The following is a 121,896-nucleotide window of genomic DNA, read 5'->3' on the forward strand; positions in this document are numbered from 1 at the left end:
TCAGAAAAAAACCCACAAATACATGAAACACAGGGCCACAAATGTATAAGCAGGTCAGGAAAAAAACCCCACAAATACATGAAACACAGGGCCACAAATGTTTAAGCAGGTCAGAAAAAAAACCCACAAATGTTTAAGCAGGACAGGAAAAAAAACCCCACAAATACATGAAACACAGGGTCACAAATGTATAAGCAGGTCAGAAAAAAACCCCACAAATACATGAAACACAGGGCCACAAATGTATAAACAGGTCAGGAAAAAAAACCCCACAAATGTTTAAGCAGGACAGGAAAAAACCCCACAAATACATGAAACACAGGGCCACAAATGTTTAAGCAGGTCAGAAAAAAAAAATCCCACAAAGACATTAAACGCAGGACTGCAAATGTATAAGCAGGTCAAAACAAACACAAATACATGAAACACAGGTCTGCAAATGTATAAGCAGGTCAGAAAAAAACCCACAAATACATGAAACACAAGACTGCAAATCTATAAGCTGGTCAAAGCAAACCCACAAATTCATGATACATAGGGAAACAAATACATGAAACACAGGGCCACAAATGTATAAGCAGGTCAGAAAAAACCCCACAAATACATCAAACACAGGGCCACAAATGTTTAAGCAGGTCAGAAAAAAAACCCCACAAATACATTAAACGCAGGACTGCAAATGTATTAGCAGGTCAGAAAAAAAACCCACAAATACACGAAACAGGACTGCAAATCTATAAGCTGGTCAAAGCAAACCCACAAATACATGAAACACAGGGCCACAAATGTATAAGCAGGTCAGAAAAAAAACACAAATACATGATACGTCGGGCCACAAATGTATAAGCAGGTCAGGAAAAAAAACCCCCAAAAATACATGAAACATAGGGCCACAAATGTATAAGCAGGTCACATTTTATGAACCACGAATAAGTGGATCTACAAATATCAGGACTGCAAATGTATAAGCTGGTCAAAGCAAACCCACAAATTCATGAAACATAGGGCCACAAATGTATAAGCAGGTCAGAAAAAAAACACAAATACATGAAACACAGGGCCACAAATGTTTAGGCAGGTCAGGAAAAAAAACCCCACAAATACATGAAACATAGGGCCACAAATGTATAAGCAGGTCAGAAAAAAACCCCACAAATACATGAAACACAGGGCCACAAATGTATAAGCAGGTCACATTTTATGAACCACGAATAAGTGGATCTACAAATATCAGGACTGCAAATGTATAAGCTGGTCAAAGCAAACCCACAAATACATGAAACACAGGGCCACAAATGTATAAGCAGGTCAGAAAAAAACACAAATACATGAAACACAGGGCCACAAATGTATAAGCAGGTCAGAAAAAAACACAAATACATGAAACACAGGGCCACAAATGTATAAGCAGGTCAGGAAAAAAACCCCCACAAATACATGAAACACAGGGCCACAAATGTATAAGCAGGTCAGGAAAAAAAACCCCAAAAATACATGAAACATAGGGCCACAAATGTATAAGCAGGTCACATTTTATGAACCACGAATAAGTGGATCTACAAATATCAGGACTGCAAATGTATAAGCTGGTCAAAGCAAACCCACAAATTCATGAAACATAGGGCCACAAATGTATAAGCAGGTCAGAAAAAAAACACAAATACATGAAACACAGGGCCACAAATGTTTAGGCAGGTCAGGAAAAAAAACCCCACAAATACATGAAACATAGGGCCACAAATGTATAAGCAGGTCAGAAAAAAACCCCACAAATACATGAAACACAGGGCCACAAATGTATAAGCAGGTCAGAAAAAAACCCCACAAATACATGAAACACAGGGCCACAAATGTATAAGCAGGTCACATTTTATGAACCACGAATAAGTGGATCTACAAATATCAGGACTGCAAATGTATAAGCTGGTCAAAGCAAACCCACAAATTCATGAAACATAGGGCCACAAATGTATAAGCAGGTCAGAAAAAAAACACAAATACATGAAACACAGGGCCACAAATGTATAAGCAGGTCACATTTTATGAACCACGAATAAGTGGATCTACAAATATCAGGACTGCAAATGTATAAGCTGGTCAAAGCAAACCCACAAATACATGAAACACAGGGCCACAAATGTATAAGCAGGTCAGGAAAAAAAACCCCAAAAATACATGAAACATAGGGCCACAAATGTATAAGCAGGTCACATTTTATGAACCACGAATAAGTGGATCTACAAATATCAGGACTGCAAATGTATAAGCTGGTCAAAGCAAACCCACAAATTCATGAAACATAGGGCCACAAATGTATAAGCAGGTCAGAAAAAAAACACAAATACATGAAACACAGGGCCACAAATGTTTAGGCAGGTCAGGAAAAAAAACCCCACAAATACATGAAACATAGGGCCACAAATGTATAAGCAGGTCAGAAAAAAACCCCACAAATACATGAAACACAGGGCCACAAATGTATAAGCAGGTCACATTTTATGAACCACGAATAAGTGGATCTACAAATATCAGGACTGCAAATGTATAAGCTGGTCAAAGCAAACCCACAAATACATGAAACATAGGGCCACAAATGTATAAGCAGGTCAGAAAAAAACACATACATGAAACACAGGGCCACAAATGTATAAGCAGGTCAGGAAAAAAACCCCCACAAATACATGAAACACAGGGCCACAAATGTATAAGCAGGTCAGGAAAAAAACCCCCACAAATACATGAAACATAGGGCCACAAATGTATAAGCAGGTCAGGAAAAAAACCCCACAAATACATGAAACACAGGGCCACAAATGTATAAGCAGGTCATAAAAAAACACAAATACATGAAACACAGGGCCACAAATGTATAAGCAGGTCAGAAAAAAACACAAATACATGAAAACACAGGGCCAGAAATGTATAAGCAGGTCAGGAAAAAAAACCCCACAAATACATGAAACACAGGGCCACAAATGTATAAGCAGGTCACATTTTATGAACCACGAATAAGTGGATCTACAAATATCAGGACTGCAAATGTCGGAGTCCGACAGCATTTTAATCCTTTTCAGGACCGGGGTTCTCTCTGAGGAAACAGTGTACCTCCCCGTAGTGAATGTATTGTGAAACGAGCGATGTTTAATTACGGTGTCAAGGTTCACGTAATATTGCATGGTCAAAGATCAAAAGTATTGTTTTCTGCCACTTGGTCGACTTGTCGTATGTTATCTACCAAAGTCACGGGTGACACGAGCACAAAAACAAGCTGCTGCTGGTTTTGACAAGCCTCAAACAGCGCTCTAAATTTTCTTAATCTTTGAAGTTGTTGAGAGCATCACCTACTCTGGATGGACCGTATACCCTTTCATCGCAAAATCTTAAAAATCAAGAGAAAAATGATAAATGTAGCTTCCGGAATGGGTGACATTTTGTATGTCGTGACAGTACTGCACATGTGGCCACTGTAAAGCAAACCATTGTGGGTCCAACTCCAGTCACATGATGGTAATCACAACCGTATAGTCTAAAGCTATGAAATACCTCAGGGTAGCTTGTACTGGGTTCAGCAAACCACCGGGTTAGCAAAACCAGTGTGAAAGGAGCAGAGGGGTGAAGAAAAATCCCCCCCGGGTAAGCAATGTGTTGTGTGAAAGAGATATTAGATGTGTAAGATGTCGATACCATTGGAAACTGCATAAATGTCTGTGAATTCATTTTGAAGTACGATAAAGATTGGGGTTATACTGCAAGTTGCTTTACCTCTGGAATCAAAGGAGTAATGCTTATCCATCTGTACCTCCTCTGCTTTCTTTCTTTTTCTTCTTTTTTTTTTGCAGGACAAACCTCCTTATGACAAGGGTGCTTTTAGGGTGGATATTACATTTCCCAACGATTATCCCTTCAAGCCACCCAAAGTGATGTTCAGGACAAAGATTTATCACCCAAATGTCGATGAGCGAGGGCAGGTCTGTCTCCCGATCGTAAGCCCCGAAAACTGGAAACCAGCCACAAAGGCCGATCAGGGTGCGTATGCCGTTCGTCGTCCAAATTGCTTCAACTGTTCATTTTTATATCAGTCTTTTTGGAGATTTAATTTGTCCTTCAGAATGGAGTGATGTCTTCCTAGCCCTTGTCATTCTGGGTAATTATTCCACCTGAAAGTCATTTTGCACGTCTCAGAGAACCTGTGCCATCATTCGTGGTTTACATTTGCTGAGTCCTTTCGTCATACTACAATACGTAATTTGGTCTGTCTGTCTGTCTGACTGCAATGCATTCGGTCGTTGCTTATCCAATCTCAATCACGCTTACCAGGGGTCTAAGGGTCGTACGATTGAGGTTGTGGTGACTTAATTTGCCATCTTCCCAAGGGGGGTTTCGGTTTGGACAAACGCCATGCGAAGGTGCACAGTGTAGATGGCTTATTGTGGCATGTTGTGGGGAACACCTACCGGAAGTACAACATATTATAATCACAAACTATTCAGTCAGTGTTGAAAGTAAACAAAATGCTGTATTTACACGTGCATAATAACAAACACCTGCTTTGCCTTTGTAAATAATTCTGGCATCAAGGAAATGGTGGGAAAAAATAATAAAGATTTCTGGATTTCGTTCTTCAAAATACTTTTGAGTATACAACAACATGAACAGGCAGACTTCCTGAGGCTGAGGGTAAACGCGTTTCCGCATTTCCGTCACCATTGCAGCGAAAAGTGATTGACGGTTTTTGGGGTTTTTTGTACCCTTTGCACAGTTTTTCAGAGTGTGGTATCTTGTGTAGGTACATTCTTCTATCCACCTTCCGAAGTCGGCTTTAAAACGGAATACATGATTGTAGGTTGGAATTTTATTTTGATTATTTACTTGAGCTGCCAGATATGAATGGTAAATTACTTGGTGGTGTAATTGTTAAAGCGTCCGCTCCGAGTCTGGGAGATCAGTGGTTCGAACCCCGGCCGAGTCTTACCAAAGACTTTTTAAAAAAATTGTAATGCTCTGCATTTATAAAAAGATAGAGCACGGAAAAAGAATCATAGATTGACAACCATCGTGTCGGCTTGATGGGCATAATGGCATCCACCTGCGTTGAAGTTCCTTGTGAGGGAACTCGTACTTTGAAAGTGTTCATAGCTCCACCTTCTGACTAGTTTTATAGCATTTATAGTGTGTATTCACAAAACGAGTTTCTTGTCCATGTCTCACATCCTCGCACATCTAAGTTCATTCCATATGCTTAACTCGTGTATCGACATTGCTCATTCCGATTACTTCATCCAGGTACTATGGCGTGATGCCATTTCTGTACATTGTGTGAAAGAAAAGCTTTTAGGTTACATAGTTTTATTTTGGCCGTCTCCTCTCTTTATTCACTTCAAAAAATGTTTTCTTCATTGCAGTTATTGGTATTCATTAACTTGTACTCTGACAACAAAAACAATAATTTGGTAAAATTGCTCGTCAATCATTGTCGTGTGTCCCTGCCACAGTGATCCAGGCCTTGCTGGCGTTGGTCAATGACCCAGAGCCAGAGCACCCTTTGCGGGCAGAGCTGGCAGAGGAATATACACAAGATCGCAAGAGGTTCATGCGAACAGCGGAGGAGCACACAAGGAAGCATGCCGAGAGGCGACCAACTGACTGACGGCGCACCGAACGTTTTTCCGGGGTTGGCGTGGTAACCCCCTATTTGATTTGGTGGTTGGAAAGGGAAAGGGTGCCAATTTATATTTGAGAAAGTTTATAATCTTGCGTGTGAAGATTTTCCAGAACATTATCATAATTCAATGTACGTAGAGCTTGTTTTTGGTTTTTTTTGTCAATGCTTATTAAAGTTAGATATAGATGCCTTTGGATGTGTTGTGAGGCTTGTATATACAGAAGTGGAAGTGCTTGTAATAAACCACTTCAACCACAAGCTTTTTGCTACCTTATTTGTATTTCTTTGGTTTCGATGAGAGCTCATCAGAGTTGCCTTTACTCATTTCTTAAAGTCTATCGTCCGTACATGGAAGCGATATATTGTTGAAGATTCGACGGCGCTTAACAGCACCGCCGTCTCAAGGGTTATAACGCCGGCTAGTTCGGCACGGGTCACGCGCCTCAGATCACGATACCAAAGTACCCCTGGGCCTTGCCAGTTGGGGATATAGACCCTGGCTACAGACTGGGTTTGATCAGAGACCGAGCAAAGTCTGCCAGTCCGTAACCAGTTTGGTTTTAAATACAAATCGAGCAATTGTTCCTCAGCGCGGCACGAATAAATTCAAGGCGGCAAATCTCGTATAAATCAGCCAGATTTATTGGGGACACATCGGAGAGCACGACACAAGCAAAACATTCACGAACGTTATAATTAATCTATAACCCACTCTTACCTAGGGAGCTACGGATACGGGTTTCGTAGGGAGCCCTAGCAAAATAAACCTTAGGCCTGGACAACATGCAGACAAGACACGGAGTACTTGGTGGTGCCTCATGGACGAGAGGAAAAGTGTCGAAGGCACGAATGCGGCTCGTGACAAGCCGATGGTGTCGGAATCGAGCGCCCAGCTCGAGCATGCAGCGTGGCAAAATGGCGCTCGTACTCCTATCGGCATCGCTCACACGTGCCGCGTAGCAAGATGGCGGCGACGGTGTCCTTTTGTAGGCACCTCTCACACACCAGCCTCGGCGCGTCCAGCCCCTCGGAGGTCGGCATCACAGGAGAGGAAGATCTATGGTGTGTTCCAGCTGGTTTCTCACAAGGTCCAGTATGCAAATCCAGGCCTGGCCTGCACACCAGACCAGCCCAAATCCGGGTGTTGGGCTCCGCAGGAGGATCGACGGGATGAAAAGACGTGGTCCAGCCGCGCAGGGAGCAAGGACAGTCAGAGGCCACGTGGCTGGACTCAGGATGAACCTGGGAATGACCGGCATGCTGTATCCATCGCCAAAGAGGAACAGCTCGTCGAATCACTCCTCATAAAGCAGATCGCAGACAGGCAAAAGCAGTTCCTTCCTTGCCTTTCAGGGCGGGCCTTACAGACAGCCTCCGGAGACACGTGATTGGTCCATCGTTCGAGCCCACAGCAGCTCTCCACCAATGGGTTGCAGTCACGTCTTGCTGACTGACTGTCAGGGTACTGGGTTGGGGCGCGTTAGAAGGGGTGAAGGAAAAAAGTAGGCGCCTCTCGGTACACCACCACTGTATGAATACTGGGTTGCCTGCTACATCTCCCGACACACATGTAATGTCCGATTATACCAAACAACCTGGCTAAATATGCATTTAAGGGGGGATCTGGGCTAATCCTATATTTAATAACCCACTAAGGGCCCATTTCCGCAACAATATTTCCGTGAATCACGGACGGTTTTTCATCAACTTTGCCATAGCTTCGCATCTCATAAGAGATGCTTTGGGTTTGCCTTGTGAGTGGGAGCTGCAAGGACTGTTCCGAATATATTGTTTGTTTGGTTCCAAGACCACAAGAGAAATTGCCGTGTGTGTGTGTGTGTGTGTGTGTGTGTGTGTGTGTGTGTGTGTGTGTGTGTGTGTGTGTGTGTTTTATCTTTGCCAAAGGAGAGGATATTGCGTTTTGGTCTGTTTTTCTGTCTGTTTGTCCGCACAGAACTTTCGTGTTTTTCTCTGAAACCGCTTGTCGGATTGAGACAATTTTCATCATAGGTACGAGTACTCATGAAGAATGTCTTCATGATAATTATGATGTCATATGTCACGAGGTGTGGTCGCCATGTTGGTAAAACGGTAAAACTTTGGACCTCTGAAGCTCTAAAACTGCACCAAGCAAAAAAAATTTGAAACTTGGCACATGGCAAGCACTCATGGGGAATGTTTTTTTTTTTTTCTTTTAATGACATCATGGGTGCCTTCCAAATTACGTCATAATTACAAATATTGAATGCGACACTTTTTTATAGACCTTGTCGAGGCTCATGTGAGAGCAAAGGCACAACGCACAGCAAGGGGGGGGGGGTATGAGACAAGAGGGGAGGGAGTGGGAAGGACAAAACAGTGGGGAACAGAGACATTAGGAGTTCTGTGGAAGAGAGAGGGATGGGTGGGGAACATGGGGAATACAAGATGGACATTACAGGGACTTTCAGGAAGGAAAGCAGGGAATTTCAAGGAGGTAGACTTTGGTGGATTATTGGGGGTAGAAAAGATCGAGGATTTGGAGGGGGGATGATAAGAGGTGGTGGTGAACAGCTGTTTTGAAGGCCTGGAGGGAAGAATGGGATTGAATAGACTGAGGGAGTTTATTCCAAAGGCAGGAAAAAAGAGGAATGAAAGAGTGAAAGTGAGCAGTGATTCGTGATTTTGGTAGTTTTACCAGAAGGGGGTTGTTGGCGGACCTTGAGTGCCCTGTGGAAATGTGGTGGGGACAAATCGCAGAGAAAGCAGGGGGGCAAAGCTGGAGAGGAGACGGTAGAAGACAAAGACCACCGACCAGCCTGCAGTAAGAGGCTCAAAGACTCAGCCTCATTGCGGGAGATGCCAATGATCCGAAATGCCTTGGTTTCCACAGCGTGAAGCCGAGAAAGGTGGGAGGCAGGAGCACCAGCCCAGAAGGGAGAGCAGTACTCCATCAGGCTGCAGACGAAAGCTTTGTAAGTGGTCAGGAGCTCAGGTGCACCGAGGAAGGACTTTGCACGACAGAGGATTCCCAGTCGGCGACTGGCTTTGGAGGCAAGGTTTGAAATGTGGCTTTTCCAGGAAAGGTCATGGCAGATAGTGAGACCCAGAAGCTTGAAAGAAAGGATTTCTTCCAGAGGATTGTTGAGAAATCCGTTGGGGTTCTCAACGGTCCTTTTGGAGAGACATAGTGAGAGTGTGAGATTTGTCCAGATTGAAAGACGTGTTGCATGTGTTGGACCAGTTTGTGATTTTACCCAGATCTGCAGTGAGCAAAGAAGCTGCTGCTTGCCGGTCTGGGGGATGGCAGAGTGTGGAGTCATCAGCAAAGAGATAAAGAGGATTTTCCAGAGTCGGAGAGATCATTGATGAAAACCAGAAAAAGAACAGGGCCCAGAATGCTACCATGAGGAACTCCAGCCTGATCAGCATGAAAAGTTTTGAGGGCCATCTCAGGATAAAATGGTCCACAGAAAAAATTTTTGATGATGTCATTGGTCACGTGATTTGGCAGCCATATTGTTTAAAAATATATATTCTTTTTTTTAACCTTCAAAAATCTTCTCTGAAGTGGCTGAACAGATCGAGGCAAAACTTTACATGTATGACTGCCTATTCATCATGAACAAAATGTTTACACATATGACGTCATAGGTCACATGGTTTGGTTACCATATTGAATTTACCCAAAAACCTTCAAACATCTTCTCCAGAACGGCTGGTCAGATCAAGAGGAAACTTCACACATATATTCAAGGAGAGGGGATATAAGTTTTTTTTTTTTTAATGAATATTTGCTAGGTTATATGGTTTGACAGCCATATTGGATTGAAGAAAAATATTAAATAATGTTTTCTCAGGAACCATTTATCTTATCGAAGTGAAACTTTGCAACTGTCATCTAATATAACGCCATGGCTGCATATGTGGTAAAAATTATGTCAGTCACATGGTTTGGCAGCCATCTTGGATAGAAAAACGCACCTTATCCAATTAAAACGAAACTTCACAAGCATGATCCCCTACCCCATGAGAGGCAGAATATAAATTTATGATGTCATAGGTTACGTGGTTCATCAGCCATATTGGATTGAAAATTAAAAAAAAAATCCTTTTCTCTGAAACGGCTGAACAGATTGAGGTGAAACTTTACACACATGTTCCCCCAACATGCTTGAACAAGTTTGTTAATTTCTAATTGATAGGTCACATTCTTTGGTGGCCATATTTAATTTACCCTAAAACCCTCAAAATGCCTGGTGTTGGCCTTATGGTTAGGGGGGCGGGCTTTGGATCCGAGGGTCCCGAGTTCAAATCCCATTCAGCAGTTGAATTAATACCAGGTGGGGTTAACTCGGCCTGTCATCCTTCCGAGGTCAGTAAAATGAGTGCCAGCATGCTGGTATACTTTGTCGGTGTGGCGACCCGTCCAGGATTGTGCCAATTGCCAAGGAGACTGCTTAAGCAGCACCAATGCTCTGCACAGAGTATGGTCCCAATCTCCTCCTCCTTCAAAAGCCTTCTCCAGAAGAGCGAGCCTGATCAAGGGGAAACTTCACAAAAACATTCTGCAAGACTCGTGTATACGAGTTTGTTAATGAATAATTGATAGGTCACATGGTTTGGCAGCCGTATTGGATTGAAGGAAAAATATGAAATAATGTTTACTCTGGAACCCCTGCATCAATAAATGTGAAACTTCACAATTTTGATCTAGCTGACATGGGGAATGTCGGTTTTAAATTTCAACCCAATCGGCGACAAGGTCTGGCAGCCAGAATTATTGAATTATTTGAATCTGAGAACTTAAAAAAAGATATATTTTGCACAAGGCTCACCTGGTTGCAACTGCGTGCGTTTGAGGGTGCAGGAGTTTTTAATTCAATTGATACCGATGGTGGCCCCAAGAAAAATGGTTAACTGTGTACATAATAAATGGATGGAATGTGGCATGTTCCTTGGTGCATAAGTTGTGAATCCCCTGTCGTCGAGAAACGTGTGGGGCTTCTTTAGACTCAAGGGAATCCGACTTTACCCTCTGCACCGATGGTGTCCACATTTTCTCAGGAACCAAGGACCAGATGGTGGAAGCTGAAGGAGGAAGACTGTTGCGTGAAATTTAGGGAGGAGGTGAGACAGGCGTTGGATGGTGGTAAAGATGGGTGGGATGATTGGGCAACTACAGCAGAAGTGGTGAGGGAGATAGCTAGGAAGGTACTTGGTGTGACATCTGGACAGAGGAAGGAAGATAAGCAGACTTGGTGGTGGAACGAAGAAGTAGAGGAAAGTATAAGGAAGAAGGGGTTGGCGAAAAAGAAATGGGATAGTCAGAGAGATGAAGAAAGTAGGCAGGAGTACAAGGAGTGGCGTCGAAAGGCAAAGAGAGGTGGCAAAGGCCAAGGAAAAGGCATATGACGAGCTGTATGAGAAGTTGGATACAAAAGAAGGGGAAAATGATTTATACCGATTGGCAAGACAGAGGGACCGAGCTGGGAAGGATGTGCTGCAGGTTAGGGTGATAAAGGACGCAAATGGGAATGTGCTGACGAGCGAGGAGAGTGTGTTGAGAAGGTGGATGGAGTACTTTGAGGAGCTGATGAATGAAGAAAATGAGAGAGAGAGAAGGTTGGAAGAGGTGGAGATAGTGAATCAGGAAGTGGGGTGGATCAGTAAGGATGAAGTGAGGACTGCGATGAAGAAGATGAAAAGTGCAAAAGCGGTTGGCCCAGATGGTATACCAGTGGAGGCATGGAAGTGCTAAGGAGAGATGGCAGTGGGGTTGTTAACCAGATTGTTTAATAAAGTCTTGGAAAGTGAGAGGATGCCGGAGGAGTGGAGATTAAGTGTACTGATTCCGATTTTCAAGAACAAGGGTGATGTGCAGAGCTGTGGTAATTACAGAGGGATAAAGTTGTTAAGCCACACCATGAAGTTGTGGGAAAGAGTAGTGGAAGCTTGGTTGAGAGGAGAGGTGACGATCTGTGAGCAGCAATATGGGTTTATGCCAGGAAAGAGCACCAGTGATGCAATGTTTGCTTTGAGAATGTTTATGGAGAAGTATAGGGAAGGCCAGAAAGAGTTACATTGTGTGTTTGTGGATTTAGAGAAAGCTTATGATAGGGTGCCAAGAGACGAGTTGTGGCATTGTATGAGGAAGTCGGGAGTGGTGGAGAAGAATGTGAGGATGGTGCAGGATATGTATGAGGACAGTGTGACAGCGGTGAGGTGTGCGGTAGGAATGACGGACCGGTTTAAGGTTAAAGTGGGATTGCACCAAGGATCGACTCTGAGCCCTTTCCTGTTTGCAATGGTGATGGACAGGTTGACGGACGAGATCAGACTGGAGTCTCCATGGACTATGATGTTCGCAGATGACATCATGATCTGTAGGGAGAGTCGGGAGACAGCTGAGGCGAGCCTCGAGAGGTGGAGGTACGCACTGGAGAGAAGGGGAATGATAGTCAGTCGGAGTAAGACGGAGTGCATGGGCGAAAATGAGAGGGAGGGTGGTGGTATGGTGCGGTTGCAAGGAGTTGAGGTGGGGAAGGTGGATGGGTTTAAATACTTGGGATCAACTGTTCAAAGTAACGGAGAGTGTGGGAGAGAAGTGAAAAAGAGAGTGCAGGCAGGATGGAGTGGGTGGAGAAGAGTTGCAGGAGTGATTTGTGACAGAAGGGTAGCTGCAAGAGTGAAGGGGAAAGTATACAAGACGGTAGTGAGACCAGCTATGTTGTATGGTTTGGAGGCGGTGGCGCTAACAAAAAGACAGGAAGTGGAGCTGGAGGTGGCAGAGTTAAAGATGCTGCGATTCTCGTTGGGAGTGACGAGGATGGATAGGATAAGGAATGAGTATATTAGAGGGACAGCGCAGGTAGGACGGTTTGAAGACAAAGTGAGAGAGGTGAGATTGAGATGGTTTGGACATGTGCAAACCCCTTTGCAAAAAGAGCAGAGAATGACCCCTTTGAGGGGTCCTCAAAGGGCGGAGGAGCTCCTTGTGAGCCAACGGCCATCCATATCTCGTGCCCAACTGTCTGTGGACGTCCTCCTGCAGTTGGGTTACTTCTTATTAGGAGGTTGGTGGCAGGATTTGCACTCCGGCCACCGTAAAACCCTTCATTCCGCAAAACACAAAAACGCAAAAAAATCTGAAAACCCACTCCGTGGGAGTACCTCCTGTGCAGCTTCCCTTTGTAGGGCAGCTCACCGGATGACAGGTTTGGGGCAAAGCCTTCGGGACCCCCAATCTTTGATGATAGGAGGGAAACCACGGGGTAACATCCCTGGGTCAGATTGCAGGAGAGTGTGTCGGAGTGGTGCTGAGGTGTCGTCCACCAGACGGCGGTCTCCTTGGGTTAACCTGAGGCGGTCCCTTCGGGTGGGTGCCTGGAATGTCCTATCCCTAAGAGAAGATGATCACCTGTCTCTGTTATCATCTGAGCTCAAGCGTTTGGACATCGGGATTGCAGCTCTCTCTGAGGTTCGGAGACCGGATTGCGGCGAGATAATGGTGGGTGGTTACACCTACTATTGGTCTGGTCGCTCTGATGGTTACCATACCCAAGGAGTTGCTGTAGCTGTGTCCAATAAGCTGACCCCAATGATAATTGAGGTAACACCGGTCAACGAGCGTATTATGAGATTAAGGATTCGTCACTCCTTCGGTGTCATTTCCCTGGTCTCTGTTTATGCTCCGACTGAGGCGAGTGATCTCACCGTGAAGGATGCATTCTACGCCACGCTCGAGTCTGTGGTTGATCAGTGCCCTAGACGAGATACACTTCCAGTCTTGGGGGATTTCAATGCATCGACTGGAACTGATAGGGATGGTTATGAGGTATGTGTTGGTCCCCATGGGTCTGGAACTATGAACCAGAATAGCACTAAGTTCCTTGACTTTGCAAGAAGTCATGGACTTAGGGTGGCTGGTTCATGGTTTCAGCGCCCACAAGCTCATCGCTGGACTTGGTATTCCAACGCTGGCGGTGTGTAAAAGGAGATTGACCATGTCCTCATTGACGGTCGTTGGAGGATGATCCAGAACTGCAGGGTCTACCGGAGTGCCCAGTTCCTCAATACTGACCACAGGCTTGTTGTAGCAACTCTAAAGCTGCACCTTAAATCCTGGAGAATGGTATCTGTGCTGTGTCACGTGATTGGGTTTTCGTATATCATGCCTCGCCCACTAGGGGTGGCAGGAATGTGCTTCTGGTCGCGCAATAAAGCGGAGTTGATGCTGGCACGCTTGCTTCTCGTGTTCCACTGCACCTCGTACACTCCAGTTGGTGACGAGGATGGTTGAAAACGGACTTGTGCCCGTTTTCGTCAGAGACTACTTCGGATTGTTTTCAGAACAATTGGAATGCTATTTCCACGCGAATGATGTGGTCGACGAGAAGCAAGCGTGCCAGCATCAACTCCGCTTTATTGCGCGACCAGAAGCACATTCCTGCCACCCCTAGCGGGCGAGGCATGATATACGAAAACCCAATCACGTGACACAGCACACTCCTCCCCTCGTAAAATGACAAGTCAAATGAGAAAAGACAATCATAACATGACCACCCGAAACCCATCAACACTCATAATCCTCCAAGTACCGTGGCCGCACCCTGACCCGCCTCTGACGGGCAGCGCCGCCAGACAGTCCAGGCTCAGACACCTCCCGGCTCGGTCTAGGTGACACCCTCGCCGGACTCGCGCCATCCGCAATACCAACCACCCCCGGCCGACCAGCCTGCCCGACGTCCCCGGGTAGGACCCGTGGACGTGTTTGGGATGCGGAGGTCGACACCTGCGCCGTGCGTGCCTGTATAAAGGCACCGTGTGTTTGAATTGTCACAAGGTGGGTCATCTGACGCGTGTGTGCCGTGGGGCGCCGGCCACCGTTAAGGTCATGGTCGGCGATGTGCGAGGCGACCCGGGGCGGAACCGGCGGCCGTTGATGGGCCTGTTTTCAATTGGCCTGGCGGCGGCGCGCCCGATGATGGTGGAAGTCGAAGTGAACCAAATGCATGATTGCTGTTCAGCGTCACCACCCCCCCACACCTCCCCGGGTCGAACGATGTGGGACCCCCACCTGTAATGTCGCCGGCACCTGACGTTGTATCGCCAGGGCCGGATGTGCCGATGCCCAGGGGGTCTTCGCCTGATGCTGTCCTACCCGGGGACGTTGGGCAGGCTGGTCGGCCGGGGGCGGTTGGTATTGCGGATGGCGTGAGTCCAGCGAGGGTGTCACCTAGACCGAGCCGGGAGGCGTCTGAGCCTGGACTGTCTGGCGGCGCTGCCCGTCCGAGGCGGGTCAGAGTGCGGCCGCGGTACTTGGAGGATTATGAGTGTTGATGGGTTTCGGGTGGTTATGTTATGATTGTCTTTTCATCATTTGACTTGTCATTTTACGAGGGGAGGAGTGTGCTGTCTCACGTGATTGGGTTTTCGTATATCATGCCTCGCCCACCTGGGGTGGCAGGAATGTGCTTCTGGTCGCGCAATAAAGCGGGGTTGATGCTGGCACGCTTGCTTCTAGTGTTCCACTGCACCTCGTACACTCCAGTACCATCCCAGCCTAGGCTGGATGTTGGCAAGCTCAGGGATGAGAGGGTTGCTGAGGAGTTTGCGAACAGGCTGAGTGGACACTTGGGGGGGGGGGCTGGGTGCTTTGGGGGGTCCTGAAGAGTTGTGGAGTGCCTTCAAGACCACCGTCCTTGATGTTGCCGGTGGATGTCTTGGAGCTCACCGCAGGGCAAAGAAGAATTTTGTCTCAAGGGACACTGGATACCATTAACCAGAGTCACAGGGCCAGGCTGAATGGCAGAGCTGAGCTGTTCAGGGAGCTGAGGCGTAAAACTGTAGTGCACTGAGGGTGGACAAGGAGGCCTATGTGCGAGGAATCTGTGAGGGGGTAGAACATCACCTGTGGACAGGTGATTCTCATCCTGCTTACAGGGGAATTCACACATTGCGTTCATCCAAGTCCATCCCTCGAAGCACTGCAGTTCGAGCAGAGAGTGGTAGGCTCTTGACAGGAGTCTGAAGTGAAAGCCCGCTGGGCCGGTTACTTTGAGCGGTTGTACCAGGCTGATCCACCAGCTGTCGAGTTGGACGTCAAGGGTGTTACAATTCCTGTTGCTGGCCCTCGAATCAACTGTGGTCCACCATCGCTTGTGGAAACACGGGCTGCGGTGAACCAGTTGAAACGGGGCAAAGCTCCAGGGATCTGTGGCATCCATGCTGAACTTCTCAAGGCTGGTGGAAATGCTGCACTCGCGTCGTTGCATGCAGTTTTGTGCTCTGCCTGGAACACAGGCATCATCCCAACTGACTGGAAGAGGGGCCTTGTTGTTCCTCTCTGGAAAGGGAAGGGTGATCGCCAAGACTGCAACAACTACCGAGGGGTGACGCTGCTCTCAGTGCCGGGCAAGGTCTTTGCTCAGATAATTCTCGATAGGGTTCGCCACCATCTTCTTGAGCACCAGCGTCCAGAGCAGTCAGGCTTTACACCAAAGAGGTCAACGATTGACCGTATCCTTGCACTTCGTGTCCTCACCGAACGCAGACGAGAGTTTCGGCAGGGGCTGCTTGCAGCCTATGTTGATCTCTGTAAAGCGTTCGATTCAGTGAATCGGGATGTCCTCTGGAGGATTCTTGGTCTTCGTGGGGTGCCACCAAAACTGATCGATCTGATGTCTGAACTCTACTCTGGTACTGAGAGTGCTGTGAAGTGTGGTGGTACCATCTCTGACTTATTTCCAGTTGTTACTGGAGTTCGTCAGGGGTGTGGACTGGCCCCCACACTTTTCAGCACTTGTGTGGACTGGATTTTAGGGAGAATGTCGGAGAGATCAAGCTGCGGTGCATCATTTGGGAATGTCAAGATCTTGGACCTTGATTTTGCAGATGATGCAGTCATCTTTGCGGAGACTTTAGACATCCTCTTGGGGGTCCTCGAGGTGCTGAATGAGGAGTCGGAGCCGCTGGGATTATGGGTTTCTTGGGTCAAAACTAAGATCCAGGCTTTCGGTGACATATTGGATGCTGCTGTCCTGTCTGTGTCTGTGTGTGGTGAGGATGTTGAGGTCGTGGAGAGATTCACTTACCTTGGCAGTGATATTCATGTCTCTGCTGGCTGTGAGTCAGAGGTCAATAGACATCTATGTCAGGCCTGTCAGTCAATAGACATCTATGTCAGGAGTCATGGATTCACTGGATCATGGGGTGTGGCGCTGCCGGTACCTGTGCGGGAGGACGAAAGTCCGAGTCTTCAGGTCCTTGGTACTTCCAGTCTTGCTCTATGGATGCGAGACTTGGACTCTGACCAAGGATCTGAGATGGAGACTTAATTCCTTTGGTACCAGGACTCTTCGGAGAATCCTTGGCTATCGCTGGTCGAATTTTGTGTCCAACGAGCGGTTGCTGAGAGAGACTCGGATGAGATTTGTTACCTGCATAGTCCGTGAGTGTCAGTTGCGGCTGTATGGACATGTGGCTCGTTTTCCTGACGCTGATCCTGCTCACCAGATTCTCTCAGCGAGGGAATCTCATGAGTGGAGGAGACCAGTGGGCCGACCACATGCCTCGTGGTTGCAGCAGGCTGACCATCATCTCAAGGAGATGGGGATGGGCCTGGCATCTGCTTGGGGGATGGCCAGAGGGAGGCCCCTGGAGTACCGACGGAAAGTGGACGCAGCGACGCGCTGTTCTGGCACATGCTCCCATACCTGACCTGACCTGACCTGACATGTGCACAGGAGGGAAGCGGAGTATATCGGGAGAAGGATGTGGAATATGGAGCCGCCAGGCAGGAGGAGAAGAGGAAGGCCAAAGAAGAGGTTCATGGATACGGTGAGGGCGGACATGCGGGTGGTTGGAATGTCAATGGAAGATGGAGGATAGAGCGAAATGGAGACGGTTCATCCGCTGTGGCGACCCCTAACGGGAGCTAGCCGAAAGAAGAAGAAGAAGAAGAAGAAGAAGACCAATGGTGTCCGCATTTATTACTTTGGGTTCAGGTTATTTAAACACCAATGCAATTGATACCGACTATGTATTCAGAAAAAAGGGCTAACTGCTTACGTAATACATAGATTGAATGCGGTATGTTACTGGATTCATAACTCATCAATCCCACAAAGTAGACACGTATGGGGGAGGCTTCATATTGCTCGGTGTAGTTCCGGTTACCCTGTGGACCCATGGTGACATTTCCCACACATTTATTACTTCGTGTTCAGGTCATTTAAACACCAATTCAATTGATACAACAATGTCCCCAGGAAAAAGGGCTAACTGCATCCATAATGAATGGATTGTACACAGTGTTACTCGGTCCGTAACTCATCAATCCCGTGTCGTATCGAAGCAGGGTTGTATTGAAGCCATTTGTCTTGGTACCCGGTCATCACTGCCAGCAGTTAAAAAGTGGCAGTTCTAGTTTTATTTGTTTATTTTTGAATAAGGCTCATTTGGCTGTGCCTGGATGGGTTCGAGGGTGGAGGAGTAGCAGCTGAAATGCAAATCCTATCCAGGTTCCTCCTGATGACTTCATCTTTGCTTTTTTCTTGCTTGGGTTCCTTCTGATTACTCCAATGCAGTACCGTGCTTGCTCGTTTGTTTCGTTTTTGTTTAAAAACCCAAACTTTTCCTCTTACCTGGAAACATGCGTTAGTACAACCTAATTTAAAGAATGGTGATCGTTCAAAACCTCCTAACTACCGTCCTATTGCTCTGACTTCTCCTGTTTCCAAAGTCTTTGAACGTCTTCTCAAGCATCTTGAATCTCTCAGTCTTCTCTCTGACCACTAATATGGCTTTCGCAAGGCAAGTCTACGGGTGATATCCTTTTTTGCATTACGAATGTCTGGCCCTCTTCTTTGAGAGACTTTGGGGAACCCTTTGTTGTAAGGCCTTGATACAGGCCCGTAGCCAGGGCTCAGTATTAAGGGGGGGATATGAACTGGATGGGGGGGCACAATTATTATATTTAATATTTTTGATAACCCGGTATACTATTGTATTCATTCAGCATTGACGCATCTATACTGAGGTTGCCGCCGCATACTAACCAAATTGATCTCAGCTAGATTTAATATGTTCCGATGTTTTTGACCTAAAATTATTCGAATGCAGGAGAGCCGCAACAAACTGGCACATTCACAATGCAGATACTCAATGATTAGACAATTGGCACCAATTCAGGTGCACTTATACAAGGTGTTGTGAAGAATTGGCATTAGAAAATTAATATAACATTGATACAATGACTAAACGGGGGAGGTTGGCACCAGAATCAGTGCACTTTTAAATAATATACAGTCGGCTATGACCTGCGATCATCACGTTAAACTATCAACAGTAAATACAACCAGCCTGAAGATACCACAAGGTCCGCATTTAAAGCAGTCAATTACACAGAGGTAAGGTTATGGACAAAGCACTAGATATGGGATATACAAAGCACCAAACACAACATTTAACTTAAACATCAGAAGTACAAAGCAGCTGACCACGGCGGGTGCTGACCACAACCACACTGCAACCACAACCACACACTCATCACCAGCAGTCATACACACAATCTGAACTCCTCGTATAGTTTTTATACCGCTGCACTCGCTGTCAGAAGAGCTGCAGGCGATGCGTCTCGGTGTGGAATCTTCTGAGGACCTTCTCCTTCCATTCATTCAGGCATTTACGTGTGAGGTCTCTCTCGAAGGCCAGCCGTACCAGTAGTGCCTTGCGTGCATGGCGCATGGACCGTCGATGGTCAGTGAAGACATTCCTCAACGTTGAGAATGAGTTTTCACACATGGCAGTGGACGCACCAAATGTTAGTCCAAGTCTCATAGCAGTCACTACACTTGGCATGGCTTCCAGCGTTTTGTGGTATGTTGAGAGGAGTTTTTGTGTTGTCCATCTCTCGTTTGGCTGCTTTTCTGTCTGTGAGCAAATAAACTGCTTTGCAACCACACACTCTGTTTCACTGATGGTTGACTTTGTTAATGTCATGATGTGCTGGAGCAACTGGGGATCCAAAAACGTGCCATTTTCGGGATTCAAGGCAGCGAGTGAACGGGCGAGTTGTGTGTTGCGTTCACTGAAGCGTTGAGCGACCTCGCCAAGCACAGTGGCAATTGCGCTGTAAAAAAACCCTCTGCAGTTCTGTCTTGTCATTGTCGTTGTTTTGTCCTGTAGTCTCCAAAACTACAAACTGTTCCAAGTTCTTATGCATTGTGCGTCTCCGTTTTGGTGGTGCAGGTGTAGAAGTGCGAGCATCGTCGGCCTTGTTCCACAGATCAGTGAACTCATCCTCAGAGCGGAGTTTCTTCACGCACTCTGTAGCACTCCCCACCAGTTCCAACCCCGTTAACAAGTCCATGTCCTCTGCCTGCAAGAGTCTGTTCGGGCCATCTAACAACATCAGCAGTTTTTGTACAAAGATAGCAATGAGCATGAAGTCAGGCCCAGAGACTTCCCCCAAAAGCCCAATCGCCTCCATCCTCATCTCTGCACCGTAGGCGCGCTCTGCATCAATCTCCGACAGTAAGGATGTGATATCCTTAAAAGATCCCATGATCACAGACACGGTGGCTAAATGTCCCGTCCACCTTTGATCAAGAAGTCGTTTTAACCGCTCACCTTTATACTGTGCAGCAACAGTGGGCTTTCTGAAGAATTTGTACAGGCAACAACAAACCTCGAGGAAATCAGTGACAGCTTTCTCTGCTGCCAGTGTGTGGATAACTACCAGATGGAGTTGGTGATTTAAGCAGTGCACAAAGGGGATTTCTCTTTCGAATATCTCTTCCAACAACTTTTGCAACCCACCGTGCTTCGCAGCCATTACCGAAGCCCCGTCGTACACCTGACTTTATATTTTTGACGTGTCAAGTCCTGTTTTTGTCAGCTCTGCAATTATTAGGTCTGTCAATGTTTTTGCATCTCCAGCGTCGGCAGTAGCTATTGTGAGTAGACGCTCTGTTGCTTCATTTGATGCCGATACAAAGCGAATGATGATTGATATGTTCTCACATTCAGTGGGGTCCCTCGTCCCATCCACCGTGATGATAAACCACGATGTGCCTACTTCTTCCACGATGGCATCAGTCACAACATTACTCAATGTGCAGATCAGTTCATTCTGCATTTCCGGACTAGTATAGCTTGCGCTTCGTGGGATATGCTTGATTATTTCGGCCAGCTCGGTGTCTTTTTTTCAGTGTGTAGTTTAAAAGCGAGAGGAAGAGCCCACTGTGCCCGTCTGACATATCCTCAAAATTATCAAGGCTCCCTCTAAAAGGTATCTGATTTTCGGTGAGAAATCCCACAACATCGATAAGAGCAGACACATCGTACCGGTTTCTATTTAGCTGGTCAGCATTGAGGAGTGTGGAAATCTCCTCACCACAATCGATGCGCCTCTCATTCTCCTTCCACCTCAAAACACAAGTTAAATGTTCCTTTGAAGTTGCGTGTTTGTGAAACCCCCTGCCTTTCTCAACGGCATGTTTCCAATTCCGGTAGCCTCGCACTGTGAAAGTAGAGTCCACTGGGCCACGTGCGGTGTTAAACTTCCTACATGGATCGCAGAATTCTGCATCTATCTGCACACTGTATTCCAGCCATTCATTAGTCTGGTACCACGAGGACACAAACGAGCGACTCTTGTTCTGCAACAGATGGCCAGGGTACCGCTGTAGAACAACTTGATTCGGTCTCTCACTTCCAACATCATCGGGAAGCGGCTTGACAGTCACACCCGACCCCGAGGCCGCCGCCGAGCGTGGAAACTCGGCTGTCTGTGCTGGGGCTACAGGGCTGACGTTGCTGGCTTGGCCAGGTTGGCCAGCTTCTGTCGGTATTTCATCGACATGATCGTCTTTTCCTCCTCCTCCTCCAACTCCTCCCACAACATGTCTTTCATCATCTTCTTCATTTTCGTCGCTTGCATTTTTTCCTTTTCTGAGCCATTTTCGTATATCCATCATCCACGTCCTTTTCTCCTGCTGCGAGCTCGTGCTCTGTGATTCGTCCCTCGTGAGTCGCGACACTAATCTCGCGACTCGCGGCACTAATCTCGCGACTCGCGACACTAATCTCGTGACTCGCGAGATTTCACGGTTGACGGTTTTATTTATTAAATGAACCATCCACCAAAAACAGGTTTTATCTGCATAATTTCAAATGTAAACACGATTGCAAACACACATATTTTTAATTTTTATTATAAAATTACTTTTGTAAGATGGAGGGTTGATGGGTTGTGAAGGTCACGTGGTGCACGTGCACTTCATCTTTAATTATGTAAATTTATGTCTTTTCCTTAATCATATTATCATATTATGACTATATTACATTTATACCTAACTTACAACCAATCAGGTAACCTGCTCAATAGGGTCTCCATATCGAATACGCTGATTGGCTATTCCTTAAAACTAAATGATCCACGATATATATATATATATATATATATATATATATATATATATATATATATATATATATATATATATATACATATATAACCACCCACAACATCGACATTCGACACGAGGTCTTGGCTGCTGGCGTTCGTGCTTGCATTATTATCTTTTATCTTGTGGTCTTGGACTGTATTGTCTTGCCAATTGCTTTTGGAGATGCACTGGGAAGCGCGCACTTATCTCTTGACTGTTATTCAAAGAAGGATATTATTAAAGAACAGTTTATCCAAGAAGGCCTCATTATTCACCACATTGAACATCTGGAATAAGGGTTTTGGTTCACACACGTGAACTCTTAAACAGCAAGGAGTTCACATTGGGCGCTCGTCCTTAAACACTAAGTTGTTCACAGGGTGCAACAGGGCATGAATGGGTGGTGTGCAAGTGGAGGGGGGGCAACAGATGCGCCATGGGGGGCATTGCACCCAAGTGCTCCCCCCCCTAGCGACGGGCCTGCCTTGATATCTCAAAAGCCTTTCGCAGAGTCTGGCATCGTGGTCTGATATCCAAGGTTCCCTCTTTCAGCTTTCCTCCTTCACTCTGCTGTCTCATCGAGCTTTCTCTCCGACCGCTCTATCTCTGTAATTATTGATGGTTCAACATCTCCCCCCTTCCCTATCAACAACGGTGTACTTCAGGGTTCCATTCTGTCTCCAACACTTTTCCTTCTTTTTATCAATGACCTTTCTTCCACAAACAACCAAATGCACTCATATGCTGATGATTCGACATTGCATTCGTCCACGTCTTTCAATCTTTCCCATCTGGACAAGATCTCTCAGTGAGGCAAATGTAATCAAGTTAAGTTTAATGCTTCAAAAACTAAACTCAACTCAACTCAACTCATATCTCTCTCTCTCTCTCTCTCTCTCTCTCTCTCTCTCTCTCTCTCTCTCTGTCTCTGTGTCTGTCTCTGTCTCTGTCTCTGTCTCTGTCTCTGTCTCTGTCTCTGTCTCTGTCTCTGTCTCTGTCTCTGTCTCTGTCTCTGTCTCTGTCTCTGTCTCTGTCTCTGTCTCTGTCTCTGTCTCTGTCTCTGTCTCTGTCTCTGTCTCTGTCTCTGTCTCTGTCTCTGTCTCTGTCTCTGTCTCTGTCTCTGTCTCTGTCTCTCTGTCTCTCTGTCTCTCTGTCTCTGTCTCTGTCTCTGTCTCTCTCTTTGTCTCTCTCTCTTTGTCTGTCTCTCTTTGTCTGTCTCTCTTTGTCTCTCTCTCTTTGTCTCTCTCTTGTCCCCTGCTGGCACATTGTGTGTACTGTCATGGCCGCTCCTTGCTTCGTGTCGTGAGTACCCCTCCTCTGCTGTGCTGTTTGGTGTTTCCACTTTCCCCATTTTTCGTTTCCTATGTGTTCGTTTTCTACTTGTGGACTTTTCCTGTGTTTTTTTTTCTTTTCTGTCTGGAGAAAAAAGAGAGAGAGCCCACGGTCTCGTGTCGAGAAAATCGTAGGCCGAAGGCCTGTCATGGCCGCCGGGGGAGGTTTTTCTAGTTCACTGTGACCATGTTCTTTGTTAATTCTCAACTTTAATCGTTGACTAGCATAACCCACGCTCTGCGCGACATGTTGGGGTGGGTGTGTTTGAGAAAGGAACTGATGCAGAGTATCAGTAGTAATTTTACTTTAATGCAGTAAGTGGAATACAATTTCACTGTTTCAGAACCATTTTATTTAATTTTTTTGTACCATGCACCTCATATGGTCTTTAAGATAATGTAAGCCAAATATCACGTTACTCTAGCGCAGAACAAAGTCGAAGATAGCGCGACACGAAACCACAAACTCGGAAATAATATATAAGATTTCTTGGTGTTTGTGAAAACGCCTTATTTCTCTCGATAAAATTTACTAACTTGTTTTCTTGAGTTAGAATGGCGGGTGAACGTTTCCGTGTCGAGATGTTCTAGTCATTAACTCGTAAACACGCTGTTTTTTTCTTCCCTCCCAGTGAGTGTAACTTAACGATGTGCTTTCCACCATCAGTAACATCGTTGGTTTCCATAATATTCGTGCTGCTTCCCGCATGAATAAGAAGTTTGTGGTGTTTGTGTCCGAGGAACACATGGTCGCCACGGTGGTTGAGCATGGCCTGTTCATCGAACCGAACTTTACCTCTCTGTGTTCGCTTTACAGGACATGATGTAAGGAAGGACATGGACAAGGCAAATTCAGAGGGATCCGTAAACAAAGCAGAACTTTCTGTTGAGCCAAAAGTAAATGTTCCACAGGTAATAGGAGAGGCCATAGATGAAGCACTTGATTCAGATGAAACCTCTTCTACCCCACATTTTAGTGCTTTAAGCTCTCAAGAGGATGAAGGGGGAAACGACACAACCTTAGTGTCTCAAGAAAATGTGATTAAATTCCTGGATGATACATTCAGGAAAAGATACGTAAAAATCAAAGATTACTTCCTGAATTTACATGATTTCATTAAAACTGCAAGGAGTATGATTTGTGAACCTTATCAGGTTAACATGTCAGAGCCTCAATTCCAAAGGTTAAGGAAATGTGTTACTCGGGCTGGTAAAGAGCTTCAAGAATAACTAACAGAATGGAGATAAAAGTAGCATACCTGAACATCAATGGGGGCCACAGTTGTGTGTGTCACCTCCAGGTATTTCAGCTCTTCCAAAATGAAAAAAGTGATGTGCTAATGCTACAGGAGACGCATGCAAATCAGTCTACTGAGGATGAGTGGTGTAAAATCTTTAAAGGTTGTCTTTTTTTTTCTCAAGTGCGCTTGTTGAGGCCAAGGCTGGTGTGGCAATAATGTTGCATCCTCGACTCCAGCCTTCAGAGATAACTTGTAAGGAAATTTGCAAAGGTTACTTACTGTCTGTGCAATTTGTCAGTAGTAACCTAAAGATTTGCATGACAAATGTTTACTGTCCTAGTGCTAACTCTGAAAGAGGTGCCTTTCTGTACAAGTTGGCAGAGTTTGTAAGCACCATTGACTTAACCATGTTGTTGTGTCTGGGGGGTGACTACAACTGCACCCTCGACCCACAACTTGATCGGAACACTTGTGAGCCTCATCCACCCAGTGCAAGGCCTTTGGCACAGCTCGTCAAAAGGTTTAAACTGGTGGATGTGTGGCGGTTACAAAACCGTAATATCCGTCAGTATACATGGGTTTGTGCATCAAGAAATGTTTTGACAATGGCTCGCCAAGACAGATTTTATGTTAATCATGAAATGGTAAACATTGTTAAGATCTCTTATATAAGGCCGTATGGTTTTTCCGACCATCACATGATTGTTATGGTGTGTGGCTTTCCTCATCATGTCTGTGGAAGTGCATATTGGACTTTTAATTTGAAACTTTTACAAAGTGCACATTTTATAGAAGCTTTTAAAATGGTATGGGAAAAATGCGAGTCACAAAAGGGTTCATATTTGAACTTAAGACAACGGTGGGACTGCACAAAGTCTCAAATCAAATGTTTTTGCCAACAATACTGCTCTTACAGCACATACAACGCTTTTGGTGTGATATCTGCTTTAAAAAACGATATACTTATCTGTGAGCAGAAACCTGGATTGTCTAGCATGAATGTCCAGCAGTTGTCGGAGAAAAGGACCCTTCTGGCTGAAATGGTGAAAGAGTGGGCGGCCGGTGCATTCGTCCGACTGCGGAACGAAAAAAATCCAACTTGACACACCAAACAAAGGGTTCTTCAATTTGGAAAAAATGGTCAAGACCTCTCAACAAATCCATGCTTTGTGCTCTTCTGGTGGTGATTTGTTGACCTCCCAGAGTGATATCAAGCATGAACCACAAGACTATTTTTCTAAACTCTTCGCAAAAAGAGCTGTGAATGAGGAGAACAGGAATGCGATGCTTGAACAGCTCCCTTCTCTGTCTGAAGACCAACAACAATTGCTTGAGCCTGGCATTTCTCTTGGAGAACTTACTGCTGCGCTCAAGGATAGGAAGGATGGGAAAGCCCCTGGACTAGACGGCCTTCCAGCTGAATTTTATAAGGCTTTCTGGGACATTTTAGGCCCTACTCTTCTTGAGGTCTTTCAGGAGAGTGTTGAACAAGGTGAATTGCCATTGAGCTGCCTAAGGGCAGTTTTGTGTCTCCTTCCGAAGAAAGGAAACCTGCATGAGACCGCAAATTGGTTGCCTGTGTCACTCCTCAACACGGACTATAAAATATTGTCAAAAGCACTTGCAACCCGTCTAAAGGAAGTCATCTCTTTCTTGATTGGCATTGATCAATCATACTGTGTTCCAGAACGTTCCATATACGATAATATTTTTTTGGTGAGAGACTTGATCAGTCTTGGTCGAACTACATCTCCTGGTTTTGGTTTATTACTTTTAGATCAAGAAAAAGCTTTTGGCAGTGTTAACCATTCTTTTTTGTTTGATGTATTAAGGAGAACAGGGTTTGGGGAAAAATTTATTGCTAATGTTAAGTTATTGTACAAAAATGCATCTTGTCAGCTGAAGGTTAATAATATTCTTTGTTACCCTTTCCCCTTTCAGCGAGGCATCCGTCAGGGCTGTGTGCTATCAGGCATGCTCAACAATCTATCCGTTGAACCTTTATTAGTTTTACTTCGGAACTCCGTGTTAGGAGTCTCTCTTTCACAAAACTCAAAGTCGTCGTTTCAACTTATGCTGATGATATTTGTGTTGCTATTGCAAATTAAAAAGATGTTTCTGAGGTCTCTCGTTGCCTTACCCAGTTTGAGCTTGCTTCTACTGCAAGGGTAGATTAGAAAAAAAAAGTGTAGCTTTTTGGGTGGGCCCCAGATCGCCTTCCTCGTCCCTGCCTGTTTTACCAGGGGGAATACAGTGCAGTGGTGAGGGGTTTAAATATTTAGGCTTATTTCTAGGAATTGAAGCATATGAACAATAAAATTGGGAGAACTTCCTGGAAAAAATTAAATTGAAACTGGCAAGGTGGAGAAGATTGTACCAACTTCTCTCGCTTAAGACACGGGTGTCGATCATAAACAACCTGGTGGTTCCATTTATTTGGCATAGAGTTATCCCACTTGAACCTACGAGATACTTGGTCACAGGCATTCAGAGGGTTCTGACTGATTTTTTCTGGGGTGGCTACTATTGGCTGGGCCCAGACGTGGTCTACAGACCCTGAAATGCGGGTGGTCAAAATCTGATGCATATCCCAAGTCGGATAATGGCATTCCAGATTTCCACGATTAAGCGCCTACTGTACAGTGAGTGTGTTCCTTGGCGACCTCTCACAAACGCCTGGTTGCAGAAAGTGGAAGGTCTGAAATATGACCGTGAACTTTTCCTCATCGACCTGCAACACGATGACATGTTTCAGCTCCCCAGTTTTCATCAGAGCCTTTTGAATGCTTGGCAAGTCCTCGGAGTGCAACGTTTAGAGGTATCATACGATGCCCAAAAGTTTGTACATGAGCCATTAGTTCGGAATCCTTTATTCTCTAGAATTTCAACCTCCAGGTCGTTTATGCATTGTTTCACCAGTGTTGGAATAAACAGAGTGCGAGACCTGTTGCAGCCATCCTTGAATGCCTGGCTACCTGTAAGCTCACTTTCATTAAAAACTGGTGTTCGTTCTGCTCGTATTGTGGAAAAAGTCTTGAAAGCAGTAATTCAAACCTTTCATAGACTAAACATCGGGTGGACTGGGGTGGATGAAGTGGTAGACTCACGTCTCTATTTCCCTGAACTTCAAATTGCCTCAAAAAAACAAGAGGGTGTGTTCTCCTCAAACTTAGAGGAAATTGGTGTGTTTCACGTCATGGGGAAAACGGCTATCCACAACATATGCCTGGAAGTATGTATACCTGGTTTTACAAAACTGTTGAAAAATCGATGGAATGAGACCTTACCTGCTGGAGCTTTTTAAACTCCAGTGTGGAACAAAATGTATAGTTCTCCAACTCTTGGGTGAACTGGAGACCTGAATTGGAAACTAGCACATCAAGCCCTGGTCACACAGACCTTCTTGGGTTTTGTAAAATGGGGAATTGCCTTTAAGAGCACAGTCGTGCTGTGGAAATGAGGAAGTATTCTGTGCCCATGTCTCTCATGGTTATATCTTAAATCATCAGAACACTAACAGAACAAAGTTTCGCTAAAAACAGCTTTTAAACATAGGTTTTATCAAAATCATTCAAAGCAAGATGTTTCATTTTTGTGTTAAAATGAATCGGTCAGTTTGGAGTCAGCCAAGCTGCCTCACCCGAACCAAGCCAAAAAAATTCCGGTCATTTCCTATGTGGGACACACCCTGAAAAAACCATTGTTCTGTAATTTCCCATTACATCATCAAGTTGCTTATTTAAACCAACTTGTGTGCTGAGCGTGTTTTATTTTGAATATGAAGCGTTCAGATTATTACTACAACCTTGCAGATCAATTGTTTTCACAAGATGACAGGTAAGATTCTCAACCCAATTCATTATTTGTTGTTTAAAACAGAATTAAATCACTATACAACCAATAATTATTGTATGTCTTTTTCTAACAGGTTGTCCCCAATAAGAACATCGTTGATAACTGATGTTGAAAATGAGTTATTTGAATTACACGACGAGTGGATAAAAATGAATGACTTCCCTGAATTGTTTATAAAATAAAAAATATATCCCTTTATATCTCATCTTCTTTCACAACAATATATTTATATTTTTCAGTCGTGTGCTTCATATAATCCCCAAATTCCTTTTTACCTCATGTAGTACAATTGTCTCTCCAAAAATTGTTTATATCTATTGAATTTAACATTGTTTCTTATTAACATTAAGCATTGTTTCTTATTGAGCGACGAGGGAGTTGAAAGTATGATTGACTAAGATAAATACAATTACAAGAAGAATGTCATCCTCTTGTGTAGTAGCTATCCATTACCATTTGGTTTCTCTCATTAACACAATAATCAAAGATAACAAGGTTCCTTTTTTGATTTATCCAAATCTTGGGGAGAAGGTATATCATCCGTATTATCACTAAGAATACAAGTTATCGGTTTTGATTTATGTTTGTATCTCTGTGTATCACAAAATAGTTGTATTATATCTTCAATGTTGTAATCATTTCGTTTGTTTTGAAGTTTAAATTTACCGATTATATCTTCTTTTTGAAGACCAGCATTAAAACCTTGTGAGAGTAGTTGATACTCAGGTTGAAAACTCGACTTTGTGACAATTATTAAATTATCATAATCCAAAAAGTTGGGAGTAAGGAGCATCTTTAAAAGTAAGCAGGTTTTTCCACACCCGCTTGAACCAACTATGAGACATCATAATGAATTTCGAAGATTTTTATGGTTGTTAAATTTTATCTTATTTTCCCAAATGGGTAAGAAAAATAAGAAAATATTTTTATATAATATATTATTGGCTTTTTTAGAAACTATATTTTATCCTAAGTTCGGGTTTAATTTCAAGATAATCCATTATTTTATTCATACAATATCTTGTGTTGATATTTCCCTGAAAATGGCAATCGTGAATAATACATAACAGCAATCCTTTGAACATTTCTCCAATACGTTTAGTTTCTTCCATTGTAAGGAAAGGTGTGTTATCACCCTCATACTTTACATTCATTTCTCTAATCAATCTTGAAAAGTAATTTATTTTTGGTGTAAATCTAAAAGAATTATATTCCTTTTTATATTTTTTATTATCATTAATTCGAAGATAATCACAGAATATACATTGTTTATAGGCTTTTGACTTGTGTTTAATCCCCATCTTTCACACGCAGGACAATTCTCAAATTTGTCATGTGGAGAATCAGGAAATTCAAGGGGCTCAAGATATCGTATACTATTCATATTTATAAAGTAAAACTTTACTTCAAATAAAGTTCATCTTCGGTACTTTCATTGGTGCTTTCACAATCATCTATAAAACTACTTTCATAACTATAATTTGAACACAAACTCTCAGTCTCATAACTGTCTTCTGTTTCAACAGAGATACTATCATCACTCTCATAATGTTTAAAATCTTCAGTTGAATAATGACTCGTATTTAATCAGTAGAAAAAACATTACCATCTATATCTATATACATTTTTTCATTAACAGATTCAACTACGACATTTTTTTATATTGAAGGTAATTTTAAAATGATCCTTAACTACTATTGAACGAAACGTCATTTCACCGGATATATTAACATCCTTTATTTCATCAGGATTTACATCTTTAGGGTTGTTGAAAAAAATACAAATTTCTCCTTGCATATTACAGATGGTCTTATCTTTTCTTTCTAAAGCTTCATTCATAAGGTTTTTCTTTTTTGATACTTTTTCTTGTTTCATTGCTTTTTCTAGTTTTGAATATATTGCCAGAAGGAGAGGAGAAACTTTTGTTCGAGCTACTTTAATTGATATTCTTCCAGATATACTAAAAGCCCTTCCACTGAAGGAAATTAAAGAACTCATATTATTCACCATAATTGTTTTTATCCAATAGTTGTTATATTTATCTTTATTCAATTTTTCATCCTCGACATATTTCTCAGTATCTTTTACAAATGAAGAGTTTGATTGAAACTTGTCTTTTGTGTCTTGAAACATTGTATTTATTAAGTGAAAAAAGTTGGAGGATAAAATGGTTTTAAGCACAGATTCACCTATATATTAAATGGTATTTTCATCAAGAAAATGTTATTTTAAGCAAAGTTTTGTTATATAAATATGGTTAATACAACATACTGTGATGTTTGTAATCATGAATATAAATGTTGTAAAAAACACCTTCAAACCAACAAACACACATTCAATATTTTCAGAGAAATATCTCCACTTGACCAAGAAACAAAACATTGTGATAGATGTGATAATGATATTCTTTAAAAATTTTTTTTATAATAAACACCTTCAATCATGCAAACACAAGAACAATGAAAAAAGGGAAGTTGCCGCTAAATTATTCATTGAAAACACTGATGGGGCATTTAAAGGACATATAAAAATAAGATTCTTTCACTTTCAAGACTCTGGACCATCTTCAATCATTGAAGCTGTTGATATGGTTAAACAAAGTATTGAAACGATAATTAAAAACACATTAAGTGAAATGACCACTTTTAAGTTATATATGGGAGTAAAATTGAATATGGTAAGAGAAGGTGATGAAACTACTCCCGATATAAGGGCAAACCCTCACTTTATCTCATCATTTCAAGATTTTGTAAGATGTGATGTTTACAATGAACTCCAGAGACAACAAGATGTTGATAACACTGTCGTGGGTAGTGGATTTGCTCTTACAAAAATAATCTTTTTAGATATACACATCTTAAAATCAGAACCTCTTCAAGCTTCTTCTTATATTGATTTACCAAAAGAGATAAAACTTAAGAAAGTGGTTGTTAATATTCAAAACAAAGATAATAAATGTTTTCTATGGTCTGTTCTTGCTCACTTACATCCTCCACAATGGAATCCTGAAAAGGTTCAACATTATAAGAAATACGAGAATACATTAAATGTTAAAGATTTAAAGTTTCCAATGTCATTGAGAGGTATTCCTAAATTTGAGAAAATGAATAATCTATCTGTTAATGTATATGGATTAACGGATACCAACAAAGTTCAGATATTAAAAATTTCAAACAACTATAAAAATGATGAAACACACATTTAACTTCTTTACTTTACTTCAAAGGAAAAATCACATTATGCTTTCATCAAAAATTTATCAAGATTAACCAAATCACAACTATACAAGAGAAAATGTAAAATGTATCCTTGTAAGAGATGACTCAACTCCTTTCACACAAAAGAGCGATTAAATCAACATTCGAAATAATGTAGTAATCATAAATCAACCGTAATCAATTTACCAAAAGCAGGTTCAAACGTATCATTCAAAGATTTTAACAAATCTATAAAACATCCGTTTGTGATATATGCCGATTTTGAAAGTATCCTTGAAAAGATAGATACTGTTTCTCAAAATCTAAATAAATCATACACAAATAAATATCAAAAACATACTCCTTGTGGTTTCTGTTATTATATCAAATCATCTGTTGGTGATGAATACAACAAATTAGAACTTTATCGAGGAGAAGATGCTTCAGAGGAGTTTGGAAGACGATTGGAAAAAGACTGTATAAGACGAAGAGAAATAATGGTTAAAACCTATAAACCAATGTCATTAACAAAGGTTGAGAAAAAGGAATTTAGAAAGAACAGTATCTGTCGTATTTGTGAGGAGAAAATTGAGGGAGAGGTCAAAGTTTGGGATCATTGTCATCTTACTGGAAAATATAGAGGTTCAGCTCATTCCCGTTGTAATGTTAATTACAAGGCCCATAACTTTATTCCTGTCTTTCTTCACAACAACGCTCACTATGACACACATCTATTTATAAATGAACTTTCAAAGACATCTGGAGGTATTTCTGCCATTCCTAACACAGATCAAAAATACATCTCATTCACAAAAACAATTCATACATCCCCCATAACCCATATCAGATTTCTTGACACATACAAGTGTATGGCAAATCCATTATCTAACTGAGCATCAAATATTAAAAACTTACCGAATATTAAATCACATTTCTCAAATCAAGAAGAGATTGATTTCTTATCACAAAAGGGAATATATCCGTTTGACTACATGGATTTATTTGAGAAGTTTAAAGAAACATAATTTCCTTCAAGGGAAAGTTTCTACAGCAAGTTGAATAAAACTCATATTTCGGATAGAGATTATACACAAGCTAAAAAGGTTTGGGAGAAGTTTAATATAAAGAATCTTGGAAATATCATGATTTCTATCTTAAAACTGATGTATTGTTATTGGCTGATGTGTTTGAAACTTTTAGAACAGTCTGTCATAATAAAAATTATTATGGATTCGACCATATTTTTGGATATTCGACCATATTCGCTCACTATTACATGGCTCCGGGTTTGGCTTGGAATGCTATGTTAAAAATGACAAAACAGAATTTGGAATTAATCAGTGATATAGATCTGCCTTTAATGATAGAGAAGGCTAAAAGAGGAGGAATATCTCAAGTATGTTCCAAGAGATATGCTAAAGCAAATAACAAATATCTTCCTGATTATAATAAGAATGAGGACAACTCTTACCTGATGTATTATGATGCTAACAATTTGTATGGGTGGGCTATGTCTCAATCTTTAGCTTATGGAAAACTTAAATGGGTAAAAGAAAACATTATGAAAAAGTTTTACAAGACATTGTTGTCTCCTCTCAAAAAGAATTGGATGATGCTGAATTTGGATATTATTTTGAGGTTGATTTAAAATATCCAGAATAACTTCATCACAAACATAAAGACCTACCTTATGCCCCTGATAAAGAAACTCCAAGAAAAGAATGGTTAAGTGATTACCAACAGTCATTTAATATAAAAGGTAAATCTCCAGAAAAACTACTTACGACATTAAATGATAAAGAAAGTTATGTTTTGCATAAAAGGAACTTGAGACAATATTTATCTGCTGGGTTGAGAGTGAGGAAAATTCATCGGATTTTGAAATTTAAACAAAGTCATTGGTTCAAGAAGTATATTGATTTTAATACAAAAAGGAGAACAAAAGCAAAAACAGATTTTGAGAAGGAATTTTATAAATTCATGAATAATGCTGTATTTGCAAAGACTATGGAAAATGTTTGGAATCGACAAAACTTAAGACTTGATACATCTTGGAAACAGGCTTCAAAGATAATTAATAGACCAAGTTTTGAACGAGCGGAGGTGTTTTCAGAGAACTTTTGTGCTATTCATTTGAAAAAAAGAGAATATTGAAATGGATAAACCTATTTATATAGGAACATCAATTCTTGACTTGTCAAAGTCGTTGTGGTGAATTGAGGTGAATTGAGGGACATGACGCGGGATCACATGTTGTGCGTCTCGCGTATAAGGGGAGGTCTCCGCGGTGCGGGGTGATTGTCCCCGGGGCATTGCCATTTACATCGGCTGTTCACTTGGTGCTCATTGACTGAAGGTGCTCATTGACTGGTGAGAATGGAGATTATATCGAACTCCGTGCATACGCGGATTTATTCTGCGATGATTAATTGCACATGTATACGTTACTGCTTATGTACTCCTAGCTGAACCTGTATTCCCCAGTGTACCCGTAGAAGCGGCTCCAATCAAATGGAATAAAGCCTAAACTCTGAAGGTTCTTCTCTCGCTCTCACTTCAATTTATTCCATTTCCTGCCCTTTACTAGCGAGCTGTTGACGAAACTTTCAGAGCTACCGGTATCAATCAGTGCCTCAGCCATATGCCCGTTAATTCGTACGTTGATGATAGCCTTGGATAGATTCCCCGGGGAGGCTGCAGTTAATTTATTTTGCGAGTAGAGAGCTGCAGAAGTGGGTTTATTTCTCCTTAGAGTAGATTTACATACCCTGGCATAATGCCCTTTCTTGTCGCAATTCATGCATGTGGCATCTCTGGCGGGGCATTTTTGACGAGGGTGCCTTTTGTACCCACAAAAGAAGCATTTACCAACTGGAGCAGTTGCTGAGGAGTTTGACGTGGCCTGGGTATCCGGCTCCTCGGGTGTTTCTCCATCCCCTATGTCTGGCTGTGTCTGTGCCAGTGGGGTTCCTTGGGTTCCCATCGTAGCAGCGTTCATTAGCAGCATTGGTGTCCCAAATGACTCAGATTGCTGCTGAGCCGTATCCATCGCTCGAGCCTGATCGACTACCTTGTCAAGAGTGGGTTGCGCTTTCTCTAGTAAGCGTTGCCATATGTGGGCTGATCTGAGTCCTTGGATGAATGCCTCCTGTGTCGCTTCCTTTCGGTGTTCCTCGGCGCTTACGGCCCGGAAGCTGCAGTCTTTTCCCAGCTGATTCAGAGCTTGCAGGAACTGATCGATTGTCTCCCCGGCTGCTTGCCTGCGTGTGTTGAGAAGATGTCGTATGTATACCTCGTTCTTGGGCTTCACGTAGAGCGCCTGCAGCACGTCGATCGCTGCTTCGTAAGTGTCGCACTCCGAGAAGAGCCTGTACACGCTGGGCGAGACATGATTCACGAGAGCGGCAAATTTGTCAGCTCCCTCCTCGATGATGGTCAGATAGTGTGAGAAGGAACAGAACCAATGCGACCATTTCATTTCTGCGTCAGTCGCGTTTGGGTCTGCGTCGAACCTCTCTGGTTTGTAGATCTTGTCCATCGTTGGTTGAGAGAGCCGAGAAAACCAAATGGAATAAATAAACCGATAGCGATCAAATCGCGGCGATAATCCACCCGACAGACAATACGGTATGCATGGCCGCCACCTCACTACAATCCCGCGTACGAGGGTACTGCAATGTTGAATTGGACGTAAAAGGGTACACGCATCGGGATGTAAGGGTACTGGTGCTTCGTGATTTGTGCGCAGACGTAATTCTGGGTCATAATGTCCTCAAGCAGCACACGAGCGTCGAAATACCCTTTGGAGGAAGCAAGCCTCGTCTAATTTTAAATGCGTTGACCACCGTGGAGGTGACGTCCCCCCAGCTGTTCGCTAACTTGTCGCCGGTCTGCAAACCAAGCGATTACTGGAAGAAGGAATTATAGAACCGAGCGATTCGCCATGGCGCGCACAGGTGTTAGTAACCAGCAGTCAGAACCATAAGAAACGAATGGTTGTCGATTATTCCCAAACGGTCAATCGCTTTACCCAACTCGATGCCTACCCCCTGCCGCGCATAGACGAGATGGTCGAATGCGTGGCCAATTATAAGGTATTCAGCACAATCGACTTGCGAAGCGCCTATCATCAAATTCCCATCCGAGAGGAAGACAAACCTTACACCGCATTCCAGGCAGGGAGGCGCCTCTACCAATTCAGGAGAATACCTTTCGGTGTCACGAATGGGGTAGCTTGCTTCCAACGGGTTATGGACGACATCATCTCAGATGAAAACCTCAAAGACACTTTTGTTTACGTGGACAATGTCACAGTGTGCGGTAGGGATCAGGGGGAACACGATATGAATCTGGACAGATTCTTGAGCATTGCTAGAAAATATAATCTGACTCTCAACTACGAGAAATGCGTATTCTCGGCAAGGTCAATTGACCTTCTCGGCTACACGATAGCCGACGGCACAATTAAGCCTGATCCTGAACGATTGCGCCCGCTCCGTGAGCTACCACCACCTCAGGACTTGCAGACAATGCGCCGGGTGATCGGCATGTTCGCTTACTATGCGAGATGGATTTCGCAATACTCCGAGAAAATACATCCCCTAGTGCATTGCAAAAACTTTCCACCAGATGCCGCTGTTGTAAGAGCTTTCCACAGCCTCAAGGATGATATCAGTAAGTCCGTGGTTTTATCGATCGATAGCTCGGTGCCCTTTGTGGTGGAAACCGACGCTTCAGATCACGCGATAGCTGCTACACTTAATCAGTCTGGGCGGCTGGTCACGTTCTTCTCGAGAACTCTCTCTAGAAGCGAGCAGAGACACTCAGCGATAGAGAAGGAAGCGTACGCCATCGTCGAAGCGCTGCGGAAATGGAGACATTATTTACTGGGAAACCACTTCACGCTCGTTACGGACCAACGATCCGTGGCATTCATGTTTGATGGGAAAAATAACGGGAAAATTAAGAATGAAAAAATTATGAGATGGCGGATAGACCTAGCTTGCTACAGTTACGACATTGTTTACCGGCCCGGGAAGGAAAACCCTGCTGCAGATACCTTCTCTCGGGTCTACAGTTCGGCAACAATCAGTCAGGCTTTGCAAGACCTACACGTGTCTCTCTGCCACCCAGGGGTAACCAGAATGGCACATTTCGTGCGCAGACAAAATCTTCCCTATTCTGTTGAAGATATTAAACAAATGAATGCTTCATGCCCTGTTTGTGCTGAACTAAAACCCAGATTCTATGGCGCGGCATCTGGCAGACTGATCAAGGCCACTTCCCCCTTCGAGAGACTAAACATCGACTTCAAAGGGCCCCTGCCGACCGAGACAGACAACAGATACATATTCACCGTTGTTGATGAATATTCAAGGTTCCCTTTCGCATTTCCGTGCTCGGATATGACCTCGGGCACTGTCGTGAGATGTCTCTCTGACCTCTTCGCTATGTTTGGGAAACCTTCGTACATACATTCGGACAGAGGGCCGTGTTTCATGTCGGCCGGGCTAAAACAATTCCTACTAGAGCTCGGCATAGCAACTAGTCGAACGACGGGTTACAACCCACAGGGTAACGGGCAGGTGGAACGGTATAACGGGGTTATTTGGAAAGCCGTAACTCTGGCGTTGAAATCAAGAGGACTGGGCCCCGAGCGGTGGGAGGTTACCCTTCCCGACGCTCTGAATTCCATACGCTCTTTGCTCTGCACATCCACCAATGCAACTCCTCACGAACGAATGTTTACTCACCAGCGACATTATGTTGACGGTCAAACGGTGCCCAACTGGCTGACCCATCCCGGAACAGTGTTCATGAAACGCCCGGTACGACAAAGCAAGTATGAACCCCTGGTGGAGGAGGTCGAACTCATTGACACTAATCCAGAGTATGCTCATGTCAGGCTCCCGGATGGCAGGGAGACCACTGTGTCGGTTCGCCATCTGGCTCCCTCAGGTACTCCTCCCGCAGGTACACCACCTTCTGGCACTCCTCCTTCTGACATCCCCTCCCCAGGTGTTCCCCCCCAGGAACTCCACCGGGCGACGGGGCTGCCGCGTTCCACCCGAGAGCGATCGAGGAGTCATCCCCGGCACGAGTCGAGGCTCACCAAGAGGATCGGAAGCCTCCCTCAAGTGAAACTGCCATTTACTCCCGGAGAGGTCGACGAATAAGGCCCCCCTCGACGACTCAATCTGTAAAGGGGATTATCGGCATTCTCGCTGCTCCTGCTCCTATATGCTCATTATATCATATATCGATGCTCATTTCCATGCTCCTACAACTCAAAATAATCACTGCTTGGCATGTATGCTTCTGTAGACCTATTAGTCCGCGTTGCTTGAAATGTATACTCCTATAGTGCTAAAGCAATCATGGTGCGTAAGATGGGCCCCTAGTTGCATTTTAAAGGTGGGGAGAATGTGGTGAATTGAGGTGAATTGAGGGACATGACGCGGGATCACATGTTGTGCGTCTCGCGTATAAGGGGAGGTCTCCGCGGTGCGGGGTGATTGTCCCCGGGGCATTGCCATTTACATCGGCTGTTCACTTGGTGCTCATTGACTGAAGGTGCTCATTGACTGGTGAGAATGGAGATTATATCGAACTCCGTGCTTACGCGGATTTAGTCTGCAATGATTAATCGCACATGTATACGTTACTGCTTATGTACTCCTAGCTGAACCTGTATTCCCCGGTGTGCCCGTAGAAGCGGCTCCAATCAAATGGAATAAAGCCTAAACTCTGAAGGTTCTTCTCTCGCTCTCACTTCAGTCGTTAATGTATGACTATTACTATAATAATTTAAAATCAAAGTATAAGGATAATGTGTCATTGTTATTTCTGGATACAGATAGTTTTATCTTAGAAATTAAGACAAGTGGTGTATATGAGGATATGATTGCTAATATTGATATATATGATACAAGTAATTACAAGTCAGGTGATGTGTTGTTTTCATCAAAGAATAAAAAGGTTATTGGTAAGTTTAAAGATGAATTGGGTGGGAAGGTTATGAGTGAATTTATAGGATTGAGATCAAAGTCTTATGCTTTTACGTATATTGATAATAATAACATTGAAAGGTGTGATAAGAAGCTAAAGGGAATAAAGAAAAATATAATCAAGGAAACAATAAACTTTAAACATTATTATAACTGTTTAACCTTAAAGAAGGAAGAGTACAGATGAATGAATACAATAAGAAGTTGTAAACATCAATTATTTATATACAGAAGAGATAAATAGGAAAGCATTAGGAGCTTTTGATGATGAAAGATATTGTTACAGTTGTGGAAATTCACAGAACACCATTCAGGTTCCCCGAATATCAGTTATGTCAATAAGTGTGTGTCCAGGTTAGATTTCCCCACCGGTGTATAACGGGTATTATTCGTGTGCCGGGCTGTGAATCTTGAGGTAGTGTTATTCTTTTCTATCTTTATTTTAAACAATCATCTCCTCACCACCTTCTCCACAACCGCCAACATCTCTACAAACAACATCTCTACAACCACGCCACCTCCACCAAAACACCAACAAACTCCATAACCACACCACCTCCACCACAACGCCACAAAGTTTACAACCACGGCATCTCTACAAACAAAAAGAACAACTCAACAACTCCTGCCCCGATATTCTGGGACGAAAACAGGATTGACCGTTGGGGCGGGTCCCTCAGAATGGGTAAACAAAAGTGACGGTTACAAAAAGTATGCTCCGAAGAAAAACAACTCCATCACTCTTAGGATTTTTCCACCGCGCCCCGGACCCGATAAAAGGGCCGCGTTGGAACGCTGAGAGTCGAGTGGGTGAGTAGAGTCGAGCTGGTGAGTCCAAACGGGTTGGTTGTTAGGTTGGTCGGAGGAGTGGAGTCCGTTTTTCGTTGGAGCCAGCCAAGTCACCAAGTGGTTGGTCGTTGTTGGTCGGTGGAGGCAGTCGAGTTGCAGCCGGAGAGAAGTCGCCAGCAAGCGACATAACGGTCCGAGCGACCGGGCCCCGAGTCGGTCGAGCGACGCTGAGGCATGAGCGGGCTATTAAAGAGCATCAACTCTAAAAGAGCAAGGCCCGTTCGCTCCTCTGAAGCATCATCGGCCAGGCCCGATCAACCAGGCCGCGCTGCTCGGCCCTGGATCAACCAAGCCGCCGTTACAACAGCTGCCACTTTGACAACAGAGACATACGGATGGTCGCCGACCAAAAGACCCATCGAGTCGCCTCAAGGGTGACAAAGGTAACCTGCCCGGCCTCGCGGAGCTCCTTCGGTCATCCCAGCTCCGCGGAACATTAAAGGCTTACGAGCCCAGTTCTATCTTTCTTTTCTGGGGGTTTTGCATGGGAGTCTGTGGCGCCTTGTCCATAAGTAGAATTATTGTAGGTGCATGTACATAATAAATAGATATCGGCTGTAGGTTTTGTGATATCGGCTCGTGTCTTGTCCCCTCCCCCCATTCATTGCATTGCTTGTGTTTGAAATAAATGTTCCCCATTTTTGAATGTCACCTGCTCGTTGCGTCCCTTCCTCCATTGACTGCCATAATTGCGTTCAGAATAATTATCTGGCTAATTATAAGCCGATAAAACGTACATCTGGTCTGAGGGCTTGGCGATATAAAACCGCTCGGCAATCGCAAACAGAATGAGCTGCTTAAAGCGGCTCGTTTTCGTGCAGGCTCCGTTGAGGTGTAAATCCCCGGCATTTCTGTCTGCGCGAGTAAGTAGGTACATCGACAATTCGGCGATCGACCCTGTAGCACGCGGACAGAAGAGTTGGCTGGTTTATGGTGTGGTTAACAACACCCGTAGCTGGGTTTCGGCGTTGATCCGAAAGCTGCGACTAGATTGCTCGTTTGGTGGGCGCGCAGCCGTAATGATGGTATTTTTGTTCAGAATGAGCACGCGAGGCGAGACTGCGCTCTCCTCTGCGCCGTTCAGAGTGTATGTAATGCAGTGATGTTGGTTGATTTCCAAGCAGATGGAAGATAACCTGGGACAAATGATAGGGTGATAAGGGCAGCGAGAGGATGTGCAAGAGCCGCAGAGCAGGTTTTTAGGACACTTGAGTTGATGCCATCCGGTCCACGAGTAGTCAGAATCGAGGGTTGACAGAAACGTCTCCACCTACTGATGTGCAAAAGACACAGAGTCCAGGAGCAGTTCGGGGTGACCCGGAAATTACCAAAGTCGAGATCTGTTGTTCTGATTGTGGTTGTTTCGCTCATCACCATGTATTGAAAATGATGGATATCAGATAATGTATCATTTATCTTGATGGAGTGTGGGATATTCCCTTGCATAATAAGGGGATGCTTGTTCCCTTTTCGGGACGTTGCACACGTTGTTGTAAACCGTGAAATGTTTTTTTGAACAAATAGCAAAAGAACCTCCTTTTCTTCTGCTTACCTGGCCAGCAAATTCCGGTCGCAGATTGCGTGTTGCAATGGCCGAATGCATTATACGTCTCACAACAAACGCTGATTGCAAAGTCCACGACATTCATACACTGGGAACTCGACAAGAAAAAATAAATTACAAAAATGTGAGCATCGTGAAAATAGTTTATTTTTACATTCATTTGTTCATTACATGGCATTTTATCGAGTTGAGTCGATGGCAATTCTTTCTACAAGATGGTGGTGACTTTCTGGGAGGCTTGTTTGGTGTAACCATGGAATGCAGACATTTACATCAAAAAAAAAAACATTCACTTGTCATTTGTGAAATAAAAAATATTTCTGCAAACTGCATTTTTACATGTGCTGGAAATTTTGTTTAATCGGAGAAAGGGGGTATTATGGATAAGAAGGAAGAAAGAAACAAAGTTTTGAGATGAAGGAATTATTTATTTTATTGTGGAATTATTTTCCTGAAGTTTGGCACTTTAGCAAGTTTTAAGATTTTTACATTCTTGGTGTCACTGAGATAAAGTGCAATCATGATAAATTATTAATACTGTAGAGTGGGAGACAAGAGTATGCATTTTATCTTTGCTACCAGCACACATTGGCCTACCTTGTGTAACCCGAGCAAGTTTAAATTCATTTCAAACAAAAAAACGAAATAATTTTTATTAAGATGGGGAAAATCTTTTCCCTTTCATTCCTTTGTTTAATTGTCACATTCTCCTACAGTAATGACTGTGGTTTTGAAATCAACAATAGAATGTCACTCAAATGGCCTTCCTCACATCGTGATAATTTTTCATCAACTTTGAAGGGTAAGTTAAAGGAAAATTGTTCATAATTAACCTCCGCCATCGAAGATGGACGGAGGTTACTGTTTTCACCCGTCTGTTTGTTTGTTTGTGAACAGTATTACAGAAAAACTCCTGGACGGATTTCGCCGAAACTTGGTGGGGGGGATAAGGTATGGTCCAAGGATCAAGCCATTAGATTTTGGACTTGGTTCAAAGTCCAATATGGCCGCTATGGCGGCCATTTTGAAAAAATATTTGAATTTTTGTTTTTGCATTTCTCCATGTTTTAAGTGATTTCCAACCAAAAAAAAAATTGTTAGAGGAAAAAAAACCCCTAAATTTTGCACCTTTTTTTTCAAAAATTTTTCGATTTTATTTCTTGGGCATTTCTACATACGCGTCGATCTCGTTTAGTTTATTCAATCGTGGTTCAGTAGAGTCTGATCCGTTTTGACCTACAATAAATAGGATATCAGGTTCACTTAAGTGACCCAGCAGTATTGGCGGCGGAGGTTTTGCACTCTACCGAGTGCTCCCCCTCTAGTTTCAGCTGCAATTAAATAATCTTAGTTTTGATGGTTAAATGAGACATGAAAAAACACCAAAAGGTTTTTCAAACGGGTTCACTGTATGATGCATGCTCTTAAATATATCCTTATTACCTCGCGATGAATATCATGTTCTCCGATTATATTATTTAAGATTGTGCTGATTCTCCAAGCTGTACATTTTGTACTGATTCTACAAGGGATACTTTAAATTTTTTTAGTTGATGTCCAATTGTGTGCATCGTCTTTTCTACGTCACGCACGTTTGTACATGCACCTGATGATACTGCATGGACGTGCATGATAACAGGAGGTTTCGAGAATGAAACGAGGATACCGTTTAGCCCATCATACATGGGGTATTCAAAGGATTTCATGAACGAAATACTCACAATAGTCCAAAAAACATAAACCATTTATTTTCATTATGTACAAGTATCTATATAATTAGGAAGATATATATATATATATTGAAAAATCATTTTTGTTTTGCATCATGAAGTGTGACAGAAAACATGCTGAAATTATTTTTTTGCCATATCTTTTCATCCATCCATTGGGACCATACTCTGTGCAGAGCGTTGGTGCTGCCTCAGCAGTCTTCTTGGCTATTCAGCACAATTCTGGACGGGTCGTCACACCAACACAGGATACCAGCAAGTTGGCTCTCATTTTGCCAACCTCAGAAGGATGACAGGCAAAGTCAACCCCACCTGGTGTTAAATTCAGCAGCAAACAGGATTTGAACTCAGGATCCAAGGATCCCAAGCCCACTACCCTAACCATTATGCCAACACCAGGCATGCCATATCTTTGATTATCGTGAATATCTCATCGGTGTAACTTTTTTGCATGTCAGGTCAAGTCATGTCATAAAATCAGATTGGTAACATCCAGATAAACTTAAATCTGAATCTAACATCCAGGTCGACTTGAATCCAAAGCTAATGTCCAAGTGCACCTTAAAAAAAAATTTGCATCCAAGGTCAAAAGAGTTGGAACATATAACGGACACAACAAAACAAATGGAACAGAGGAGGGGAGTAGGGGAGGATAAACAACAGAGTTGACAAATAAAATAGAGGAGGGCTTGGACAAAGAAGGGGTGTGGAAAGGAATGAAGAGTCGAGGAGGGTGAACAAGAAGGATAAAGAAGCAAACTCTCAGGAAGGAAAAACTGGGAATTTGGAAGGGGGTGGGAGGGGGAGTTAACAGAGGTAGAAAAGGTCATGGTTTTGGATGGGGGATGATCTGAGATGGTGGTGAACGGCTGTCTTGAAGACCTGAAGGAAACAATTATATTGAAGAGGATGTGGAAGATGATTCCACAAGCAGTACAGGAAAAAAGAGGAACAAATGAGTGAAGATGAGCAGTGATTCTTCATTTTTGGAGTTTTACTAGAAGGGTGTTCATGGTGGATTGCGTGCACCCTGCAGATAACTGGGGGGAGAGACAAGGAGGTATGGAAAGAGCAGAAGCTGCAAGAAAAGAAAGGATGCGGAAGAAGACAGAGATCACCAACCTGTCTGCGATGTGAAAGAGATCGGCCCATCAACTCGGCTTCATCGCAAAAGTTTCCAATAATCTTGAAGGCCTTGATTTCCACAGCATCAAGCTGAGCAAGGTGTGAGGCAGGGTGCCAGCCCAGAGGAGAGAGCAGTACTCCATCAGGCTTGATGAAGGTCTTATATAGGTGGATAGGAGTTCAGGTGTGCCAAGGAAGGACTTTGTATGACGGAGAATGCCCAGTCGGCGGCTGACTATGGAGACCAACTTTGAAATGTGGTTTGCCCAAGAAACATCGTGGCTCATAGTGAGACCCAGGAGTTTGAATGACTGAACTTCCTCAAGAGGATTGTTAAGAAATTAGATAGGAAGGGTTGGCCAGACAGTCCTTTCAGAGAGAGTGTGTGTGAGATTTGTCAGGATTGAAAGTCATATTCCAAGTGTTTGACCAGCTTGTGATTTTGTTAAGGACTGAAGAGAGGGAAGAGGCTGTTGCCTGGCTGTCTGAAGGATGAGGGATGTCACGGCAGAGGGTGGAGTCATCAGCAAAGCGATAAAGGGGATTTTCCAGTCAGAGAGATCATTACTTAAGATCAGGAATAGGAGTGGGCACAGAACACTGCCTTGGGGCACTCCAGCCTTGACAGGGAGAGGAGATGAAAGAATTCCATTGAAAGCTCCATGTTGGCTGTAAGAGTAGAAGTTAGTAAGCCATGTGTGGAGTTGGCCTTGTATGCCATAGGCAGAGAGTTTGGAGAGCAAGGCGGGATGGCAGACTGTATCACAACCTTGAGATACGTCCAGAGAGACGGCCCTGATCTCATGTCTAATATTGAGGGCTTCGATGCATTGTTGGGAAAGCAGAAGCAGCATGTCCAAGGCAGAGTGACCTGGTCTGAATCTGAATTGATGATGTAAGTTGAGGCTGTTGAAGAAAAGGAAGGATTTCATCTCAATTGCGATGATGGATTCCACAACATTGCTGCTGATTGGAAGTAAGCTGATAGGTCTGTAGTTTAGGGGATCCGTTTTTGCAACTGTTTTATGTAATGCAGTGACGGATGATATCCAATCAGGTGGAGGATGACCTTGGGCAAATTATAGGGTGAAGAGACAGAAAGAGTATGTGCATGATCAGCAGAGTAAGTTTTTATGATGCATGAGCTGATCCCATCTGGTCCAGTTACAGACTCAGTCGAGGGCTGCCAGAAACTTCTCCACCTTCTCAGATGAAAAAGAGAGTCCAGGAGCAGTCGGGTATGACTGGAAAGAGTGGGTACAGAGAGTGAGGGGTTCGAAAGAAGATTTGGAAGCAAACACAGAATTGAGGCATTCAGCCTTCTCACGGGCAGTCAGCTGTGGTGCCATTCGAATTGAGGGAAGGGATAAAGGGGAGCATACACCAGAGATAGACTGAACAAGGTGCCACCAGGTTTTAGAGGAGGGAGACAAGTTTGGAAGTTCATTTTTGAGATTGGATAGATGTTGTTTTCTGGCTCTTCTGAGAGTTGACACATAATTGTTGTGGGATTTGTACAATGATCTGAGATTGCCTTCTAGGAAGAGAAGGCAAGTTGTTTTAGAGCAACTACCTCATCAAAGGATTCAATGCACCATGGGTGGTTGGAAGGGTAGGATAAGTGAAGATTAGATGGGATGAATATACATAAGAGAGAGCAGGATTCTGTGGAAGAATTCCCAGGCTGAGTTAATATCAGGGGCGGTAGATATGGAAGACCAGTCCTGAAGAGATGGCTGCTCTTTCAATCTGCCTGAGTGAACTGCCAGACTCATTGGTGCTCGGGAAGCTCTCTGATAGCCAGAGAGATATAGACTCTCACAAGCATATAATCACATGAACAAATTGGAGCAGAGGCAGAGCAGGAGATTATGGGGAAGTTTTTCATCATGCAGTCAAGAAGGGAAGATTTGCCATTGGGAGAAATCAGGGTGGGAAAGTTTGCAGGTGGAGTTAGTCCCATACAGTCATAGAAGTCCTTTGCTGAAGTACCAGGATTGGTGAGAGGTACCAACACCCAACCAATTTGCAGGTTGAGAATTGAAATCACCACGTGTGAGAAGCCTTGTGTTGGCTTAACGGTTAAGGCGGTTGGCTTAAGATCTTAGGGTCTTGAGTTCAAGCCCCTGTTATTCTGTTGAATTAACACCAGGTGAGTTGATTCAGCCTCCTTTTGAAATCAGCAAAATGAGTACCACTTGACTGGTAATTGGGCATTGCATCAGCGGCACAGCTGGCATCCCAGAGAATGATGCAAGCAAGCAGCCACAGGCTGCATACAAACAAATTACAAAGCACATATAAGGAAGAGAGGGTCAGAATAAGTGGTTAAAAGTTTGTCCATGTTGTCTGAGAGAGATGTATATGAGGTCATCACTGTTGGGAGGACGGTACAATACACAGTCAAACAAAAGGTGGGAGCGGAGGGGAAGTTGAAGCCAAAGGTACTCCTGGAAATTGGGTGGTGTAAGATCAGTACAAGAACAATGAGAAATTGAGTTGTTGATTGTAAAGTCCAACTCTGCTGCCAGAGCAGGGTTCAGGCCTCTCAAATGGGAGGAGACATTAGCTGAGGAGACACTAAGGAGTCCAGGATGTCCTGTGGGAGGACGAATTCTGTTAAACAGATGATATCCAGTTTATCAGCAGTGGCCTGGATTGAGAGATCTGTCAGGTTGGAGCAGAGACCTCGGCTGGTTGAGGTCCACATAGGGACAGGGAAGGAGGCATTGGAATGGTCCAGGACTTGGGGGGAGACTTTGAGGAGGTGGGGTGAGAGGGGTGCAGAAAGAGGGGAAATTAAGTGGAGGAATGCTGAGGAGGGGGGTCCATAGAAGAGGTGGGGTTGGAAGGATGTGGGGGGGGGTACTGACACCATTAAGGGATGTGAAGGGGTTTGATTGTCGTGAGCAGACATCCTCTGCAAACTGGACTTCTCAAGATTCCCAAATTGGACATATGGAGAAAAAGATAATGGGATGGGTGGTCGGAATTTTTATTGAAAACATGGAGAACCACATTGAGAATTGAGAACCACATTTGCTACGCATAGGTTACCCACAACTTTGGTGTGAATAATGGGCCATCATTCATTAGTACAAAATTTTAAAAGGATGTCAATGGAATCACCCACCTCGCCTCACCTCAGTCCCATCCAGGGTCCAATGAGTTGTCTGAACGTTCAGTGCAAACATTTAAGGGGGGTATGAAGAAGCTCAAACAGGGTAGCATCGAGTCAAAGGTGGCCCGATTCCTTTTTAAATACCGTATAACACCCCACTCAACCACTGGGCGAGCACCATCAGAGTTTTTGATGGGAAGAAAGCTGAAGACCCATCTTGACCTATCACAGCCAGATGAGTCTGTAAAGGTTCGCAGAGTGCAAGCGACACAGAAGTCCTGGCGTGACAGACACAGCAAGGTGAGACTTTTTAGTGTGGGAGATCGTGTCGACGTGCTCAATTTTGGAAATGATAATCGCTGGCTGGGAGGAACTGCTGTCGAGAAATTTGGTTCTTCCCTCATTGTGAAACTCTTGGATGGCCGGAATGTGAGGAGACATGTGGATCACATGAGATTGGCAACCTGTGATGTACTGTATCTGGTCCATCTGAACCATCCGTCGAGGCCAACACATGGGAAAGGCCTGCAAACATCATTCCAGAGGGCAACATTCCAGAAGAGTCTTGCAGAGAACCTTTTCAGGGTGCTCCTGCTGTGGAGGAATGCGAAGCATCACCTCCTGTATCACCATTGGAAGAGCGGGTACTCCATCGCTCTTCCTGCCTCAGAAGACCTCCTAATCGTTTGGACTTGTGAGTAGTATGCATACGAATTAACTTGGAATTAACTGTCATCAAAGATTTGGTGGTACTGTTACTCACAATGTTTGGAATTACTGTTGTTGAAGGCAAACTGCTATGTTATGGAAAGTTATTGTCTTAATCCTGTGACTGATTATTTTTATGGAATTGCTACACGAGGGTGTGCACTAAGTTTTATGAGTGTATCGGAATGAATGATAAGTTTGCAAGTTTAAGCTTAAAAAGGGAGGAGTGTAGCATACGTCCCGATCGTCATCGGTGGATTTGTCTGGGGGCACGGGGGAGTGAAGTGAGGGAGGTGCCACAATGGTGGTGATCCTGGAGGCTGTGTGTGTGACCTGTGATTAAACTCCTTACCTGGAAGGTCGAGTCTCTGAGTGAGATATTACAGAGGTGAGATGTTTTGAATTACGTGGCGGTGAGGTGTTTTTAATAACATGGCGGTGTTTCTCCCATTGTAGTGATGTGTCGGGAGGCAAGCGTAGCAAGCTGATAATATATATATATATATATATATATATATATATATATATATATATATATATATATATATATATATATATATATATATATATATATATATATATATATACATATATATACATATACATATATATATATATACATATATATATATATACATACATATATATACATACACACATATACATACATATTGGAGATGAAAACAACCTTGGTATGTATTGGACTATCTGTGAGTACAACATTCTGAACGACCATCGTGTTGTTGAATTATCCCTGGCCCAGGTCCCATATAAACAGCAACACTTCTCTACCATCTCGAGTTTGCATTCTAGCTCCTTCACAAGCCTCGACTTTGTATGTTATGGAAAGTCATCAAAAGTGTTATGGGAATATAAAAAAATATACCATCAGAGATGGGGAATCCCCCGCTATTGAATGAAAAAGGTCATACATATTCCAGATAATGAGAGAGGTGAATTGGAAACAAGACACCATTTCGTCATCATCTCGAAAAAGTTCCCTAGGGGTGAGGAACGTAGTTACCAAAAATTATTGAAATCAGATAAGCGGTTTTCCATTTATTACAAAAAACATTTTTTTCAAGATGGCCGCCCCAGTCGGCCATATTGGATCCGGCCACACCCAAAATCAATAGGGTTCTTCCTTTTCAGGAAGTGTGCCGGTTCATGGGTGGAGTGGGTGGGAAATGTAGTCTTTCGTGTTGACGTGTCTATTTGAAACGCACTAAACGCTGCCACGGTGCAGCTTGGTGAAGCAACCAAATGAGCATTCCTGATTTCAGAAATAAATAGTGTCCCCTCCCACACACACACACCCCTTTGGGTAAAAATTAGTGCTGGTAGTTGTGACAAAAAGTCCCAACAGTTCATCATAATATTCGCGTTTGTGCACATTCCAGCCTTACTGTGCAACCATGATGTGTTATCAGATAGTTTATCTGCTCTCGGCTCTTCAGTGAATTAGTAAATTATTTTCTTGCTTCTGGCTTCTCACTCATGTGATGCTTACCACGTTTTCAAGCTGCCAGCTGTGTGAGCTTTACATTTCCATCACATCCAGGCCCTATCTGTGCCTGCCCGCCATTTTTGAGCAATGGTGAAATGTCCATGTTACGCTCACAAACCAGCTCAACATTACGGAAAGATTTTCTTTGTACGTTCAGAGTCAAGATGTTAGCATGACAATGTCCAAGGAAACTATATGGGCCCTTGATAGACCTAGCACCGAAACGCTTGGGCTCTTGACAGGCCTAGCACCGAAACGCTTGGGCTCTTGACAGGCCTAGCACCGAAACGCTTGGGCTCTTGACAGGCCTAGCACCGAAACGCTTGGGCTCTTGACAGGCCTAGCACCGAAACGCTTGGGCTCTTGACAGGCCTAGCACCGAAACGCTTGGGCTCTTGACAGGCCTAGCACCGAAACGCTTGGGCTCTTGACAGGCCGAGCACCGAAACGCTTGGGCTCTCGACAGGCCTAGCACCGAAACGCTTGGGCTCTTGACAGGCCTAGCACCGAAACGCTTGGGCTCTTGACAGGCCTAGCACCGAAATGCTTGGGCTCTTGACAGGCCGAGCACCAAAATGCTTGGGCTCTTGACAGGCCTAGCACCGAAATGCCAAAGGAAATGGCATATAAATGAGGACATGGTGGTTGAGTGAGTTTTTTTTTTTTTAAAGTGATGCCTTTTAGATGTGAATCAATAAATAAACGTTTCAATCATAGAAATAGACAAGTGATGGGGACTGGTTAATGGCCTCCAAACTTGGGATGCACTTAACATGTGGGTGACTAATAATGAGCTGCATGTTCATAAACCTATAGAGCTCTCTGTATTATCATGCTTCACCGAAGGATTCGATATTTAATGCATTTCCATCAGATTAAAAAAAAAAAAAACAGTCCTGTTTATTTCTCGAAATGACAACGCAACGTGGACGTTGGTTCATCACGCTCATTTTAATCCTCAACCTAATGTACCTTGGGATAATTGGAGGTTAATATTATTTACTGATGTTTAGTGCAATTTATTAGCTCTTCCATGAACCTGAAAGTCTTTGTAAAATAATAAAAATAAAAATAGAAAATATATCCGAGACCCTGTTTGCTTTTAGGTTCCCAGTTTGAAGATGTCATTTTAATTGAATGCGGATACATAATATCGATCGTGAATTTAACTTTGATGTTTTACACCAGTTCCAGTGTCATCATAAGTCAAAAATTTTTGGGTCTGAAAATATTGCTCTGTCTATTTAAAATGACTTCAGAATCGGAAAAGGCGCCGGTGAAAATCTCCTTCGATTTCTCATGAGATTCGATGAGAATACCGTCATATCTCATGGCAACCCTTAGTTCGTTGTGCTGACTTGAACCGGATCGATGATGAGGTGCGAGTGCTACGGATATGATGACAAAATAAATCTGATGATAAAGATCCAGGTACGCTAGAGAAACGGAGGTAATCTGAGTTACCAGTTCGAGTTACAGTTGTAGTTTCTGAAAACACCAAGAAAGTCTCGTTTGCACAAGGCTGTGTCGCATGATGGTGAGTCAAAGTAACTGACAAGTGACTACAGTGATTTGTGTAAAATTTTAAGCTGATGGAATGGGAACAGCAAAAAAATAAGATTAAAAGGAACAAAAAATATCATGGAATTATGAAATCGATCATTTAGTAGTATGAAAAAATACAACCACTTTGAAATTATATCATTATGCTGTGTAAAACCAGGATGATCAAAACACAGGAAGATGAGCCAGCATGATGACATGCATTGTGAGTATAAGTTTCTCTGAAGTTCGAATTATAACCTTTAACCTTGGTTCTTTTGCCCTAACATCCTCCATTAAAGTTTTATTTTCCTACTTTGACCCTTCAGCCTTTCTACGTAGTCGGCAAACCGCTTGCAGTGATTGGAGGAGCGGCTTTGCCTTGCTGCATTTCGATGATGGATTTATTCCCATTTCACCAAAATTCCAGCACCAAAGCTCACGAGGCGCACCGGTTCCAGCACCTCGGAGCATCCACGATCCTGAGGAGCCGCCACATCATGAAGGAAAGGTTCCTTGACGTCGTCATCTTGAGGTCGCCGCAACTTCTTTGCTTCAAGTTTCCGAAGGTTAACTTGTTGAAGTTTATTTTCTTTCTTCCCTCCCTGCCCACTCTTCATCTTCTCACTTTATTAAATTATTTTTCTTCTTCGTAAAGTTCCCTATACATGTATTTATCCGACACTTTTAATAATCATCGTTTGTTTAAACTTTTTTTTTTGCCTGCCTCTTCATTTTCCTCTTTTCTTGGTGATATTAATGTCTTACCACCATATCATCGTCTGTGCCTTCACTCTTATCTCTCCCTTTCCCCTTCCGTTAACCCTCACACACCCTCTCTCTTCCCACTCACCCGCTATTCTCCCCTCCTCCCATTTTCTCTCTTTCCCCTTCAACCCTATATCTTCTAACCCTTCCCATATCCTCATATATTTCTCTGTCCTCCTTCATCTTCCCTCCTCCCCCCACTATCTCTTTCCCTATCCCAATCTTTCCACCCTCCCCTCTCTTTCTCACAAACATTTTTGAAAAAGTCTTGTGTCAACCATTTTGCACATTAACTGTTTGTTGATTTAAGCTTTTACATATTTTACAGAATCATATTCTCTTCTCGATTGCAGATTTCTTTGGCGACTGTAATGCTTTAAGAAACCCCATGGCTGATTGCCTTTTCAGGAGTTACTGCAATGAGTCTGATGAGGATGAAACTTCTGCCTGCAAATGGTTGTTCTGGTTACTCCAGCAGACCATACATTCCTGCCTTTTGTTTGTGATGTGCAAATGTGGATGGCACATTATCTCGTTCAATGAATCAGCACTCCTTGTTCTATTTCCCACAGAACTCACTGTCTCTCCTCATTCTGTCTCCTTCACACCGTGACTGCTCCTTTCATTTCGCCAGTGCCATGGCTTTCGCTCTCCCCAGTCCATCAAGCTGCTTCTGCAGCTTACGGCTGTAAATATGGAGGTATATTGGCAGGACAAATCCCAGCAGAGAAAGAAACATCAGGCCGACATTCACCTGGCAGACAGAGAGGGAGAGAGATAAGGGGGCAGTGGAGGGGGTGGGAGAGATTGGGAGAAGACTGTGCAACTACAAACAGAGGAGCATGAGCTCCAGAGAAGTAAACTGGGCTATCCCACATCCAGAGCAAAATTGAGTCAAGTGTACTCGCATGTAATCAATCGTACAAGGTCGGTACACCTTTGATGTTAATGGCACTTCTGAGCATAATGTTTGAAGTTGAATGAGATAACAAATTAGAAGCGACACTTTTGAACCCACCTTATTAAAACTTGCCCACTTAACTTTTCAGGGGCTCATTTGCAAATGGTTCATGAAGGCTGGAGGTGTGTGTGTGTGTGTGTGTGTGTGTGTGTGTGTGTGTGTGTGTGTGTGTGTGTGTGTGTGTGTGTGTGTGTGTGTGTGTGTGTGTGTGTGTGTGTGTGTGTGTGTGTGTGTGTGTGTGTGTGTGTGTGTGTGTGTGTGTGTTCAAGTTGGATAAAGGGAAAGATTTTGTTTTGTTTCATTACACTGTACTTCTTAAACTTGTACCATATTCAAAACTTTACAGCCAAACGAGACCAGAGTGGAATAACCACGGTTTGGAAGGAAATTTTAAGTTGTCTCACAAATAACAAGGAAACCCCACAGGTCGTAAGTAGTGCACAGCATTGAAAAGGAGAGGATCAAAATAAGCTGATGAGTGGAAAGATGTAAGATGTTGTTTTTCTTGTTTTCTTGATGTAAACATGTTGACAGTGGCCGCTGGCTTTGTGACTTTCTGGCAATCAGCTTGCCAACGAGATTTCTGCTCAAAGCAACAACTGCTGGCATTTATGACGGAGAGTTTTGTTGGTTCGACAACATTGTGTTCAATCTCGCAACCGATGCCTCAGCTTTTTAAATCAGTTATTAGTAGCCAGTAACAAAAGTTTCGAGTCTGAACTGCCATTGGCTCGACGCAATAACATTATGCACTCAAAGGTAGGCTGGAGAAGGTGGTGTGCTGTTTATGTGCCACGTTTCAACAAAAGTTAACTTTGTTGTTGCGGTGATGAGAGCTAGCTGCTTTGAGGCACCGCCGGGATTTCCTCAAATCATCCGATCTTCAGCTCAGCGACCAGTTTGAATGATGTCCGTATGTGTATGTTGAGGGTTTCTTCCAATACCACCAAAAGTGTGAATATGATTTTCAGCTCTATGCTCGCCATTCAATACCAGGCCTCCAGTGCTGCTCTTTGTCAGTCCAATCACGTCACCATGAAGATCAATTGAACCAATTCTTATTCTCAGACTTGTATTACCTTGCTCTAACATTTGGGATGTCGCATAATCTTTTTCGTATGGACCTTTTGCTTGTTCTAGTTTCTATGTTCACAGAAGTCTTCATTTTGCCAAATTATTAGTTAGCTTTTTACCTCTACCACCGGATGGGGATTGAAGTTGTTTTCACCCTGTTTTTTTGTCTGTCTGTGAGCAGGATATCTCAAAACATTATGGACAGATTCAAACGGAATTTGGTGGACATGTTGGGTGTGTGATGTGGACGAATTGATTCCATTTCGGTGAAGATCTGAATGTAGATCCTGCCTATCGGTGGGCTACAAATTGTAAACTGGTCAGCCTGGCAGAGGTATGCATTCTACCGAGTGCCATTCTAGTTGATTTTTGTGTTAGTCGTACTGAAGGAAGTATTTATTTTGCACGCCTTTATCCACTGGCTTTGTGTATTTTCATCATTTTCACATCTTTTTACCCTGGATGGTTTGATTGACGTTGAGTCTTGCGATTGTTTTCATAAAGAAGTGATTTTAATGCAGGACTTTGTCGGAGTACATGATGGAGACGAATGGTGTGATTATATTCTTATTCCCTTGATTGTAATCTCCATTTCTCGGTTTCAGAAGGTATAACGGAGTCCTCCCAGGACTCAAAGTATTGTTATGGTTGTAGGGGTAGAGGAACTTAATAGGGAATTTCGCATTGAATAGAGTAGTTTGGTCCGTGGATCTGTAGGACGCATCTCAATGTAATTAAGTAGGGAAACTGTGAGCTTGAGTGTTACATGTCACCACACGGGGGGTGGTGGTGCAGTATTAATTAGTTAGGGAGTAAGAATAAGTTCCCCCCAGTATGTAATTGCCTCCCTGTGACTTTTCCCTGTGTCTTTATAACCAAAAGCATGATGAGCAACAAACAAACGTGCCGAGCAGGAAGAATCCCTGCCTCCAAGGGTGACGGTGGGCAAAGTCACGCCCTCGAGGCTGATGATTGATGGGAATGACGTCAGAAGCTAGCCGAGCAGGGAGAAGCCCAGATTTTCCGGGTTTTTGTGCGAGCACACCACGCCCCGGAGGTGGAGGATTGTTAGGCGTGACATTGAAGAGGAAGGGTTGGTTGTGCATTTTGAGAGGTGAGAGAGAGAGCGCACATGAGAGGAGAGTTCGGAGTAGGAAACAGTGGTTTCGGCGACGTTAGTCAGTCAGAGGCGGGAGTTCAGGGTGAGCGCACGCACTAAGCAAGATGCTGGCCTTTGGCTCTTTATTGAGTCATGGGAAACGGACCCCGAGCCTCGTGTACGTCAAAGCAGGTCGGTGAGGACGATGGACGCACAAAGCGGCTGCACTGGGGCTCTGAGCCTTGGTGTTGAGTGCCGCATACGGAGTGTCTGGCTTACGTCTGTCCTGCTCCAAGAGAAGTGACGGTGCTATTTTGCGGGCGTCTGTACGTGCTGGTGGAAACGCCTCGATTTCAAGTTCCACAAACACCACCTCTTGGCCAAGCTAAGTACAAGAATAGTTGAAAGAAAAGGTTTTCTTTTTATTTTGTTTTCCCTTTGTCTGTATTTGAGTCCATGTGAAGAGGCACCTCAACTTTAGAATTGATTTACTTCATTATTATCACTAGCAGATACTGTCTACTTCAGGTATGGGGGACAGGAGGGACCACAATACTCGGTTACGGTAGTTTCTTTGGATGTTTTGCACTGCATTCAACAGCTCAATTCATATTGGTGGCGTGTCTGGGTGCCCATGGTAGCGTTAGAGACTGGTCGCTTTTGATTGTTGGCCTTGACACATCGTGCCGGATTAGTAACACGAACGATTTAACATATTCATCGTTTCTATATTACCTCCATCAACAGATTAACAACATGGCAGGATAAAAGTCATAAATGCTGAGTTGAACAAACGTCCTGAACTCATGGACTTAGTTAAGTAAAGCACGTCGTCTGGGACCCGGCCGTCGGTTTGCCGCCAGACGCTGCTGATTGTGACGTCATCGATTCCCTCTTTTAAAATTCTATCTCGATTCGATTTTTTTAATCCGCTATCACCTGCGTAAATACATGGAACACATAATGTGAAGATTTCGGAAGTATGAACAGAATATGTTCGGAGAAAAGTGTGTTCGAAGTTCCAGGCTTATGCCCATTATATTATATATTATGATTACCTTTTGAATTATTGTCCTTTGTAAATATTTGTTTGTTTTCATGAAATGTGTTCATTTTAAGAAACTGTAGCCGTGTATTTGTCGTGGGGTGTTCCCCCCCCCCACCCCCGTGCTGTGCTTCTCCGTCCCTCCGCCATTGTGCCCTGCCCCTCCCACACACGTTATAATCTCTGAGGATCAACGTGTCCGCCTCATTAATACGGAACCGCTCGATTGTCCGGGAGCTGGCAGTGTTAATTGCCTGTCACCACAATTTTGGGTTGGGGGATTAACCTGGGCCGGCCACCCCTGTGACAGTATCCATAGCTTCTATTTCGGTGTAGGATCATGTTTTGAGGACCAAGTTGTGAAGTTTTGCTGTGAAGTTCACCTGTGATTACACATTAAAAGGGATTCCCCAGTGAAAGGTGCCTGCGTCCCCCTCCTTCCCGCACCAACCTCCCCCCCCCCAAATGTGAAGTGTGGCAATATTCCCCATGTACTGTGTTTGCACCCCACGACTGGAAGCCGGATCACAGAAATTGGTTGTGATCGGTGAGAGATTGTGGATTGTATGTCTGCAGATACTGAGAAATTGAAGAAGCTGATCTGCAGATTCAACTAAATCAAAGCTTTTAAAGATGAAAACTGGGAAATACCATAAAGCCATTTTGAGGATGGAAAATAATTCTTACCCAGAGGGGATCTCCTTTGAGTGGTCCTGTCATCGCCATGAAGAGCGGCTGCTGGAGTAGTGCAAACACCGCACTCACCAATGACTGTAGGCCCGTTAGAGAACCAAAATGACCAGAGGGATAGCTTTTGGGAGGGAAACGGAATGGCAGAGCGAGGAGGGCGAGTTGAGGTGAGGACAATTTTGTTATTGTCTCAATCACTTCTATCGTCTCATGCTTTTTCTATCATCTTAACCGCTCTCAGCTTATCAGCAATGCTTTAAGTTTCCACAAGACAGATAAGAAAGAGTAAGTGATAGGAAGCTGGTAGAAATGACCCAGTGCTTACACCGCAGCATAAATGCCTCCGACTGCAGAATGGATGAACCCTCTCACGATGGTGTGCAGCACGAACGTCAGAATCTGCAAAAAAATGGCAAGAATGGCAAACTCAGGTTATCACGGGATCGGGACCTGGGTCACTTGATGAATGGAGTACAGCACAGAGCTGCTTGGGATAATACCAAAATGAAAGATGAAATGTTACCTGCAGGGGTAAGTTCGGAATGAGACAGGTAACTCCGAAGAATAGAAGGAGGAAGTTTGTGAGAAGGAATGCTTTCATGGCGTTTTGAACCTTTTGCACCTTTTTTTCCCTCTGAGGAGATGATCCAGGCACGCGAAACACACCCCTCGAAAAAGAAACAACACAAGGTATCCTGTTACCATTCAATATTATGTTTACTAATGTTGAAACCATAACACATGATAGATATTTAATCCCAAAGGGTCTTGATATTGGACGAAGAAAGAGAGACTTGTTACATACCATTCTGGGTATTATTAGCCATATTTCCTGAATACGTGACCCTTACTTCTCAGTGCTGTCCACGCATTCTTTGAGTCGGAAGTCCATGATGTAACCAATGACAGGAGCGGTGGTCAGGCAAAGCAACTGAAGCGCACCAAATATGGTGGAGTACGTTGCAACTGCAAATCGTGCGACAAATAACATCCCATTACACGGCAACAATCATCACGGGTGTGAAGGTTTTAGATGACTCAAAAAAATAAAAATTGATAGTCCTTGGGGATCAGATGGGAGTGTATTGCGTAGCGCTACTCCCATGATTATGTCTTAATAAAATATGCAAATTATCTGCATCATAACCATTACCATTACCATCAAAGAAATGTGAGCAGACTCAAGGGATGAGCACTGACATAGTAACATCTGAGCTTTGTGGCCTGGGTTTTAATCTCCACCCAGCTATAAACTGTCATCCTGGTGTTTCACAGGCAGGGTGGTTCATCAATGTGTGCTGTCCCTCAATGGAAGTTAAACTCGATGTATTGTTTGCCAGCATTAGTTGGTGGACTTTAAAGATCCCACGGTATCCTTCATGAAGAGTTGACAAACGATCACTGGCACCATTGACAAATTGTAAACTTCCTGCTCTAACCTTTTGGGGGGCACTGCGTCAGCAGCACCGCAGTGCCTCTGCAATAACTGATTCCTGATTCTAACCCGCAGTCACATGCTGCATGAGAATGACGACAATAGAGAAGTGGGGTAATTATCATACTATAATATGGTACTGTTTGTGTGGTTGTGGTTGTGTGTTGGATGGTTGAAGAGGCAAAGCCCTAATCATTACATTTCCTTCACTTGTGTTGGCTTGAACCCAATGGCTACTCGGCAGAAACATCTGCATCCTGCGATGGTAAGAGAGGCTTTTGAATAAATGAATGGGAATATTAGTATGATGGGTAATGAGGCAATTTTTAAGTTGAGAAATGGTATTCTGGAAGTTGATAAGTTAGAAAGTTGAACAATTTTTAGAAACCGAGCATTTTTGCAATGGACAAGACTCATGGAAGACATTGTACATAAATCGCTTGGAGGACAAAGACATTCGGAGACACTGGTGCACTTGAATGTCAATTCCGACACTAGGTGACTAAAGACAATTGTATACGGGACTTGAACCTGGGTTCTATGCATATTATCGTGGGTCTCGTGGTTAAGCTAATCCCCCACACCCAATTGTGGTGGACGGGTGGTTAACACTGACCAGTCCGGATTGCCGAGCGGTTTTCCTTAGGAGGCGGACACGTGATCCTCAGAGATTATGGTGCGCATGGGAGGGGCATTCGGCACTGGCGGAGCGACGGAGGCACAGATGGATGCACAGCACAAGGGATTTATCCTCGAACCCCACGACAAATACACGGACACGGCAACTTAAAACAAACGGGGATTTAATGACAATAGAAATATTTACAAGGGGTAATGCAAAATGTAATAATAATAACGTGAAGTAAATTAAAGTCTAATGTCAAGGTGCCTCTAAACACAGACTTAAATACAGACAAGGGGGGGAAACAAAATGAAAGAAAAGCAAATCCTCCCTTTATTGTGGCAGTCAGCTTGGTCCAGAGATGATCTTTATGGAACTTTGGAATCTTGGCACCTCATCCTGCATGGGTAGACATGCTCAAAATGTCGCCAAGCTGCTCTCTCGCAGTGGGAAACGTACGTGGGGTAATTCGTGAGCGGTATTCAATGCCAAGGCTCAGAGACCGCTGTGCAGCTTCTTGCGTCGAACGTCCTCACAAAATGCTGCGGCTTTGCAGAATGGCGCAGTCTCTTCGGTGATATACACAAGGCTTCGAGGTTGGTCTCTCAAAACCCAACCAATGATCAGCGTCTTGCTCCACCGCACGAGCCAATTTTCCTCAGTACGAACACGAGAATAGTGCCGTCTTCTTCATGCGTTAAAGGAAAGACAGTCATAATGCCCTGCTCTTACAGGCCATCTCCAAGCTACGTTCTCTCCCGACCGCGTGCGTCCTTTACACCGAGCTCCCCATCTCTGGGGAGTACGTTTGCTCCCCATCTCTCTTCGATGTTACACCTATCAATCATGCAATCAGGGTGTGGCTTGTTGGCTCGAAACTCGGGAAGGCTGGGCCTCTGCCTGCTCGGCATGCCTGGCTTGCTTGTGGTTATGGTTGTTGTTGGTATAAAAATGCACTTCTTTCATGGCTGGCTTGTAAATACAAAAAACGTAGGAGAAAGTCACAGGAGGCAAATTACATACTGGGGGAACTTGGTCTTAATCTCTATCTAATTAACACCGCACCACCCCCCCCCCTCACCCCCGTGTGGTGACATGTAACACTTAAGCTCACAGTCTCCCTACTTAATTTACATCGAGATGTCTCCTACACATACACGGATCAAGCAACTCTATACAATCCTCATTTCACCATAAAATTCCTCCATCTACCCCCACACCCGTAACAATATAATACCAAACAGGATAAAACAAGCTGTTAGATTGTTGCATAATTGGGTTGTTGAGAGGTTTGAGAGCTGAGGAGTTAGCTTAATAGCTGAGAAATAAGAAGTTGTAAAATGAATAACTGTTAGAGATGAGTTGATTGTTGGAGAGGTGAGATGTGAAGGGTTGGAAGGTGGAGAACTCATGAATGAGACAATTGGAGAAGTAGCGAGTGTGCTGGGATGTTCATTAAGCTGAGATAGGAAGTTAAGAGAATTGTGTTTGGAATATGAAAAAAGGAACATTTCATACCTGTGTCCATCACTGTAACAGCCAGGAGAGGGATAATAAAGGTAGGACAAAGAGACACAAGATGACAAAAATTAGTAAATCATTTTCTGTGTGGCATTTAAGAATATAATCATAGTTCGTGATTACATTGTCACTGTTGGAATCTTTGCTGTAACTTTGTTTTGGTAACATCACACTCACAATACTCCAAGACATGCCAAGGTTTTTTAAATTTCTCAATATATGAGTATACTATGTATTATTTGTCATAAAACATGTAAGTGCGTTTTTAATTGATAACATACACTTTGTTATTACCTCCATCACCTAAGGTAGATAGAGGTTATGTTTTCACTCCTGTCTGTCCGTTTGCCTCTTTGGCTGTTAGTCTGTGAGCAGGATATCTCAAAAAGTTGTGGATGGATTCAGATGAAACTTGGACAGTTTGGGTGTGTGTGTGTGTGTGTGTGTGTGTGTGTGTGTGTGTGTGTGTGTGTGTGTGTGTGTGTGTGTGTGTGTGTGTGTGTGTGTGTGTGTGTGTGTGTGTGTGTGTGTGTGTGTGTGTGTGTGACAAGAACAAACTGATTAGATTTTGTTGAAGATTTGGATCCGGATGCGAGAATTTTTTTAAGTGATTCATCACCATTGACAGACGAGGCCAAAAACCATATATGGTATGCTATCCTTAAAAAAGTTGTGGATGAGTTCAGACAAAACCAGGTGGATGAGTTGGTTTGGTAAAAGAACAAGCCGATCTAAATTTCGGCTAAGGTTCGGATTCGAATGCAGCCTATCAGTGCGATACAAAGGTAAACTGTTCAGCCTGACGGAGGTATGCGCTCTACCGAGTGCCGATCCAGCTACGTACTAGGTTTCTTCAATCTTGCAATCTATTTGAATCTCTTCCTTTCTTGTATAGCCGTTTGACATCAATTTTTTTATCTTCATCATATTCATTTTCAGTCCAATATTTTCCCACTACAAATTGAGCTGTTCCATCATGATTTTCAGTTCTTCGTTATTGTTTGAAATTAAAACGCTTATCTTTGAATTGCAAGTCGTTTAGTCTTTCTCCGTCAACATTGTTTTATTCCTCTATTTTCCCCAAGTTATCTGTTAGAACACTCCGAAGCATGTCATGAACCCTTTTGGTGAGATCGTTTCTTCCTCCCCGACACCTCTTTCCATCTTGATCGTCCACTATTTTGGTTCAGTTTCAAAGTCGCCGTTCCACCATGGAATACCTTGCTTGTTAGGTTGATGTATCTGGAGTTTACATTTACGTGAGGTTCAACTCATAAAATTGGTATTTGTTTCAACACTGTCGAAGACTTCTTCTTACTCGATGAATGAAAGAAACAAAGGAAGTTTCTATTCTCTCGATATTGTTCCAGAAGCTGATTTATTGTATGAAGGTGATCCATTGTTCAATATCCACTTCTAAAACCTGTTTGTTTCTGTGGATTGTATTACATTGCATGCAAGTTGGAGAATATAGTTTTGTACTCGTTATACTAATTATTGAGAGTCAGAATGCATCTGTCAAGTTAGCCATTTGTACATCTGCCATGAGAAAGGGTATTTGTTGAGGGAATTTTGATTTGTTTTCATGAATGTAGTAAGCATGCCATTTATTTATTACATACTGCAAAAGGCAGCGTCTTTGATCCACTTTGCGCCCCAAACACCTCGTATGCCCCGTACAGGTCCTTTCCACTTGTTGTAAGATTCTCCCAAGCTCCTTCCTCTTCTTCTTCCCACTTTTCCAATTTTCCTTCTCTCTCCCTCTCCCTCACTCTCTTCTCTCCCATATCCTTCCACTTCTCCCTTCTTTGTTCATTTTAATTTTTCTAAATATACCCAGACGTACCACACTCGTGACTTTCTGCTGTTTGTCCAGTAATTATTAAATTGGAAGATTATCAATTGGAATTACAAAATAAATAAATAATTCTGCTGATGGGATGACAACAAGAGCTCGGACTTTATAGGAGTGGTTTCATATTGAATGTTCAATGAAAGATATTACTGAAGATTGTTTTTCTTGTTTTAAAGATTATAATAACTATACATTACAATATTTATAAGTGTTCCAAGAGATAGATGGCTTTAATCAGAATTTTAGGTAAGGATGGTTTAACAAGCCTATCTTATGTAAAAAAAAAAGGGTGCCGATTCCAAAATAAAGCAGTCTTGTTGACCCCACGTAAGATAAAATTGCCATTTTGGCCACTTTTTTGGGCCAAATTCTGTTTGTCCGCATTTGGATGTTCTGATGATGTACATCTACGTTTGAAAGGGTACTGAATCACCTAATATAGGTTGTATTTATAATCCTGTACAGAATGAAGTGACCAATCTTGGCCAATTCTGATAAATTTTTGGCAAACATTGGCCAAATTTGAAATTCCACGTTGCGGAAAGATCGCAGTCTTTTCATTCAGTGTGCTTTATCTAATGTGGGATATCTATATATTACTAAAACTCTCATCCTGTATGTATGTATTATGTTCCCGAAATACAGCCAAAACGGGATACGAGAGCGCAAAAATTTTCGGCCCACCTTACTCACCATTCTCCTGCGGTGTGCAGTATCAAGTTTCGTTCAAATCGGGCAACGAAAAAATTATTAAAAAATCAATTCCCGATTCAGTCAAGTACACTTTGGGAGAATTTGATCAATGCAAACAACCTCAGCGGTATAGTTCACTGGAGCTATCTTTTTTATGCTTCTGCACCAAGGGTGCCAGAGGCATTGTGTTTCCGGGTTGTCCGTCCATCGGTTTGTCTGTTCGGATTTTCGTTTACACGATAACTCAAGAAGCAAATTGTAGAATTTCATCAAACTTAGTAAAAAGGTAAAGTAAGACAGGGCAATTAAGTGATTAGATTTTGGGTCAGATGTGATAAAGGTCAAGGGTCAAAGGTCAAGGTCAAACTCTGAAATTTTACTGTTTACACCCTAAGTCAAGAAATATTGGACAGAATTTCATCAAACTTGGTACAAAGGTAAAGTTAGACAGGGCAACTAACTGATTAGATTTTGGGCCAGATATGATAAAGGTCAAGGGTCAAATATGTCAATACTCAAGTGTTTGTGTGGGAGAGCGGAGGCATACCCGTCGACTGCGCGCAGTCGAATTACTCTAGTTTTTTTTTTTTGAAATGATTTATTTTAAAATTTCAAACACTTAGTATAGACAAAGAACGATTTATTTTTAAGCATAAAATAAACATCACCATTTTGATCTAATACTTTCGTGTTCATTAATAAATAAAATTGTGTTTAGAAGATTATGCACAATAATTTCTTCGACTTTCTTTTCTCCGTTTTTTTTTCACATTGACACACAATATCAAGCTTCGTTCAAATCCGACAACGAAAAAAATTATTAAAAAATCAATTCCGGATTCAGTGAAGTACTCTTCGGGATTATTTGATCAATGCAAACAACCTCAACGGTATAGCTCGCTGGAGCTATCTTTTTTTTTTTTTTAAATGATTTTTTTTTAATCAACCGCTGTCACAACGGGAACCTAACAGGTTCACGGGTCGTTCCGTTTACTATAAAGTTGATAATGTAGCCACATTAGGTGAACTGGCATTTTTTAGTCATATCATGTGTTTTGGTTGCGGATGGATGATGGTGTCGAGATGCCTTTGCAGTGTCTGCTGTATGTGAGCGGTGATACGGAACATGATGGTGATGCAGTATCTCCATTTACTAAACAGACATGAGAAATAGATGGAGACGCAGCCCAAGCCAGAGAACAATATCATAAGAGATCAAAGTACCTTGTTATATGCGAATCTATTAACTTTGAAGCTGAACCACTGCCTCATTATGGCTTTTACAGTGGCTGTTACAGTAAATATATGGCTTATCAGATCCAGTCAAAGGAAAATAAAACTTCTTCTGATGAAGATATTGTTGAAACAAGATCTATGGTGGTGAAACCACAAGTGGTAAATACGTCAACTACTGGAGTGCTGAGACAAAGTGTATTTTCTGAGATAGTCCAGATCGCAAGCATTTCTACAGCGGTTCTGAAACTATACGAGCACAGCACTTCAGGTTGATCAAGAAAGTAAGAAACAAGGTACCTACCTCTTCATCGCAAAGGATGCTATGGACAATGAAATGAAGAATGTAGCTTTGTTCCTCAGAGAGAAGATCCAGAAGCTCCGTGAGAATAAACTCCCAAACCCTATTGCAGTACAAGTGATCCATGATGGTCAGTGTACAAATATACCTGCTGAACGATCAGAGTTCTATAGGATTCTGTACAATGGCTCAAAAGATGAAGCCGATCAAGTTCTTCATGGGCGAATGGAAAGATAACAATTATGCGCCGATCATAAAACAAAAGACAGTTGTTGTTGCATATGGGAGCAGTGTCTTCAGTATACAGCAACTCTATCAGGAAATGTAGAACACAATGGGGCCCCTGAGTACGCCTTGCTGACACGTGGAGGCCGATACCAGCCTGGTGTACCATCTTAGCATGCTGTCAAAAACAAAACCAGGACAGAATATTATTGTCCGTGCAACAGACACCGATAGCATGGTCATCCTTCTGTATCATGCCAGACATCTCAAGGCCAATGTGTGGATGGACCTTGGACATTCGAGTGATAACAGGAGAAGGTTTGTCCATGTCACTGCGCCAGCAAACCACGTTAGTCCAGTTCTTTGCAAGGCCTTGCTAGGTTATCATGCTCTGACAGTATGTGACAACACATCACCCTTCTTCAGGAAGGGAAAGGTGAACCCAATGAAGAAAGCTGAAAAGGGTGCTCTCCATCTTGAAGGCCTCAGCAGTCTTGAAGAGAACACCACCTTTGTTGATGGTGACAGCCTTGTAGAAAAATGTGTTCACTCTATGGTTGGGGAGCATCATCATCCGTGAACGAGGCCAGATTGAAAATCTTCCTGCAGAAATACAAACTGACCGATCCCGACAGTCCATTGGAGAAAATAAAGGGAATTGATGCAGGAATGCTTCCACCCTGTAAAGATGTTCTGGTGCAAAAATTGGCACGGTGCAACTACGTGGCATATCTCTGGAAGCATGCACATCGAAGAGATCCACAAGAGAACATGCAATCCACAGATCATGGCTGGAAAGAGGTTAATGGAGTTTCTACCACTCGGTTTACCGGTAATTAGACGCCAACTATGCTTTCTGAGGCCATGGAACTGGAAGATGTCACAGATGGAGATGGAGATGAGGATGATGATGATGATAATGATGACAATGATAGTATTACTGATGCTGATTCAGAGCATGAAGATGACAGTGATGATGATGGAGATGACTAATTATTGAGGGTAGTTTTGAACGTGTGTGAGTAAACCCACTTATATTTTCATCTGTTTTCGTTCAAAATGTATGATTTCATTATTGCATACGACTTCACTCTGTTGTAGTTTATAAAGCCGAGCATTGTGTGGACATTTGAATGGGCGGCCATTTTTTTTCCTGTATCATCCCTCTATTTGGAGTACTACTGTACTCCATGATGAGTTATTTTGTACGAGCAGAGGACCCACCCTACGGGCGATCTTGTTCCAAGCATGCAACACGTTCTTCTGACATATACTTTTATTTGGGCGGTGTATAGGCAACTGACAGTTCTGTATATGCAAAAATAAACCCAAGTTACATGCATGAAGCAAAAACATACCTACTGCTTATAATTCAAAACATCTAACTGCACTGGAAACGTGGGGACAGGAATACTGAACTGTAAATGGTGAGGACTTGTAATACCCCCACCTGGAGGTGGCGCTACACGATACACATTCACACAGAGAATTTGCGTCGTCCCCCCGCACCCCCCCCCCCTCCCTCACCCCCCAAAGACCATTGGCAAAGATAAAAACACCCCTATACACTAATGGGGTTATGCTGATCCCCTTGAGCAAGCCTGGACGTAATTGTCCCAGAACTGTAGGTGGGGGTAGCACAACAAACAAATCCACAAACGCCGGTCCATGAATTATAGTAAGTATACTCTACGTGTAAGTAGAGTAGGAATACTCTACGTGTTGTATTTTGGTTAAAACTGAACATTGATAGCCATAAGATGCCATTTTGTATTTTCTGTCTGTATTTGGTATTATAAATTTGATTTCCATGAATGTTTACGTGTTATTCATATCGAGCACAATTTTATTACTATTTCGATGGAAAATAACTGCTTTTGGCCAAAAACTGGCCAAAGGTTGACCACGTTGACCGGATGATTATTTCTTTGCCGGACCTTGGCCACAAAATAGTCGTGTAAAAGATTTAGAAGCTCATTAGCTACAAGGTGATAAAACCAGACGGTCCGTTTAAAAAACTCTGAATTTGGCCAAAACGTGGCCAAAATAGCAATTTTATCTTACGTGGGGTCAATAAGACTACTTTTTTTTGGAATCAATTCCCTTTTTTACATGGAGTAGGCTTGTTAAACCATCCTTACCTAAAATTCCGATTGAAACCACGTACCTCTAAGACTGAAGGCACTATTGTAAGGAACATGTTGTATACCTTGCTGCCCATCTCCATCTGATAGAAACTCCAGCATGCTGTTCATGGCTCCCATGTAAAAGATGAGACGGAGTTGCGTGATGCTCATGGTGACGAGGCTCCATAGCACAATGGGCGTCCAAACGCTTTTCATGAAGCTTGGACCTTCGGTATTTTCACACAAAGAAAACAACAATCAGATTCCATCCTATCCTGAACTGAACAAGCACCAACCGTGCTGTTTCATTGCAGATAATTCAGGTTATGTTTGCGAGGAAGAGGAAGCTGTCAAATTAAAGAAAAATTACAATGTACCATCTTGGGTAACCTTCCCTATGGTGGTGGTAGGTTGAATACTCCACAGAGAGTAGATGCTGCCAAAGCAGTTTCTTGGCTCGGGTAATATTGAGTGGTTTGCCATTGCCTTCCCAGCAGTAGTTAAGGCAGGAATTTGGAATTTGTCTATGGTACTGATGATAACTCACCTACTCTTCATGCAGGACACTGTGAGATCTTTAATGCCACCACTGACCAGGGCTGGAGGATGGGATGCCTGGTTTAGTGTCCATCTGAGGGATGGTGTGCACAATGTTGCATCATCCTGCCTGTGAAATACCGTGGTGACAGTTTATAGCTGAGTTGGGATTCAAACCCAGGCTTGACAGCTTTGAGGCAAGTGTGCATATCTCTCGGCCATCCTGTCAGCCCAACATTCCCTACCTGCAGTGATGTAATTAAGCCTCCACCTATCCTACAGCTTATAACTGTTGTAGAGTTTGTTTATACAATTAGTAAGCCTGGTGTTGACTTCGTGGTTTGGGTGGCTGACTTGGGATCTCAGGGTCCTGAGTTAAAGCCCTGTTTGCTGCTGAATTTAACACCAGGTTGGGTTGCCTCAGCCTGCCATCATTCTGAGGTCAGTTAAATGAGTACCAGTGTACTAGTATAGGGGCACAGTATCGGCAGCATGGTCATGCCACGGCGAAATGATAGCTACCCAGCAGCCAAGCTGCCATTTGCAAGAAGAAGATACAATTAGTGTCCCAAATTTTAATGGTACCCCAGAGTTTATTCGAACCCCTAGGAGTACTAAACCACCATTTAGGTTTTTGTTTTGTTTTTCTTCCTGCACTTCAAATTTCCAAACTGTATCTCGGAGCCAGCTGGGACTTTCAGAATTAAATTTTGCATCAGTAATGGGAATAACAACTATGCGGAGTTGACTTTTTGACCTTGACCTATTTTTTATGTCACAACCCAATTATAGACCATTTTAATATTTTTCACCAAACCTCGACTAAGGATTGGCCGAACAGAATAAAATTGCCCTCTCATCATACCCTCCAGGAAAAAGGTAAAGGTCAATGTCTGAAAATAAAAACGTGTTCTTTGTCATCCCTCAATTTTGCCAATGCGGAATCTCAAAGACCACTTTGCCTTTCAAGATGTTCTTGCATCGTAATAGTGTACCTGCATTGAAGTTGTACACCTGATATTTTATTGGTGCCCGTAACCTACTTTTATGGGGGGATTGTGACCTAATTAACAAAAAATACTTTTTCGATCATAACTTGAATAACTTTCCTCCGATTTTCATGATGTTGAGTGTTTTGGATAGATTGGAGATGGGGACACATTTTCTTTATTTACACTGTGTCCCTAAATGTTGACTGTCAAGGTCATAGGGTGGTTTGAAAAAAATATGGCCATCTTGGGATCGTGGGCCAAGGGTAAGTCGTGAGCGATCACAGCTATATAACTTGTCCTGCATCATTTATGTCATGCTTCATACATCTTCAATCCCAAATCAACTGACCAACTGGTTTATTATTTGTCTGAGCATCATCAGGACCAACGTAGATCCGAGAACCTTGCAAGGCCGGAGGTGTACAATGATTTCATGTCAAATCTAAAATGGAGGCAAGGTCCTTCCCAGATTTACAAATTCAGTGTCCATCATATATCATTAATCAATCACCCCAGTTTGCCAGTATTTCAGCTCAATTATTGATACATATCAACTTCTTGGCATTCAGTCATCCGGAAGCATACAGTACATTGACCATAGAATATTGAGCATGCAGCTCTTTGCCATTTCCCAGTCAAAGGCCCATCCTCATCACCCAGATACCTACCCTCCTCCTGATCTTGGTAATTTACAACGACATTGTGAGTCGATGGGAAAAAGGATTTCCCACTCTCCAGGTTGGAATCGCCAGCGCATGTATCTTTCACAGAATGAGACACACTCAGGCGCCGACCAACCGATGTAACATGGGAGTAGAACTGTCGACCTGATACCTGGACAAAACACACAAACATTGACAGGTATCTCTCGGTAAGTCTCCTTATATCAACTATTCTCCATGTTTCCATTTTTGGCTTTACCACACCAAAACATCCCTAACTTAATGTATAATTACCAATTAATTATTTGCAATCTGTGTTCGAAATATTTATTTTTTATAGTCATTGTATTACTCCTGGCAGTCCGACAGGATAGTGCAGAGCCAATGCACTTAACCTACAGCTGTCTATTCTGGGATCAATTCCCAGCGCAACAACAAACTGTGGGATTGGTAATGCATAGGCAAGCCATTACTTCATAAAGTGCGCCGTCCCTCAGATGGATGGTAATCTGGGTGTCTTTGTCTGCTAGCATTAGCTTGTGGACGTTAAAGATCCCACGGTGTCTTTTGACGCAGAGTAGACAAGTTATCGCCAACATCCGAATCAAGTTACAAACTGCCAACAGGGCACAGCATCAGTGGCCCTTATTGGTCCATGTGCTTTGTATGTTTCGAGGTGACACGTGGAAACTTTACTTGGCATGGTATTTCCCAGGTGGTCTGTGTTTAGATGGAATTTTGGAAATTGGATCAACCACAAGCAGTCTTCTGCTGAAGCACAGAACCTCGAAAGGCTGTGTGCTTCTTCCACATATGAGTCACAGGAGAAATAGAAAGAACTAGAACGGCACTCAGTAGAGCGCATACCTCTGCCAGGATGAACTGTTTACGTTTTGTATGCCACTGATAGGCTGGATCTGCCTCCGGAACCTGAACCAAAATCTAATTGGCTTGTTTTCATCACCTATGCAACTCATCCACCAAGTTTTGTCATAATCCGTCCATAACTTTTTTGAAATATCATGCTGTGTATCATTTTTGGCCCTATCTTCACTTCGGCCCGAATGGTGAAGAATCACTTTGAAAATTAAATTTTCTTGTTTCTGGAAACAGATTCAAATCTTCACCAAAAATCGAATCAATTCCTCCATCTCACACACCCAACCTGTCCACCAAGTTTCGTCCAAATCCGTCCAACGTTTTGAGATATCGTGCTATATATCAGTTTTGGCCCTATCTCCCAATGGTGAAGAATCACAAAAAAATTAAATAATCCTCGTATCCGGATTTGGATTTTCATCAAAATCGAATCAATTCGTCCTTGGCATACACCCAACCTGTCCACCAGGCTTCGTCCGAATCAGTCCATCACCTTTTGTGAGATCCTGCTCACCGACACAGACAGACAGGCACACAGGGGTGAAAACGTAACTTCCGTCCACCTTCGGTGGCGGAGTTCAGAACAGGCTGTTTTCTGAAGTGAGAGATTAAAATGTAACACCTACCTGGATAAATGCTGCATTCTATGTGGATGATTGGCATATAATCGTTGAAAAAGGCATCTTTTTAATTTATTTTAAATTGTTTTTAATTAAAGTTCATTTAGTATCACAAGCATTTTGGGCCAATATATTTTTTTTCTTTTTAACCACTTTCCTTGTAATCTTCAAATCAATCCAATAATGCAACACGTGCTCAGTCATTGGACGTTGCTGATATGTGCAGGTTCGTGCGGAGTGAATTTTATTTGGAAGAATTGTGCTGACTATAGCTCAGAGATAGTCTGCTCGCGTCTGAGCTGTCCAATGTAGGTGTGATTCTTGGAAAGACTAAAACTGTCATCTTAGATGGTTTGCCATGCTTCAGATTTAAGATTAAGCTGGCTGTCCCATCTGCTCACATTCCCTGGAGGATGGTAAAGAACCCAATGTGCCTTTCAAAAAAGGAGTATGCCATTGTCTGCTCTTCGATATAATGAAATAGCTCGTGGACTGAATTAATGATTGAATTCCAATAAAATATTCCTTCTCTATATGATGGTTTGGCCAATTGCATGACATTCTCTCTTATTGATCTGCCTGACCCTGAATCACTCATGTCCAACTCCATAATTATTTGCTACAAAATGCTTACCTTGTGATCAAATCCCAGCCAGCTGAGCTTGATCTTGATTCTGGAAACAGAAAAGTTGATTATTGGAGAAAATAACGAGGACATGAAGAATAACGAGAGCAAGAATTGCTTTGCAATAATACATGTCCCCTACTGGTCCCAATGAAAAAGAAGAAGAAACCCAAAAGAGCACCATGTTTGTGTCTATTCAGCAAAATACAAGGAAAAGCAATTTTCATTTACTGATATCTTTTGTAGACGAGAAACCAATTAAGACAACTCGGATAACAAACCGGAGATAAAAAAATTGGTTTCCTTTAACACACGCTCGAGCCAATACTAGAACCAAAATGAAGAAGAACTTCTCCAACCCACCATATTTCGTTTGTTTCTCGGCTTTGCCTATTTCATATTAAAAACAAGAAAAAGAGCAATCAGAGATTTCAGACCCTCGCCAAGACTTGTTTTGTGTGGTGTTTGTGTACTGGTGTGTTCTGTAATTTAAAAAGAGACATAATTAGAACTGCCACTTTTTAACTGTTCACAATGATGACCAGTTCAGTCATTTCAGAGAAGATTTTTGAAGGTTTAAAAAATAAAATAAAAGGTTGCCGAATCACGTGACGTATGATGTCATCAAAAAGATTTTGTGGACAATTTTATCCCGAGATGACCTTCAAAATTTTTCATACTCATCGGATGGAGTAATTGACCTGCATATGCAATTATGATATCATAACGAAGGCACCTATGACGTCATGAAAATCACACTCCCCATGAGGATTACTTGCCATGTACCAAGTTTCAAGTTTTTTTCTTGGTGCGGTTTCAGAGATAGAGGTCCAAAGTTTTTCCATTTTTCCAACATGGCTGCCACACCACATGACCTATGACATCATAATTATCATTAAAACATTCCACATGAATTCCATTCCACACGAATGGTGAAAAATTCGTCTTAATCTGACAAGCGGTTGCTGAAAAAAAAAACACAAAAGTTCTGTGCGGACAAACAGACAAACTCACAAACAAACAAGTAGTCGTGCAGAGCATGATACTTGCAAAATCCAGAAAACAAATTTGACCAAAAAATAATTGGTGGTTGAATTCAATGACCAAATGTGCAACTCCTCTTCAAATTTCAAGTGAATCGGATAAAAATTGACAATTTTAGAAATCTGGCCTATGTTGACCTTTGGCCTATGTGGACCTCAGAAATAACTGGTTGTTTAATTCAGTGACCTGAAATATAAATCCTCTTCAAATTTCAAGTGAATCGGATAAAAATTGACAATTTTAGAAATCTGGCCTATGTTGACTTTGGCCTATGTGGACCTCAGAAATAACTGGTTGTTTAATTCAGTGACCTGAAATATAAATCCTCTTCAAATTTCAAGTGAATCAGATGAAAATTGAAAATTTTAGAAATACCACCTTAGTTGTTGACCTTGGGCCTATGTTGACCTTTTGGTCTTTGTAGACTTCAAAAATAATTGGCTGGTTGAATTCATTGATGTGAAATATAAATCCTCTTCAAATTTCAAGTCAATCGGATGAAAATTGAGGAATTTATAAATCTCACCGAAGTTGTTGACCTTTGGCCTATGTGGATCTCAGAAATAACTGGTTGTTTAATTCAGTGACCTGAAATATAAATCCTCTTCAAATTTCAAGTGAATCGGATAAAAATTGACAATTTTAGAAATCTGGCCTATGTTGACCTTTGGCCTATGTGGACCTCAGAAATAACCGGTGGTTTAATTTAGTGACCTGAAATATAAATCCTCTTCAAATTTCAAGTGAATCAGATAAAAATTGACAATTTTAGAAATCTGGCCTATGTTGACCTTTGGCCTATGTGGACCTCAGAAATAACTGGTTGTTTAATTCAGTGACCTGAAATATAAATCCTCTTCAAATTTCAAGTGAATCAGATGAAAATTGAAAATTTTAGAAATACCACCTTAGTTGTTTACCTTGGGCCTATGTTGACCTTTTGGTCTTTGTAGACTTCAAAAATAATTGGCTGGTTGAATTCATTGATGTGAAATATAAATCCTCTTCAAATTTCAAGTCAATCCGATGAAAAGTGAGGAATTCATAAATCTCACTGAAGTTGTTGACCTTTGGCCTATGTTGATCTTTTGACCTCAAAAACAATAGGCTTCTTCCTTATGCCAAACTCTACCATGTGGTGAAGTTTTATGAAGATCGGTTTAAAATTGTGACCTGTAGGCGACAGACTCGACAGAAAAATCTCTAATTTTGCAAGTAACAAACGAACCCAAATGCAATACCCTCTCCTTCGGCGAGGGTAATAACCTGATGTACACTCATGAAGAATAAACATACGTATAGCTTGTGTGCACGTATAAATACATCGTGGTTATATACCTGGGATCATTCCAATTGCACTAGGCCATGGACTAACCTGGGCCTGAGGACTGCCTTTCTGTGCTGTTTCATGGAATGGTGGAACATGATTTTATTGGGGTGGAGTCAGGCCATCTAGCCAATGGGTGTAAAGCAGTGGGGTGGAGTCAGGCCATCTAGCCAATGGGTGTAAAGCAGTGGAGTGGAGTCAGGCCATCTAGCCAATGGGTGTAAAGCAGTGGGGTGGAGTCGGGCCAGCTGTCTAGCCAATGGGTGTAAAGCAGTGGGGTGGAGTCAGGCCATCTAGCCAATGGGTGTAAAGCAGTGGGGTGGAGTCTGGGCAGCTGAACACGGACATCCATCCATCCATTGGGACCATACTCTGTACAGAGCGTTGTAGTCCAGCGGAAATGTGAAAAAGCATGTTGTGGCGTCATTATGAAGTTTTTAGGTTGATTGATCATCTCTGAGCTCTCCTGAATCTGAATCAGCCGGGTGCCAGACTCGCACCATTGAGGAATTTTTTTTCACTTCCGGTTCCGGGTTCCGGTTTCACTCCTTCAGGGCTTCCTGCTGAAGATCTTAAAGTTAAGTTTCCGGTCATTATCTGTCCCGTTTTAACTGTTTATTCTCTCACTTACATGGTACTGTGTGTTCCTAGTTCGGTTTTGTTTCAAAAATCGTGCTATTTTGTGAGATCTTGTCGACTTTGTCATACCGGATGCTTGAGGCCTACCCTTGAGGCTTGAGGCCTAACGGTACGATCGTGTTTTGTTTTTTCTCCCCATTGCCTTCAATTTCTATCTTCCCAACTTTCTTAACATCCCCCATCCCTCCCAATTAATCACTCTTTCTTATCTTAAATCAAAAACAATAAAAAAACGCTATCTTTCTCCTTCCTCACTCACGACTCTCGATACTTTTTCTTCTTCTTCCTCGATTTTTTTTTCTACATTTCCATGACCTAATCTGTTGAAAACTCTCTCAAACAGTAATATTAAAAACAATCTCTTATAATGCTTCATCTTCCTCTTTCACATGTGTGGTACTCTTTACTGCATCATAATGCACTACTCTTCTACTATTTAAACAGACTGCTCTCAATTCGACCTTTCCTTCATACCTTGCTTTAAAAAAATCCAACTGTGACAGCGCTTCTTCTCTCCATTCTCTGTATTCGCTTTTATTGCATCCATCAAGAAATGTGTTAAATCGCATATCTGACCTAAATCTTTTTAAAACCCCAGTTTGCCATGAATGTTCGCTTTCCATCAGCCATTCTTTTTGTCCAACTTCAGTGCCAACTCACCCCTCTCACCCTTCACTCTCAAAGCAACCATCCCACTCTTCTCCCTCCAAGCCTTATTCTCACCTCCCTCATAAACTCCCCCCTCACCTTTCTCCCTCCATTCATCCTTCTCAAAGTTGCCCCCCCTCTCATCCACAAAGCTGCCTCCTTCCACTGCCCTCTCACCTCCATCTCCACTCCACCTGCTCAAATCCTCAACTTCCTTCTTCCCCCTCTCTTATCCCCCATCTCCCGCAGTACCACAGAGCCTTTTCTCCTCCTCATCCGGCCCCTCCACTAGCTATTCTGCAATCCCCCACACTCTTTCAACAACCCTCCTTACCTACCCCCCTCGTAACTTGTCCTATGCTCCCCCCCCCCCCTGCACCCAAAGCCTCCTCCCCTCCCTCTTCATTAACAGTGTGGATCTCAAATATCTTGGGCCATCGCTCAAACCTTTCAGATCTTTCCATACAGGTTGCCACTGACAAACCAGACATAATCTGCTGAACAGAAACTTTACTCCCCCAAGACGTGTCTAACTCCCAAGTATCTCTCCCTGGTTACTCCCTCCTCCGGTATGACAGACCTGAGCCTCGTTCTGGTGGAGGAGTTGCTCTCTTCATCAAAGACTATTCTTCACTCTCCATGCACTGCCCTCACTCTCCCACACGCCCAGGAATACCTCTGGCTATGGCTTCCCCTCCACTCCAACCTCATGTTTATATGTGTACTGTACCGTCCACCGAACAGTGATGACTCCATCTACACCTCACTATCCGAAAACATGGACCAACTTCTATCTTCTCATCCAAACTCTCTCTTCCTCATATGTGGTGACTACAATTGTCATCATGCCAGTTGGCTAGGTGTGGGTACCTCTCTCACCTGTCATGGCACCTCACCAAAAGCTTTCTGCGACTCATTGGGACTGACTCAATCGGTCAACTTCCCTACCCGGATCTCAACCAATGGTACTCCATCTCTTCTGGATCTGATTTTGACAAGCTTCGATGACAATATCTGCTGCTCTTCCTCTGCTCCAATCGGTTCTTCTGACCAAGTCCTTGTCAAATTGGACATCTCTCTGGCTATTATCAGAGAACCACCTCACCGCCGACGAGTCTGGCATTTCACTCAAGCCAACTGGCAGGGTCTCCAAGCAGCCCTCAAACTTATAGACTGGTCTCCTATCACTACTTTCTCCAACATCAACTCATCCTGGGAATTCTTTCAAAGAAACTTGCTCTCCCTCATGCACAGATTTATCCCCTCTCGTCTTCAGTTGTCCTCCCCTTCCTCCTGCCCGAGGTTCACTGAAGCTTGTGGTGAGGCAGTTGTCCTGAAACAACTTGCCTTTGCCTCATGGAAAGAAAACCAAACTGAGGGCAATCTCAGTTCCTTCCATAAAGCTCGGAACAAGTGTGTATCTACCCTCAGGAGAGCCAGAAAACAACATCTTTCTCATCTCAAGTCTGAACTCTCAAACCTCTCTCCCTCCTCAAAATCCTGGTGGCATCTAATCAAATCTGTTTCTGGTGTATGTTCCCCCTCCATCCCCTCCCTCACCTCAAAAGGCCGCACTGCTGATCCCGCACGTAAAAAAGCTGAATGCCTAAACTCGGTGTTTGCAGCTAAATCTTGTGTCCAAAACCCATCACTTTCTCTACCCACTTTACCCAGTCGCACCCAACTGTCCCTGGACTCTGTGTCCTTTTCTCCTGACAAGGTGGAGAGCCTGCTGTCAAACCTCGACTCAGATTCTGCAACCAGTCCAGACGGCATCAGCCCACGTGTCCCACATCAGCCCACGTGTCCCAAGCCTGCTCTTCTGCTCTTGCTCACCCTCTCTCTGTTGTATTCACCCTCTGATTTGCTCAAGGTCATTTGCCATCTGCTTGGAAATCAGCAAACATCATTGCCCTGCACAAAAAAAAGGTGCAAAAACAGATCCCTGCAACTACAGACAAATCAGCCTTCTCCCAATTATCAGCAAGGTTATGGAATCCATCATCACTTCAGACATCAAATCCTTCCTGTTCTCGAATGGCTTGATTTCTCATCATCAATTTGGTTTCAGACCAGGTCACTCTACCCTGGGTATGCTGCTTCTGCTCTCCCAACAATGGATGGAAGTCCTCAATGCCAGACAGGAAATCCAACCGTATCCCTGGACATATCACGTGCTTTTGACACAGTCTGGCACCCTGCCCTGCTCACCAAACTCTCTTCCCATGGTATCCAAGGCCATCTCCACTCATGGCTCGCAGACTTCCTCTCCTGTCGCAGTCACCGTGTGGCCCTAAATGGAGTTCTTTCATCCCCTCTTCCTGTCCAGGCTGGAGTTCCTCAAGGAAGCGTTCTGGGCCCTGTTCTTTTTATGGTTTTCATCAATGATCTCTCCTATTCTCTGGAAAATCCTCTATATCTCTTTGCTGATGACTCCACCCTCTGCCGTACCATCGGTCATCCCTCAGACCGGCAAGCAGCAGCTTCTTCGCTCACTGCAGATCTGGATAAAATCATAAACTGGTCCAACACGTGGAACATGTCTTTCAATCCGGACAAATCTCACACTCTGACTATGTCTGTTCGAAAGGACCGTTTCGAAACCCCCTCATCCACTTTCTCAACAATCTTCTGGAAGAAGTCTTTTCTTTCAAGCTTCTGGGTCTCACTATCTGCCATGACCTTTCCTGGGAAAGACACATTTCAAACCTCGCCTCCAAAGCCAGTCGCCGACTGGGAATCCTCTGTCGCGCAAAGTCCTTCCTCGGCCCACCTGAGCTCCTGACCACTTACAAAGCTTTCTTCCGCAGCCTGATGGAGTACTACTCTCCCCTCTGGGCTGGTGCTCCTGCCTCCCATCTTTCTCGGCTTCACGCTGGAGAAACCAAGGCATTTCAGATCATTGGCATCTCCCGCAATGAGGCTGAGTCTTTGGGCCTCTCACTCATTCACCGCAGGTTGGTCGGTGGTCTTTCTGTCTTCTACCGTCTCCTCTCCAGCCTCGCCCCGCCCCCCCAGCTCTCTCTGCGATTTGTCGACACCACATTTCCGCAGGGCGCTCAAGGTCCGCCCACAACCCCCTTCTGGTAAAACTACCAAAACCATGAATCACTGCTCACCTTCACTCTTTCAGTCCTCATTTTTCCCACCTTTGGAATAAACTGCCTCACTCTATTCATTCCCATTCTTCCCTCCAGGCCTTCAAAACAGCTGTTCACCACCACCTCTTTTCATCCCCCATCCAAATCCTCGATCTTTTCTACCCCCGATAATCCACCCAAGCCCACTTCCTTCAAATTCCCTGCTTTCCTTCCTGAAAGTCCCTGTAATGTCCATTTTCTATTCCCCATGTTCCCCGTCTCATCCCTCTCCCTTCGACAGATCTCCTAATGTCTCTGTTCCCCACTGTTTTGTCCTTCACACTCCCTCCCCTCTTGTCTCATGTCCCCCATGATGTGTGTTGTGTGTTAGCTCTCACACGAGCCTCGACAAGGTATACGAATAAAAAAAAAAATTGGCCACCACCGACTTTCGATAATTTCTGTTTTGGGCGATATCTTCACTTCCAATGCACTTACAAACAATTTTTGTGTCTCCTACTTTGTTTTCATGGTCAAGGAATCCGATAATGATAAAATTGAAGGTGTATATATATATATATATATATATATATATATATATATATATATATATATATATATATATATATATGTGTATATATATATATATATATGTGTATATATATATATATATATATATATATATGTATATATATATATATGTATATATATTTATATATATATATATATATATATATATATATATATATATATATATATATATATATATATATATATATATATATATATATACATAAGACCCGTCTCATATTTTCAAGATGGCCACCATTTTAATATGAAAAATGGACATTTTGCCGTTCCACTGATCACATCGAGTCACAAATAGAATTTGATGAACCCTCAAATATTAATACTACGAACAATAATAGTTAATAACGGCTGAAGTAACTTACTTGCAATGATCAATGAATTGATTATATTGGAATACGATTTTTACACAAATATATCCGGACACATGTGGATAGTTGACTATGACTTTGGGTTATGTCTTAAAGTCAGTATGTGCATGTATACGTTTTGAAATTACCTTTTCTTTTTAGGCAAACAAATATTAACTTTGTTAAGGATGCAATGTTCGACATTATGTTCAATCTTCGTCATCATCAGCATGATTAGCAGCTACTGCCCTTGTCTGTTCGTTACAACAGTCTGATCCAGCATTACAACTGCAAAACGTCGAACATGGCATCTGTACTGCCACACAACCACACCTCCCGGTGGAACATGGCCGGCTGGTGGAGCATCCTCACTTGACCAGCTGCAGAATGGTGACTGGTGCAGCAGACACATCAGGTGAACGTGTGGTTGGACACAACGCCGCACCGTCCTCATCTCCTTGCCATCCATACTTTATGGGATCCAAGTTCGGAGGGTCTGACTGAGTGGCCGATTTCCATATGACTTGATGATGAGCGTGATGTACATGTTGAACAAAGGCATCAATAATGCGATGGGGGCAACGACTTCAATTTCGGAGCAGAGGTAATCTTGGAGTTGGCCATCTTAGACTTCAACAACTGATACCGGTGTGTGGACATATCACCTTCGACTTTGGTACCATAACAGGCAGCAATGAAGGTAGTTGCCTCAGATATCATCTTTTCCTCGTCTGCTTCCAGCTGACCAAGTAAGGTGGGATGATCTCCACCCATTAGTACCTTCAGCGCTGTGGCCTTTCCAATGCCAAACAAATACGACACAGTATCACATCCGGTCAGAGCATGTCCAGCAGGCAGATATTTGGCGATGCTTTTGTGTTTCAGTGCTGTTTGGCGAATGTCCACATTCACCCTCCCAACACACGGACTCTCTATGCTGACATCCACAGTCATCTTTTCCTCGAGGTAGAAATGAATCAACAAGACAAAGACATCTGTATCGTCGCAGACCACTTTGATGTGTGAGTCACCACTGACACCTGACACAATTCTAAGCAAGTGATGGATGATGATGACATCTGCTTCTTCATGGTGTTTTCAGCTCCTGTCTCTGGAGAGTGGAATTGTTCCATACTTGTACTGGTGTCGGATCTTTTCCGGTGATCACCGGTTTGGTCTGGTTGTCCACAATGTGGATCATCAGATACTGACAGATCAAAACAATCAGTTGTACTTTGTTGTAGGCTACATTTAGGACCACTTTTTGCGCTGGAAGTGTTGTGTGTAAGTTGAGTTGATGTTTTTAACTTGAATCATGACCTGCGCGGCTGGATTTCATCATTTGTTTTGTGCTGATTTTGATGTACCTGTCGAAAATCAGGTATACGTCACAACACTCCAGGTGGTATTTGATGGTTCCCATGAAGTTCATCACGTAATCCTCAACTCTACCATTTGTGGGCCAATGTACAGTCCATAACATGGCGCATCCATCGATGATGACAGCATCTGGAACACCTTGAATTCGACTTGATTGCTCAACTTGGAGTTTCGTCTTCAGGATTGCTTTCGACTGGGCCCGCATTGCACCGCTCTCATCAAACAAGGAGGCTGGGACAGGGGACAGGGGACAGTTCGTAAGAGAGGACATCCTTGATATCAATATCCCTCTATTGTTGGAGACATATGACATATGTAGATCAATTCGGTTTCATATACTGGCCTTCCATCCAGCTTGATGCTCTTTTTGATCGAAGTCATCAGGGTCACTTTCTTGGTTAGTGTCTTGTTGAAGCTTGTTGGCCATCCAGATTCAAATTCCGCCAACTGTTGTGGTCCAATCTTGAGAGAATCATCAACGTTTACCTTGTCTGTTGCATGAAACATGGTTGTAGACACCAAAATTGTGTGTGTAAGTGCATTAGCAGTGAAGATATAGCAAAAAACAATTTATCGAAAGTCGGTGGTGGTCATTTTGTTTTTCGCCTCTAAAAAAATTCCTCAAGGGTGCGAGTCTGGCACCCGGCTGATTCTGATTCAGGATAACTCAGAGATGATGAATCAACCAAAAAAAACTTCATAATGACGCTAAAGCACGCTTTGCCCTGAAATGTCTGTTTGGCATCTGGACTATTGGTGCTGCTTAAGCAGTCTCCTTGGCTGTTGGACACAATCCTGGATGGGTCGCCACTCCGACACGAATACCAGCAAGCTGGCACTCATTTTGCCAACCTCGGAAGGATGACAGGCCAAGTTAACCCCACCTGGTATTAATTCAACAGCTGAGCAGGATTTGAACCCAGGACTCTAGGATCCCAAGCCCACCACCCAAACCATTTAGCCACCACGAGGAATACTGACCCATGTATAATATGTGATATTTTCTAAGTTTAAAAAGTGCATAACTGTGTGAAAATTTGACGAAGCGCCCTGAAACTCGAACTTTTCCTGTAACTTATCACAATAAAGCCATGTACCAAGTTTCAGTTGCATACGTTAAAGGGTATGGGAAAAAGTCGGAAAAACCGCAGGTGTGACGGATGGACAGACGGAGGGCAAACCTATAGTCCCCTCCGCTGAAACCATAAAGGGACTAACAAAAAATGGTGTTTAAATAGTGCGGCCATGGCAACAACTTCTGATCTCTTGAATAAGGGAGTAAATGCCTTGCTTGCCAACTATATCTCTCACCCATGATGGCAGCTGTGCTGTCCCAGTTTTGAGCAGAGCTAAGCTTTGAATTGGACTACTGAGTGGCCTTTTGGCTGTTCTGTTGAGAGGCAGTTTTAATAGGTAGAGAATTCCATGAGAAATCAACAAAATCACTTCCATGAGTAGCCAGTCCCCCCCTGCCAGAACTCCAACAAGCTTCAGTTCCCCCCAAGGAACACCCTATCCACTAGTTCTGTTTTTCCCACACCTTCATTCTCTCTGCCTGCTTGTCTTGTCTGTCTTCTGTCTCCCGTGGTAATATATGATAAGGCTAGCCCTATTAGAACGGTATTTGTCTCGGACAAGGTGTTTGTACCGTCGGGTTTATTTCGATTTATAAAAAAAATGTCTTTAAATATTTGCGTGAATTTTGGGGGTGCAAATGTCATTCGAGCATGAATCAATTGGGGGAGTGGGACGACCTCGTGCATTCCAATTAGAGAACGGCATGTACGAGAAATCGTTAATGGGTAATTCCAGGTAATAATGGACATGAAGCATAAAATTTGAGAATGTATTTTTCAAAAGGATTTCTGTTGGACGGTGTTTAGTTAGGTCTGAATTTTCATAATTTATGCGATATTTACTCCGTGGATGATGTCACGTGATTTGGCGGCTATCTTGAAAGAACTGCCTCAACGTCTTCCAACGGTAAGTCATTCTGTCTGTTATCATTTTGTCGAAAATATGGCTATTTGATGAATGTTTTAATCCGAAGTAGTATTCGCTGATATAGGATCAGGCTGTAACTACTCATCAACATATTTGGTCCATTTCTCTCTGTGCCTATAGATCAACATCAACGAGGCATATGCAAGCAATGAGGCTTATACAAGCTGTTAGACAACCAAATGTTCGCTGATGTATGTAAGAGATTGTATAGATATCATAAAATGCGCCCCAGCATTGACGATCCAATATGTGATCGCATGGGTTACGTCCGTTACATTGCTGAGTTACGTCCGTTACAGTGACCTTTTCAAAATATTTCAACAAACAACAGACAGATCGTATCGTTGGAATGTAGAAAGTATGCTACTAATGCTTCGTTTGCTTACCGTGAATGAAAGGTATACTACAAATTCGTTATTTCGCAGGATTTAAGAATTGTGCTATGACCAGTTTTAGTTGTGTCCATTTCGATGTTACGTCCGTTACGCCTCTTAAATGTTGATTTTTGCTTTAGTAGTAGGCTACACAGTGGGTTTTTACCAATATCAGAAAGCCATAGAGACTAATTACGATATGTAATAAAGAAACTCTCTGTAATATGGCCAACCTTTTCAAAATTTCAACATAAGTGATGCAATTTTTGTCTCAATGTTACGTCCGTTACGCTGGAATTACCCTAACGTTTGATCCGCAGGGAGTGACTAGCTCACGTGTCTTCGTTCCAAATGTTTAGTACTCGTCATCTGATCCGTTCTGAGAGACCCCCGTGTCTTGGCGAGCAGGGTTCGAGTATGTCGGACAAGACCTGGTTTTGTTTCACACGTATATCACCCACTGTTACAACCTTGACCAACATCTTTCACCCATTGGCAGAACAGCCAAGAGGCCACACGACAGTCCAATGAAAGACCTATAGGTTTGCTGCAAACCGGCAAGGAAGTTTATATTTCAATTAAGGAGAACTTTTGATGGAACTTTGCTCACGTGAAATTCATGTCTTCAGGACCGGGAAAAGGCTCCAGTGGCCAGTTGAGGAAGCAGTTCATAAACACCAAGCCAGCAAGGGCCGCCCAGCCCAACGTAATGGAGGTAAAACTCACACCCGCGTCATATATGAGCTATGGGAGAAGTGGGAAAGTGGTGGGTGGGAGAGTTATCAGGATAATTAATTATGCAAATGAATGGCTACAACGAGGCAAAGATCAAATAACATGCTCATAAAATGGAGAGGGGAGAAGGGTTGTGCAAATCAGGTGCAGGTTGCATCATCATTATCGGTGTATAGCTAATCCACCGATGCAGGTAGTGTTCCATGGCAAGGACCAAAATGGATAGTTCATCAATGGAAACCCATAGGGATCAGGATTTGAACGTGCCATCTCAGATCACAGCGAGTCTAATCAACCCAGAAACATATGACAATTGAGACATAGATGCAAGAAAAAACAAACAGGAGGGTTAAGGGGGAACGGGGGGGGGGGGGGGGAGAGATTTGTATAAAGAATGAACATGGTTAATGGGGCAGGGTTTAAAGAGATTGTGAATTAGTGCCTGCTGGCTACCTTGAGGACAGGAAAGGTGACAGCCGACGAGGCGTAAGAACCTATCATAAGGGAGATGAAAGTAGAGCGTAGATTTCCAAACATATTCGGGAGCTGTGGGTGGTGGGGAGGGTAGTGGTTAAAGATTGAGAGATCATTATTTCATTGGCATATGCACAAAATCATTCAAACTTTCAGAGTATACAGTATTGATATTAGGTGACTTAACTAGTCAAGAAAAAAAAAAAACACAAAAACATAGCCCTACATAGTTCATGTAATCGGCACCCGGCTATGATGATAGCTTTATGGCTATTGTCTGACCGTCTGCTCCTACGGGTCATTTTAGTCACAGTCCCAGTTGTTTATCTGTTGTTCAACTGAAACTTGCAAACCAAAGCAAGCCAGCTCGGCTCTAGTGGTTACACAAATTGCATCACATGATCTTTCAATTACAAGCATTTCCACGAACCTCTCAACCGCTTGTTGATTATGATATTTAAACACGGAATCGACTCTCCTGACGTTCTGTTTTCAACTTCTCTCTTATTGTGTGGCATTTGATCGTATCATCATGGTGATTTGAAATTGCATGAAACCATTTCACAATGACCATTTTGAGCGGTGGTCTGCACTACTGATCCGTGTACACATCGCCCTTTTGACTTATCCTTCTTTTATTTATTTATTTTTTTCCCAATCGTATAAACAGGACAAAGAAAAAGACTATGCCAATTAAGGGCCAAGATGACAGCGTTCTGGCATTGCCTTTTATGAGTTAATGAGGACGAATTTAAAGGCTTGTCTATGAAGAGGAAATCTTGTTTGTTGTTCTGCTGAGTGTTTCAGAATGAGGTTAGTGTCGGTGTCGGTGTCGGTGTCGGTGTCATGCGTAGTCAGTCTGCCTCGTTGGCGGCGTTGATACTGAGATTGCCAATGTCCTTGTCAAACTGCAATCAGCTGTGGTTGCTGCAAACGGCTCGTGCCACAAGCATATATCGTATTTTATATATAATTTGGTGTGTGTGTTTTGTTGGTTGTCATCTCCAAATCCGGGACTCGGAAAGTTTAACAGAGCCCTTCCAGGTCTCAAAGTATCCACCTCCATGTGTGCGTGCATATATGCGTGTGTGCAAGTTGCTGTTGTTGGCTGCTATCTCCACACTTGGGTGGGCTTCAGGAAGTGCAGCGGAGTCTGACCAGGCCTCAATGTATCCACCTCCATTAGGTGGGTATAGTTTGAGACATGGAAGGTGTGTGTGTGTGTGTGTGTGTGTGTGTGTGTGTGTGTGTGTGTGTGTGTGTGTGTGTGTGTGTGTGTGTGTGTGTGTGTGTGTGTGTGTGTGTGTGTGTTGGATGGGTACCTCTCAATCGACAATTGCAAACAAGCAGGTTTTTGGGCATAAATTATCAAAGCAATTGTGTTACATGATAAGCTTTTTATTTTCCTCGAAGAATTAAATATTTATCAAAAATACCTCTGAATTCTGACGGAGAGGGCACCTCTCAGATGTTATCAAGAGGCATGGCATTGCAAATATATTGTTACGGATCCAGGGTTTGGGGTTATCATGAGAGAGCTCCTCCGACCTTTACCCGACCTCAGTCCTGAGACTGCCAGCCACAGATAACTTTGCAGTTCAACGGGTTGCCAGACAACTTTGGCCGCCGATTAGAACCGCCGAGCCTGGCAGGGTTTTCGCTCCTTGGTTACGCGTTACCTTACTGTTGACGTGGCAACCCAAATTATGGGTCATGCCCTCAACAGCCACCCATCTATTTATTATGTATAGCCAAGCACACTGTGGATGGCCGTTGGCTAATCCCAGAGCCAATCAGTGGGGGCAAACTTCCCCTCTAACTAAACTTAGACACGGTGTTGGACTAATGGAGGAAAGAACGAGAGTGACCAGGTCGGAAACGTTTAACAGTTTAACAATCACATTTATTCAACAAGGTTTATTCATTCAGCAACGGGAGATACTTACGACAGCAATCACGAGCATGTAAGGAATTTACAATGAAAAGACACAATGACAAGATACACGAGAAAGCAGACGATCTTGACGCTTCTGGAGCCCACTTATGCGGTCTTATTTATGCTAAACACAGGACATGACGTGCCATCAATCATTCCGGGGAAAAGTGGAGAGGAAGAAGAGAGAAAGTAGGGAGAGTGCAAAGCGGAGCATGGGTACGGCTCGTGCCGTGTGCAGACGTGCAAAAGGAGGGGGGGGGAAGGCTTTAGGGGAAACAGTTTCCACGGGAGTTACAGGCTTTGAAAGCGAACATGGTGAGGGACAGATGAATGTGTAGCTGGAGTTAAAGAAGGATCAAGAGATGGAGGGATTGAACATGCGAAACTCACAATGCATCTCCATCCTAAAATCCCTCTTTACAAAAGGGCAAGGATCTGTCTGTCTCACATAAACCAAATAAATATCTGTCTGGGGGCGGGGGGGGGGGGGAATCCTACGCGTCTCTGCATGCATGGGGGTCTCTTCCATAAACCGCAACAATACTATTTCACATTCACTTGACAAGCATTCAACGGCTATGATTGCACATGCTCAACCAGTGCTTCTCAACATTTTCCAACGTCATTCACCTGAAAAAATTGGTTCCAAAACCTCATTCACCCCATCGCAAAGCAATGGATTCAACCATGGCGATTTCAAAACCAAATAGTTGGAAATCCTTTTAAATCTTGATGATGAAATGAGGATTATCCTAAGCCACCGAAGGCGAAGGAGGTTGTTTTCTCCCCTTTCTGTCTGTTTGTTTGTTTGTGTGCAGGATATCTCAAAAAGTTGTAGATGGATCCGGATGAAATTTTGTGGACAAGTTCGGTGTGTGACAAGCACAAACTGATTAGATTTTGGTGAATTTTTCAAGTGATTCTTCACCATTGAGAGATAGAGCCAAAAATGATATATAGCACGATATCTCAAAAATGTAATGTGCCCGATATGTGCTCTTGGATCAGGCATTGCGTGGCAGAGGTATGCGCTCTACCAAGTGCCCTTCTAGTATTCATTGTAATGACCATGATGTCATGCGAGAACAAGATACAAGTCAACCAATGGTCGTCATCGTTTTCATATCTTCATTTCGATTGATGCACATGGACGATGAGAAGCACGGTCATCCTCTGACCTGCCACAAAGAATCCCGCATCCTTTCCTAACAATATGCCTGTATCTAAATTCTACAACGAAACCCAACGTCTTCTCTGCTCCTGCATTTGGTTGATGACAGCATCATAGCAAGGAGTGATGGATGTTTCCAGGGCTCCCAACATCAGATGTTTGGACATCGGTATTGCAGCACTTTGAGGTTCGGAGACCAGATTGTGGCAAGATAATGGCGGATGGTTACACCTACTATTGGTATGGTCGCTCTGATGGTTACCATGCCCAATGAGTTGCTGTCGCTGTGCTCAATTGGCTGACTCCAATGATAATTGAGGTAACACCGGTCAACGAGCGTATTATGAGATTGAGGATTCGTCACTCCTCAGGTGTCATTTCCCTGGTCTCTGTTTATGCTCCGACTGAGGCGAGTGATCTCACCGTGAAGGATGCATTCTACGCCACGTTCGAGTCTGTGGTTGATCAGTTCCCCAGGCGAGATAGACTTCTCGTCTTGGGGGGATTTCAATGCATCGAATAGGACTGATAGGGATGGTTACGAGACATGTGTTGGTCCCCATGGGTCAGGAACTATGAACCAGAATAGCACTAAGTTCCTTGACTTTGCAAGAAGTCATGGACTTAGGGTGGCTGGTTCATGGTTTCAGCACCCACAAGCTCATCGCTGGACTTGGTATTCTAACGCTGGCGGTGTGGCAAAAGAGGTTGACCATGCGCTCGTTGCTGGTTGCTGGAGGATGACGCAGAACTGCAGGGTCCACCAGAGTGCTAAGTGCCTCAATACTGACCACCGGCTTGTTATAGCAACTCTTAAGTTTCAGATTCAATCCAGGAGAATAGTACCATCCCAGCCTAGGCTGGATGTTGGCAAGCTCAGGGATGAGAGGGTAGCTGAGGAGTTTGCGAACAGGCTGAGTGGACACTTGGGGGGTCTGGGTGCTTTGGGGGATCCTGAAGAGTTGTGGAGCGCCTTCAAGACCACCGTCCTTGATGTTGATGGTGGATGTCTTGGAACTCCCCGGAATGCGAAGAAGAATTTTGTCTCAAGGGACACTGGATACCATTGACCAGAGTCGCAGGGCCAGGCTGAATGGCAGAGCCGAGCTGTTCAGGGAGCTGAGGCGTAAAACTGTACGTGCACTGAGGGTGGACAAGGAGGCCTATGTGCGAGGAATCTGTGAGGGGGTAGAGCATCACCTGGGGTCAAGTCATTCTCATTCTGCTTGCAGGGGAATTCGTGCATTGCGTTCGCCCAAGCCTGTCTCTCAGTGTACTGCAGTTAGAGCAGTGGGTGGTAGGCTCTTGACAGAGGAGTCTGAAGTGAAGGCCCGCTGGGCCAGTTACTTTGAGCAGTTGTCCCAGGCTGATCCCCAAGCTGTTGAGTTGGATGTCAGGGGTGTTACAATCCCTGTGGCTGACCCTCCAATCAACTATGATCCACCTTTGTTTGTGGAAACACAGATTGCAGTGAACCAGTTGAAATGGGGTGAAGCTCTTGGGATTTGTGGCATCCATGCTGAACTTCTCAAGGCTGGTGGAAATGCTGCACTCGTGTTGTTGCATGCAGTTTTGTGCTCTGCCTGGAACACAGGCATCATCCCAACTGACTGGAAGAGGGGCCTTGTCCCTCTCTGGAAAGGGAAGGGTGATCGTTAAGACTGCAACAACTACGGAGGGGTGACGCTGCTCTCAGTGCCGGGTAAGGTCTTTGCTCGGATAATTCTTGATAGGGTTCCCCACCATCTGCTTGAGCACCAGTGTCCAGAGCAGTCAGGCTTTACACCAAAGAGGTCAACGATTGACCATATCCTTGCTCTTCGTGTCCTCACTGAACGCAGATGAGAGTTTCGGCAGGGGCTGCTTGCAGCCTATGTTGATCTCTGTAAAGCGTTTGATTCAGTGAATCGGGATGCCCTCTGGAGGATTCTTGGTCTTCGTGGGGTGCCACCAAAACTGATCGATCTGATCTCTGAACTCTACTCTGGTACTGAGAGTGCTGTGAAGTGTGGTGGTACCATCTCTGACTTATTTCCAGTTGTTACTGGAGTTCGTCAGGGGTGTGTACTTGCCCCCACACTTTTCAGCACTTGTATGGACTGGATTTTAGGGAGGATGTCGGAGAGATCAAGCTGCGGTGCATCGTTTGGGATTGTCAAGATCTCGGACCTTGATTTCGCAGATGATGCAGTCATCTATGCGGAGACTTTAGATTTCCTTTTGGGGGCCCTCGAGGTGCTGAATGAGGAGTCGGAGCCGCTGGGATTACGGGTTTCCTGGGTCAAAACTAAGATCCAGACTTTCAACGACATCTTGGATGCTGCTATCCTGTCTGTACCTGCTTTGATGAGGATGTTGAGGTCACGAAGAGATTCACTTACCTTGGCAGTGATATTCATGTCTCTGCTGGCTATGTGCCAGAGGTCAACAGATGTCTGGGTTGGGCCTGGGGAGCCACGGATTCACTGGATCATGGGGTGTGGCGCTGCCGGTACCTGTGCGGGAGGACAAAAGTCGGAGTCTTCAGGTCCTTGGTGCTTCCAGTCTTGCTCCATGGATGTGAGACTTGGACTTTGACCAGGGATCTGAGACAGAGACATAATTCCTTTGGTACCCGTTCTTTTCGTTGAATCCTTGGCTATTGCTGATCGGACTGTGTCCACCGAGCAGTTTCTGAGAAAGACTCGGATGAGATTTGTTACCTGCATGGTCCGTGGGTGTCAGCTGCGGCTGTATGGACATGTGGCTCCTTTTCCTGACGCTGTTCCTACTCACCAGATTCTCTCAGCGAGGGAGTCTCGTGAGTGGAGGAGGCCAATGGGCCGACCACATGCCTCGTGGTTGCAGCAGGTTGTTCGACATATCAAGGAGATGGGGATTGACCAGGCATCTGCCTGGGGGATGGCCAGACAGAGGCCCCTGGAGTACCGGCGGAAAGTGGATGCAGCAACGCGCTGCTCTGGCGCATGCTCCCATACCTGACCTGACCTGACCCGCAGCAGAGGACTGAGGTCCATGAAAGCATTCCACTTCTTCGTTTTGATCTCGACCAATGCTAAGTATCCCTTATCTGAGAAGTATGTGGTGGCCATGTGAACAAGGATGGATATGGCTCTTCTTGGCAGGGCCTGGTATTCAGGAAATTAAATCAGATACCCAGAAGTCTCCGTATTAGTCAAATGCAGTGAAGGAAGATGTGTGCACAAATTCCGAAGTGACTCAGTGAAGTGCCCCAGTTAAACCCTTTTCATGTGCTCGGACACAAAGAGATTCATGATCCACATCATTTCCTTCGGAGATTCGGCCTCATTTTCTTGAGAGTCCACGCTTAGGTTTTCCTCCAGCAGCACGACATGAAGGCGAATGAGGTCCTTCATCTTCCCTTCCAAAGTAGGAGCACTTTCCTCCCACTCAATCTGCTTCCGGAAGTTGTCAAGGGGGATGAAGTCGGCAAAGTTGTTCTCCTCGACATGACCTTTCCACAAATCAATTTTCTGTTTGAAGCTTTTGATCTTCCCTGTAACTATTCCCTCGATCAACAGGTTCAACTTGTTCAAATGTGAAGGACATGTAATTCAGTCTGGCAAGCCAATAGTCATCCTGAAACTCTGAAGCCTTCTCCCTGTCTTCTTCAAAGAACACAGACAATTAGCCTTTCGGAGCCAGAATGCAGGAAAGCACTTTGCCTCTCGACAACCGTCGGACTTCTGTATGGAACAGCAGTTTTGTGTACGGAGCGTCCATATCTTTGCACAGCTGTGAACAAACGGGATTTCTTGGCACGTGCATGGATGGCATTCACTATTTTCACGGTATCGTCGAGCTTTCGGTGAAGGTTATGTTTTCACCGCTTTCTGTCTGTCTGTCTGTTTGTTTGCGGATCCGGATGAAATTTGGTGGGCAGGTTGGGTGTGTGACAAGGACGAACTGAATAGATTTTGGTGAAGATCCGGATTCGGATCCGACTACGATAATTTTTTAAGTGATTCTTCACCATTGAAAGATGGGGCTAAACCAATATATAGCACAATATATCAAAAAGTTGTTTTGTAGACGGATTCAAGCAAAACTTGGTGGACAGATTGAGTGTGTGACAAGGATGAATTAATCCGATTTTGGAGAAAATCCGAATTCGGATCTGGATACGAGATTTATTTAATTTTCAAAGTGATTCTTCACCATTGAGAGATCGGGTCAAAAACCATATAGTACTGAACAGCATGATATTTCAAACATGTATTGTGCCCGATATGTTCTCGTGGAGGAGGTATGCGCTCCACAGAGTGCTCTTCCAGTTTGAGATTGTTCTTCGCAACGTTTTTCCCACAACGCACAGGTACAGATAGCCGTTTCGCAGCCAGCGCCTCTCAATAAATCAAACAGTGAATCGGTAGACAAACTTTTGATGTGTGTGACCACTGTGTTTTTGGTAAGCCCCAACCATGGCAGCAACTCCATCACTAGTCACAGCCACACATTTGGTCCAATCCATGCTTGCCTCCTCATTGCCCACATCAGTTGTCTTGCCAAATTGAAGTCCAAAGCAAAGAGCTTCCCTCCGACTGATGAACAATTGATCTTTTAAGTTGTCCGTGATTGACGTACGTCTCCTCTTCATTGTACAATTGGATAGAGGAATTATCTTCACCTTGTCCACTGCCATCTTTCCTCCATGGAGAAACTCAGCAGAAACTTTCAGACATGGTAGGATCACATTCTCTGCTTTGACAAATAGCTGCTTCGTCTACAATAGGATGTGAGCTATCTTGAGAAATGCCAATACCAGCGGTTTGTCATCTCTGTCCTGGTAAAGCACCGCTCCCTCTTGCGACTTCTGCTGGTTCCAGTGTGCGGATAGATTCTACTACTAGTTGTAAACACATTCATCAACCAGTCAGCTACGGCAGTTGAGTCACTCACCCTCCCATTCACCTGACCTTTCTCATTCACCCCAAACGTGATCTCATTCACCGCTGGGTGAACCATTCACCCAGGTTGAGAAACACAGTGCTAGACTACCACTTCTTTAATGGTCCCAATGATTCCTACCTTCTTGTGGGGTCGGCAGGTGAACGTTTTTAACACCAGTCTCACAAACTGGTTGGTCAGACCTCAAGTTTGGGCAGGAATTTGTAATTTGTTCAACCCGACTCGATGTCCCGTAGCCCAGAGTAGCGTGGTGTGCTACCCCCGCACCACCCTGTCAGGTTAATTGCACATGGCAATGTGATTTCCAAAACAACAATTTCTTCCCAAAATAAATGTTTCCAGCAAACAAAACACTTCTCAAGTCATAAATTCCTTGTTCCATTTTGGGATGTGGTAAAATATTATGAATGTTGATTCAGTTAGACTATCAAAAGGGAAAGACTATTCTTCGAAAGCACTCCATCGCGTACAGCCTACTCTGCGTCAATATGAACGCATTCAGTCGCCCGGTCCAACCCAGAATTTAACCGCGCTTTGGGCCCACAGCCAAGCCATCACGAGGAAATTTAGATGAACATAGCGCAGGTCTTAGAGCAGCTTTTTCTTTTTCTCTCTCTCTCTCTCTCTCTCTCTCTCTCTCTCTCTCTCTCTCTCTCTCTCCCCCTCTCCCTCTCTCTCTCTCTCTCTCTCTCTCTCTCTCTCTCTCTCTCTCTCTCTCTCTCTCTCTCTCTCTCTCTCTCTCTCTCTCTCTCTCTCTCTCTCTCTCTCTCTCTCTCTCTCTCTCTCTCTCTCTCTCTCTCTCTCTCTCTCTCTCTCTCTCTCTCTCTCTCTCTCTCTCTCTCTCCCTCTCCCTCTCCCTCTCCCTCTCCCTCTCCCTCTTCTCTCTCTCTCTCTCTCTCTCTCTCCCCTGCACTCTGTTTTAAAAGGTTGAAACCTTGGTGATGAAGGCAAATCACGTGATGACCCGGAGGGTCATTAAATCAGTCAGTCAGTGACTTGGTCAATGCACCGGTTTCAATGTAATTTATAGGAAATGTTTATTTCATATGGACCCTGTGGCTGCTGCTTGCATCATTTCTGGGAGCACGGCTGTGCCGCTGATGCAGTGCCCCCTGTTTCCAGTAAGCTGATACTCGTTTTAACGACCTCGGAAGGATGACAGGCTGAGTCAACCCCACCTGGTGTGTTATTTAACAGCACGACGGGGGTTCGAACTTAAGACCCTAAGAACGGCAGGCTTGGTATACGTGTAGGATGTAGGTGTGGAGATGTAAGTGTGCCGTGAGAGTATATTGGCTTTTAGATTGTTTTTTTTTTTCTCAAAACATTGTTTTTTGAGAAATTTAAACAAAATATTTGGACTTCAGTGATATGAGGTGTAAACCGAATAGATTATTCAGATATTTTTTTTCTTCAAAACACCCCCTCCCGTTTACCCCCCCCCCCTTTACCCCTTTCACCCTGCTCTATCCCTTTTTTCTTTCTCTCACCACCCTTTCTGTTCTCCCACTCGCCACATTCTTGCTTGTTTATCTCGTTCTTACACCACACTCTGCATGCACCCTCCACCACCGAGGCTACGATGAGCAACACATATGGGATAACACCTAGATGTCTCCTTCCATTCCCTCCCCGGTTGGGGTTGCATTTCGAGCTGGACGTGGCTTCGCATGGTTACAGTTGGCACGGATGTTCATGTTGGATTTCATTTAATAAAATCCATTCAACATAGAAATTCTATAAGTCTGTGCGACATTCCAAAGTGCAAGAGGGCAGGTGTTTGTGCTGTTCTCTCGATAGGAAAACAGTGGAGTGTTGGGGAAAACACCAGAGGAAGGAAAAAAATGGAGTGTGTAGGGTATTTAATCGACTTGAACACAACAGGAGCTCGAATGCACTCGGTGGAGCCAATACCTCTACCGGATGAACATTGCACATTTTGTATCCCACTGTAGGCCGGATTTGGATCTAGATCTTCATCAAAATCTAATCAACTTGTTCTCGTCACCTACCCAATTCATCCACCTCGTGTTGTCGCAACTCGTCCGCAACTTTTTGAAATATCGCGCGATGCATCCTTTTTGGGCCAATCTTTCAATGGTGAATCACTTCAAATTTTTTTTTAAAAATCATTGGTTCCAGAAAGGAAACAGGAATAAAAGAATGAGTTTGGTGGGAAAAGAGTCCAGTTGGGATTGGGATGTTCTGATGGTGATGGGGTGGATGTAAGTGGAGGATTTATTGAAAGAAAGGAAATGAGGGTTACTCAGGAGACTACACAACTTGTAATTGAGAGACCACTTAATTTTTTTTTTGACTTCAATACGATGGCCCAAAAATGGGCAGATAGACGTAGAAACAGACGTAAAGAGGATGACGAGGGTGGATCTTAATATATAAAAGGACAAAAGGGGAGAGAAAACAAAGATTGGGAACGTGTGACGGTAAATAATAATAGAGTCGAAGTATCTATAGGAATGGGTGAGTCACAACAAAGGTCGAGCAGAATGAGAAAAACAAGATAATATGACGCATCAGGGACTGCAGTTCGCATTGAGAAACAAAGGAATGATAAATGGACATAATGATGTGTGAGCATAACCACAGATATGGACACACAAAGAAAGGCAAGGCAGCGAGAGACGGCTCATGGCTACAAGCAAGCAGCACGTGGTAACAGCCTGTGATTAGCCAATCATATTGCAGCGCTGTTTACTGGCAGCAGGGAAAAAAAAAATCAGCCAACCAGGAGTAAGCCTTGTTTTTCATTGCATGTCTTGTCTGGAGTTGTCGGGTCACAAATAGATGGAGAGAGGAAGAAAGGGGGAGAGGGATCGAGGGAGGGGGGGGCTGAGGATAAGAGAGGGAGTTTACAAAGAAAGGAGCACAGATAGGGAGAGAGAGAGAAGTTGGGATTACCGTGAGGGAAGTAAAAGTCATGCACATCCCTCCAAACCCATTCAGGGCAAGCACTGGGAAGATACACCATGAGAGATCTAGGGTTGAGGGGAGGGAGGTAAAAAGAAAACAAGAAGCACAGAGAAAGGAATCCATATGTAAACGATATCAGCAAGGCCTACTTCGTAAGGCTCAAAGGCCTTGTTCACCACTGGTGGCGTAAAGAGTCATCAACATTGTGTTGTGTTATTTTGATTTGTATTCGTGTAACGCTCATTCGGACCTTTGTTACTCTATTGTTTCGCATTGCTGAGCATCAATGCCGTCATTGTGATGGGAATCACGTGATTTCAGCAGCCACCTGCTCTTTTATGACAACAACTTTTTGTGACTCAAGGAACACAACTCCATGCACACATGTGGGGGAGGGGGAAACCTACAAGATGGTGTAATTGATCATACAGGAAAGTTTTGCTTCATTTCGCTCTTTGTTCCGTACCGTTCGGGTTACTTGCTCCGTAGGCAATAAGCAGGCAGGAGGCACCGAAGCTGGTGCTGTGAAAGGGGCGAGAGAAAGAGTGGTGGTGAGTTTAGGAAGGAGTCGGGATTCGGGGGTTGAGGGATGAGAGAAGAGGGGGGAAATGTAATTATTTTCTCATTTCACATGCTTTCCTCAATACATGGACGAGGATGGTCCAGTGGTGGGTGTTTCGTGCTCATCGTTAGCTCGCACAATGAAAGATCTTCACACGCAACAATATAAACCAACTGCCATTTATGAATTGTCAGATGCATATCATGAAAGAAAACAAACAAATCTTGTATAAACACCTAAAACCGTGTCCTGGGACTTATGACTCAGCCTGCAGATGAAGGTTCGAGTGAAAATTACGCTTTTATGGAACTTAGTACGGTTTGGACTGGAACTAAGATCTCGTTCAATGACGCAACGCCCCAAAATGGCAACGTTGATGGAAGAAAGGGTAATATGTACGCACACTCGCCTCTAAGCTATCGAGCCTGGGTTGGAATCCTGACCCAGCTATAAACTGTCATCCTGGTGTTTCAAAGGCAGGGCGATTCATCAACGCTCGTGTCGTCCCTCCGATGGACATTCAACAGGGCGTCCCACCTGCCACCTTTAGTTTGTGGACGTTAAAGATCTCACGCCATCGTTTGGAAAGAGTCGTAAAGTTATCGCCAGCACCATGAACAAATTACAAATTCCTGCCGTAAGTACTTTGTCGAATGTGAGGCCTGGCCAGCCAGTTCGTGAAAGACTTGGGACAAGCTTCCCTGGCCAACCCCACAAGAACATTGGAATAATTGTGGTCTTTAAAGAAGATGAAGAATACTGTCACAATAACAATTTTAAAGTAACTTACCAAATGTGACTTCAGAGATCGCTTCCTTTTGAAGACAGTGTCCATGTTGGGGCGAATACTTGTTGTCATTCTGAAGTTGTTTTCGAGTTCAGTGATAATAGGTACATAAAATGGTGAACACAATATCACCACGCGGGCCGGATCGAAACGTGCCGTGGGCCGGAGGTTCTCCATGTTTCGTGTAAAGGTATGACATTCGCTTATAACCACCTTTTACCAAAACCACCCTCGATAAACCACTTCCAGGGAATATTTATTTTCTCTTCCTTTATGACACGCATGAAACATTCGTGTGTTTTTTTTTCCAGGACAAGTGTCCGGTGAATTTTGCTATCTTTACCAAATGCTAAAACACATGCTATTTGTTAGTAGAAAGTGAACAGAAGTGAATATAATTGAGTATTATGTCATGTTAAATAATAATATATATATATATATATATATATATATATATATATATATATATATATATATATATATATATATATACAATATACATATGTAATATATATTCGGTTATCATCAGGGTAAAGTAGGAAGTGCAAGTGCTTGGAACAAATACACAATATTGTGCCCTTGCCATCCCTAAATGATCAGACTTTGTGCAAAAATGGTATTTTCTTTTTTACCTCCACTTTAGCATCGGCCATGCTTCATGGAACATACGCGGAATAGCTCTAAACTGTAATGACACCGAACTTGTTCAAACAAACCTTTCACTCTTGCATCTTTCATTTTTATCTCAGAATAACTTTCAGGGTCCAAAGACCAGATTTGGCCTCTTCCTATTTTCAGCCATCATGGAGATTTAGGAACTCATTGATTACCCTTCACATTTTGTCATCCCATCCCCATAAGCAGTTACTGAGTGCCACACTAGAATAAGGCAATTGTATGTCCGTACGTACGTATGTCTAATCATAGTTAAATTTAAAACAGCTGGGCCAATCAACGCAAAATTCTGCGTACGTGCTCGGGATACCCAGGGTCAGGTCATGGGTACAAAATAACTCCCCCATCACTCTCCATTTCCCCCCCCCCCCCCACGGGAGAATGGGGAGATGACTTGCGATTTTCGCCTGTACCCAAAGAATAATGCGAATGGTTTAACGATTGACCCAGCCAGAGTGAGCGTGTATTGACACCTTTTTTCACTCCTGTAGGGAACTGGTGTTACTAGGACTAAAAGGAGATTCATCAGTCCGTCCGTCACACAAAGGAGAAGCTGAACCTCATGCAATGAGCAGAGTATCGACAGCAAATTTAACTCCCAGTGGGAGCGGGTACAACATGAGTCGTTTTACAAACAATAATTGTGGTCATCATTCCCATTCATTCATGCTTCTCGCACCACTCCAATTGCATTCTCTTCTTACATCCTTCTTGCTCATTGCCACACCACCAGGGCAGTGGTGATGGAGACCCGTACTCATGACTCGGCTCCAGGGTGCTCATGATGAGTCTTTCGTGTTTTCATGCCAAAGAGGGTACGGGCAAGTTTCATTTCTTTCGTGGGCAAGTTGCCTGCACTCTGCCGCATGCACTCTGCCGCAGGGTACGGAAATTTCCGCTGAGCAGTCATGGGATTTGAAACCGTACGACTGAGGGCAATGCAACAAGGCATCTTACCCATTACACCACTGAAGCCACTCACCAGTGCATGTAGATTTGATAAACCGAGACAAAAAAAACCTCTGACAACAACTATTATACAACCAAGCTTAGTTTCTGATCACCGTTTGCTCACCTTCCAATGAGACGAAGATTTCTTGGGCCGTACTTGTCCATAATGACCCCAAGGGGCAACGTGATGGCACTTAGAAGGAAAGACCCGATGGTAAATGCCAGGTTGAGCATCTCCCCTTGACTCTTACAAACGGGCCAGCCACGCATCGTGCCCTCAGACATGTCGAAACCCTCACCCTTCTTGCTATCATTTGAAGAAAAATGGCTGCTGTTGTCACTTGAGTTTGAAGTGCCTGGGGTTTGGCAAGAAGAGAAAGAAGTGTTGCCCCTGGAACTGAAGTTGCTTTTGCTGCTGGAGCAGAATTTTCGAGCAATTCCAGGGAAATAATTTTCGGATATAAAATTACATCATTGTGAGCCAAACTCATCATGTTATACAGTATCACCCAGAGTTCTGCATCAAAATCCTTTTGTTAATAAACTGAGTCTTGTCTCAAACGTTCAGTTTTCGTTTGAAGCACGGCTACCTGTTCATGTTGGAATGGGATAGACACACATCAAAGAAAACATGCTGAGAAAGAAATACAATCAGGGACCTTTGACTTCCTCATCGAACCCTGTTGTCGACAATAACTTGGCAACCAACACTCATGGTTAAAGATCGAAAAAATAGTTATCTCAACTGATAAAGCAAAGTGACAATTTGTAAAAATTTATCTCCAACGCTGAAAGTTAGATAAAGGACTGCGATTTGAAAACTACAACGGCACTCGGTACCTCCGCCAGGCTCAACAGTTCATGTTTTGTATCCTCCTGATAGGCTGGATCTGCATCTGGACCTGAATCCAAATCTAATCGTCTCGTTCTCGTCACCTACCCAACTCAGCCAGCAAGTTTTGTCCGAATCCGTCCACAACTTTTTGAGATATCGTGCTATATGTCGTTTTTGGACCTATTTCTCAATGCTAATGAATCACTTTAAACATTGTAGCAGTCGGATCCGGATCTTCACCAAAATTCGAATCAATTCATCCTTGAAAGGCAAGCATTTCAACTCTGACGAGATCGAAGGAATAGTTCATGTTAACTTCGTTGGAATTGGTACCACGTTTATTGCAGACACATCATGGTGTTAACGACCTTACACATCTCTACCTACTACGACGAGGTAGATCGCCACAGATGAAACACGACCATAACCCTGTCTCGGAATGTCGGAAAAGCCAACCCTTTACGGAGACTGGACAGACAAATGCAAAGGCGATCTTCCATGAATATCCCACTCAAACACAAAAAGGACTTTTAGTGGCTTCCACCTCATCTCATCCTAAGGATGGCAATGGTTGCCAAAGATCATTTCAGTTTGTAATTGCGGTAAAGGGGGTCTTGCGGCCCTTGGAGTTGTTTGAGTGCTCGACCTGTGGCTCTCTGATTCGATTAGGTTGCCCACCTCTGTTTTAGGGTGCAGTATTGCCAAAGAACAAAGAGGAAATCTTTTTGGAGTATATTACTGACACCACGTAGGTGATTTACCATTCCTCGATGAACCATAATTTGTTTCATTTGCATTGCTTCCTCCTACACTGATGAAGATAAAAGTAATTTTCATACCATGGAAGGCTAGAGCATGATGTCAGAGATGTCTCGATTGTCAATAAGAAAGAAAATAATTGATATTTCATGCTGGAAGCTAGCTGGATGTTTACAGCCTTAGTGTACATTGTCATATCACTGTGGAACATAATGAAACACCACGAGGGTACCAGCTTAACACACACATAGTTATTTCAGCATCTTAACCACAGAAATATTGCTTTCATGGAACTTTGAAACCATATCTCTACATATAAACACCATTGTGTCTGTCTGTCTGTCTGTCTGTCTGTCTGTCTGTCTGTCTGTCTGTCTGTCTGTCTGTCTGTCTGTCTGTCTGTCTGTCTGTCTGTCTGTCTCTCTCTCTCTCTCTCTCTCTCTCTCTCTCTCTCTCTCTCTCTCTCTCTCTCTCTCTCTCTCTCTCTCTCTCTCTCTCTCTCTCTCTCTCTCTCTCTCATGACCATGTCTTAAATTACAAACTCCAAACTTGGGGTACAGATACAACTTTGTGTGTCTTTGTACCCGAACAAAAAAGGCCACAGACGACACAGAAGACCCAAACGACTCTTCCTGCACAATTACAAATAAATATAGATGTTTACGCTATGTGGCTGGGGTGTGGGGGGGGCAGAGGGGGGTATAAATTCTCGATGTAAATATGCATCGTGTCTCTCCACCTGGTGGCGGTGGGTATTACAATTTCCAAATTTCATTTGGCTACAAAGGGTTCCTTATTCACGTTTCTCTTCCCACGCAATTGACAATAAATAGATGTTTTGAAGTTTTGAAGGAAAAACGAAAAACACGTTCAGTCCGTACATGAAGCCGTGTGACTACATGTCTATTAATTACGTACTCTTTGAACGTCAATTGCACACTGACTTCACACACATACGTCTATTAATTACATACTATTGTAATATACTTTTCGACCCTTTAGATTGCTGAGACCCCTTCGACCGTTGAATACCTTTTAAGACTGCCAAGACCCCAAGGACCCGAATGACCCAAAAGACCCAGAGGACCCAAAAGACACTGAGAACCCATTATACCCCAAGGACCCTGAGGACTCAAAAGATCCATAAGACCTAAAAGACATCTTTTACAAAAGACCGTTTTGACGCCTTTAGATCCCTTCACCCTTTACACATTGTATACCCTTTTGACCCCAAGAACCTTGAGACCTTTACCCCCATTCAGACCCCTCATTCCCTCCTTCCACCAAGCATTGTTTTCTGTGGCTGATTTTCAGTGGAGTTTGATGTTTATAAGATGAGTTTGAATCAAAATAATTAAAACACAACCATCCCTCCCAAAATTTTGCTCATGTATCCATCTTAGCCACCCCTTGCGTTCTCCCCTACACGTCATCTTTACCTGCATCCCTTGTTTGTCGTCTCTATCAACCTTCTTCATCCACCCTGCTGTTGGTATTTTTCCTTTCTCCTGCTGTTCCCTTTGTTATGTTGTGTCCTGATCTGTTCTGTGTCTGAGCTCTTCCATGAGCCTAGACCACAAATTAAAAAAAATCACAATGAACATCCTGAGACACAAATATCACAGAGGAGCATCAATTGCACAAGACAACCAGAGTTGGATTAACAGCATGATTTTAGAAAACAACCATCAGTACCGTGCGTGGTGCAAAGGTAGGAGTAAAATCCCTCAGACTTCAGCATGAGGAGCAGGGAGCCCCAGCCCAGGAGCACGGCAGAGAAGAGCAGATTCTCAACTACGGCCATCGAGGCCATGTACCATCGTCGGCCATGGGCACGAGCCAGGCTCGGAGCCATCCTTGTGCCTTCTTGGGGTGGCTACTGTTCTTGGATTTCTGGTTGTTGTCGGCTGCGAGTTGTCGTGCACAGAACACAGGAATTTGGATTCAGAGAATGAAATTGCCTGATAATGTTGTTGATAGTCAGACTGTCGGTGTTAGTCTCAACGTGATGACCCGGCACCCTAATTGACATTAGTGGTTGGGATAGAAGGCGAATGGCATTAACGAATAAGGAAACTTCGACAGAAGGAAATAAAGAATAGAGCAGGTAAATAAAACAAAAAAGAAGAGATGAGCAGGATAGCTGATGAAGTTTGTGCAAAAATAATGATCAAGAGATTTGTTGATGCCTCGTAAGGCAAACAACTGAAAGGGCAGTTAAAGCTAAATGGACTGTAGTTGCATTCTGTTTTATTTAAATATCTTTCTCATTTTTGTATGAACCTCCAGTATATTTTGGTGACGGAGCGAGGAAACACTAGCTGGAGTCGGAGCTGTTGCTAGAGTACGAGCAGCGACCGGTATTGGCGTGAGAGTCTGAGTCGGTGCTGGAGAAGCAGGGGCTGCAGTGGGAGTTGTTGTTTTTCCTCTCAAGTTACCTTCACAAGTTGGCCGGATCAGCCTGTTGGGCTAGGGTTTGGAAATCCAATCTGTTTTTCACCAAGAGAAAGACAAAAAGAGAGATGCACATGGATGAACCTCCCATGATCATAATCATCAGAAAAAGAACAAGAGTCATAATCAGTGACAACAATGATTTGATCGTCGTAATAATGAAAGCATCTGCGTGCCACACGGCCGGGAGATTGAAGGCAAAAAGTGACACTCACCGGCCCTGCTCACCGGATTACTTGCGCCACTGGAAGTGATGGTGATCGGGGCAGGAGGAGATCCACCGGCACTCCGATGGGGTAAGACTTTCTTTTTTAAACTGATGTCGAAGTGTTGTTTGGCTGTTTATCAGTCTTGGGCAAAGTCTGCCTGCAAGGGAACCATAAAGCTCATTGGGGCATCAATTTATTGGTCTAAGGGTCACACAGAGATTTGATGAGGAATGGGACTCGCTTTTCAGCAATGTTACAATGATAAAACACTTTTGATTTTCAAACAGATTTCAAGTTATAAAAAAAAAAAATACAAAATACTTAACCCATTGACTTCATCATGGGTCTGAACACGAGATTTTAATGAAAAACTTGCACAAATTGCTTTCATTTTTAACTCTTAGTAAATAAATAAAGGAGATTCATGCAAATACCAAACAATTATGTAATAAACGACACGGCCAACACCAATAAATATGATACATGTCCATGTTTACATGTTCAGCTGGAATGGGAGGAAAAAATGGGATGATGATGATGATGATGATGGACCAATTGTTATTATGAGTGTAAAGAAACTGCAAACTAAACCAATGGTCACATAAACCCAAACACGTATGCAAACCGACGTTTAACGTCTGTAAGTAAACGAGGCAAAATTAAAAAAAAACAATTATTTATTTATACATTACAATTGATTAAAAAAAAAATCTAATCTGGATGGAAAACAAGAGACGAGGCAGGAAAATCGCAGGATCGAAGCAACTCAATGGTGACGTCATAATAGCATAATCAAAAAGAACTTAATGCGACAAAACAATACAGATTTGCACGCATCGCGCTGGACATGGACGAGTCGGAAATATATATAATTCTAATAAGATCGACCCATACCGTATTGTCTTTCCGTTTTTGATTGGCAATTCCTCCTTATCTATCCCTATATGTCTCCATCTCTCTCTCTCTTTCTCTCTCTCTTTCTCTCTTTGTGTGAAGCGATGTATGTGTGCGTAAAGATATCTGCAGAAAGTGGGCGGAGTAACCGAGAGCAGAGAAAAACAGGGCGGAGTAACTGGGGGGGGGAGCAAAGTATGGCGGAGTAACTGTGGGGGGAGGGCGGAGCAAAGTAGTGCGGAGTATCCAAGAGCAAAGAAAAACAGGGCGGAGCAAAGTAGGGCGGAGTATCCGAGGGATCCAGCCAATCATTGGCCCGCTGAACGGAGGGAATCAGGAGAATGGAGGGATGGATGGAGGCTAGGATGATGTGATGCCCCTATGCGTGTTTGCTTGCCTCTTGTTGTTCTACAAACTGTTTTCCGAATCTTTAAACTTTTCAATCAATGTTTAAATCTCACTTGGACTCCTGCGCATGAATAATGACTTCACCATCACATTGTGTTGCGCCCTTTGATGGTGGCACGGATTTCCTGTTGTCAAACGCGTAGGGACGTGTTCAACACGTGGAAGTTCTCCAGGTTCTCATGTTGAGTAAATTGAAGAACCTTCATTTGTGCATTTGGTGACTTTGTACACCGCAGTGAACGTACATCAGGTTTGAAAGTGCAAGATATTATTCAGGTCAATACACCATTGTTAACATCATTCCCAACCCTTTTCCTTTATTCCAGGGAGTCTTCATTAAACGTATACAATGTACATCTGTGATGTATGAAAAGTACCAGACTCGGTGGTGTAATTGTTCGAGCGTCCGCTCTGAGTCTGGGGTGGTCAGTGGTTCGAACCCCCAACCGAGTCGTACCAAAGACTTCAAACAATGCTTTATGTAGTTTTATTTCCTTGCTTGGCACTCAGTATTCAGAGGATGGAGCACAAACAACCATAGGTTGGTAATAACAGCGCAGGCTCATAGCTGTGGCATGTATGCATGTGACACATAGCATCTATATCTATGTAAGTACATGTGCACTGAATGCATGTAAAGTATGTCCTTATATAATGTATATATGTATGCATGGTATCTGTATCTATATCTGTCTTCTTCTTCTTTAAAAGACTCAACTATTCTCATGCTGTGACCGGGGGAAAGCTTGACCCAAGTCTTTCACGAATGGGATGGCCAGACCTGATGTTCAACTAAGGTAAGGGCAAAAATTGGTAATTTGTTCAGCGTGCTGGTGATAGCTTGCCTACTCTTTGCAAATAACACTATTGGATCTTTAACGTCCACCGACTAATGCCGGCAGACAGGACGCCCAGTTTAACGTCCATCCGAGGGACGGCGCACACATCGGTGAAACACCGGGATGAGTTTATAGCTCGGTCAGGATTCAAACTCAGCCTGGACAGCTTTGAAGGAAGTGTGCATCCCTTGAGTCTCGAGGCCATCCTGCCAGTATCTGCATATGCATGTGTTCTTATGTAATGTATAGTTTCTATAATCTATGGCCAATTTGTGAATACCGCGTCACAGCTATGAATCCAAATGACCTTTTTTTTTTCCACCATACAGCGAGCAACGGTGGTCATCAGAGCAATCATCAGGGTAACCCGAGCAAAGGAGGCCATCGGAGCAGTTGAAACGTGTGTTGTGTGTGCAAGATAGGGATTGTTTCCTAAAATGTCCCACAAAGCTTCTAAAAGAAGCCGAAAATACTTGGAAACGTACCCGTGAGAAATTGGTGTGCCTTCACACAACTAAAGATTTGGATAACTTATTGAACGAATCCAAAAAGCTGATAGCTCGCAGCTCCCCATACTGCAAACTCCCGAGGCCACGTGGATTGCCGCAAGGCCCGAAGGTTCGGAGACAGGCGCGTTCTAATCAAACTTTCGATCATCGCTGCCAGTGAGTGGACTTAGAACCTTGCGGGATTGCATCGTATGAATATGGCAGGCTTGGTGATTTATTTAATGGAGTCTGCAATTGGAAAGACGACGCCATCATTCCCAACATCCAGGCAGACTTCCCAGAGGGGGACAACATATCTGGTTTGGTTGCTTTTTACACTGATGGGAAGGTCATACCTGGGGCTTGTCAATGCACAAGGTAAGTTTAAAATTATGATATTTACTATTAATCATGTTTGAGAGGAATGGGGTAGGAGTTGGAACTGTATGGGCTGTGAGTGCTGTTATCTAATTATTCTAATATAGAAAGCTATTTTTGACCACTGACCGACTCGCTCACTGATATTAAAGAACGGTACTTTCCCGGTGATTTAGAAAGCTGAAATTTTGCTTGCCGGTGGACATCGAAGCCAGTACACCAGGGAAATTCACAGAACCATCGGAAAACATCCATAAATGAAAATAGAAATAAATGATAATATATGAAAAAAAAATGAAAAAAAATGCAGGTGAGTGACCCGAGGCAATGGGGAAGCAGTTCGTATGCTGACACGATGTGGAAGCACACTCTGCCATGAAATATATATATATATATATATATATACATATATATATATACATATATATATATACAGTCATCCCCGTTTATTGCGGTGGTTACGTTCCAACCCCCCCCCCCAACCCGCGAGAAGTGAAAATCCACGATGAATGGACGCCTCCCAAAAAAAAAAAAAAAAAAAAAAAAAAAAACGACTCGTCTGGTCTGGTCAGCTTGGCTGTGATCGAGTTCGAGGTGCCGGAGATCGACTTGTCTGGTCTGGTCTGTTTGGCTGTGCTCGTCCATCCGCGGCAAACCTTTTTCCTTCCCGGAGCATATATCGAGCACTTCGGTTCCCAAAGCATATTCGGTTCCTTGCCAGAAGCCTTAGAAGGTGCAGGGCGTTTGGTCGGCATCGTGGGGCTTGGAGAAAAAAAACGTAGAAAATATTCGAAGTTCACAAGCGAAACTTTGTCTCGTGCGTTGTGTGACTGGTCGAGCACCACGCGCTATAATTTATTGCTTAAATAATTTATATTTTATATATTATTACCGCGATGTACCGGGGGAATCGGCATAAAAAATTAGTTAGGTTCCAAGTGAAAACCCGCGATGAACCGAGGGCGCGATAGGTGAACCGCGATATAGCGGGGGATTACTATATATATATATATATAATATATATATATATATATATATATATATATATATATTAATTGATGGAAGAGTAGCATTCCTATAATGGAGCAAAAGCACATCAATCTTAGCTTGATGAGATGACCCCTTTCCTCAACACAAAGCACTTTTTAACAAGTTCAGGAACGACTCAGCCTTGACGTCCATTGCTGTGTGATATGGTGCTGATGTAAAATGTGTGATACCAATTTGACCCATGAAGTTATTGAAGACACCAGAAATAAACTGAGGACTGTTATCTGAAACTAAAACTTCAGGTGCACCTTCGTTGGTAAAAATTGACTGCAGTTGCTCAACTGTGTTTTCTGTGGTTGTCGATTGCCTCATCAGGACATCAGGCCACTCGGCAAATATATCTATTATAACCAAGAACATATCCGTAAATGAGCCAGCAAAGTCAAAACTTTGACATGGCTTATCTGGAGCAGGTCGTAAGAGCAATACCCGACGTGAATTGTCGGCATCTGACTGGCATGGAGAGAACGCCCCGTAGTATGGTCAAATCCTTGTCAATACCGGGGCACCCCGAGACTACGTGCCAGACCTTTGGTTTTTTGATCCAGGTAGGCGACTGGCATGTAGCTTGTCAAGACAATGATGTGTGAACTTCGGAGGAATAACCGTCTTCATACCCCAGATAACACAACCTTGAGCTAAAGACAACTCTGACGACTTATACACACACGGTTGATACTCAGGCGTTGAAGGTGGGTCAATCTAACTACCAGTGGAGATTCCTCGTTCTACATGGGCGAGCAGAGGATCGTGGACTGTTTCAACAGCCACGTGCTTAGCCGTGACGGGCCCACACTGGATCTGACCCAGTGTAAACACATCCACCTGATCCGACAATGAGGTGGATCCTCCTTGCAAAGTAAGAGAGACCGTCACGGTTGGCATGTTTCTCTGTGCCGCAGTCCTGACTGGTGATGGTCTGTACATCTGTGAGGGATTGCTCGACAGCCGATGCAGTTTCAACTGCCCCAACGGACTCGATGTCCTCGAACTTGATGCGAGGTATCGCAGAAACCACCTTTTGATCTTGTAGACCAACAATAAATCTCTACTTGAGCCTGCTTGGATGCTCATCTGACATTAATTTGCAGGGACATAAAGACTGTTCAATTTTGCCACGAAATCAGCTCCATGTTCTCCCCAAGTTCCTCATAAAAGTACCAAATCCGTACATCGCAAGCTGCAGCGATTTTTCGTTCTTAGAATATTCCTTCATCTTCCGCACTGTAGACCGGAACGTCGAGACGCCGTCTTTCGGCTCGTTGTGAGCAACCAGATCCCACAAAAGCCGATAATTGTCCCCCATCAAGGAAGAAAAAAGAAACGGCCTTCTTTGTGATTGCATTGTCCGTGCTATTTGCGATCAAATGGAACTTCAATTGTTCAGTGAAAAGTTCAAAATCGTCGCCATCGAACGAGGGAACTTTACAGCGAATGTTGACGCGATTGTCGGCCATTCTCGTCGCCAACCGTGCTGTTTCACCGACAATATCAGGAACAAGAGATGATGAAGGAGACGCACGTGTCCCCAGAATCCGCCATCTTTATTCAACAGAAGTTCCAACTTATACATGTCGCTTGACAGGTGATGCCCAAGCATAGGTCAGACGCTTGATACCACTTAACGGCAGACAGCACCACATCCTGCACTTTCAATTATATAATTCACTTTCATTAAACAAAACGGGAGAGAGAGAAAGAGACACGGAGAGAGACACAAAGAGACAGAGAGGGACCATACTCGGTGCAGAGCGTTGGTGGTACCTAAGCAGTCTCCTTGGCTATTGGGCACAATCCTGGACGGGTCGCCACTCCGACACAGGATACCAGCATGCTGGCATTCATTTTGCCGACCTCGGAAGGATGACAGGTTAAGCAACCTTAACCAATAACACTATGTGGGTAGGAAGCTAAGATGGTGGTAAGTTCTTTGTGTTTAAAGTTTTAGTGAAGGAAAATGTGAACCTTGCCAAAACCCACACACTTTTGAAACAAATCTCATGTTGACTTAGTGGTTAGGGTAAGCCTGGTGTTGGCTTAGTGCTTGGTGGTAAGGGTAAGCCTGGTGTTGGCTTAGTGGTTAGGGTGGTGGCTTGGGATCCTAGGCCCCCGAGTTCAAGCCCCGTTGGCTGCTGAATTAAAAAATACACCAGGAGGTTGACTCAGCCTGTCATCCTTCCGAGGTCGGCAAAATGAGCACCAGCGTACTGGTAAGGGGGACACTGCATCCGCGGCATAGCTGCGTCCCAACCAATGATGCAACCAGTAGCCACAGGCTGTACTCGATAGAGAGAGAGAGAGAGAGAGTGGTTAGGGTGGTGGCTTGGGATCTTAGGGTCCTGTGTTTGAGCACTGTTGGTCACTGAATTAACACTAGGTGGGGTTGATGAAATGATTACCAATGTACTGCTCTCAGGGCACAGCATCAGCAGCATAGCTGCGTTCCAACAAAATGATAGCTACCCAGCAGCCAAGAAGAAAAAGAAGAAGAATTGTGAAACAGTTTCATCAGTGGAGTCGATTTTCATCTCGTTTCCATAAGGGACTTGTCTGACATTCCACAATGTGGTCAAGGATGATTGTGCACACATCTTACCTGGTTGATATTGTTACGAATCTGGAAGCTTACTGCACACAACAGCCAGAATACTTATAGCTCAGTTATATCGGTAAGTGTGTTTCTAGTTAGAATCCATCCCCTGTGTCCAACGGGAATTTTGTACGTGCGCTGTGGGTTATTTTATAGATAGGATTTTTACATTTTACATCGACAACGACAACCCTTTGCTCGCGGCATTGTCAGCGCTCTTCGTGTGCTCGTCGGCATGCGGGCGTGTCTGGAATTCCATGCCCCAGGTGGTGTGTGTTTCGGTGTGGATTTCGCACCGTATATGGTCACAAAGCGTTTCGCTTCGGCTGCGCGCCAAATAAGGGGATGCGTCGTTTTCCACCCAATGGGCGACGAGCAGATCAGAGTCTGGGCGGTCCTTGGCAAGAAGGCGGAGCCGCGACACGCCGTCCACCCAATGGAAGCAGGCCACGGGAGCGGATGGCCCCAAAAAGAAAAACGACAAAGGCGATCGATTGCGTCCCGTCTGCTGAGTGCGCGTCTCTGTCCGGGTCTGCGGCCGACTGCATCGCGCGGATCTGAGGCGTCTCGTCTGACGCATTGCTGCAGGCGGTCGACCATCTCGACTCAGGAGATCATCTCGTGTCGCCTCCCTGCGAGCCAGAGGAGCGTGCCAACGCCCGACGCTACCTTCCGTACTTGGTACTTGGAGCGGCCTCGTGTTGCGGGGTCGAGTCCCGTCACCCCCAAGATCGTCGAGAACCACACGAGGTGGACAGGTCCATTTCTTTCGGGGCATTTGTGTGTGCGTGTGTGTGTCCTTGGGCCCCGTCTATAAGTAACAACTGTGCAAGTGCTTTATTTGCTCATTGTACATTGCTTTTCTTATAGTCGTGATAACTCTGCTCTTTGTGTGTTCCCTTCCCCCTATTGTTAATGAATTCCCCTCTTGTTGAATGTCCCAGCTCGTCCTTGTCCTTTCTACCATCGGGTTGCCGAGCTGCGAACGGGAATTAGGAAGGCCGTTGCCGTAGTTGTACATTTGGACCGACGGGCCTCGGTAACCATCCGCTCGGGTTTCACACGGTTCGAGCATGGTAACGGCTCGTTCCGCCTGAGGCCTGCCGAGGGTGTGAATTCCCTGGTAGCTTTGCCGCATGGATACTTAGGTATATTGAAGTTGGCAATTAACCCAACTCCACGCGGCCGAATTATTGGCGATTCATTGTCCTGTAAGGGACCTGTACTTTCGGATTTATCTGAAAGGTTCGACCTAAATTCCGGGTGTTCGGTGGAGCCTACTCAACTGCTCCATCTAGCGGTCATGCTCGCCACCGAGACCCGGCGCCACAACAATATCACCTAGGTTGAATATGTGTGTGAACGTTCTGCTGCCCATTTAACACTGTATTTACCACAGCCATGAGGAGGTTGGTTTGGGACTATGCAGTCACCTTGTTTATTTACAGAGTACAAACATCTACTAGAGGTGATCCCATCAAATGTTCACTTGACTGTTTGAGTGTCCATGACATGGTGTAATCCCCAACAAAATAAACACTCTTCATGGTCAACAAGGCCATTCATATGTGGCAATATAGTATTTGATCCTTAATAACCCCAACGAAGGATCCAGGATTTTTTTTGGGGGGGGGGGGGTTCACCCAGTTTAAGCTGGCACCTTTGGCTAACCTATGGTGCTGGGTGGGAGAAGGGGGGAGAGGAAGGAATCTTTTGGGGTGAGTGCCCCCTTCCCTAAAGGAGCTGATGTTGTCGTCGAACCATCCCAGCCTCGGATGACATCGCAGACGGTGTGGCCCCATCAGTAGACCCTCCCGTTCAGCAGCTGATAACGTCTGTCATTTGGAAGTACAGTATTTGCTACATTGAAGGTAGCTCGGATTAAAAACCGGAACGTGATACCCAAGGGGTTCGCGAGCGCCCGGTTAACCACGCCTGGATCTGCCAATGACACTTGCACCATCTTTCAATGGCACATGACTGTCAAAGAATCAAAAGCCTTTGCGGCTGGATCAAGAAGTTACATGATTACAATCTGGATCAATGATTACAATCATCCATGAAGGAAGTGGGCATCGCAAACTGATGGTGTACATTTGCTGTCTGGGTGTACAAGTAGCTTAAGCAGGAATTTGGAGTTTTGTCATGGTGCTATACCTAATGGTCTACTCTTTAAAAAAAAACAAAAAACAACAACAACCTGTGATCTTCTGGTAAATGCTAGGTAATGGGACAGCCAACTTATCTCTTGAAGGATGTCATGCAACTCCCAACCTATGAAGGATAACGGTGATGATTTGTCACCATGCTGTCACGTGTCACAAATGTGACCATGCTGCCTTCTGATCTACTTATCAATCAAAAAACTTTTTCACTACTTCACGATAATGTCACTTGCTCTCCCACGTATAACCCTTGACCCTTCCCTCACTTCCATCGACCCCCCATTCCCTCGTCAGCACTTATAAAACAGGTCCATCACAATCCCAGACTGGTCAGCCTGTGTTCCGTGAAGAGAAACAAAATAAACTTTCATGTCTGGGAATTCACATTTGGCTACATAACATTATTTGTGTGTCTGTGTCTGCAATGTCCAAGTCACATGAACTAAATTGTGCAATAGATGTCACGTCTGTACACGTCTAATGTCAACCTGTTCTCTGTCCTTATGCATCAATCAAAATGCCCTCCTCGATTGCGGTTTTGATCTTCAATGAGAATAACTCCGTCAAGAAAAACAATGAGACACCAAATGGTCAAATCAACCTTCTTTCTTCACCTGGGTGCAGGTAGCATCATTGGCCAAGGGGGGCACAGCAATGCAACTGATGCAATGCTCCCTGCAGTTTAGAGCAGGAATATGGAATTTATTCAGGATTCCGGCGATAACCATCCATCCACCGACTAATGCGAGTTGACATGACGTCCAGTTTAAGGTCCATCAGAGAGAAGGCACACACATTGATTAATCACCCTGCTTGTGAAACACCGGGATGACAGCTTGTAGCCGGGTTGGGATTCAAACCCAGGCTTGACAGCTTGGAGGTGAGGCCATCCTTCCAGCCCGATCAAATTCACCAAGTAGGTGGAATTTGAACCTGGGGTCACGAACATTGTGACAAGCGCTGATAGCAAAATGCAACCTTGATGCTACAACTCATCAAATTACTGTATAATATAAAGGTTTCCTCGAATTAATATCTTCATCAAATAATGATTAACCTTACTCACTGACACACGTCGAGTCGGTGTATGACTTGGACAGTATGGTTGTACCAAATAATACAATGATTACATCTCAGGGTTATTTGCCATGATTAGCAGAAGAGATTAATCTAGTTCAGATATGGTCACTGCAGAAAACGATGATGCGGTTATGGAGCCATGATTGGAAATTTGAACAAATTCAGATGAGATGTGACGACTTAATAATAGACGACGGTTTACTCTGATTACAGTGTTTTGGTGTTTCCACATCATGTTGATGTTACAACATGTGCTGATCGGCCTTAAGGAAACACAAAATCTCTGTTGGCTTGTTTTGTTAAGCTTGGGTGAAAGAGATCTATATCCTTGACTGAACATCTCCTCCCTGACTCCGTACGCTCCGTGGTGGATCATCAAAAGTTTTCATGATCATGTCATATCAGGTCAGGTCAGGTATGGGAGCATGTGCCGGAGCGGCACATCGTTGCGTCCACCTTCCACCGGTCCGTCAACTCCAAGGGCCTCTGTGTAGCCATCCCCCAGGCAGATGCCTGGCCCATCCCTGATCCCCATCTCTTTGAGATGCCAATTAACCTGCTGCAACCACGAGGCATTTGGTCGGCCCACCGTCAATGAGTTTTAAATTTTAAAAAAACATAGATTTTATTTATATCAAGTGGTATGTCTAAAAAATACCCATCTCAGCAAGTCACCTTTTTCTCATGTGATTATTTAATTAATTTGCCCATACCTGTAGTGACTTTTTCCCTCCCTTTAAATCCCTCTTTATAGTGCACAGGACAGAACAGGACGTACCAAAAATAAACATAACATACAACGAACTGTACAGGTGGTGTAAGCATGTATGCGGTGACATTGCCAAGCATTTCTTGCTTTAATGAAGATGACTTACGCTCCATGGTGGATCGTGGAGTTACCACAAGAGTGCCTGAAAATAATTATCGATTACACTGGGTTGCATGTGAAATTTTTTTTTCAGAGGTCTAGGTTTTCTCAACGGTTCTTATACGTTTTTGCATGCTGAATTCAGAAATGTATCGAATTTCGCTCAATCAGGTCATAGTACAGGCATTTTAGCAGAAATATTTGGTCAACCTCCCACAAAATGCAACAAATGCAAACTCAACAGATTTTGATTCCTGGATATGTCCTCAGTGACAGAAAAAAAGTCCTAAGGGATCCTCCTGGGGGGGAAAGTCCTGAAATCATGGAAATCCAATATGGCCGCCACCCGGCTTCGGGGAAAATGAGAATTGTAAAGATTGATATTTTAAGATGTAAATATATGTTTTTCTGCATTCTAATTGTTTCTAGTTATGGTCAGTATATTGATATACAAGAATAATTATAAAAAAGTGAAATGTATTGAGGGTAAAATAAAAAATTATAGCCTTTTTGTCCAAAAATGTCAATTTTGTCCCGAAAATTTTTTTTTTACCTGATACTGATTTTGGCTCCTGGACAAAAAAAAAGAAACATTGAAGACACAAGATGAAATCAAGTCTATGGCAATACAATATAATTATGTTAATCATTGAAACATGAAAAAATTCACAATTCCACTCGGGTCAATCACATCTGCCTGACGAAGGTTTCGAAATGAAAATTAAAATTCGCATTAAACTCAAAAACTACATCCATTATAAACTTACTATACATGTTGAGAAAAATCAAGTGTATTAAAGTTAGAATTCGACAATGTCATCATCATTGTCACATGGAGTGTTTGTGCAGCCAGAGCCCCTGCAGTTTCCACAAGCTGGAGTGCACTCAATGTTGTGCTTCTTGCATGTGCATCTCATGGTGCTACATTCAGCCTGGCAGTTGCACCTAATGACACGTAACATCTTTTCTGAAGCTGGAGCTATTGATGTCTGAAGTGGCACAAAACCCTCGTCACACTTCTGCCAACCCCAGTCTGTGGAAGAAGTATGCAAGTCTGACATCTTGAAAATCAAAGACCACCTTCAGAAGCATGCCGAGTCTGTAAAGATATCTTCTAGAACTTCAGCGCTCTGCGTTCCTTATATGGACATGCTAGACATTCTACGCAAATACATCCGGGCAGAGCGCACTGGGAGCTGGGCACTACATCTACAGGCCATCCAGGAAATGCTGCCTTACCTGGCAGCCTCGGGCCACAACCTGTATGCCAAATCTGTGAGGGTGTATCTGCAGCAGATGTCCAACCTCAAAACTCAACATCCCAATGTCCAACAACGTTTTGATGAGGGGTTCCATGTGGTTCGACGAAGTGATCGCCTGTGGGCAGGTCTTTCATCTGACCTGATCATCGAACAAGTTCTGATGAGAAGTTTTAAGACCAGCGGAGGGCTCACACGAGGGCGAGGAATGACAGAGCAACAACGGCTGGTATGGCTACTATCAATGCCTGCCTGTGCAGAAATAAACTAGGCAATGCAGGAGCTCACAGGTGTGAACTACAACACTGGAGAGCAGAAGAAGGACATGACCAAGGCAAGACAATCTCATGACTGGAAGGACACACTATCAGCTCTTCAGTATTTACAGGAACGGAATCCGTTCAGTAGTGATCCACGTCTGAGGAACATTGCCACTGGAGTTCATGCACACCCCACCGTCAACGTCGATACAGCACATGCTGTAGGAGCCAAAATATTGAAATCTATGGATGGGAAAACACCTGCCGAGTACACATTTAAGAGGAAAGACCAAGTTGTCACCCTCGGCATGAAGTCATCTGTCAAGATTGATGGAGAGCAAGTCCAGGTAGACAAAAACTCCTCTTCCAGAGACTGATCACTGTTGCACAAACAGCAGAAGAACTGGAGTCGGCCTTCAAATATGAACTGTGCAGCATTCCACCAGCCCTCTTTGATTCCTCTCTTCAGCTCCGAGAAGCACACAAGCCAGTCTTTGCTGATGCCATCTGGGGTCTTCTTGGATCCGATGTCCCAGCCGATATCCCCAATGATGGGCAACAGTATAGTCCATTTGCCAGAGAAGTCACCTTGTTGTCCTCAAAAGTGTATGGGTTTATGGTGGTTTCTTGTTCACAGGCATGCAAAGACAAAATTAAGCTTGGTTGCCCGGATGGCAACCATGGGGAAATCTGTTATTTTTGCGAAAATACAAGATGGCCGTCATCGACCGGGCTGAAAATATAACTTTTTAGGTAATGAACTTAAAATTACACATGAGATCTTTTCCACGAGGAATCGATATTTAACCTTATTTTTGTGATTAGAAGTAAATTTGAGGTCAATGTTCAAGTTCCTGGCAATTGTTTGCCGTGTGAGATACATTTTGAATGACAACAAGGTCACTGTTATGACAACTGGACGCTCACATACGACATTAATGCGAGTTCCTAATTCATCGTTTTGTTTTGACAGATATGGCTGATTCAAGGTGCATTCTTCCCGTGTGTCATGGTGGAGGGGAATTGAAGAAATTCGCTGATCAAGGGATCAAGACATTGATCTCCTGTGCCAAAGCCCGTGGAGATGAAGAGCTACGTGCAAAACTACAGGACATTGTTGTTGGTGGTGGTGATGCTGTTCACATAGAATGTCACAAAGGATGCTACTGTACATACACATCAAAACAAAAAATTGAGAGACTTCGTAAATCACAGAAAAGAAAATCTGAAGATGATTGTGTTACAGTGACAACAAGATCTCGCACACAGACAACAGGCAGTGGGTGTGTTTGTTTACAAACGTGACTGCATTTTTTGTGGCAAAGAATGTTTACTGTTGATGCCAAACATCCAGAAAGATGGGATCATGGTCGTCAGTGCATGACTAAAGAACATTTTGACAAGGAAGGTAATCCCATCCCAACTATGAAAGATGCCATCATTAATGCTGCTGAGCAACGTAATGATGAAGTAGCCAGAACGGTCAAGTTACATATTGCATATTTGGTTGATCTCCCTGCGGCTGAGTGCAAATCCCATGTACGCTGTTTTCACAGTTTCATGACAGTCCCTAAATATGCTGATTTTCCAACTGGTGTTGCAGAAGAAAGTGCCCTAAAGAACGTCATAGAGCGCATGAATTGTGACAGGTCAAAGATGTGGAATAGCGTTGAACTGCATTCCCTGTACTGTGATCTTGGTGGCAAACTCACTCGACGTGATATGTTTAGCAAACTAACAGACTGCATGAGTAAGGACGTCATGTTAGTTCGGGTAGGTGGATGTGCTCCCATTGTTGGTTTCCGTGAGTCCATTGTGAACCATCTGAAAATGGTTAAAGTGGATGATGCAGATGAGAGGAGTATTGATTCTGTGGTAAGGCAGATCAAGGAGGAGGCAAGCTCAGTCAAGTACAACAGTGCCAATTATGACCTCAGAATTTACACAAGCCAACACAATCAAGGCAACAAGCCCAACTTTACTGAGGTTGATTTCAGACTTAGTGTCTGGTGGTGAAATGACCAAGAAATCTCTAAGCCTGAGCCAGTCAATTCAAAGTCATGTGACAGGTACCAGAAATCAGACAACATTAGGACTGGCTGTCAAACTACTGCACCGCCATGGCAGTTCTGATCTTCTGAAGCTCCTTCATGAACATGGGTTCACAACGTCATATGATGAGGTCCTGAGATTCAGGAAATCCGCTGCTCATTTTCTCGGTGACAATGCTCAGCTTCTCCACCAATTCATGGGCTTGAGTAGAACTGTTGGCATGATTTTTGCCTGGTTTGATAATCTTGATCTGCAAGTGTTCACGCCTAATGGTCGGCGCACTACTCATGTCCTCTCACATGAATTTCAGCAACCCCATCCTGCAGGCATTCTTGAGTATGGGCATGCTCACCCAGGGAAGAGCGACCTTATTATCCCACGACTGTCTAAGAAAGCTGCCCAGTCTAGGACAAGCAGCAGCTCATCAGGGAGCCTTCCTCTGCAGCACTATACTGGGCCATCCAAAGTGAACCCCCTGGCTGTGGATGCAACCTCTGGATTCTCCTACCAAGAAGTGTGTGCCCAGCAAGCTAGTTTAGCTGCTGCACAGGAAAAGGACATGAAGTGGCTAAACACAGTCAGCACACAGGTGAATGCCATGGAATGGGGTGGGTTCAACAACCAATAAGGATTCACCAGTCATGCAGAAAAAAAGCCAGCAAGTACCTACATGTTCGGACCCCTTATTGATGCCAAAGCTTCTCATCCAGACACTGTAGTGACTTCACTGGAGTATCTTCAGAAGTCATTGACTGATATGGGAATGACATGTCCACATCTCTGTGGATCTCCAGCTCTATATGGTGGCTTGCCAAATCAAGTGGCATGACGTTGATCACTTTAAAAATGTGATTCTGAGGCCTGGGATAATGCACACTGTGCAGTCCTTCTGTGGTTACATTGGAAAACTCATGCGTGGGTCTGGTGTTGAGACTCTCATCAGTTCAGCATTTGGGGGCCTGGCAGGAATCATGAGTGGCAAGTCCTGGGTTCGATCAATGAGAGCCTTCCGGATGGTTTAGACTGCCCTTCTCATTTCCTTCCTCACCACCGGCCCCAAGACATTCCAGGAGTTGTGCAGCTACCTTGAGACATGCAGACAGCACCCAACTGGGAAGCACTGGGTTGATAACTTCATCAAGCCTACTCTGCTTGTTCATCAACTTCTGCGTAGTGAGAGGGAGGCAGACTTCCTGCTGCAACAGCTAACACTTGAACACATGCTTCCCTACTTCTTTGTTGCTGGTCACCATCACTATGCCCGTTACATCACCCATCACCTTCTGGATATGTGCTATCTGCTGCCACCAGATGCCAAGTCAGAGCTCATATCAGGTGCTTTTGTGTGTCGTCACCAGGAAGGCATTTGGAATGGTGTGAGCTCTGATCAGTTCGGTGAACAAACTGCTATTAGAATTGGCAAGGGTGGCCTCAAGGGTATGACTCTTTCTCCAGAGATGGTAGCAGAGTGGATCGATTCCTTTCCTGTCACTGCCTACATCTCAGATACAATGGAGCACATCTACCCTGACTCCTCAAACAAGGACAATGAAGACCAAGTGACAGAAAAGGACACAAGAATCGGACCACGTCACAAGGAGGAGGGGAAGCAGAGGAGAGAACTTGATGCAGATGATAGGCGCCGGATTTTACTTGAATTGTCGAATGCGTCTCATCCTCTTGAGAATCACTCACCACATCTGTACAACATTGTCAATGGTCGAATTGCTCCCCGAGAAGCTGAAGTGAATGTTGAGGATTCCGTGGTTATATGTCAGAAAATGGTTGCAGAGTTCCATGCATCCCTTCCAGGTGGATTCCATGCAACCATCTCTTGCCCCATCAAGACAATGGAGCACTTGCAGAAAGGAGTGAAAATTGGGTACAAGACGATCTTTGATCTAGAAACCATCTTCCTCAGGCTGCTGACTATTGGACAGCAAAGACAAATGGAGCGAGGACCTATCTTCCAGTTTGAGCTCTGCACAGTACCCCCTCACTGATTGATGAATATGGGTGCTTAAGGAAAGGCAACAAAGCACCACTGGCAAACAAACTCTGTGTTCAGGCACAAAAGCCTCTGCAACCAGATGTTACCATTGTTGACGCGAGCCAACTTCTCTATCATATTGTCTGGCCTTTCAGGGGAACTGTGTCAGTCTTAGTTGAGTCCATCAAGACAAGGCTGTCTACCATTGCTGGTCAGAAGATCTTGGTCTTTGACAAATATTATGATGTTTCTGCAAAAGGACCATGAACGAGTGAGGCGTGCTGGCATTGGTTCCATCAACTATGACCTCACAATAAACACACCCCTGCCTAGTCGAGACGCCATCCTGAAAAACAAGCAGAACAAGTTGCAGCTGTCCAAGGTTTTGAGTACCTATAACTTTGGTGAAGGAGTTACTCTGGAGAGCCGTAGCCATGGTGCGTTCAACCATGATGAAGCAGACGTTACAATGATCTCACACCTGCTCATGGCTGCTGAATGTAATGCAAGAGTGATACGTATCCTCTCTGATGACACTGATGTTTTTGTATTGATGGTTTACTGGGTTTACCAGCGCAACATCCAGGCCACAGTGCAGATGGAAAGGTGGGATGGAGCAATTTGGGATATCAACACCACCTGTGACCAGCTTGGCCCCAAGTGTCTGCAGCTTTTGGGAATGCACTACATCACTGGCTCAGATACCACGTCATACCCATACGGCAAGGGCAAAGTGTCAGCCCTGAAGACACAGAGCTGGCAACTTCCCTGGTTTGTACTCCGCAGTTGACGAGCTGAACGCAAGCCATGAACAGCTCATGGAAGCAGGGCGGACATTCTTCTGTGCCCTGTATGGTCAGCCAGAAGGTACGACGATGAGTGAGATAAGGTACTAAATGTACACAAGGAAGTCTGACAAGCCCCTCAAGCTCATGGCATTACCTCCAACTGAGATCAATCTCTTCCTACATATTTTGCATGCACATCTACAGACGGTACTTGCAAAATGAGCTGATCAGCAGGCCCCACCTGAACTTGACATTACAAAATATGGATGGAACATCAGAGAAGGACTCCCAGTGCCAGCAACTTCTGCTACTCCACCAGCCCCTTTGGACCTCATGGATGTTGTGCGGTGTGGATGCAAAACAGAGGGGAAGGCCTGCAGTACTGCAAGTTGCAGTTGTCACCATGCAAAGATCTCCTGCACGCTATACTGCACTTGTGGTTGCAATGACAAGTGCTTCAACCCACACAAGACTGTGGAGGACAGTGAAAGTGAAGTGGAAGACGGGAGTGTTGAAGCAGAACTGGAAAGAGACGAGGATACGGAAGGGGACGAGTACAATGAATGGGAATGAACAATACGTAAGTTGTCTACTTGGCTCGATGTCCTCTGTTCCTAAGATGTTCAATATGATGACATGACAATGTGTATGCTTTCTGATTATCAACATACTGTTGTGAACCATTCATGACTTCACTTTTGCATTGGTGTTGCAAATTTTTCAGCAGAAAATAGTCATGGACATTTCATGTGAACCTCGATTTATTCCTGAACGTAAAAAATAACCCCAAAATTGAATTCCTCATGTCAAAATCATATGGAAAAGAGGTATTACACAGGATTATATGTTGACCGATTAAAAACTTAGCCCCATCGTCTGACCTGTAGCGACCATCTTGAATTTATGCAAATTACAGGAGTTCCCCAAGGTTGCCACCCTGGCAACCAACCTGAATTTTATTAATGGACCCATGTTAGTCAAAAACAATCATAAAACCATACACTTTCCACATCAACAAGGTTGACAATGGAACACATAATAACGGCAAATGGACTAGTATGTTTTGGATGGTGGGGCACTTGTTCAACGCATTCCATGGTCTCGTGGATCTACATAGAGACGTAAGCCACCAGTACACTGATTATGTAACGAAGAAGTACGGAGATGCCATAGTCGTGTTTGATGGTTATGAGAGTACCAACACGAAGGACATGACACACCAGAGACGGTCTAAAGGGAATGCTGGCACTACTGTGACATTTCCAGCTGACATACGTCTCACAATGAAGAAGGAACAGTTTCTTGCCAATAGGCAAAATAAACAGTGATTCATTTTTATGTTGAGTGAAGAGCTTCAGAAGAAGAACTGTGAGACACACCATGCCTCAGGGGATGCTGATCTCCTGATTGTACTGAAGGTCGTGCAGTCTGCTACTGTCACCAACACTGTGTTAGTTGGTGATGACACAGACCTCCTCGTCCTCCTATGCTACCATGCAAGCTTAGAATCCCATGACCTCTTCTTTTGGCCCGAGCCAAAGAAGAACACGAAGAAGCCTCGCATCTGGAACATCAAGGCTACAAAGAAAACAATTGGTGCAGACATATGCAAGCACATACTGTTTCTACATGCAGTTCTTGGGTGCGACACGACATCTCGTCTTCATGGGATTGGAAAGGGAGCTTCCCTCAAAAAGTTCAAAGCAAACAACACATTCCGTGGCAGGCCAAGGTTTTTGATACATATCCAGCTTCCGTATGTGATGTGGCAGGTGCAGGAGAAAAAACATTGGTGATAATCTACAACGGAAAGTCAACTGGCACCCTGGACACCCTCCGGTATCAGCGGTACTGGGACAAGGTGGATTGGTGCTCCTCTCACGTGCAACCACAGACGTTACCAACATCAGAAGCAGCAAAGTATCACAGCCTGCGCGTGTATCTGCAAGTCCAAGAATGGAAGGGATGTGCAGATGAACTTCTTCCGACAGATTGTGGTTGGCAGAAGTGTGACGAGGGTTTTGTGCCACTTCAGACATCAATAGCTCCAGCTCCTGAAAAGATGTTACGTGTCATTAGGTGCAACTGCCAGGCTGAATGTAGCACCATGAGATGCACATAGAAGAAGCACAACATCGAGTGCACTCCAGCTTGTGGAAACTGCAGGGGCTCTGGCTGCACAAACACTTCACGTGACAATGATGAGGATGATGACAACATTGTCGAGTTCTAACTTGAATACGCTTGATTTTTCTCAACATGTATAGTAAGTTTATAATGGATGTAGTTTTTGAGTTTAATGCGAATTTTCATTTTAATTTCGAAACCTTCGTCAGGCAGATGTGATTGCCCCGAGTGGAATTGTGAATTTTGTCATGTTTCAATGATTTACATAATTATATTGTATTGCCATAGACTTGATTTCATCTTGTGTCTTCAACATTTGTTTTTTTGGTCCAGGAGCCAAAATCGGTATCAGGTAAATATTTTTTTTCGGGACCAAAAAAAATTGATATTTTTGGACAAAAAAGCTATAATTTTTTATTTTACCCTCAATACATTTCACTTTTTTATAATTATTCTTGTATATCAATATACTGACCATAACTAGAAACAATTAGAATGCAGAAAAACATATATTTACATCTTAAAATATCAATCTTTACAATTTTCTCATTTTCCCTGAAACCGGGTGGCGGCCATATTGGATTTCCATGATTTCAGGACTTTCCCCCCAGGAGGATCCCTTAGGACTTTTTTCTGTCACTGAGGACATATCCAGGAATCAAAATCTGTTGAGTTTGCTTTTGTTGCAATTTGTGGGAGGTCATCTGACATTTTGACTGTACTATCAAGTTTTTATGCTATCTCAATTTTAACGAAAAAAAAAAAAATTTCATTCAAAATCAAACTTCCATTGACAGAAAATGTACAAACTATACATATGACACACAAGTACACTTAATGTGGAAGAAAGTGCCTTCTCAATTTCAGAAAAATAGATAAATCGTTGTTTCTGGCAACACCCAACTCTTCCAGTCGCTCCAGCAGTCGCTGTTTTCCTTCGTCTTTTTAATGTTGAATTTCACATTAACGGTACTTGTGCGTCA

The 121,896-nt window shown here is 43.7% G+C and overlaps 3 protein-coding genes across 4 annotated transcripts in view; 2 read left to right on the plus strand and 1 right to left on the minus strand.

Annotated features, from left to right (window-relative positions):
• Positions 1 to 5,920, plus strand: part of LOC147026023 (ubiquitin-conjugating enzyme E2 L3-like) — a 21,545-nt gene extending 15,625 nt beyond the window's left edge. For both annotated transcript variants that reach the window (XM_085880990.1, XM_085880989.1), the window contains exons 3-4: positions 3,840 to 4,026; positions 5,493 to 5,920. In XM_085880990.1, coding sequence (XP_085737116.1) covers positions 3,840 to 4,026; positions 5,493 to 5,647 — 342 coding nt within the window. In that variant the 3' untranslated portion in view covers positions 5,648 to 5,920. The remainder of the gene's footprint in view (positions 1 to 3,839; positions 4,027 to 5,492) is intronic.
• Positions 5,921 to 50,900: 44,980 nt separating this feature from the next.
• LOC147026025 (large neutral amino acids transporter small subunit 4-like) lies at positions 50,901 to 102,723 on the minus strand. Its single transcript, XM_085881012.1, has 17 exons — positions 102,572 to 102,723; positions 101,684 to 101,834; positions 100,710 to 101,503; positions 97,545 to 97,776; positions 94,912 to 94,967; positions 94,434 to 94,510; positions 83,458 to 83,550; positions 82,880 to 83,013; positions 70,845 to 70,884; positions 68,718 to 68,883; positions 66,604 to 66,747; positions 60,085 to 60,096; positions 57,361 to 57,475; positions 57,033 to 57,177; positions 56,835 to 56,908; positions 56,507 to 56,630; positions 50,901 to 52,394 (listed from the first exon to the last, which is right to left on the minus strand). Exons 3-17 carry the CDS (start codon positions 100,867 to 100,869, stop codon positions 52,263 to 52,265), a joined length of 1,704 nt encoding a protein of 567 aa, XP_085737138.1. The 5' UTR covers positions 100,870 to 101,503; positions 101,684 to 101,834; positions 102,572 to 102,723; the 3' UTR covers positions 50,901 to 52,262.
• Positions 102,724 to 102,865: 142 nt separating this feature from the next.
• Positions 102,866 to 120,027, plus strand: LOC147026026 (uncharacterized). The gene is made up of 2 exons (XM_085881011.1): positions 102,866 to 103,776; positions 114,930 to 120,027. Exon 2 carries the CDS (start codon positions 117,229 to 117,231, stop codon positions 118,009 to 118,011), a length of 783 nt encoding a protein of 260 aa, XP_085737137.1. The 5' UTR covers positions 102,866 to 103,776; positions 114,930 to 117,228; the 3' UTR covers positions 118,012 to 120,027.
• The last annotated feature ends 1,869 nt before the right edge of the window (positions 120,028 to 121,896 follow it).

This window comes from Eptatretus burgeri, chromosome 5, assembly GCF_056783735.1.
Source record: "Eptatretus burgeri isolate ZD-2024b chromosome 5, Ebu_testis_v1, whole genome shotgun sequence".
Lineage (NCBI taxonomy): Eukaryota > Metazoa > Chordata > Myxini > Myxiniformes > Myxinidae > Eptatretus > Eptatretus burgeri.

What these genes read in the sequence shown, in the direction of transcription:
- LOC147026026 (XM_085881011.1), top strand. Translation starts at nt 117,229, where the DNA reads ATGCTTCCCTACTTCTTTGTTGCTGGTCACCATCACTATGCCCGTTAC.
- LOC147026025 (XM_085881012.1), bottom strand. Translation starts at nt 100,869, where the DNA reads ATGGCTCCGAGCCTGGCTCGTGCCCATGGCCGACGATGGTACATGGCC. An exon ending in CCTGAAGACATGAATTTCAC is followed by an intron (nt 70,885 to 82,879) that starts GTGAGCAAAGTT and finishes TTCTGTTTCCAG; the next exon opens with AATCAAGATCAAGCTCAGCT. An exon ending in TTACCAAGATCAGGAGGAGG is followed by an intron (nt 66,748 to 68,717) that starts GTAGGTATCTGG and finishes AAAATACCGAAG; the next exon opens with GTCCAAGCTTCATGAAAAGC.